This window comes from Neolamprologus brichardi, chromosome 14 (genome assembly GCF_056152115.1).
Source record: "Neolamprologus brichardi isolate AB-2024 chromosome 14, ASM5615211v1, whole genome shotgun sequence".
In the NCBI taxonomy this organism is placed as follows: Eukaryota; Metazoa; Chordata; class Actinopteri; order Cichliformes; family Cichlidae; genus Neolamprologus; species Neolamprologus brichardi.
The window spans coordinates 25763946-25907500 of record NC_142117.1 but is presented as its reverse complement, the minus strand read 5'-3'; the positions used below and the strand labels follow the sequence as shown (position 1 = coordinate 25907500).

The window sequence follows — 143555 nt, the reverse complement described above, 5'->3', positions numbered from 1 at the left end:
AGCTAGCCAGGCCCCTTTAGCTGGTGCAGCCGAAGATAGCGTAGGCCCCGCTAGCTGTTCCCCGGCAAATCCCAAGCAGCTGCGGAAAGAAGGCGGCTGGGTAACGGTGAGGAGGAAGCATAGTCCTAAACAGAAGCCCCAGGTACACCACCAACCCGTTCATGTGTCTAACCGTTTTTCCCCACTCGGTGACACACCCGCTGGGGGTCAAACTCTGGTAATTGGTGATTCTGTTCTCAGACATGTGAAGCTAGAGACACCGGCAACCATAGTCAATTGTCTTCCAGGGGCCAGAGCAGGCGACATTGAAGGAAATTTAAAACTGCTGGCTAAGGGTAAACGTAAATTCAGTAAAATCATAATTCACGTCGGCAGTAATGACACCCGGTTACGCCAATCGGAGGCCACTAAAATCAATATTGAATCGGTGTGTAACTTTGCCAAAACAATGTCGGACTCTGTAGTTTTCTCTGGTCCCCTCCCCAATGAGACCAGGTGTGACATGTTTAGCCGCATGTTCTCCTTAAATTGCTGGCTGTCTGAGTGGTGTCCCAGAAATGATGTGGGCTTCATAGATAATTGGCAAACCTTCTGGAGGAAACCTGGTCTTGTTAGGAGAGATGGCATCCATCCCACTTTGGATGGAGCAGCTCTCATTTCTAGAAATATCGACAAATTTATTAAACCCCTCAAAACATGACTATCCAGAGTTGGGACCAGGAAGCAGAGTTGCAGTCTTACACGCCTCTCTGCAGCTTCTCTCCTCCTGCTACCCCCCCAAAAACCCATCTCCATAGAGACTGTGTCTGCTTCCAAAAAGACAAAAAACAAACTAAAAACCAGCAACAAACAACTTAAACATTTACAAAGAAAGAACAATACAGTATCCACATCTGAACCAAAGAGTAAAACAGTGAAATGTGGATTATTAAATATTAGGTCTCTCTCCTCCAAGTCTCTGTTAGTACATGACTTAATAATTGATCAACAAATTGATTTACTCTGCCTTACAGAAACCTGGTTGCAGCAGGATGATTATGTTAGTTTAAATGAATCAACACCCCCGAGTCATTCTAACTACCAGAAATCTCGAAGCACAGGTCGAGGGGGCGGTTTGGCAGCAATTTTTCACACCAGTCTATTAATTAATGAAAGACCAAGACAGACTTTTAATTCATTTGAAAGCCTGATGCTTAACATTGTCCACCCCAGCTGTGAAACTCAGAAACCAGTCTTACTTGTTATCATCTATCGTCCACCTGGGCCTTACACAGAGTTTCTGATTTCTCAGACTTTATATCTAATTTAGTTCTGAGCTCAGATAAAATAATTATTGTGGGTGATTTTAACATCCATGTTGATGCTAAAAATGACAGCCTCAACATGGCATTTAATCTGTTGTTAGACTCAATTGGTTTCTCTCAAAATGTAAAAGAACCCACCCACCACTTTAATCACACTCTAGATCTTGTTTTAACATATGGCATAGAAACTGAACATTTAACAGTGTTTCCTGAAAACCCTCTCCTGTCTGATCATTTCTTGATAACATTTACATTTACAATAATTGATTACGCAGCAGTGGAGAGTGGACTTTATCAAAGTAGATGTCTTTCTGAAAGCACTGTAACTAAGTTTAAGAATATAATCCAGCCACTGTTATCATCGTCAATGCCCTGTACCAACACAGAGCAGAGCAGCTATCTGAACGCTACCCCAACAGAGGTCGATTATCTTGTTAATAATTTCACCTCCTCACTACGTACGACTCTGGATACTGTAGCTCCGGTGAAAACTAAGGTCTCTAATCAGAAGTACCTGACCCCGTGGTATAATTCTCAAACACGTACCCTAAAGCAGATGACTCGTAATCTGGAGAGGAAATGGCGTGTCACAAATTTAGAGGATCATCATTTAGCCTGGAGAAATAGTTTGTTGCTTTATAAGAAAGCCCTCCGCAAAGCCAGAACAGCTTACTACTCATCACTGATTGAAGAAAATAAGAACAACCCCAGGTTTCTCTTCAGCACTGTAGCCAGGCTGACAAAAAGTCAGAGCTCTTTTGAGCCAACCATCCCTTTAACGTTAACTAGTGATGACTTCATGAACTTCTTCACAAATAAAATTTTTATCATTAGAGAAAAAATTACCAATAATCATCCCACAGATGTAATATTATCTACAGCTACTCTTAGTTCCATTGATGTTAAGTTAGACTCTTTTTCTCCAATCGATCTTTCTGAGTTAACTTCAATAATTACTTCCTCCAAACCATCAACGTGTCTTTTAGACCCCATTCCTACAAAACTGCTCAAAGAAGTCCTGCCATTGATTAATTCTTCGATCTTATATATGATCAACCTATCTCTAATAATCGGCTATGTACCACAGGCCTTCAAGGTGGCTGCAGTTAAACCTCAAAAACTCAAACTCAAAAAGCCATCTCTAGACCCAGCAGTCTTAGCTAATTATAGGCCAATCTCCAACCTTCCTTTCATATCAAAAATCCTTGAAAGAGTAGTTGTCAAACAGCTAACAGATCATCTGCAGAGGAATGGTTTATTTGAAGAGTTTCAGTCAGGTTTCAGAGTTCATCACAGCACAGAAACAGCTTTAGTGAAGGTTACAAATGATCTTCTTATGGCCTCTGACAGTGGACTCATCTCTGTGCTTGTCCTGCTAGACCTTAGTGCAGCATTCGATACTGTTGACCATAATATCCTGTTAGAGCGATTAGAACATGCTGTAGGTATTACAGGTATTGCACTGCAGTGGTTTGTATCATATCTATCTAATAGACTCCAGTTTGTGCATGTAAATGGAGAGTCCTCTTCACACACTGAGGTTAATTATGGAGTTCCACAGGGTTCAGTGCTAGGACCAATTCTGTTTACATTATACATGCTTCCCCTAGGCAGCATCATTAGAAGACATAGCATACATTTTCACTGCTATGCAGATGACACCCAGCTCTATCTGTCCATGAAGCCAGATAACACACACCAATTAGTTAAACTGCAGGAATGTCTTAAAGACATAAAGACTTGGATGGCCACTAACTTTCTGCTTCTTAACTCAGATAAAACTGAGGTCATTGTACTCGGCGCTGAAAAGCTTAGAAATATGGTATCTAACCAGATTCTTACTCTGGATGGCATTACCTTGGCCTCCAGTAACACTGTGAGGAACCTTGGAGTCATTTTTGACCAGGATATGTCCTTCAACGCACATATTAAACAAATATGTAAGACTGCGTTCTTCCATTTGCGCAACATCTCTAAAATTAGAAATATCCTGTCTCAGAGTGATGCTGAAAAACTAGTTCATGCATTTATTACTTCCAGGCTGGACTACTGCAATTCATTATTATCAGGATGTCCAAAAAACTCACTGAAAAGCCTTCAGTTAATCCAAAATGCTGCAGCAAGAGTACTGACAGGGACTAGAAAGAGAGAGCATATTTCTCCTGTTTTGGCTTCCCTTCATTGGCTTCCTGTTAAATCCAGAATTGAATTCAAAATCCTGCTCCTCACATACAAGGTCTTAAATAATCAGGCCCCATCTTATCTTAATGACCTTGTAGTACCATATCACCCTATTAGAGCACTTCGCTCCCGCTCTGCAGGCCTACTTGTTGTTCCTAGAGTATTTAAAAGTAGAATGGGAGGGAGAGCCTTCAGTTTTCAGGCCCCTCTTCTGTGGAACCAGCTTCCAGTTTGGATTCGGGAGACAGACACTATCTCTACTTTTAAGATTAGGCTTAAAACTTTCCTTTTTGCTAAAGCATGTAGTTAGGGCTGGACCAGGTGACCCTGAATCCTCCCTTAGTTATGCTGCAATAGATGTAGGCTGCCGGGGGATTCCCATGATGCATTGAGTTTTTCCTTTCCAGTCACCTTTCTCACTCACTATGTGTTAATAGACCTCTCTGTATTGAATCATGTCTGTTATTAATCTCTGTCTCTCTTCCACAGCATGTCTTTATCCTGTCTTCCTTCTCTCACCCCAACCGGTCGCAGCAGATGGCCGCCCCTCCCTGAGCCTGGTTCTGCCGGAGGTTTCTTCCTGTTAAAAGGGAGTTTTTCCTTCCCACTGTCGCCAAAGTGCTTGCTCATAGGGGGTCATATGATTGTTGGGCTTTTCTCTGCATCTATGAAGCGCCTTGAGGCGACATTTGTTGTGATTTGGCGCTATATAAATAAAATTGAATTGAAACACACACACACACACACACATATGTATGTATATATATATATATACACACACACACACACACACACACACACACACACACACACATACATATATATATACACATACACACATACATATATATATACATACACACATATATATATACACATACACACACATATATATATACATACACACATATATATATACACATACACACATATATATATACATACACACATATATATATACATACACACATATATATATATATATATATATATATATATATATATATACATATATATATACACACACATACATACACACATATATATATATATGTTGATGTTACATTAAAGTTTGTATTTCAGGTGTTAGCTGAACAACATACCAATCTTTCATTGCAGGTGCAGCTCTAATCATGTTATACACATATTGCATTTTTGTGCTAATTACAGAGTTGAAGCTCAGTTGATAATGGTCGGAAGCTTCGGTCAGCGTGAGTTTGATCGATCAATTGGAATACCTACTGGGATAATGAAAGGCTGCATACATGCTTACAATTCACCACATATTATGCAAGGAGATAATAAAGGCCTGTGTGCCCTCAGGTTGCATTGAAGTCTGCCTGGTAACACATGACTCAAACGGAGTCAGGGAGTACTCTTTTGAAATGTCTTTTGTTTGTTGAGTAAGGTCATGCACTGAGGTCAGGACACACAGGGTGCCTGCACACACACATATAGTATTTAGATAGATACTGGTTTGCTCGCAACTGCAAGGTGTACCTGCATATGTGACAGTTTGGTTCCACAGATAAGTGAAATGAAATAACAGGACGCATCTGGCGATAGTGAAGGAACAAAGGAAGGAAATGCTCTTTTTTAGAATATGTCCTAGGATCTCTGGAAACTTACTGGAACTTATGCTTGTTGATTATCTGCTTGTGACGCACTATTTTAGTATATATATGACACCCCACGTATTGTTCGAAGAAGATCGATGCCGTGAGGGATTGTGCTCGGTCTCCCATATATATATATATGTATTTTAATAAAATCATTGTTTGACCCACTATGGACCTCCAGTCGTATGTCTCCACCTCAAATTACGAATCAGGACAATACATATATACACACACACACACACACACACACACACACACACATACGTGTTTTCATGATATATCAGCACGTATGACAAAAATGTGACAAATGGGAACGTGCCTTTCCGAAGGTCCTAGAGGCATGGGAATCACAAAAGGTTTGACCCATGCTTCCAGGAACACGCCCATCTGTTGAGATTTTGGCTAGGGCTAAATTTTGGTCAAACCTGAATTTACTGCTACTTGTGAGGACACTGTCAGGTTTATGTGACTTATGAGTACCATAAGGTCACACACTGATATTTCATGTTTAGGTGAATTGTGAAGCCCATGGAAACACATAATTTTCAAGTATACATGACTTATAAGGACCAGGTAAGGGTAGGTTCTGTATTTTTAGCTTGGCTCCTTTTGAGATTACAATATAATAGGCATGGATGCACAATAGTAATGCTCACCAGTCGGGTAACTTCTGACAGAAATATCAGACATTTATGTGTTAATAAAACAGTAAATCTGAGCTGTGTAGAGACTTAAAAAAAAGACATAGGTCAAATGTGGTCAGTCTACTTTTTAAGTCTTAATATTGTAATGCATTAATTCATTTTGTAGTGAATGTTCATGTGAATAAAAACGTGGAACATTATCTGCCTTTCTTATCATTTAATTGCAAAAAGCACCCAGCATAAAACACAGATTTATGAGTAAGAACAATGCAATACAGAAAACTGCAATACTGACATTACTGTGGAAGTAACAAAGTATCTCTCTTGCTTGTTTCTTTCTTTCTTGCATCTTTCTTTTAATGCTATGATCCTGTTGTGGATGTAGTACCTTATGAGAACCCAGTCTCTGCCTTTCAGAGCTGCCGGCTCTGCTTGGAGGCAGCAGTCACATTCCTTTTTACCTGGTACTTTGCAGCTTGTTATGAAGTGAAACGTGCCGCTCAGCAACCTTCACTTCATCATTTGTCCACTTGATTCTCACCTTCCCAGCTGTCATAAATGGAAACAAAAGAAAATATCTTAATGTGAATGCAAAATGTTCTTAAACCTTGCTTTCTACTGGAGCACTTTAAAGGCGCAATAAGCACAATTCATCATACTTAGGTTGAAGGAATTAAAAATGGCTATGTGAAGAACTAGAGGTGTAATTACATCTGGAGTACAGCATGAACTCATAATCCCTCTCTCTGTGTTGATCTCCAGCCATAGACTTTGGTTTGGTTTACAGGCAGTGCACAACAGCACACCTAGCAGTGAAAAGATATTGCTTATTGCTCCTTTAAGGATGCTTGGAATGAACCATTTGAAGTGCTGTGTTCTGCTGGGAATCAAATGAGATGAAAGGATTTATGATAAAAGCTCTCAATAGTGTCATGTCTGAAAACAATAAACTTGTCCTTTGATCACAAGTATATTCAGCTATACTTGTCGGAAGGTTGCCAGTTCGAGCCCCGGCTCCGACAGTCTTGGTCATTGTGTCCTTGGGCAAGACACTTCACCCGTTGCCTACTGGTGGTGGTCAGAGGGCCCATGTCCTCATGTCCTTCACAGCTTAAAACAATATGAGGACAATGTAACACACACACTACAATCACTGGTCCTACCATATGAGGACTTCTACTTAAACACACTCATGTCCTTCACAGCTTAAAACAATATGAGGACATGACGACTGAACACATGTAGAGTTCATGTTCCTGACTTCTTACTTCTCCTGCTGTTGTCAATAAAAGCTCTAAACCCAACACTGATGTAAAGCCATCTATTTCCCCAGAAATTAAATCATGTAAACTGATCAGTGGGAGGTTAAATGGACAAAAACATGTGTAAAAGGACAAAAATATCAAATGTAGTCAGAATAAAGATCAAGCTGATGCTTTAAGGGAAAGTTTGGACTAACAAATGGTATAGACAATTACTTTCTCCTAATGCTAATGTTGATTTTGGTTAACTTTGACTCAAACTGATTGTTTTAATACAATCAAAGTGCATTTCATTTATGCACTAGGCCCAACTGACACATATACTTGATACCAAATACAAAAAAATAATGTGTAACCTGTTGGAAGAATGAAGTGGGTATGTCACTCACCAATTGGTCTGAAGGAGGTTGAGACAGGACCTCAGCACTTGGTGTCTGCAACAAAAGACAACAATATAATGTCAGAAACATTCTGTACTGTAAATCCCGACTAGATAATTAACTACAGATCATATTTGTATGAGTGAACATTATTACAGAAGGATCTGACTTCCTTATACCAGATTCTATAGAAACTTAACACTGTACAGTTCTGCTACCCAACAATATGAGGACAGTGTAACACACACACTACAATCACTGGTCCTACCATATGAGGACTTCTACTTAAACACACTCATGTCCTTCACAGCTTAAAACAATATGAGGACAATGTAACACACATTACAATCACTGGTCCCACCACACGAGGAAGGCAACTGAAACACACTCATGTCCTTCACAGCTTAAAACAATATGAGGACATGGCGACTGAACACATGTAGAGTTCATGTTCCTGACTTCTTACTTCTCCTGCTGTTGTCAATAAAAGCTCTAAACCCAACACTGATGTAAAGCCATCTATTTCCCCAGAAATTAAATCATGTAAACTGATCAGCGGGAGGTTAAATGGACAAAAACATGTGTAAAGGGACAAAAATATCAAATGTAGTCAGAATAAAGATCAAGCTGATGCTTTAAGGGAAAGTTTGGACTAACAAATGGTATAGACAATTACTTTCTCCTAATGCTAATGTTGATTTTGGTTAACTTTGACTCAAACTGATTGTTTTAATACAATCAAAGTGCATTTCATTTATGCACTAGGCCCAACTGACACATATACTTGATACCAAATACAAAAAAATAATGTGTAACCTGTTGGAAGAATGAAGTGGGTATGTCACTCACCAATTGGTCTGAAGGAGGTTGAGACAGGACCTCAGCACTTGGTGTCTGCAACAAAAGACAACAATATAATGTCAGAAACATTCTGTACTGTAAATCCCGACTAGATAATTAACTACAGATCATATTTGTATGAGTGAACATTATTACAGAAGGATCTGACTTCCTTATACCAGATTCTATAGAAACTTAACACTGTACAGTTCTGCTACCCAACAATATGAGGACAGTGTAACACACACACTACAATCACTGGTCCTACCATATGAGGACTTCTACTTAAACACACTCATGTCCTTCACAGCTTAAAACAATATGAGGACAATGTAACACACATTACAATCACTGGTCCCACCACACGAGGAAGGCAACTGAAACACACTCATGTCCTTCACAGCTTAAAACAATATGAGGACATGACGACTGAACACATGTAGAGTTCATGTTCCTGACTTCTTACTTCTCCTGCTGTTGTCAATAAAAGCTCTAAACCCAACACTGATGTAAAGCCATCTATTTCCCAAGAAATTAAATCATGTAAACTGATCAGTGGGAGGTTAAATGGAAAAAAACATGTGTAAAAGGACAAAAATATCAAATGTAGTCAGAATAAAGATCAAGCTGATGCTTTAAGGGAAAGTTTGGACTAACATATGGTATAGACAATTACTTTCTCCTAATGCTAATGTTGATTTTGGTTAACTTTGACTCAAACTGATTGTTTTAATACAATCAAAGTGCATTTCATTTATGCACTAGGCCCAACTGACACCTATACTTGATACCAAATACAAAAAAATAATGTGTAACCTGTTGGAAGAATGAAGTGGGTATGTCACTCACCAATTGGTCTGTACAAAGTTGAGACAGGACCTCAGCACTTGGTGTCTGCAACAAAAGACAACAATATAATGTCAGAAACATTCAGTTCTGCTACCCGACTAGATAATTAACTACAGATCATATTTGTATGAGTGAACATTATTACAGAAGGATCTGACTTCCTTATACCAGATTCTATAGAAACTTAACACTGTACAGTTCTGCTACCCAACAATATGAGGACAATGTAACACACACACTACAATCACTGGTCCTACCATATGAGGACTTCTACTTAAACACACTCATGTCCTTCAAAGCTTAAAACAATATGAGGACATGACGACTGAACACATGTAGAGTTCATGTTCCTGACTTCTTACTTCTCCTGCTGTTGTCAATAAAAGCTCTAAACCCAACACTGATGTAAAGCCATCTATTTCCCCAGAAATTAAATCATGTAAACTGATCAGTGGGAGGTTAAATGGACAAAAACATGTGTAAAAGGACAAAAATATCAAATGTAGTCAGAATAAAGATCAAGCTGATGCTTTAAGGGAAAGTTTGGACTAACAAATGGTATAGACAATTACTTTCTCCTAATGCTAATGTTGATTTTGGTTAACTTTGACTCAAACTGATTGTTTTAATACAATCAAAGTGCATTTCATTTATGCACTAGGCCCAACTGACACATATACTTGATACCAAATACAAAAAAATAATGTGTAACCTGTTGGAAGAATGAAGTGGGTATGTCACTCACCAATTGGTCTGAAGGAGGTTGAGACAGGACCTCAGCACTTGGTGTCTGCAACAAAAGACAACAATATAATGTCAGAAACATTCTGTACTGTAAATCCCGACTAGATAATTAACTACAGATCATATTTGTATGAGTGAACATTATTACAGAAGGATCTGACTTCCTTATACCAGATTCTATAGAAACTTAACACTGTACAGTTCTGCTACCCAACAATATGAGGACAGTGTAACACACACACTACAATCACTGGTCCTACCATATGAGGACTTCTACTTAAACACACTCATGTCCTTCACAGCTTAAAACAATATGAGGACAATGTAACACACATTACAATCACTGGTCCCACCACACGAGGAAGGCAACTGAAACACACTCATGTCCTTCACAGCTTAAAACAATATGAGGACATGGCGACTGAACACATGTAGAGTTCATGTTCCTGACTTCTTACTTCTCCTGCTGTTGTCAATAAAAGCTCTAAACCCAACACTGATGTAAAGCCATCTATTTCCCCAGAAATTAAATCATGTAAACTGATCAGCGGGAGGTTAAATGGAAAAAAACATGTGTAAAGGGACAAAAATATCAAATGTAGTCAGAATAAAGATCAAGCTGATGCTTTAAGGGAAAGTTTGGACTAACAAATGGTATAGACAATTACTTTCTCCTAATGCTAATGTTGATTTTGGTTAACTTTGACTCAAACTGATTGTTTTAATACAATCAAAGTGCATTTCATTTATGCACTAGGCCCAACTGACACATATACTTGATACCAAATACAAAAAAATAATGTGTAACCTGTTGGAAGAATGAAGTGGGTATGTCACTCACCAATTGGTCTGAAGGAGGTTGAGACAGGACCTCAGCACTTGGTGTCTGCAACAAAAGACAACAATATAATGTCAGAAACATTCTGTACTGTAAATCCCGACTAGATAATTAACTACAGATCATATTTGTATGAGTGAACATTATTACAGAAGGATCTGACTTCCTTATACCAGATTCTATAGAAACTTAACACTGTACAGTTCTGCTACCCAACAATATGAGGACAGTGTAACACACACACTACAATCACTGGTCCTACCATATGAGGACTTCTACTTAAACACACTCATGTCCTTCACAGCTTAAAACAATATGAGGACAATGTAACACACATTACAATCACTGGTCCCACCACACGAGGAAGGCAACTGAAACACACTCATGTCCTTCACAGCTTAAAACAATATGAGGACATGACGACTGAACACATGTAGAGTTCATGTTCCTGACTTCTTACTTCTCCTGCTGTTGTCAATAAAAGCTCTAAACCCAACACTGATGTAAAGCCATCTATTTCCCCAGAAATTAAATCATGTAAACTGATCAGCGGGAGGTTAAATGGACAAAAACATGTGTAAAAGGACAAAAATATCAAATGTAGTCAGAATAAAGATCAAGCTGATGCTTTAAGGGAAAGTTTGGACTAACATATGGTATAGACAATTACTTTCTCCTAATGCTAATGTTGATTTTGGTTAACTTTGACTCAAACTGATTGTTTTAATACAATCAAAGTGCATTTCATTTATGCACTAGGCCCAACTGACACCTATACTTGATACCAAATACAAAAAAATAATGTGTAACCTGGTGGAAGAATGAAGTGGGTATGTCACTCACCAATTGGTCTGTACAAAGTTGAGACAGGACCTCAGCACTTGGTGTCTGCAACAAAAGACAACAATATAATGTCAGAAACATTCAGTTCTGCTACCCGACTAGATAATTAACTACAGATCATATTTGTATCAGTGAATATTATTACAGAAGGATCTGACTTCCTTATACCAGATTCTATAGAAACTTAACACCGTACAGTTCTGCTACCCAACAATATGAGGACAGTGTAACACACACACTACAATCACTGGTCCTACCATATGAGGACTTCTACTTAAACACACTCATTTTCCTTCACAGTTTAAAACAATATGAGAACAATGTAACACACACTACAATTACTGGTCCTACCATATGAGGACTTCTATTTTCCTGTTGGAGGTTGAGACAGGATGGAGGGACAGCAGGGTAGTAGCTCGCACAAATGATTCTATTGACACAACAGGGAAGTGAGATTAATGAACTGAACACAACAGACTCTTTCAAAATAAAACAGGAAACATGGCATGAAAATACAAACGTGGTAATATACAGCCCTAACATAAATTCCTTAAAACGATGTTAATAACGTTATGCCAAAGTCAGCTAACCCACCACCAAACATAAGAAACTCAAAAACTTTAGAATAAAGTCAGAAACGCTGGGCCAGAAACCCAGACCGTGAGCGAATAACTATAATACTATTGATTTGTGCTAAATACGAAAACATTAATATTATCATTTAAATCCCCCCAAACATATCTTGTGTTGAAAAAAATGTGTGTTGCAGTTAGCTACACTTAAAAAGAGCTTAGGCTGACTGTCTCTGCAGTTGAAGATGCAGAGCACATGCTAGGCCGCAGGTCCCTTTAACTCCAGTGGGAATTTAAGAACAGTTAAATTTAACTTCTAATATCTATTGTTGAAGATAAATCTTAAGTAATTTTTTAACATTTATCATCATTCACCACTTTCAGTTTGTTCAAATCGATTGTGCATTGTTTTAATTCCGTTTAACTAACGTTAATTAGCTTGTTAAACATACAACTTTACCTTGCGAAGTGTGCGTCGAATCATGGATATCAAAGGTAAATACATACGTCAAGATAAATCTCTCCTGAGTGCTGAAGGTCCCGGATGTGCCGTTCACGCAGAGCTCAAGCGAGTTGGTATCTTGCCGTGACCAGCAGCTCTTTGGTTGAGGCTTTCGAACAATCAGATGCAGCTTTACTCACTTGTTGACCAATCACAGACGTCGTTCTATGCTCCACTGACGAAATGCTGCATCCTCTCACCAGCCACGGACTCTCCTCGTCCATTTAACAACAAAAACACAGCAACACGTGCTGTATTTGAGGTAGGAACACTTGAGAACTGTCACAATGTTTTGCAAACTGCTGTTACAGTTAATTTCGTTCCGTTAATTTGTTTGGTACCTATTGTTAAGTAACACATGTGGTTAGCTTGCTGGTCTAGTTTAAGTTAGCATGGGCATGCTGTTCACTGATGGAGTAAGGCCAAATTTGTCTTGATATTGTCAGTGTGTTATCATAAACATGTCCTAATTTGTTATGAAAAGAAGAGCAGCACCCCTAGACCCCCAGGTGAAAATACAGATAATAGATAAGCAATTTAAGAAAATAAGTATAATGTGTATAATAAATGATTTTACTGTCACTTTCCTGGGTCTGTTGACCCAGCGTTTTAAGTTTTAGTTTGTTTGGAAGTCGATGTTTATTTATAAGTTCTTTAGGTTAGCTAAGTTCATTTGTTTATTAGATTACCCTTGTTATGTCTGTTTTATTGTGAAAGTCCTTTTCCTATATCCAGTGTGTCTAGTTTTGTTTCCCCTTGTCTTGTTAGGTCTGATTTGTCCCAGCTGTTCCTCATCCCCTCATTATCTCTCTGTGTACTTACAGTGGCTTGCAAATGTATTCGTCCCCCTTTTCCACATTTTGTCACATTACTGCCACAAACATGAATCAATTTTAATGGAATCCAATTGCAGCAAAAGGTGGTTCTACAAAGTATTGACTCGGGGGGCTGAATAATTACGCACACCCCAGTTTTCAGTTATTTATTTGTAAAAAATGTTTGGAATCATGTATGATTTTCGTTCCACTTCTCACGTGTACACCACTTTGTATTGGTCTTTCACGTGGAATTCCAATAAAATTGATTCATGTTTGTGGCTGTAATGTGACAAAATGTGGGAAAGTTCAAGGGGGCCGAATACTTTTGTAAGCCATGCTGTGGATTAATAAGACATGCTGTGGATTAATAACTAATAAGTATGATTCAGTGCAGAGAGGTCTATTAACACATAGTGAGTGAGAAAGGTGACTGGAAAGGAAAAAACTCAGTGCATCATGGGAATCCCCCGGCAGCCTTGATTCAGGAGACAGACACTATCTCTACTTTCAAGATTAGGCTTAAAACTTTCCTTTTTGCTAAAGCATATAGTTAGGGCTGGACCAGGTGACCCTGAATCCTCCCTTAGTTATGCTGCAATAGACGTAGGCTGCTGGGAATTCCCATGATGCATTGAGTTTTTCCTTTCCAGTCACCTTTATAACTCAGTATGTGTTAATAGACCTCTCTGCATTGAATCATATCTGTTATTAACCTCTGTCTCTCTTCCACAGCATGTCTTTCATCCTGTTTTCCTTCTCTCACCCCAACTGGTTGCAACAGATGGCCGCCCCTCCCTGAGCCTGGTTCTGCCAGAGGTTTCTTCCTGTTAAAAGGGAGTTTTTCCTTCCCACTGTTGCCAAAGTGCTTGCTCATAGGTGGTCATATGATTGTTGGGTTTTTCTCTGTACCTATGAAGGGCCTTGAGGCGACTTTTTTTTGTGATTTGGCGCTATATAAATAAAATTGAATTGAAATTGAATTGTACTGCTGCATACTGTGACATTTACAGTTGCTTAGTTAATTAAGTGACTTAATTACTCACTTTTATTTACTAATTTAATTACTAAATGAAGCTGGAATTGTGCATTCTGCAGTTTTTAATAGTGTGTTATTAGTTTTTAAAGAAGCAATATGCATTTTATACTATATTGTGAAAAGTATAAGGTAAGTTGAATTTAAAATATAATGAAGTGTTGACTTTTTTCATCAATTCTTGTAGATACACAGAGTCGAGACTGAGCCTGATGATCATACTGAATCAGATGACAGCGGCAGGAATCTCCAAGTTCAACTGCAGATTGCAGATGCAATTATATTAATGCAGATTAATATAAACTCTTCAAGGGTCAAAATCTGCACACACATCATTCTGCATAGTGAAGGTCAGAAAATTTGTGCATTGATCTTGAGAAGTAAGACTCATTAATTAATAGTACTATAATTAGACAAATGTTGAAACTTTATATTTCGAGACATTTTGTCAACAACAAAAAAAACCAAGATGTGCAGGCACTGATAACTGAATCTAAAAACCTTCATTTTTGTCAAGATTTGCCTGATTTAACTGTTGTTACCCTTGCTTATAGCTCACCCTAAAATGTAAAAAAATGGGAAAAGTTTTTGATATGTGTTAGAATGATTGTTTAATTGGCAAGGTTTGAACGAACAATTTTTAGAAGCCTCAAATCTTATATGTTATTATTCCACGAATGATTCAAATAAAGTTCACCTCCATTTCAACATTGAATACGACTGTGGACATAAGAGCTAAAAGGTGCTGTCCACGCATGTGTCCGCTAAGCCCCAGAAGGGTATAACCTGGGTCAAATGTGTTATTGTGTCTGACACACCTACAATATGAGGACTCGCAGAGTGACGTCACTGAAAGTGTGTTTAAAGTGTGTTAAGTTCCAAAACTGGCCAGTAGGTGCGAAAACTGAAAATGAGGAAAAACGCTAAACACACTTAAACACACTTTTTCATAAAATTGTGATGTTTCAGGACTTTCGAGATTTTTGGTTTGGGAGCATGTTGGGAGCCTCTAGAACACTTTAGAAGGCTCAGAAAAATGAGGACCTCAAAAATGTCCTCATTTTTCTGAGCGTCCTCATTTTGTGAGTGTGTTATCATAAAATTGTCCTAAGATGTCATGAAAACAAGTACACACACACACACACACACACACACACACACACACACACACACACACACACATACATACATACATACATACATACATACATACATACATATATATATATATATATATTAGTATTTTCAAATAGAATATATGTAAATACATTAACAAATTAGGGACAACAATTCTAATTTCCTGATTTCAGTTTTTCACAACATAAAGCTTTTTTAACCAATAACTACAGTAAACAATATAAATATATAAACAGTGCAAACTATTTTCAGTGACAAGATATGCTGTATACTTTATATTTACTTCTACTCTAAATGGCACAGCAGCCTCAGAGAAAACATTAGGAGGAGGCATCTTCAACATATGTACATACAAGGCAGCTCACTTTACCATAAATTGTATGGGTGTGCATCAATCTCTGCACATTTAGCAAAAAAGCGCCATTTCTTCACTCAGTAAGGTGATGTCAAGGAGTGCAGTGTGGCAGGCAGGAGTAGGACCCAAAACGCAGGCGCTCAGACTCAAGGTGTTAACTCAAAGTCACAGCTTTATTGGCTGGCAGGAAAAAACATACAAACTAAACTGGGAAACAACAAACTAAAACTCACAGGGAGACACAAGGCAATCCACACAAAGAGAGGGACAACACGACACTGACTCAGAGAAACACAGGGTTTAAATACACTGGGAAGTAACGAGGGGAATGAGACACAGAAGGAGGGCACAGCTGGGGGAAATCAGAACTGACGAGACAAGGAAGCGTAAATTGAACACACCGAGATAAGACAGAGACCTTTAAAGTAAAACAGGAAGTACGACATAGAGACGCGAACGTGACACGGTGGAGACAGCAACTAAGAAACACAGAGACAAACCATAAGGTAGAGGACTCTAAGAACCGAAAGACACAGAGGTAAACTCAAACATGCAGACACAGACTTACACAGAACAGAGGGTACACAGAGAAACATGAAGGGCAAGGGATCGAAACTAGAAACCATAGAATAACTCACACAAGTACAATAATACAAAAAGCACAAAGAACTAAACATGCTGGGTCAGGGGATGTGATGTAGCATGACATAAGCAGCATGGAAGGTGATAGGAAGACAGCATCTGCAGACTGTTCAAGTTTCTTTTAAGTATTCTTTATTTTCTGGCGTCGCCTTTCAACAATTATTTCACAAAAACATAAGAACCTCTCAGTCAAAATCTCACCTGCTTTATATAGAATTACTACTCACGCCTGGATCTCATTAACCTCCACCATTGGGAAAACAGGGTAGACTAAATAACACAGTCTAGACAAAGAAACCGGAATAAAATTATTTTTCCCCTTAACAAACTCATTCACCCAACTAAACAGTTTGAAAAGTCAATCTCTTCACTTACTCTGACTCATTGGGGTTATTTTAAATGAAATAAACAATTTTACGCAAAAGAAACACCCCTTCATTTGGTTACACCCAATTGACATGATCAGTGACATCATATCCTATAAAATCAGGAAGTACTGGGGCGGCCGTTCCCACATACCTGTTTTACACATAGGACCTGTTCAGAGGAACACACAACGGTAAGTATAACCAAACTACATAAACAAATGAAAGATTCAAATCAATTAATGATGAAGTGACATTTAGCTTTAAGTACATTTGCACAGATGAAATGAATATAACCAATGCTACCACAAACAGACCCGGGATAGTATGTAGAGCCAAGGTTACATGTGCTGTGTTTACATTAAAGCATTATGATAGACTATAGGATAACAGAACACAGAATAACAATATATACAAGTGACAAATGGCAAATGAATTCTGTCCTAGCCACTTTGTCACAGGGGACCCAGGACCCTGACAGGTGATGGTTGAGCTTTAGCAGCAGTATGCTCTAAAGCAGGGGTCTCAAACTCAAATGAGCCGCGGGCCACTTCTGGCACTCTCATCTCATTGGAGGGCCACTTTAGTGTCCAAGTAGTACAAAGAAAACAAACACGAAAACACCCACTAATATTTCCTAAAATGTAGTGAAGACAGTCACTCAGCAGTATAGTACAGTAGAGTACAGTAGTTTCATTGAACTACCAAATAAACAGCTCTTTCTGAACAGACACGGGGCAGCACTTTTGCTACATTTATGTTTGTATTTCACAAAATAAAAATGCAGGCATAAGCGTACACATTAGTTTTCCACTGCAAGTGAAAACTGTTTTCTTTCCAAATAAATCTGTCACTGAACTAACACAGCCACTCTCTCAACATATTTGCACTCTCTTCTTACCTCGGCCAGGACCTCTGGCTAATACTTTGGGTTCCGTGTCGGGCTCGTAGCCGGGAACTAGCTTTACTGTCTGGGTCATCTTTGCTAGCGAGAGACAGAAAGAGGCGTTGAAAGGCTGCTCCAGCAGAACTTTATTGTTTCGGAGGAAAACCCAAACACAGTGTACAGTCGAGTCTTAATAGCTTACTTACAACTGGGCTCGTCAGGCACTCTTTTTGGCTGCAGTAGTCATTTTTATATTTACATGCTTCCATCTCCCGTTTCTGCTCGGTAGCACCTCGTAATTTTCAACATTCCTTTTTCTCCCTCCCTCACGCTCACACACACACAGCGGGAGGGGCGGTCCCACATGTTCTTCCTGCAGCAAGGACTACACCGCCCATGAGGCTACAGTCTTAAGGGCCATGCCTGTAACACTCTGTCGTCATATTAAATAATTTTTCGTGTAATAGTTTTTTAAAAATATTTCTTCACATCAATATGCGGCCGCAAGTTGAGGTGACATGGGCCCGCGAGTTTGAGACCACTGCTCTAAAGATTTTGGCTGTGAAGCTGTAACTGTTCAGCAGTGAACAGGAGTCTCGCACAGTCTTTCACAAGCTCCAGATGCAGGAAGAGATGTAGTGATTTTGATTGACAGCTTCGTGATGTGAGGAAAACTATCCAATAGATCAGGGGTCGGCAACCCTGGGCACTCGTGCCACAGCTGGCATGCGAAGGGTTAACTGATGGCACGACCCGCAGTGCACATCGCAAATTAGCTCGCATAGACACATTAGTTGTGCCGCTTCTTAATGACAGTATCTTAGCTAACAACAACAAAACTACAAGATTCATCTTGTAATTGGTTGAAAATCATTTTGCCTACCGGTGAGAGGGACGTTGCTAGCTGGCAGTTTTTTCAAGCGATGCTGAAATTTCCACATTCCGACACTTCAACTGCTTCGGGTACTGCCCACTCAGCGCAGCATCAACACCACGGAAATACTGGGCCTTTCTCAATATGCGTACTTGTGCGTACTTGCATTCTCGTGTACTCGTGATACGTCATCAGTCGAAGACCAAGTACTGTTCCAATTCGAAGTACGCATCAAGCCGAGAACGCGAAAAAGTCCCGGATGTGTTCTCGCTCCACCCGTTTTATCGAGCATGCATTGGTGCTGACTTGTGTGGACTTGGTACAGCTAAATATCCCAGAATGCATTTCGTCCAAAACTCAAACGCGGCAATGGCGAGAATGTAAACTTTAAATATCTGCTCGATTTATCAAGATATCATATATTTCCAAACGCGCTCCGACGTTTTCGGAGACGTCTGTGACCCGCCAGCTCCATAGCAGACAGCGAGGTCGAGGATTATTAGAGCCGGCGAGAACAGCAGACTCCCGGCACATCGTTTTCAACCCCCCCCGCAGTCTTTTCGCTACTCCGGTTAAACAAACCCCAAACCCCAGTAGCTGTCTATTGTACTGAGTGTCCACTAAAATAAAAACAAAAGTGTTCTAACATGTCACCTGCTTGTTTTTATTAAGGTATGTACACGTATGTACATGTACACTATTTTTATTAATAGAGATTTCACTACTGAGGTTAAACATGATATATAAGTCACTTAGATCACTTCTAAATGTTAATGTTTGGTTTATTTCAGTGTTTTATTTGTTCCTGAGTAAACCGGTTTGGCTGTGATTAAAGTTAGGCTTCATAACATATTACTCACAGTTAAATTAAGAGGGGACAGCAGTAAAAACTCTGGACCTGTGACATCATCAAGTACGCTGGTGTTCCAATTGTACAAATCGCGAGTCCATACTCGCGTTCTCGGCGAGTACGTACTCGCGTACTTGAGAATTGAGAAAGGGCCCCTGTGTTTAAATGTGCGTGGAACTCTGGCGTTATTAACCAGGCTAGCTGTTAGCTTATAGCTCACGCTAGCTAACCAGCGAGACATTAAAAGGACAATAAAAGCTGCAGACAACACCCACGAACTTATCTCACCACAACGTAGCACCGAAAATATGTGATTCTAGTTTAGTCAAACTGAGGGCAGGAGGAAAACCGCTCCAATCCTCGAGGCCCAGTGTCCTAAAACTATTAAACATGTCTTCACCGCAACACACCAGAATAAAATCATTAGGTCATTAGCAAGACTCTATAGTACTGCATGCAGAGGTGGCAATTTAGCCATTTAATTAATTGGACTATGGACATATCAAAAAGTTGCAGTACACCGACACCTCGAGGAATCGAGCTCGACACAGCTTCTGTAACATAAAGACTGGCATGCACCTAAACACAGCTAAAAAGAAATTCAGAAAGGCTTTGGCTGCTCTGCCCGCCACAGTTCATAACTGGTCGTGTGACCGCATGGCTACATCTGATTGGTGAAAGAGTTACAGGAAACTCCACTGGCACCATGATCTATTATTCGTAGCATTATCTAATGTGTGAAATTAATTTTTTTTTTTTTTTTAAAAAGTAACGGGTCAAATATTGCCAAATGTAGCGGAGGAAAAGTACAGTTTCTTCTTCATAAATGTACTCAAGTACAAGTAAAAAAGTAGTGGAAAAAAGGTACTTTTTTTTTCAAAAAAGTGGGATCCGTTTATTATGAGCTAACTAAGATTAAAACAGCTATCAAAGATGGAGTGGAATGTCGTGAGAACAGAGAAGCACCTGAGCTGCCATTTTAGTCAGGTTAAGAAACACATAAAAATTCCAAATATGCAACATTTCCCCCCAATGCTTTGAATGCAGACTAATGAATGACTTTTGTGCTCTAAATTTTAATTCCTTTGTATCACTACAGATATTAGTTACAGAGTAAAGACAATGTTAGTAGTAGTGATGGTTATGAAGTACAGTTATATAATAAATCCCAACAATTCCAGAATTTTCTTGCCCTTTACACTTTAAAAAAATATATGTTTAAATTATTGATACTATGATATGTTTCTGTCTTAGGCATACCGACATAAGATCTTGTGTGATAATATGTTTTTCTCCAAAAACAATTGGTGCAAAACCAAAAATGTACACAAAGAATTTACACTCTTTCTGCTCTATGAAACATTAGTTAAGGATTAAAAATCTGTTGATAATCCATTCTAAATTAATCTGAAGTTCATAATTTGTCATAGCCGATAATTATGAGGGAAATCTTGGTCCCAATCAAAATGTACATGAACCATACTGTGAAGACTTGTCAACACTATGTAAGGGTTAATCCACGACCACATGTCCTTAAAAAGATGACCAAACCCCTTTGTCTGAAGACTTATATAACCAATGGAAACAATGTGTGCCCATATACAGACAATTTTAGATGGAAATGGAGATAGCAGCTCTTGTAATTGGTCTGGTATTGGCTGTGTGTTTGTTTCACCTCAACTCAGCTGTTGCCTTTGCAGTGTGTCTAGATGGTATGAGACAAATGACTAGGCATATAGGAGCTCAAGCTGGTACGTCGACATCCTCTCTGAACTGCAAGCTGCAGGGAAGCACTCGTCTACCTGCATTTTCAAAGGATGGGGACTTTGTTATTGGTGGTGATTTTTCCCTTCACGTCTACATGAACACAGTTTACAGTGACTACACCAGCATGCCTGAGCCTGCAAAATGCAAAGGAAGGTTAGTAAATAAGAAAGTCAGTAATGGGAAGAAGAAGGTGCTAAAAACATGTTGGACTGTGTAAGGAGAGAAATGTTTTCATGTGTGTTATGATCTATGGAACTACATTGATTCTGTGCAGTGTTAAAAAATGTAAAAAAAAAATAGTCATTTATTCTTTATAAAAAAATTGTTTTATTTTCAAAACAGAAATTATACAATATGTTAAATAACAGTTTTATAAAGGAAATATAGGGAAGGAATTATATTTAAAAGGAAATAAAAAGACTTTAATTTGTTTAAATTATCCTGTTGTTGTTTTTTTCTTTATTTTAATTTTTTAACGTTTAACTTAAACTAAATCTACAGTCTATATTCTAACAGTGACACAACTATTTGCAGCCTTTTCACCAGTGAACTGCAATCATCGCGTGCAATGGTTTTTGCCATAGAAGAGATTAACAACAGCACAGAGCTGCTGCCTGGAATCAGGCTCGGGTATCAGATCTATGACTCATGTGGATCAGTGCCTGTAGCAGTGCACATGGCATTTCAGTTTCTAAATAGCTTCGACCCTGTGTTTTCCATGGATAACAATTGCTCACATTCTGGTATGGTGATGGCTGTTGTTGGTGGCTCGGGGTCTACAGAATCCATCAGTTTGTCAAAAGTCATCAGGTCCTTTAACATTCCCCAAGTAAATGTTTTCAATTTCTGTCAATTTTTGAATTTAAAATATGTATGTGCATGATATTTGATTTTGCGGTGTGTGGTGTTTTATTTCTTTTGGTTTAGGTTAGCCACTTTTCAACATGCGCATGCTTGTCTGACAAGCAGCAGTACCCACATTTCTTTAGAACAATTCCCAGTGACCAGTTCCAAGCTGAAGCAATGGCCAAGCTGGTAAAACACTTTGGCTGGACTTGGATAGGTGCTGTTCGCTCAGATTCGGATTATGGAAATAATGGCATGGCTTCATTTCTAAAAGCAGCACAGAAAGAGGGGATCTGTGTGGAGTACTCTCTTTCTTTCCATCGAACATACCCACATAGCAGAATTCAGAGAGTAGCAGATGTTATCCGCAGGTGTCCTCATCACAGATATTATTTCCGCAAATATTAGATTTACTGTCTTCAAAATTACATTTTTTCATGCAGTTACACTTTAAAATGCTTCTAATGCACAATATTGTCTGTCAAGGTCTACAGCCATGGTTGTTGTGGCACTTCTCTCTTTAGGGGACATGAGGGCACTGTTGGAGGAGCTATCACATCAGCATTCCCCACCCCGCCAGTGGATTGGCAGTGAATCATGGGTAACCAACCCAGAATTAACGAGGTTCAGTTTCTGTGCTGGGACCATTGGATTTGGGATTCCGAAGTCTAGAATCCCAGGTCTCAGAGACTTCCTGCTGAATCTGTCCACCTCACAAGTGGCTTCTTCTCAAATACTTACTGAGTTCTGGGAGGATGCATTTAACTGCACACTGACCAAAAGTAAGACATTTTTCTTGGTTTAAATTATCTGATCAACTGCTGATGTTACAAAGTCTGATGTTGCTTCATGGGCTGACCTAATTTAAATGAAAAGTTATTAATCATTACCAAGTGTGAGGTGAAAATACAGGTGTAACTTGAAAAATTAGAATATCATGCAAAAGTTTATTTATTTCAGTAATTCAACTTAAAAGGTGAACGTAATATAAGATATTGACTTACTGCATGCAAAGTGAAAAATTTCAAACCTTTATTTGTTTTAAGTTTGATTATTATGACTTACACCTTATGAAAACCTGAAATTCAAAAGCTCAGAAAATTAGGATATTGTGAAAAGGTTCAATATTGTAGGTTTAAAGTGTTAATGTCTAATCAGCTAATTAATTCAAAACACCTGCAAAGGGTTCCTGAGACTTTATCTCTCAGTCTGGTTCAGTAGGAATCCCAGTCATGGGGGAGACTGCTGACCTGACAGTTGTGCAGAAAATCATCATCGACACCCTTCATAAGGAGGGGAAAGCCTCAAAAAGTCATTGCAAAAGAAGTTGGATGTTCCCAAAGAGCTGTATCAAAACACATTAATAGAAAGTTATGTGTAAGGGAAAAGCGTGGAAGAAAACTGTGCACAAACAGCAGGGATGACCACAGCCTGGAGAGGATTGTCAGGAAAAAGTCCATTCAAAAGTGTTAGTTAGTTAGAGTTAGTGCATCAAGAGCCTGGATATGGGCTTCAAATGTCATATTCCTCTTGTCAAGCTGCTCCTGAACAACAGATGTCAGAAGCGTCTTACCTGGGCTAAAGAAAAAAAGAACTGGTCTGTTGCTCAGTGGTCCTTCTTTTCTGATGAGAGGAAATTTTTCATCTGAGGCTGTGCTGAGGCTTTTATTTTTACACTGTTCCTGCAGCAGGGCCTCTAGGCTGGTCCAAACCTCTTCTCGCTCTCCTCCTTGCAAGAAAATTTAAATCCTTAAAGTGTGGCCAAGCACAGTAGCTATCTTGAGCCACAGATGGTTGAGGGTAGCTACACGTTATGAAGGTAGTCTTGAATTTCACCATGTAGTTTGAGTCATCATCGGAGACCTCCATGGTGTGATACAGGTGGCAGAAAACAGATAAACCCCTGAACATGAGACATATGTCTCTCCTCCAAGAAGCTCAGTCCCAAACTTGTAGTAGACAGTTCAAGAAAGTAATTATTAATCTACACAATAACTGTCAAATATCTGGTCTTTAAGTGATAACGTGATGAATCCTGCTTCCAGGCCCAAACTACCCTGCTTTTGTGTTTTTAACGTTTTAATGCTTTGTATCTGGTTCTATTTATTCTCAAAAAGCCCCTAAAAACAGCGAGGGCGACAGTGAGTCGCCCTCTCTCGGTTTTTATTAGCGCTATTCATTTTAAAGCTCCGTTTTTAAAACCTTACTGTTGTAGACAGTGTTATTGTTAATGTATGTTTGGGGGCGTTGCACCCCGGAACCTTCAGAGGTTTTTCAGGGTTTTCCCTATCGGAATGTTATGTGAGAAACAGTTTCCTATATGTGTTGTGACTAGCTGTGGTTGTTTCTAAAAGTGGTCAGTAAACGTCCTAAAAGTGGCACCTGAGTTTTTGAGCATTTTTATCCTGAGGTTCTAACACTTATGATGCAACTACAGCCCAGCCCATGCAGCAGTAAATTAATGACTAATGAATTAATGAACAATCGAGAATCCTCACGGCAACTTTTATCAAGTGGAAAGAAGTTAGCGTTCATCCTCCACCTTCACTGTTTATATTATGCTAACATAGCTGTGTCGCTAGCGATCACGTAGCACGTTATATATTAGTTAGCCAAACTAAAGTAACCCTACAAACGCCACTGCTGTTTACTTTTCTGTCTTCATTTATGTCAGAAGTGATAGCAGAGCTGTACATCTTAATTTGTTTCAGAAATCTCTCAGTCAAGACAGGCTATATTATATTTAGATGTAAACTAGCGAGCTAACTCCTTGCTAACTTCTAACTCCATTAAGTTTAATAAATTCCGTTTTCATGGATGTCTGGATGTTTAACTTAATTGCTACACCTGGTAGAGCAGCCACACTGATCATTTTATTATAGATGAAATAATTTAGACAGTTTTTAACTCTCAGTGATGCCGCAGTGATCATTTGGCTTATGGACATGCAGCAGAGTTTGGGACCAGACACGGCTAATGACGTCAGACTTAAAGAACGAATAGAGCTTTTTGAAGAAACAGTAACAAAAAGTTAAAAAATAGTTTCATTGAGCCATGCAAGTAAATCACAGTCGCCAGCTTTTGGAGTTTTACCAGCTCTAATGGAGTTATAATGACTAGCTTGTGCTTTTGTTTGGCTGTAACCAAAGTCTTGTTTGCTCCTGGTATAGTTCCTCCATATTACCAGGGCTGTCTATAAGGTGTCTAATTTTGCTTGCTTTTCAGTGTCATAAAGTTGTTGAATTTTACTTGAAATAGTCTTTTGGCACAGCAGTTGTAAGTTGGATCACCTGACGCTAAGTGTAGTACATTTTCTAACCCCCTATCTTCTACCACTGATAGTGGTTTACAGTCCAGAGCAATCAATTTTGCGAGAGAATTTGTAAGTTTGTCCAGTGTTGACTTACTAATTTTAGTCCTTAAGTTAGTCATTTCATCAAGTTTGGGCTGCCATCACCTTTTGTTGGTACTCAGACTGCTAGCAACATGTTTTGCATTTAGATAGTAATTAGGGTTGCCAACCGTCCCTTAAAAAACAGAATCGTCCCGTATTTAGAAACAAAAGTACACGTCCCGTATTAAGCTGAAAAGGGACGCACTTTGTCCCGTAATACAGTGAGAATCAAAAGTAGTCTACAAGTTTTAATGTAGTTAACGCTTTGTTTGAAAACATAATTCCCAGCCCCGCTCCTGCTTTGTGACCAATGAGCTGACAGCACACTTATGACAATTCGAGTATGACAATTCAGATTACCGCTCATCTCATTGGTTGAGGAAAGGTTGCTTGCGGAGAAAATACCGGAAGACAACAGATGACCACAACAAAAAGCATGGCCAACAGGGAAACAAACACCGACACTGCGGTGCAAGTCTCAGACGACAGTACACCTGAAGCTGGGCAAACACTGTGCGATTTTCAAACTGCACGATTGGCTCGCATGGGTTATAAGTTCGTAGGTCACGATGCAGGGTCTCACACTATACCGCCCGATGCTCTGATGCGACCTGAGTGCTCACACTGTGCCTCCATTAAATGAAGGTTATAACAGAAAATCTGTCGCTCGCTCTCCCTCTCTGTCTTTCACTCACACAGACACAAACCACCATCAACTTTGCTAAATTGCTAATGAAAAACACTGATCATGCAGCTGTGATTGAGCAGCAATGTAAATCCAACTATTTTCACGGTTGTTGTGGTCGTGATAATTTGGTGATGCCACATTGAAAAGGCTCGGATGAGCTTTCAGAAGTTCTACAAGTTGTGCCTCCATCGCTTGTGTCCAAATCACATGCTGCACAGCCGTGCTGCTCCGTCTTTTTCACCGACGTTTACATGTTTGCGCGTGAGCAGTGTGAGCGGCTGCGATGACACCCTCACGAGCGATTGATGATCGGGAGCTGGTCGTGAGGTGTTAATCGCTTCTCGTCACCCCACGTATACTACACGATGCACGATGAAGGCCAAAATTGGGCCGATCACCAAATTGGTCGCACGACTCAAAAATCGGCTCAAAATGGGCCACAAATCGCACAGTGTAGCCCAGCATTAGACCAGCAATGTTTGTTCCTCTCAGAGAAAGAAAAAAAGGCTGCAAAAGTACAGGGAAGAATGGGAAAAGGAAAACACCTGGCTGGAAAAGTGCACGATAACACCTATAAAGCGCACTGCACTGTGTGCCGGCGCACTTTTTCCATAGGCATGCTTCTAATGGTGGGCACATGAAGAACATGAGGGGCGTGAAAGCTCGGGGAACCCTTAACCAATTTTTGTCCACCAGGCCACGGCAGAAGCAGATATGGTATGTAAACACTGGTTTGTTTGTTTTTAAACCCTCTGGTTAAGGTTAAAATGGGCATGTGCAGTGAATATCAGTGCTATGTGGCCATAAGTGTGATAATATAATTTATTTTGTGTAATAAACAACTGCAAGGATAGATGATTACAACAAATAGATGAGTAATACATAAAAGTAATACATAGATGAATAATGATGATGAGTTATGATGCGTAATCATGGGAACAAGTGGGTTTACAAACGGGAACAAAAGCTGAAATAATGCCTCTACTGAAGCCAATTGCACTAAATGCACTAAATGTGCACTGTTACAAGAATATTTTTCTTTCTATTGTTTTCTATTAATTTATATAATTTTAAGTTAAGCAGGACAGAGTTCTTTTAAAGAAAGATTTACTTTTATTCTCAAAGGTTAAGCATGACAGGCTTCTGTTTAAGAAAGAGACTTGTTTTATTGTGTTAATGTTGTAATTTTGAGCTAAAAATAAATGGCTAAATGATTTTTGTCTCCCATGTGTTGATATCACAAAGAATACGCATCTACTCAAATCAAATTCAAGTCAAATGGTTAAAAAAATAATTTCACACACAAAAAAGAGCTAAAAAATTCACCACACTGGGAAGGGTGAAGACACCTGGGTCGCCCGGCCCTGGCCACGAATTGTCCCTTATTTATTTCTCAGGGAGTTGGCAACACTAATGGTAATGGAAGGTTGAAGTGCTTCTGTGGTATGCAAACTCCATTTTTCACAGTTTGCACAAAACCACACTTTCATCAAGCCTTCCATTGGGTAGTATTTTGAAATTAAATTTGCCTCCAATCATTCCTAGCAATGCACTTTCTTCTGATTCTTTGTAGCTCTGATGTTTGCATCAGTGTAATCGATATACCAGAAAATCGTGCATTGACAAAGGTTAGCCTTTGCCTGGAATGCAAAGTGCAATTAAATACGTAATTTTTTAGTACATTGTTTTTTTCAAATTAATTAATTGCAATAATGCGTTAAATTCCCACTCCTAGTTTTTATATAACCAATTCAAAGTACTTACAATCAGGTGATCTGCATTAAATAAGATAACACGCAAATTATTTTTGCTACTCCAAAAAAATATTTCTGTCCACTCTAACATAAAGGAGAACATCACAAGCCTGATACCTGCAGGCCTGAAAGCAGGAGGTGTATCATCCCTCGTGTCTTCAACCTGGAGGCATCGTTTACATTGCAAGCGGCCTTTGGTGGCATTTTGGCAGCAACTGCAACATTTAGCAGTTGCCTCATTGTTCTGACAAACAAAACAAAACGATCGACTGCACAACACACTTACTACACACTCCTAACATGCCAATCTCTCACATCTCAAAACTCGCTCTCTCTCTTTCTTGCAGCTGTTTTCCCCCTCTTACTAAACAACCAAAGCCATTTTGCCATATCATCTTCTGAGTGGTCGATATGGCACATTTTTCCACCTATATGAAAAAGGTGTTTTTTCTTTTCTTTTCTTACTTTTTTTGATCGCAAGAAGAGACTGCTTTTGAGCGCTTTCCTTAGAAAACATTGTTTTTACCGTTTCTTCCTGCAGTAAACATGACAACAATATTCAGGAAAAAGACATTGTGTGTATTTGTTATCGTAACTCTGGCTTCATGTGGCCTATTAACACAATTTAAAAACTGGTAATGAACTAATCATGTGATTCAGGTGTGTTGACCTAGGGCAGTGGTTCCCAAACTTTTCTTGCTGGGCCCCCCTTTGTTTTACAAGGAAAATATTCGCTGTGGGATGTATATATATATATATATAGATAGATAGATAGATAGATAGATAGATAGATAAGACTCTTAGATAACTATGAAATGTTAATGTTTGGTTTATTTCAGTGTTTTATTTGTTCTTGAGTCCGTGCTCACAATCTCGGCAAGCGAGTATGGACTCGCGTACTTGAGAATTGAGAAAGGGCCATGGTAAACTAGGATTATTTTCAATTTTTTATTTTATTTTATTTTATTTATTTTAACCTTTTAGAAATATGTTTCATGTTACCAACATAATTTGCAACATTTATAAAGAGAACACAGTTGAGATCTAGTTCAATGTTGACATCTGCTCTGTCTTTTTGTGATTTTTAGATGCCACTGCAAAGAAGAAAGTATGTGATGGAAATGAAGACATACAGAATCTGCAAAACCAGTACACTGACACATCACAGCTCAGAGTTACTAACTTGGTGTACAAGGCCGTGTATGCAGTAGCACATGCCATGCATAATGCAGTGTGCCAGGAAATAAATGACACTACAAAGTGTGACAAGTTAACCAAGTTAGAGTCCAAACAGGTCAGAAGAAATAAATATGTTGATGCCAGTGTCTTTCATCAACTGCAATATAAGTTGATATGTAATCAATGTTCCCTCTAAGCTGCACGCTTGCACAATTGTGCACTGCTGGCACGGTCTCTGCGCAGAAAAAAATCTGCGTTGCATAAACAATTCTAACCTGAATTGAAATTAAAGTAAATACTTTAACAATTCTGTTTTTGCAGTGATAGTCAGTAAGTGACTGGCTGCTCCCGTATGGGATTAGAACAATGCCACCTTATCCCACAGTCCAGCCAATAATGCGATTGACATTCGTATATACGCAGCTAATCAACGTCGTTGACAGGCTATGACAGCGTCCTTATGTGCCGGTGTTTTAGCTAGCAAAGCGGTGTGGCTGCTGTGGAGTGAATCCACGTTAATGACAATGTGTACAACCATTGGAGATGTGAGCAGGACAGACGGAACAATTGACGGAAAAAGTGTGGACTTATATACCAGTATATACCAGTTTTAAATTGTGTTGATAGGCCACGTAAAACCAGAGTTATGATAAAAATATATGCAATGTTTGGTTTTCTTCCTGAATATTATCATTGTTTATATTTTGTTAATATAACAACAGCGTTTTATAAGGAAAACGATCGAAAGCACTCTCCACCTGTGAGCAAAGATGAAACCAAAACACCCCCCACCCTTTCCTATTGGTGGAAAAATGTACCATGTCGACCAATCAAATCATGGCATGTAGTGTTAAGAAACGGGAGGAAGTTTTAGGAGTGACGCCGGTGTTTTGAGATGTGAGAGATTTGCAACGTTTAGCGCAAATCTTGTGTAGTTAGTGTGTAGTGTAGTCAATGGTTTTGTTGTGTGAGTCAGAACAATGAGGCGACTCCTGAATGTTACAGGTTTTACAGCAGTGATACATCTCCTGTTGTCAGGCCTGCAGGTATCAGGCTGTTGTTCCCCTTTATCTCATAGTGGACAGAAATTATTTTTTGGAGTGGCACAAATAATTTGTGTGGCATTAAAATTTGATGCAGAACAGCTGATTGTTCTGTAAATATTTTGAAATGTTTGTTTAAAAAAATGCCTTGGCTGCATTTTTAGGTAAACAGCTGCAAAAAACTTTGTTGTTTGCAAAACTCAGTAACTTTTTTGAAGAAGTAACTATATAATTAATTGCCCAACATTGCTCTTTATATACTGTATATTGCAGACAGAGAGTTACAGAAATCTCTCCCAGACCACAGACTCATAATAAAAGTCAGAGCTCTATTTAAAAAAAAAAAAAAAAAAAGTTGTGTTTATAAATTGGAGTTCAAGTTATTTTTACTTCTAATAGTGTTAACATACTACACAGGTCATGAACAAGATTTTTTAAATTTTCATTGTAAGTGGGCTAAAGCACTTAATTAAAAGTAGTCTAACATAAATATAAATGCTGTTATTTGATTATTTTAATAAACCATGTAACTTTGATGGATTCGATGCTAGCGTGACCACAGTGCACACACCTAATGTTGCTCACAGTGGTTCAAGGGACCGCTCAGGGAGTTTGTGTGTTTGCTCAGAAACATGAAAGATTAGAAGGAACATTGTATGTAATATTAGTATTTGTTATTGAAATTGTGCATAATTTTTTTCCTTTCCCCTCCCATTATACCTAATTTCATCTTTTCAGATTTTAATTGAGCTGAAGAAAGTAAATTTTTCCCAAAATGGCTATGATGTGTCATTTGACGCTAATGGGGATCCTGTGGCTATTTATGAACTGGTTAACTGGCAGAAAAGTGAAAACGGCGCAACTGACATAGTGACTGTAGGGCTGTACGATGCATCACGGCCCGTGGGCCAGGAATTCAAGATCGACAAAAACATTACCTGGATGAAGGGTAGCATGAAAGTAAGCAGTCAAACTTTACTAAACAATGATTACAGCTGCATAGTAAATATTTACATTTATTCTGCAACCTTTCTGTCTTTGACAGGTGCCAGTGTCAGTGTGCACGGACAGTTGTCCTCCAGGAACTCGTAAAGTGTTGCAGAAAGGAAAACCCATCTGCTGCTATGACTGTACAGCATGTCCTGAGGGGGAGATCAGTAATAGCACAGGTAAAGAGAAATGATTGCCATGCATTTAAAATGTTTCATTGTGTGTATATATGAAAATCAAGAAAAATTTTTATTTATTTGTTTTTTATCCAGATTCGACTGATTGTTTACCTTGTCAAAAGGAATTCTGGCCTAACGCAAAGAGAGACACTTGCATCCCTAAGCCTGTAGAGTATCTTTCCTTTCAAGACCTCCTAGGAATTATCCTGGCTACATTCTCAGTTCTTGGTGCCTGTCTGACCATCGTAATTGCGGCTGTATTCTTTTGTCACAGGAAAACTCCAATTGTCAGGGCCAACAACTCTGAGCTGAGCTTCTTGCTGCTCATCTCTCTCACTTTGTGTTTCTTATGTTCATTAACTTTCATTGGAGCACCATCAGAGTGGTCCTGCATGCTGCGTCACACTGCATTTGGGATCACCTTTGTACTCTGTATTTCCTGTGTACTTGGGAAAACTATAGTGGTTTTAATGGCTTTTAAATCGACACTTCCAGGTAGTAATGTGATGAAATGGTTTGGTCCTCCACAGCAAAGAATGACTGTTGTGTCTTTCACCTTTATTCAAGTTTTAATATGTACTGTTTGGATAGTAGTGAGCCCTCCCTTTCCAATAAAAAATCTAACCACGTACAAGGAGAAAATCATATTGGAATGTGCATTAGGCTCTGCTGCTGGTTTCTGGGCTGTGCTTGGATACTTAGGCCTGCTTGCTGCCTTTTGCTTTGTTTTAGCAGTCTTAGCCCGCAAATTACCTGATAATTTCAATGAAGCCAAGCTTATCACCTTCAGCATGTTGATATTTTGTACTGTCTGGATCACATTTATCCCAGCATATGTCAGCTCCCCTGGAAAATTCACTGTAGTTGTGGAGATTTTTGCAATTCTGGCCTCCAGCTTTGGACTAATAATGTGTATATTTGCTCCCAAGTTTTTTATCATATTGTTCAAGCCTGAGAAGAACAGCAAGAAATATTTAATGAACAAAAATCAATCATAGTATATCAGAGCTTCTAGTACTTGCAATTATTGCAACATTAAGCTGGAATTGTACAAATTCAATGCAAAAACAAAAGTTTTCAATTTTTTTTTTTTTTCAAAAATCTCTTTATTTATAACTTTTTTCTGTTAAATAGCTTCAAATTTTACTTTTAAAGATAAGCTTTTTAAAATTATTTTTTCAATTACTTTTTGGTTTATTTAATCCAATAATATTTAATTTGGAGTAAAGTAAATAAACAGAAAATCACCTTTCACAATAACACTACATGATTCCGAGTTATTTTTCAATAGTTTTCAATTCCCCCAAGCCCCCACCAGAAAACTGGAACTCAACAAAAAGAACCAGCCTTCAAAATTTCAGCATTCCATTATACTCAGTAATAAAAAAAAAAACATGTATTAATAAAGGGCATCCATCCATCCATCAATCTTCTTCCACTGTATCTGGGGCCGTGGGGGCAGCAGCCTAAGTAGAGAAGCCCAGATTTCCCTCTCCCTAGCCACCTCCTTGAGCTTGTCCGGGGGAACACCAAGGCGTTCCCAGGCCAGCCGAGAGATATATCCAGCATGTCCTGGGTCTGCCCCGGGGCCTCCTCCAGGTGGGACATGCCTGGAACACCTCACCCAGGAGGCACCCTTGTCAGGCGCCTGAACCACCTCAACTGGCTCCTTTCGATGTGAAGGAGCAACGGCTCTTCTCTGAGCCCCTCCTCAATGGCTGAACTTCTCACCCTATCTCTAAGGGAGAGGCCAGCCACCCTTCGGAGGAAGCTCATTTCCGCCGCTTGTATCCACAATCTCGTTCTTTCGGTCACTACCCACAGCTCATGGCCATAGGTGAGGGTAGGGACGTAGATCGACCGGTAAACCACTTTTACGCTCAGCTCTCTCTTCACCATGATGGACTGGTGCAGCGTCTGCATCACTACAGCCACAGCACCAATCTGTCTGTCGATCTCTGGCTTCCTTCTTCCATCACTCGTGAACAAGACCCCAAGATACTTAAAATCCTCCACTTGGAGCAGGAACTTGTCTCCAACCCAGAGTGGGCACTCCACCCTTTTCCAGCTGAAAACCATGGCCTCAGAATTGGAGGTGCTGATCCTCATTCCCGCTGCTTCACATTCGTCTGAGAACTGTTTCAGTGCGAGCTGGAGTCCATCACCCAATGAAGTCAACAGAAAAAAGTCTTTTTTCATGGGCTCTCTGAACTCCTCCCAAACCCGAGTTTTTGCTTCAGCCACTGCCCGAGCCGCATTCCGCTTGGCTGGTCAGTACCTCTCAGCTGCCTCCGAAGTCCCACAGGCTAACCAAGATCGATAAGACTGGGGGCTCCCTTCTCCTCTGGTGTCCACCATTTGGTTCGGGGGTTACCACCACGACAGGCACCAACCACTTTGCGACCGCAGCTCATTACAGCAGGTTCAGCTAGGGCTGCTCGATTATGGCATAAGTGATAATCACGATTATTTTCATTGAAATTGAGATCTCGATTATTTGACGATATTTATTTAACAATAACAATGTATTGAATAATGACTTTAAAGATTGTCAAAAAAGAATATAAAATAGTGTGCAAATACTGATAACAGTGCAAATGTTTGCAATATAAAAAATAAATCAAAAATGTAAACATCTATGTTTAGTGAACTTTGCAGTGTTGCTCTGTGGTGCAGCTACGACACTGTAGCAAAGTTTACACACTATGTCTACTTGATCCACGTCTGACTCCGCGAACCCATAATGTTTCCACACCACTGAAGTTTTTTTTACCTCTCTTTTCAACCAACAGCAGTCACTCTCCTCTCCAAATAACTTCTGCTTAGCTTTCCGAGCTTCCCTCGGGTCCTCTTAATCAGCGGTCCCCAACCCCCGGGCCTCGGACCGGTACCGGTCCGTGAGTCGTTTGGTACCGGGCCGCGAGAGTTGAGGCTCAGGTGTGAAATGTATAGTTTCCAGGGTTTTTATCGGTTTTCAGTGTTATTTTGTTCGTTTTTATTGTTTACTCGGTTTTCCTTGGTCTTTTCAGGTGTGTTATGAATAATTTTTTTTTTTTTTCAGTACCGGTATTAGTTTTATTTTAAAGATAGTTTTATTTTGTTGTATTTATCCGCGACACCTTAAAGGCCAGTCCATGAAAATATTGTCGGGCATAAACCGGTCCGTGGCGCAAAAAAGGTTGGGGACCGCTGCTCTTAATTGTTGTGACACGTGTTCGAAATGCAGAGAGGTGCGCTCGATTTGCCACACAGAGCAGCGTGAGAGTAAAGCACGAGGGAGGGGCTAATAATCGGCTCAGTCATTTTTAATGATCGTTGAAAGCCCAGATCGTAATCGAGATTAAAATTCGATTAATTGAGCAGCCCTAGCTTCAGCAATGGAAATGCTGAACATGGTCCATTCGGCCTCAATGTCCCCAGTTTCCCTCGGAATGCTGTTGAAGGTCTGCTGGTGTGCGTTGAAGATCTCGCGGACTGGGGCCTTTGCTAGGCATTCCCAGCCTAGCAGAGACTGTTTCCAGAGCCCAAGCCATGCGTTAAGCTGGTACCTCTCAACTCAACCTCAAGCACGACCTCAGAGAGAAGTGACATTCCATGTCCCAATTGCCAGTCTTGGTAGGCGGGGATCGGTCCGCCAGGGCCTCCGCGCCTGGCGACCGCTCGGCACACAGTGCAAACAACTCCTATGGCGTCTCCTATCGATGGTGGGCCTGCAGGAGGATGGGCCCATGTCCCCTTTTTGGGCTGTGCCTGGCTGGGCCCCATGGACTAAGGCCCGGCCACCAGACCTTCGCCCTCGGGCACCCTCCCTGGGCCTGGCTCCAGGGCAGGACCCCAATAACCCTATCCCAGGCAGAGTAAACTGTTCCTTCTGTGATATCGTGGCTCAAGAGTTGGGAGTTCGCCTTGTAATCGGAAGGTTGCCAGTTCGAGCCCCGGCTTGGACAGTCTCGGTCGTTGTGTCCTTGGGCAAGACACTTCACCTGTTGCCTACTGGTGGTGGTCAGAGGGCCTGGTGGCGCCAGTGTCCGACAGCCTCGCCTCTGTCAGTGCGCCCCAGGGTGGCTGTGGTTACATTGTAGCTTACCATCACCAGTGTGTGAATGTGTGCGTGAATGGGTGGATGACTGGATATGTAAAGCGCTGTGGGGTCCTTAGGGACTAGTAAAGCGCTATATAAATACAGGCCATTTACCATTTACCATTCTCTTAAGGGTCTTCTGAATCACTCTTTGTCTGGTCCCTCACCCAGGACCAATTTCCCATGGGAGACCCTACCACGGGACAAAAGCCCTTGAACAACATAGCCCCTGAGATCCCTGGGACACACAAACCCCTCCACAATAAGGTAGTGGTTCGTGAAGGGGGATTTAATGCTGCTTTCAACTGTATTACAACAATGTTAACCACTTTCTTTTCTGACAAGTGATTCAATGATGCTGTGGCTTATTTCCCAGAAACAATTTTTAGTTTCTATGTAAAAACCATAAATCAGGAAGGCATAATAAACAAAAGTACACATTTCTTTTTTATTTTGTAGTAATAACAGATTGATTAATGCCATGAGGTATATTGATTGTCTATATGCGGTAATATAAGGCGCTTGGAACGAAAGTAACTAGACTTCTTTGAGTTTTTTGAAGGTGTTTGAAACTCTCATCCAAGAACCTTCTTCAGTTCAAAACCAGAGGGTCTCAGACATTTAATTCCTAGTGGGAGGTGTCCCTTAACAAGGTCGTTGATCCACTATTGATCATAAGCCTCACCAGATGCACCAGTGTGTGAAAAGGGCATGGGTCATTATGAGCAGATGTTCGATCGCTGAGTCATTGATTCATTAATGATTCACTGACGTTGAATTCTCTCGTAGCTGCTCTATTCCCATGTTCTGGACCTGAAAGCAGGGTTTGAGCTTTGGTTTCATTCTATAAGACTGGACTTATTTTTCTATAAAGGTTTGAACTTTGAGAGTGTTTAAACAAGAGAGAAAAGTGAAAATGTTCATGCTTGTCTGAGAAAAGTGTATTAATTGTGTATTGAGGGGCTTTACAGTCTTAAAACATCTCTAATAATTGTAAAAAAATAAATAGGGACACATCCTATGTGAAGGTTCTGTTTTCTTGTTTAGTAAACTTCCTGCCTTTATGACCCTTTTGGTGAGCAGGAGGTCACACAAACACATCCCCAAAACACACACACACACACACATTCTCACACAGGCATACACACACGCACATAAACACACATGCTTACACGTGCGCACACATACACACATAGTACCTTATCTTTTGTGACCATAGGGTTTTTTTTACAATGGGTGGTGCTTCTGTGTACTGTAGCTGTTTTCAATAAAAGGCAGCAAGCGGAAGCTGGTTCTTCGAAGTGGTCTGACCGAGGGCAGAAGGGCTGCTCTGAGATCCTTCCCTTGTGCAAGTAAAATCGATCGATCGCTGTTCGTCTTGCTTCCTTGTCGTTAACGGGAATACATTTCTAAACCAGCGGGGCCTGTGGAAGCGCAACACATAAGATCCACGATAAACGAGGGACCACTGTATACAAATACTGAGCAATATAGAATTTGAATCTGTCATGGTCCTGAGTCTGACGTCTCAGTGTTTTGTGTTTCTTTATATTATTCTATGTTCTTGTTTATTCTGCCATTTGTTAGGGTTTTGTTCTGTGCCTGCCTGCTCCCACGTCTCTGTGTTCCCTCTGTCTGTCCATGGTGTTACACTGTCTGCTTGTGAATCTGTCTGTTAAGTTCAGTGTCTGGTCTGGTTATCTGAGTCTGTGAGTTTCCTGTTTTATTCTGAAGGTCTCTGTCTCATGTGAGTGTGTTTAGTTTACGTTTCCCCTGTCCCGTCAGCTCTGATTTCTCCCAGGTGTGTTCCCCTCTCTCATCCCTTGATTACTGCTGTGTGTATTTAAGCCCTGTGTGTTCTCCTGCCTGTTGCTGGTTCGTCTGCGTTTTTCCCCTCCGTCATCCTGAGTGGTTTTCCCTGCATCTGTCTACGTCTCCCTGCGTCTCCGTTTGTGTCTTTAGGTTTCAGGTTTGTTTTCTATGCTTAGTTTTTCCAGTTTAGGTTTACTCAGTTCTGTTTTTTGCCACCCTCGCCTAGTGTATTTACCACCTCCATTAATAAAGCTTCCTCACATCAGAAGTGCCTGCCTCTTGGGTCCTTTAATAAATTCCACACGGCTCGCCTCGCTGACCGTGACAGAATCCTTTCTCTCTTTTGCTCTGGGGTGCGGGGAAAAAAATATTGACAAATCGATGACATCATCTACAGATATATTCGGTAAATGCCCAAGACATCTTCAGAAATGTAAATCGCAGCTTGATTCATCCATTTGGTTGACTTGTTTTGGAAAACCGTAAACAAGGAGCAAATATCACACCGGAAACGAAGTACTCTACAGGAGTTTCCCCACCGGAAGTAGCATATGCTAAGGTGCATAGAGTCTACTATGTGACTCACTGAGAGGATCTGACCGAAGATGTGAACTGCATTGTTGGTACCTACAGTGCAGTTTTGAGATTTCTTTTCAGGCGCCTCAAACCCCATTTAGATCTCAATGAGTGATGGACCTTCTGAAGATCTGTCATTCTTTTTTTTATTTTTAAGTTGAGTAGACTTTCTAAAAATCATCAAACCATTAAACAATTCTAAAGTTGTAATATTGTAAGGTTAAATAGGTTTTAGAAGGATGTTTGTTTGTATTTTAATCCTTGATAAAAAAAAATTGTTTGCATTAATACATCTCATTTTGCAATCAGAGTGTGTTTATTGAGACACAGAATCTTCTTTTTTGCTCATGAATATGTCATTTGAAAACTGTGACTTGAAGAGTTAGATCATCATTCAGACTGTATAGCTACTTATGAGCTATTTATGGTTGATTTATGATTAGAATATTTGTATTGAGAAAATAGTGGGGCTGTCAACGTTAACGCAGTAACGTGCATTAATCTGTCATCACTACGATTAACGTGATTAATATTTTCATCTGGAGCACAGAATGACTCAAATCCCTGAATTGTGATTGTCAACACATTTTGCGCAGTTTGTACAAAGTTTGTCCATTCTGCGCTCCAGATGGCTTAATTGGAAATGCAAAAATATCTGTTTCTAATTAATAGCATATTGTTAACCTATTAAAGCTTAAAAAAAATGTGTGACTATAACCTGGAAACACCTGTGGTAAGTTCTGTAAAATAAGGATAAATAGAAACAGCAAAGAACAAGCTAGAAAGGTTAAGCATGGGAGTATCCTAGCAGTGCCTTCATAATAGTGTAACACCCGTCCCACATTCTATTGAGGGGGGCCCTGAGTTCCTGTTGTCACTTACTACTGATACTCCCTTTTTTGCTTGTAATATGAAATGTGCATTAAAATAGACTATATTACAATAAACCACACGCAAGCAGGTCAATAAAAACTCCACTTTAGTGACTCATTAGCAATGTTGGGAAGGTTACTTTTAAAATGTATTCCACTACAGATTACAGAATACATGCCCCAAAGTCTATTTTGTAACGTATTTCGTTACGTTACTCAATGAGAGTAACGTATTCTGAATACTTTGGATTGCCTATTATATTATCATGCTTTTTACAACTACATGAATGTACTATTGCTGTGTGAATTATTACTTTTACTGAAGGTTACTCGCCATACCAATACCAACTAGATGTTTAAATCTTAATATAAAATTAGTAACAGTAGGGTGGACATTAGGTAAGGCTGCACTTTTTGCAGCGATCTTGTATAGAAAACTATTTCACGCGTATATAAAACAGGTCCGCGGCTCTGGACCATAGTAAAGAGACCTCTGGCTAATACGTTGGGTTCCGTGTGGGGCTCGTAGCCGAAAACTAGCTTTACTTTGTTGTCTGGGTCAACTTTGCTAGCGAGAGACAGAGAGAGGCGTTGAAAGGTTGTTTCAACAGAACTTACAGTCGAGTCTTAATAGCTTACTTACAACTGGGCTCGTCAGGCACTCTTATTGGCTGCAGTGGTTATTATTATATTTGCATTCTTCCAGCTCCCGTTTCTGGTCGGTGACAGCTCGTACTTTTCGACTCTCCTTTTTCTTCCTCCCTCGTGCTCACAAAACAGACTACACTGCCTATGAAGCTACATTCTTTAGGGCTATGCCTGTAACACTCTGCCTATTGCCTTCATATTAAATCATTTTTGTGAATAATTTTTAAAAATGTTTCTTCATGTCTATATGCGGGCCGCAAGTAGGGATGACATGGGCTGCGAGATTGAGACACAGGCATTAGAGACTCCTAACGTGTGTTTTGTTTGGGGCGTGGAAACCAAAAATGGTGAGGGCATAGCAGAACATATGAAATAGGAAAATACCGCCGTGTAATCCCTTTATTTCAGCAAAGTAACTGTATTCTGAATATCACCTTTTTAAACGGTAACTGTAACGGAATACAGTTACTCATATTTTGTATTTTAAATACATAACGGCGGTACATGTATTCCGTTACTCCCCAACACTGCTGATTAGTTCCAAAACACAAAAGAAAAATAAGTAAAAATAACAAAGTTTGTTGAGCAATAATAAAGTATTTAACATCAACTGAAACCAAGTAATTAAATAATATTGTGGACCTACACACACTCTCACCAACACAAACACACCTTAACTGCAACAGTGTTTCTCTGTTAACAAACACCTTGTTGCTGACCTGAGTCGTGGCTCGGGTGTATTGGGATCTAAAACAACATGGCCGCTTCACGTGTTGCCAAGCAGTAAAATAAAAAGCATGTACACACAACAGTACTCACGACTCCAGGGAGTTCAAGGGAATAGTTGGGGAAACTGGGTCAAGGCCACCAGCAGGGCACGGCAGCAGCAGCACTCACAGGTGCTGTATCTACGTGTTCCCACGTTAACACATAAGTTCAACACATAAGCAGAAGAGACCTCTCAGGCACGCCAGCAAGATGTCCGTGTCCTCCTACCGAATCAGATAACTCAGCTAAATGACAGTTCACATGCTATTACATTCAGTCTTAGCAATATTAGCATTATCTTAATACATAAGAAGAGAGCAGGACATGAGCTAAGCATAAGAGCTGGCAGTTTGTCTTGTAATCGGAAGGTTACCGGTTCGAGCTCCAACAGTCTCGGTCCATGGGCAAGACACTTCACCCGTTTCCTACTGGTGGTGGTCAGAGGGCCTGGTGGCGCCAGTGTCCGGCAGCCTCGCCTCTGTCAGTGCACCCCAGGGCAGCTGTGGCTACGGATGTAGCTTGCCATCACCAGTGTGTGTGTGTGAATGGGTGGATGACTGAATGTAGTGTAAAGTGCTTTGGGGTCCTTAGGGACTAAGTAAAGCGCTATACAAATACAGGCCATTTACCATTTTTACCAAACTTCCTTGGTTAAGCTAGCGGCTTCAGTCGATTTCACAGAGGTGTGCGTCCACATTGAAATGGATGAAAACGCTTACGTCTCAGTCCTGCACATGTGCAAAAGCGAGTGAGAATTAAAGAATTTGAAGAAAAGCTATCTGGAGCATGTATAAACTGCTATTCATATTTTTTAGGGCTGTCAAAATAAGAGCAATCAAAACAACCACTGCATAATGCACTCAGCATTATACAGTGCAGTCATGTGACCAAATCTTTGTTTATTTGGTCACATGACTGCATCACATGACTAAAATACGTCATCGTTTTAGAAAGTCTGCGTTTTCGTGTGTTCACACTGCGACGGGACAGCTCCGTTTCCGGAGAGAAAACGATGTGTTTCCAAACGAAAATGCATTAGTGTGGACGTAGCCTAAGGAGCTTGGAAAGAAAAGCATCGGGACTTATTTCAGTTACTTGAAGACATGTCACCTCTCATGCGAGAAGCTTCTTCAGTTCTAGGGTCAAATGGTGCAGAGTCCAAGATTTAAGCCCTGTGGGAGTGTCCCCCCAAGAGGGACAATGGACCCCCTAATGATCCTCTACCTAATCACACAAGCCCAGGTGTGAAATTGGGTGTAGGTGACAATCAGCCAAGGTTTTGGGTGAGCTCATTGTGAAACCTAGCCCCACCCTATCATGTGGTTTCCTGAGATCAAATGGCCCAGGATGTGAGTGGGCGTTAAGGTGTCTGGGAAGGGATCTCAACACTGGATTATAGATGGCAGACAGCTGGTGTCGTAAGCCACCACCTCTGTTCAAAGATGGTCATTCACAGTGGACATTGATGGCTTCTTTCACTCCTCTTTCAAACCATCTGTCTTCTCTGTCAAAAATGTGAACATTGGCATCCTTTTGGCATTTCTCGCTACACTGTACAGCCTAAGGAGCTTGGAAAGCATACACTACACTGTTACGTTTTTGTTTAGGAGCTTTGTTTTTGGGATGAACCAGTATTTTTCTGAGAGTGTTGCTGGGTTTGACGCAAACTGAGATGTTGTGCTTGGAGAAGACTCTCCTGAGTTTTTTCCGATACACCGGTTTCATAGGGGATGACAATGCCGTTGCATTTGTCTTTCTGATCCTCCTTAGTTGGTGTCGGATCTTCTTTTCTGTGCATCTTCACTGACTTGATGAGAGCCCAATTAGGATAACCACATGTTTTAAGAGCTTCCTTTACATGTGTGTGTTCCCTCTTTTTCCCTTCAGTTTTAGAGAGAACATTTTCTGTCCGGTGTTGTAGGGTCCTGATTACTCCAAGTTTGTGTCCCAGAGGGTGGTGGGTGTTAAAAACGAGATACTGGTCCGTGTGTGTGGGCTTCCGGCAAACTTCAATGTTGAGGTTTCCATTCCCTTCAATGCGCATGGCACAGTCCAGGAATGGCAAACAGTTATCCTTTTTGTCTTCCCTGGTGAACTTGATGTTTTTATTCACAGCTTTAATGTGAGCAGTGAAGGATTTCACTTTTTGGGTTTTGATTTTGACCCAGGTGTCGTCCATATATCTGTACCAGTAACTAGGTACTCCCCTTTAAAAGAGCCAAGAGCCTTCCTTTCCACTTCCTCCATAAAGGTTGGCTACAATAGGTGACACCGGGGAGCCCATGGCACATCCATATTTTTGTCTGTAAAAACCCTCGTTGTATATGAAATATGTGGTGGTAAGGCAGAGGTCTAACAGTGTGCAAATCTGATGGAGGATGAAGTTGGTTCTGTCTTCCAAGGCGCTGTCTTCTTGTAGTCATTTTCTGACTGTGTCCACTGCCTCTGATGTAGGTATGCAAGTGAAGAGAGAGACTACATCAAAGGACACCTTAGTTTCATCTGGCTCAAGTGAAAGTTTCTGGACCTTGTCGGTGAAGTTGGTGGAGTTTTTGATGTAATGTGGGGTGTTCCCCACCAGGGGTGCTAGGATGGCAGCAAAGTGTTTCAAAATGTTTTAAGTGGCCGAGTTTATGCTGATAACAATGGGTCTGAGTGGGACCCCTTCTTTGTGGATCTTAGGAAGTCCGTAAATATAGGGTATGGCATCCCCTGGGGCACAAGGGTTAAACAAAATTCACATTTACCTCATGGTAGGGTACAACAGTTTTCCACTCCAGTTAATTGGCCGCCAACCTGAAAATAAGTTTGTCGCCTTTCTATGAACTCTGCGTCCACACGACACTGTTGCTCATCTCTTCTCTCTCTCTTCCTGCAGAGTGCAGTTGGCTCCCCAGTTACTCCAACCCCCTCTACCCGAGACTACTTCAGGGTTTGCTGGAGCTGTAGTACATACCAATGACATTATAAAAAATAATGACATACACCTCAAACTACAAATACAAAGCCTGTGCATTTAACACATTAGTGACACATTTGAGACACATTAGTGGTGTGTGATACTGCATATTTTGGTATTGAGCCAGTATTGGCTAATACTTTTCAATTAATAAGATGGATGCGTCTTTGAATTGCTAAATCTCAATTAATTTTCATGACCTTAAGTGTTTTTTGGGATGTTTCCTTTTTTATTATTAAATAGTTAAAGCCCAGGACATAATTAGGACAAAGTTTATAATTAAATAGAAAATGCTTTATTATTGTGGCGGAGCAATCACGCCTCACCGGCTTAAAACCTGTGCTCTGATTGTGTTGTTGTTGGTGGTGGTGATGTGTAGAGCTGGTAGTGGGAGAGCTGCAGCTGTTGAATGTACTGTTACAGCAACTGTGTGATTGTTTTAAGAATAAATGATGCTGAGAAGCATGAAAATGATATTGGATATAATGCAAAAATTACAATTTAAATTCTCAACAACAAAAACAACAACTGGTGAAAATATAAATAATACGTAAACAACTTAACAACCCCCAAAGCGTCTAGGTCACGTCATGTGACAGTGCAACATCTAAACACAAGAGGTGGGAGGGGTAGCAAAGTGTGCCTGCTCTCCTTACACAGGAGCGGCGTGTCTGGTGACCTGGCTGTTTCGTCTTTGCCGAAACCACAGCATTGCAAACAAGAGCAGAACTTAAAGCAAAGAATCGATCTCATCAAGCTAGTATCGATCCGATACCGACTTGGTATTGATACAATCGATTTTTGGATCGATCTACCCACCACTAACACACATCACATACCTTACAGGCCTTTATATACATTCTTGAACACAGTGAACATTTGTATTTAACCATCAAAATAAATGAACTACTTCAATAAATGAACTATTTATGTAGCCAGGGCTACATACCTAATGTCAGTCTTATCCCCTGGGTATTCCATGCCCCATAAACATCCAGTGCACAATGCATCAAAACCTACGTCACACATTCACGCAAGGTCAGCTATCAGATGCTCACTCTCAGGTGTTCAACCCCATCCACCATGATAAGATGACATTTGATGGAGCATACAATTGATCTGAAAGCATTATTTAAACTAAATAACCTAAAAAAGTAAGTAACCTGGTTTGCACATTTTGATTGTAATGCTGCCTCATTTTCAATTATCGTGAGGACCACATATTTTAATATCGCTCACTTTATCTCAGTCTTCCCCATTGTTTAGTTGTGTTTTAAAACATTACTCTAGAACAGCGGTGCTCAGCCACCGGGCCAGTCCGTGAGTCATTTGGTTACCGGGGCGCAAGATTTGAGGCTCGGTTGTGACATTTATGGCTTTCAGGGTTTTTATTTTTGTATTGTTTGTATTGTTAACTCTGTCTCCCTGGGTCTTTTCACATGTGTTATGAATAAATCTTCTTTATTTTGGCACCAGTGCTGGTTTTATTTTGCTATTCATCAGCGACACCTTAAAAATATTTTCGGACATAAACCGGTGCGTGGCACAAAAAAGGTTAGGGACCACTGCTCTAGAATACCTTGAGTGGGTTTCCTCAAAGTCCTCCAAGTGCTGGATGAACATATGTTTAAAATATAACTTGGTCAACTAGTAATCACGACTACAAATGTGCTATGGAAATGCAATTACCTTACGCGTCTGTCTGCTAGTACTTGTGCAAGGACTAGCATCCACAATGTAAGAAAATAATGCAACATTAAGTAAAGTAGAATCCGTTTATTATGAGCTAACTAAGATTAAAACAGCTATCAAAGATTGAGTGGAATGTCGTGAGAACAGAGAAGCACCTGAACTGCCATTTTAGTGAGGTTAAGAAACACATAAAAATCCCAAATATGCAACATTTCCTCCCAATGCTTTGAATGCAGACTAATGAATGACTTTTGTGCCTTGTAATCGGAAGGTTGCCGGTTCGAGCACCGGCTTGGACTGTCTTGCTTGTTGTGTCCTTGGGCAAGACACACCCGTTGCCTACTGGTGGTGGTCAGAGGGCCCGGTGGCGCCAGTGTCCACAATTCCAGAATTTTCTTGCAATTTAAACTTTCCAAAAAATATATTTAAATTATTAATACTATGATATTTTTCTGTCTTAGGTATACCAGCATAAGATTGTGTGTGATAATATATGTTTTTCTCCCCCCAAAATTGGTGCAAAAACAAAAATATACACTCTTTCTACTCTATGAAACATTACTTAAGGATTAAAAATCTGTTGATGTTCCAATCTAAATTAAATAAAGCTGTATTGTATCATTTGCTGTAGCCAATTATTGTGAGGGAAATCTTGGGCCCAGTCAAACCATACTGTTGAAGACTTAGAATGTCAACACTATGTAAGGGTTAATCCATGACCACATATTCTCAGGAAGGTGAGAAGATGACAAAACCCCTTTGTTTGAAGACCTATATAAACCAATGGAAACAATGTGTGCCCATATACAGACAATTTTAGATGGAAATGGAGATAGCAGCTCTTGTAATTGGTCTGGTATTGGCTGTGTGTTTGTTTCACCTCAACTCAGCTGTTGCCTTTGCAGTGTGTCTAGATGGTATGAGAAAAATGACTAGGCATATAGGAGCTCAAGCTGGTATGACGACATCCTCTCTGAACTGCAAGCTGCAGGGAAGCACTCGTCTACCTGCATTTTCAAAGGATGGGGACTTTGTTATTGGTGGTGATTTTTCCCTTCACGTCTACATGAACACAGTTTACAGTGACTACACCAGCATGCCTGAGCCTGCAAAATGCAAAGGAAGGTTAGTAAATAAGAAAGTCAGTAATGGGAAGAAGAAGGTGTAAAAACATGTTGGACTGTATGAGGAGAGAAATGTTTTCATGTGTGTTATGATCAACGGAACTACATTGATTCTGTATAGTGTTAAAAAAATGTAAAAAATAGTCTTTTATTCTTTATAAAAAATTTGTTGTGTTTTAAAAAACAGAAATTATACAATATGTTAAATAACAGTTTTATAAAGGAAACACAGGAAAGGAATTATATTTAAAAGGAAATGAAAACAAATGAAATTTGTTTAAATTATCCTGTTGTTGATTTTTTCTTTATTTTAATTTTTTAACATTTAACTTAAGCTAAATCTACAGTCTATATTCTAACAGTGACACAACTATTTGCAGCATTATCACCAGTGAACTGCAATCATCGCGTACAATGGTTTTTGCCATAGAAGAGATTAACAACAGCACAGAGCTGCTGCCTGGAATCAGGCTCGGGTATCAGATCTATGACTCATGTGCATCAGTGCCTGTAGCAGTGCATATGGCATTTCAGTTTCTAAATAGCTTCGACCCTGTGTTTTCCACGGATAACAATTGCTCACATTCTGGTATGGTGATGGCTGTTGTTGGTGGCTCGGGGTCTACGACATCCATCAGTTTGTCCCAAGTCATCAGGTCTTTTAACATTCCCCAGGTAAATGCCAATTTCCAATTTCTGTCAATTTTCGTATTTAAAATATGCCATGTGATAATTGTGTTTGTGATATTTTCCAAGTTACACTGTTTTATTTCTTTTGGTTTAGGTTAGCCACTTTGCCACATGTGCATGCTTGTCTGACAAGCAGCAGTACCCAAGTTTTTTCAGAACAGTCCCCAGTGACCAGATTCAAGCTGAAGCACTAGTCAAGCTAGTGAAATACTTTGGCTGGACTTGGATAGGTGCTGTTCGCTCAGATTCGGATTATGGAAATAATGGCATGGCTTCATTTCTAAAAGCAGCACAGAAAGAGGGGATCTGTGTGGAATACTCTGTATCTTTCTATCGGACAAACCCACAGAGCAGAATTCAGAGAGTGGCAGATGTTATCCGCAGGTTTCCTCATCAGAGATAATTATTGTGCATTGACTTGTTTAATTATTTGTAAAATAAATGTTTGATGATGTGAAGACATTTAAAACCATTTTTCTAATGCATTACATTGTCTCTCCAGGTCTAAAGCTGTAGTTGTTGTGGCATTTGCATCTTTTGGAGACATGAAGATCCTGTTGAAGGAGCTCACATCACACGAGCCTTCCCCACCCCGGCAGTGGATAGGCAGTGAATCATGGGTAACCAACCCAGAATTAACGAGGTTCAGTTTCTGTGCTGGGGCCATTGGATTTGCGATTCCGAAGTCTAGAATCCCAGGTCTCAGAGACTTCCTGCTGAATCTGTCCCCCTCACAAGTGGCTTCTTCTCAAATGCTTACTGAGTTCTGGGAGGATGCATTTAACTGCACACTGACCAAAAGTAAGACATTTTTCTTGGTTTAAATTATCTGATCAACTGCTGATGTCGGATGTAGCTTCATTGGTTGACCTATTTTAATTGAAAAGTTATTAATGGTAACCAAGTGTGAGTAGATAATACAGGTGTAAGTCGAAAAATTTGAATATCATGCAAAAGTTCATCTATTTCAGTAATTCAACTTAAAAGGTGAACGTAATATAAGATTTAGACTTACTACATGCAAAGTGAGAAATTTCAAACCTTTATTTGTTTTAAGTTTGATTATTATGACTTACATCTTATGAAAACCCGAAATTCAAAAGCTCAGAAAATTAGGATATTGTGACATGGTTCAATACTATAGGCTCAAAGTGTTAATGTCTAATCAGCTAATTAATTCAAAACACCTGCAAAGAGTTCCTGAGACTTTATCTCTCAGTCTGGTTCAGTTGGAATCCCATTCATGGGGAAGACTGCTGACCTGACAGTTGTGCAGAAAATCATCATCGACACCATTCATAAGGAGGGGAAAGCCTCAAAAAGTCATTACAAAAGAACTTGGATGTTTCCAAAGAGCTGTATCAAAACACATTAATAAAAAGTTATGTGTAAGGGAAAAGCGTGCAATAAAATGGTGCACAAACAGCAGGGATGACCACAGCCTGGAGAGGATTGTCAGGAAAAAGTCCATTCAAAAGTGTTAGTTAGTTAGAGTTAGTGCCTCAAGAGCCACCATACAAAGACAGATCCTGGACATGGGCTTTGTATGTCGTATGCCTCTTGTCAAGCTGCTCCTGAACAACAGATGTCAGAAGCGTCTTACCTGGGTTAAAGAAAAAAAGAACTGGTCTGTTGCTCAGTGGTCCCTCTTTTCTGAAGAGAGGAAATTTTTCATCTGAGGTTGTGCTGAGGTTTTTATCTTTACACTGTTCCTGCAGCACGGCCTCAAGGCTGGTCCAAACCTCTTCTCGCTCTCCTCCTTGCAAGACACTTTAAATCCTTAAAGTGTGGCCAAGCACAGTACCTATCTTGGGCCACAGATGGTTGAGGGTAGCTACACGTTGTGAAGGTAGTTTTAAATTTCACCATGTAGTTTGAGTCATCATCGGAGACCTCCATGGTGTGATGCAGGTGGCAGAAAACAGATAAACCCCTGAACATGAGACATATGTCTCACCTCCAAGAAGCTCAGTCACACACCTGTAGTAGACAGTTCAAGAAAGTAATTATTAATCTACACAATAACTGTCAAATATCCGGTCTTTAAGTGATGACGTGATGAATCCTGCTTCCAGGCCCAAACTACCCTGCTTTTGTGTTTTTAACGTTTTAATGCTTTGTATCTGGTTCTATTTATTCTCAAAAAGCCCCTAAAAATCACTGTCGCCCTCTCTCGGTTTTTATTAACGCTAAAGCTCAATTTTTAAAACCTTACAATGCAACTACAGCCCAGCCCATGCAGCAGTATATTAATGACTAACCTCGGATTGTGGATGAATTATCTCAGTTGTTCTCTTGACTTAAGTTTGGTCCGTTTACAGCATCCTGCCATGCGACTGCATTTGTCTCTAACCATCGAGAATCCTCACGGCAATTTTTATCGAGTGGAAAGAAGTTAGCGTTCATCCTCCACCTTTACTGTTTATATCGTGCTTACATAGCTGTGTCGCTAGAGATCACTTAGCTCATTGTTATATATCAGTTATATATCAGCTAGCCAAACTAAAGTAACCCTACAAACGCCACTGCTGTTTACTTTTCTGTCTTCATTTATGTCAGAAGTGATAGCAGAGCTGTACATCTTAATTTGTTTCAGAAATCTCTCAGTCAGGACAGGCTATATTATATTTAGATGGAAACTAGCGAGCTAACTCCTTGCTAACTTCTAACTCCATTAAGTTTAAGAAATTCCGTTTTCTCCCGTTAACTCCCCTTCTGTTTTTCTTCTCCCCTTCTGTTTTTCTTTTCCTTCCTCTTTGTTTCTCCCTTTCGTATCCCTCACTTATGTCTGTCCCATCTGTAACAACTGAAAATAAAATAAAATAAATAATAAAAACAAAGGTAGATCAAATGGACCAATACGGCAATGCCAAGATGATCCATTTGGCAAAATAAATCTATTGGGTATCCTTGTTGGTCTTCAGACAACAATTCTGACGGCTAAAGAACCAAAAAGAAATTCCGTTTTCATGGATGCCTGGATGTTTAACTTAATTGCTACACCTGGTAGAGCAGCCACACTGATCATTTTATTACAGATGAAAGTATTTAGACAGTTTTTAACTCTCAGTGATGCCGCAGTGATCATTTGGCTTATGGACATGCAGCGGAGTTTGGGCCCAGACAAGGCTAATAACGTCAGACTTAAAGAACGGATAGAGCTTTTTGAAGAAACAGTAACAAAAAGTTAAAAAAATAGTTTGATTTACTTGCATGGCTCAAGGACAGTCGCCAGCTTTTAGAGTTTTACCAGCTCTGGTGGAGTCAAAATGACTAGCTTGTGCTTTTGTTTGGCTGTAACCAAAGTCTTGTTTGCTCCTGGTGTAGTTCCTCCATATTAGCAGGGCTGTCTATAAGGCGTCTAATTTTGCTTGCTTTTCGGTGTCATAAAACTGTTGAATTTTACTTGAAATAGTCTTTTGGCACAGCAGTTGGAAAGTTGGATCACCTGACGCTAAGTGTAGTACATTTTCTAACCCCCTATCTTCTACCACTGATAGTGGTTTACTGTCCAGAGCAATCAATTTTGCAAGAGAATTTGTAAGTTTGTCCAATGTTGACTTACTAATTTTAGTCCTTGATGAAATGACTAACATTTCATCAAGTTTGGGCTGCCATCACCTTTTGTTGGTGCTCAGACTGCTAGCAAAATGTTTTGCATTTAGATGGTAACATGAAGTGCTTCGGTGGTATGTGTTGAGACAACGCCAGTCTCTGCGATTCTTTTGGTCCTGGTAGAGATCACGTTTCCATGTTTTACACAATCCTTTTATTACCCATTATTCTTACAGATGCATCTGGAGATCAGCACACTGCATCCAATGCAGTCCTATTCTGAAGGGTGATCTAAAGAATTCCACACAGCAGTTACAGTTATAACCTCTGGTCTCCTTCCCCCTACAGTAAACATGCCCACAATAGAAAAAAAAGTGGTACAGTTTCCAGAGGTGTTGACACCCTGACCCCCATCTCCTTTTAAGGTAGTGTCCATTTGCCCTTTGTCTGCCCCTCACGCTCAGTAGCTCTTGCTTCCTGCCCTGGGGGAGGGTGTTGATTGTCCTCCTGCCCTGCACTTCAATTCTTTGTTCCCATTCCAGGCCTATTTCCTTTTTTGTATACCCATTAACCGCCATAATGTAATATTACAAGAAATCCGAAACTATATTCCCTTTAACTCTGATGTATATTAAGGAATAATCAACATATGCAAACTCCTTTTTCACAGTTTGCACAAAACCACACTTTCATCAAGCCTTCAGTTGGGTAGTCTTTTTAAATTAAATTTGCCTTTCATCCATCCATTGCTAGGATCATTCCTAGCAATGCACTTTCTTCTGATTCTTTGTAGCTCTGATGTGTGCATCAGTGTAATCGATATACCAGGAAATTGTGCATTGACAAAAGTTAGCTTTTGCCTGGAATACAAAGTGCAATTAAATGCGTAATTTTTTTTAGTATGTTGTTGTTTTTTTCAAATTAATTAATTGCAATTAACACGTTAAATTCCGACTCCTAGTTTTTAAATAACCAATTCAAAGTACTTAAAGAACAATCAGGTGTTCTGCATTAAATAAGATAACATGCAAATTATTTTTGCTACTCCTAAAAATTATTTCTGTCCACTCTAACATAAAGAAGAACATCACAAGCCTGATAGCTGCAGGCCTGAAAGCAGGAGGTGTATCACCCCTCGTGTCTTCGACCAGCGTTTACATTTCAAGCTGCCTTTGGTGGCGTTTTGGCAGCAACTGCAACATTTAGCAGTTGCCTCATTGTTCTGACACACAAAACTAAATGTTTGACTGCACGACACACTTACTACACTCTCCTAACATGCTAATGTCTTGCATCTCAAAACTCGCTCTGTCTTTCGCTTTCTCGCTGACGTTTTCCCCCTCTTCCTGAACAACCAAAGCCATTTTGTCATATCATCTTCTGAGTGGTCGACATGGCACATTTTTCCACCAAATAGGTGTTTTTTTCTTTTCTTTTTTCTTTTTTTGATCGCAAGAATAGTCTGCTTTTGAGCGCTTTCCTTAGAAAACACTGTTTTTTTTTCCTGCAGTAAACATAACAACAATATTCAGGAAAAAAAAAACATTGTGTGTATTTGTTATCGTAACTCTGGTTTTACGTGGCCTATCAACACAATTTAAAACTGACACATACTTTGAAGTTCACACTTTTAAAACAAAAATTGGAGACTCAGGGTTGACATAGCATCTTGTTGCTGTGTCATCTTAAATTGGTCATGTGTAGTTTGATTCATCACCAGATACCTCCATGATGATATAGAGCTTTTTGAATAAAGTAGTCATGGGGCGTTCTCGTGTAGTCATGATACGTTACCAGTGGGAGACCAAATACTGTTCCAATTCGAAGTACGCATCAAGCCAAGATTGTGATTGCGGATGTGTTCTCGCTCCGCCTTTTTTATCGAGCATGCATTGGTGGTGACTTGTGTGTACTTGGTATAGCTAAATATCCCAGAATACATTTCACTGAAAACCCAAACGCAGCAATGGCGGAGCGTGGCTAAAAACTTTTAATTATTACTCTTTCTGGGTCACAAAACAAACTAATTTATTTTCAAGAGAGAATGTAGATGTGTAAGCTTCAAATATCTGCTCGACTTATCAAGATATCAAATATTTCCAAACGTGCTCCGACGTTTTCAGAGATGCCTGTTACCCACCAGCTCCATAGCAGACTGGGAGGTCGAGGATCACTAGAGTTGGCAAGAACAACGGACTCCTGGCCCATCGTTTTGACCCCCCCGCAGTCTTTCGCTACTCAGGTTAAATATGATATATAAATCTCTTAGATAACTTCGAAATGTTAATGTTTGGTTTATTTCAGTGTTTTATTTGTTCCTGAGTAAATCGGTTTAGCTGAGATTAGTGTTAAGCTTCATAACATAACATATTAACCCTCTGGGGTCCAGGGTGTAATTGGCCGTTTTTGTCTACTTTTGATTTTACCTCTATATCTTACTTTTAAAAATTGTTTATCTTGCCTTGTTTGCTCTCATTATTTTCAGCACAACCTCAAATATCTGAAAATGGAGTTATTTTTTCATTTTGGCATACTATATTAGCACAATTGATCTAAACTCAGAAAAAAATTTCAACCGCCTATTGGTGTTCGCCCTCTGGCCAACACCAGAAGGCAGTAGGGTAAAGTGGCTATGGCGCAATATGGCACCCTCGCTTCTGTCAGTCTGCCCCAGGGCAGCTGTGGCTACAACCGTAGCTTGCCTCCACCACTGTGTGAATGCGAGAGTGAATGAATAGTGGCATTGTAAAGCGCTTTGGGTGCCTTGAAAAGCGCTATATAAATCCAATCCATTATTATTATTATTATTATAGGAGAACACCACAGGCCTAAACCCTGCGTTCTGACAACAGGAGTTCTACCAGTCCTGTTTTCCATGTGGGGATAGCGTTTACACTGGAATGATTGCTGGCGCTGTCTGTAGAAAACACCGTTTTTACAGTTTCTTCCCGCTGGAAACACCACTGTTTTGATCAGAAAAAAAAATTGTGTGTATTTGTTATCATAACTCTGGTTTTACGTGGCCATTTAAAAACTGGTATATAGTTTGAAGTCCGCACTTTAGACCCACGTTGAAATGGAGACTCTGGGTCGCTGCATTTTGTTGCTGTGTCGTCTTAAATTGGTCATGTGATTTTGACGCGCCGGCGCATCCATCGACCCCAGAGGGTTAATCACAGTTAAATTAAAAGGGGACGGCAGTAAAAACTCCGGACCTGTGATATCATCAAGTACGCTGGTGTTCCAACTGTACAAATCGCGAGTCCGTGCTTGCATTCTCGTGTTCTCAGCAAGTCCATACTCCCGTGCGTTCTCGGCAAGTCCGGACTCGCAGAGAACATGAGTACGGACTCGTGTACTTCAGAATTGAGAAAGGGCCATGGTAAACTACTTTATTCTTCCTCAGCCAATCAGAAGCACTCGTGTGATTGTTTGCCCTTTTTGTAATTTTTAGATGCCACTGTAAAGAAGAAAGTATGTGATGGAAATGAAGACATACAGAATCTGCAAAACCAGTCCACTGACACATCACAGCTCAGAGTTACTAACATGGTGTACAAGGCTGTCTATGCAGTAGCACATGCCATCCATAATGCAGTGTGCCAGGAAATAAATGGCACTGCAAACTGTGACAAGTTAACCAAGTTAGAGTCCAAACAGGTCAGAAGAAATAAATATGTTGATGCCAGTGTCTTTCATCAACTGCAATATGAGTTGATATGTAATATTAATATTTGTTATTGGAATATTGCACGATTTTTTTTCCTTTCCCCTCCCATTATACCTAATTTCGTCTTTTCAGATTTTAATTGAGCTGAAGAAAGTAAATTTTTCCCGAAATGGCTATGATGTGTCATTTGATGCTAATGGGGATCCTGTGGCTATTTATGAACTGGTTAACTGGCAGAAAAGTGAAAACGGCATGACTGAGATAGTGGCTGTAGGGCTGTACGATGCATCACGGCCCGTGGGCCAGGAATTCCAGATCGACAAAAACATTACCTGGATGGAGGGTAGCATGAAAGTAAGCAGTCAAACTTTAGTAAACAATGATTACAGCTGCATAGTAAATATTTACGTTTATTATATAACCTTTCTGTCTTTGACAGGTGCCAGTGTCAGTGTGCACGGACAGTTGTCCTCCAGGAACTCGTAAAGTGTTACAGAAAGGAAAACCCATCTGCTGCTATGACTGTATAGCATGTCCTGAGGGGGAGATCAGTAATAGCACAGGTAAAGAGAAATGATTGCCATGCATTTAAAATGTTTCATTGTGTATATATGAAAATCAAGAAAATGTTGTATTTATTTGTTTTTTATCCAGATTCGACTGATTGTTTACCTTGTCAAAAAGAATTCTGGCCAAACGCAAAGAGAGACACTTGCATCCCTAAGCCTGTAGAGTATCTTTCCTTTCAAGACCTCCTAGGAATTATCCTGGCTACATTCTCAGTTCTTGGTGCCTGTCTGACCATTATAATTGCGGCTGTATTCGTTTGTCACAGGAAAACTCCAATTGTCAGGGCCAACAACTCTGAGCTGAGCTTCCTGCTGCTCATCTCACTGACTCTGTGTTTCTTATGTTCATTAACTTTCATTGGAGCACCATCTGAGTGGTCCTGCATGCTGCGTCACACTGCATTTGGGATCACCTTTGTACTCTGTATCTCCTGTGTACTTGGGAAAACTATAGTGGTTTTAATGGCTTTTAAAGTGACACTTCCAGGTAGTAATGTCATGAAATGGTTTGGTCCTCCACAGCAAAGAATGACTGTTGTGTCTTTCACCTTTATTCAAGTTTTAATATGTACTGTTTGGATAGTAGTGAGCCCTCCCTTTCCAATAAAAAATCTAACCATGTACAAGGAGAAAATCATATTGGAATGTGCATTAGGCTCTGCTGCTGGCTTCTGGGCTGTGCTTGGATACTTAGGCATACTGGCTGCCTTTTGCTTTGTTTTAGCAGTCTTAGCCCGCAAATTACCTGATAATTTCAATGAAGCCAAGTTTATCACCTTCAGCATGTTGATATTCTGTACTGTCTGGATCACATTTATCCCAGCATATGTCAGCTCCCCTGGGAAATTCACTGTAGTTGTGGAGATTTTTGCAATTCTGGCCTCCAGCTTTGGTCTAATAATGTGTATATTTGCTCCCAAGTGTTTTATCATATTGTTCAAGCCTGAGAAGAACACCAAAAAATATTTAATGAACAAAAATCAATCATAGTGTATCAGAGCTTCTAGTACTTGCAATTATTGCAACATTAAGCTGGAATTGTACAAATTCAATGCAAAAACAAAAGTTTTCAAAAAATAATTTTATTTCAAAAATCTCTTTATTTACAACTTTTTTCTGTTAAATAGTTTGAAATTTTACTTTTGAAGATAAGCTTTTTAAAATTATTATTTTTTATTTGTTTTTTGGTTTATTCAATCCAATAATATTTAATTTGGAGTAAAGTAAATAAACAGAAAACCACCTTTCACAATAACACAACATGATTCCGAGTTATTTTTCAATAGTTTTCAATTCCCCCAAGCCCCCACCAGAAAACTGGAACTCAACAAAAAGAACCAGCCATCAAAATTTCTGCATTCCATTATACTTAGTAATAAAAAACATGTATTAATAAAGGGCAATTTAAAGCTGCCATCCATCCACCATCAATCCATCTTCTTCCGCTGTATCTGGGACCAGGTTGTGGGGGCAGCAGCCTAAGTAGAAAAGCCCAGATCTCCCTCTCCCTAGCCACCTCCTTGAGCTTGTCCAGGGGAACACCAGGGCATTCCCAGGCCAGCCCAGAGATATAATCTCTCCCGTGTGTCCTGGGTGTGTCCTGGGTCTGCCCCGGGGCTTCCCCCGGTGGGACATGCCCGGAACACCTCACCCGGGAAAGAATGGACTCTATATTTAGACTTCAATGACACTCCCGGAACATCAGCTTCTGTTCTATGGGAACCAGGGAAAGCTGTGATGAGAGGTTAAATAATTTCTTTCTCATCACATAAAAAGAAAGAAGCAAATAAAAATATTAAGGAATTAGAAAAAAAACGTCAAATCCCTAGAAGAAGCCTACGTGTTACACAAAGATCAGGAAACAGTGAGCAAAATACACAAACCAAAAGTAGAATTAAATGAGGTAATTAATAAAAAAAAACAAAATTCTTAGTACATAGACTACGCTTACAAAGTTATGAACATGGTAATAAATCCAGTCAATTTCTAGTGAACCAGCTAAAAATAAATAAAGAAAAAACAACTATATGTGCTGTTCAAGATTCATCTGGGAACACAATATATGACCCGGAAAAAATAAACATTTTCATGGTGTGGCGGAGGTGTGGTCCCGGGCGCGGCTGCAGGGGAGGGGCGGTGCGGTGAGCTCAACGGGGCGGTGCTGGAAACACAGGTGAAAACAGCTGATGGCGTTTTGAACTGATGATGCTTTCCTTACCCTTTATAGTGAGACGAGAGAGGAGCGGAGGGAGAGGAGATCAGCTGTGTCCGACAGCTGTCAGACTGTGTCGGTCGTGACGTGCAAAAAGAAATAAAGTTGGTGTCTGAACGCAAAGATCTGTGCCTGTGTGTAGTGCATTCCACACATGGATTTCTATAAAACTTTGTATTCACCACAAATAAACCCATCTAAAAATGAAATTGATCAGTTTTTGGACAACGTAACTCTTCCAAAATTAATAGACACTCAAGCAATGGCACTGTATTTGCCACTGATGCCAGGTGAACTCCAGGAAGCCCTGATAAGTATGCCCAATAGTAAGGCTCCAGATGGCTTTCCTGCAGAATTCTACAAAGAATTCTGGACGATTCTAGCACCAATTTTTTACAGAACATTGTTGGAAATCAAAGAAAAGGGTAGACTTCCATCAAATGTGAATTCTGCAAACATTAGTCTCCTGCTAAAACCAGGCAAAGACCCTGTATATCCCTCAAGCTATCGTCCAATATCCCTTATAAATGTAGACCTTAAAATAATCTGCAAAACTCTCTCAAAGAGATTAGAGAAAATAACCCCCCTCTTAATTCATCCTGACCAAACTGGTTTCATAAAAGGTAGGCACTCAACAACAAATACACGTAGATTACTTTGATAATTTGATAGACTACTCATACAGTAAAAACATCGAAACTACAATATTTTCTTTAGATGCAGAAAAAGCGTTTGACAGAGTTAACTGGAAATTTCTATTTGCAACTTTACACAAATTTGGTTTTGGAACCTCTTTCATTAACTGGTTAAAAATATTATACAATTCCCCAACAGCTTGTGTCAAAACAAATGACCAAACATCCTCCAGCTTTTGTCTCCTGAGGGGCATATTATTAAAATTTGGGCTATAATGGTTGTATTGATGTATATCAACTTGAAATGCTCCCAAAAATGGCACTACAGCATGTAAAAATATAATATAAGGTCTGGCGGACTTGGTTCTATGGTATGTCTTAAAGGGTTAAAAGTGTCAACATTAGCTCTTCTCTGACAGCATAGAGGGAGTTTCTAAAATTGACGGAGTCTACATTAATCCCATGCAAATGTACACCTATCTGGAACAACCCTGATGTGTTACAAAACAATAATATGATAAACTTTCCAGATTGGAGTTGTAAAGGAATCACATACTTAGAACATATATTAGAAGGAACAGAATTTATTCCATTTGACAGACTAGTTACACAATATGGGATCAACAAGAAAAGATTTTTAGAATATCAACAAATTAAGTCCATAGTAAAAAAGAAATTTAAACCCGGTCAGGTTGAACTACAAACACCATCAAGTGTGGCATAATTTCTTACTCTTAAAACCCCAAAATTACTTTCCAAACTGTACAGAATACTTTGTAAAACAGATGAATCAATATCACTTCCTATTGCAAAATGGGAAGCGGATTTATTAGTTAACTTAGACCAAAACTTCTGGTCTCAGATATGCATACAAACCTTTCATTTAATTAGAAATCCCAGTCTTCAATTAATTCAATACAAAATACTACTACTTTCTGGGGGTGCTACGTCTCCGGGCTGGGGCCCTGGCTGGGCCTTGGGTCCTGGTTGGTGTGTCGCCAGGGTTTTGGGCGGGTGGATGTATGGGGGCTCAGCCCTGGCGCAGGGTGCCGCCAGTGCATCGAGCCACCTGAGGGGCTCTTCAACTGGTGGTGGAGGCTGTCACATCTTGCAGGAGGTCTCCTCTCTCCAGGAACTCACTCTGCAGGTGGGGGAGATATAGGAGAGGTGGAGGAAGAACTCAGCCTGAGTGTCTATTGTCTTGTGTAGTCTGGAAGATGAGTGGATGACGGGGTGGGTGCAGTTTTCTCTGTGGTGGGGTTGGATGGGCTTTCCCGGGCTCTGTGGGGCCAGGCGGCGCTGCTGAGGGGGCACTTGCCCCTCCCTTTCTTCCCTCCCCATCTCCAGCTGCTTCCTTCTTCCCGCTCCACAACAATCACCCACACATGCAGGGCCTTGGGGTAAAGGTGTGTCACAAGGGTGCAGGGGAGGCACACACCCCCTCCCCCCCTCCCCTTCTGGCTGCCTGTGCCTCAATTTTATCCCACAACTTAGACATTCACATTACTCACACTCTCATAACACATACATATAGGACCTTGGTGGGCATGCTACACGGCATCCAGAAGACCATCAGGGTGTATAGCCTCACCCCTGGCGCCGTTGCCCACCTCTCAATTTTACATACACGTATATATTGAGGGCTATCAGAAGGGGCTATGCATTTATCTGCTGCTCTCTGGCAGGTAGCTTCATGCCCTCCTGGGTTTTAAATGCACCTTAGAAAACACATTCATCAACACTACATATGAGCGGGCGGAGGGAGGTTTGGAGTCTTCACACACCCCCATTATCTGTTGCCTGTTGGGACGGGGGGCTGGGAGGAGGAGTTGGCCATCCGATTGGGGTCTGGAATGTGGGGCCTCCCTGCTGCTGCGGAGTCGGGGTGGTCTGCTTCTCCCCACCCCAGGGAAAAGGGTAACACCACCTGGGTCTGGGTGCAGTTTCCCCGTCCAGGGGCAAGGGTACCTAAACCTGGCATATAGAGTACGCTTGGGGAGTGTGATTGTGTGTACAGTGTCTATTTATGTCTGCCTCCACAATGGGTGAGTGCTGAGTAATTGCATATGAGAGCATGAGGGTGGGAATGGATGTTTGGATCTGTGTGTGCCTGTTTGTCAGTGTCTATATGTCAGGTCGGGTATCAGACTCTGTAGGGACATCTCAGGCCCTCCAAGGTATGGAGGCCTATCTCCCCCCACCACTCCCCCTGCCAGTGGCAGACGCCCTCAGACATCGGTGCATTGGTGTTCTTTGTGTCCAGGGATGGGCATCCAGGTATGCACCGGCTCACTCCTGGTAGCTGCTTGTCAGGGCCTGGAGCCTGGGGCTCTCTCTGGCCCCTTTGGGGGTGGGGTGCCCTCGGCCTCTCAGCCTAGGGCTCGGTCAGCTGGCTGCCGGCGGAGCTCACGGGCACATCACTGCAACCCCCCTGGGCTTCTGCTCCGCGGCTGCTGAGTGACCCCTCATCTGGGGCTCTCCTCAGCTCTTTCCGGGAGAGTGGCACGGTTGCCCCTCCATTGGTCTTCCTTGGTCTCTTGAACTCTGAGGGCCTCTGGATGCCTGGCGCCTGGATCTCCTCCATACCCGCTCCATGCCCTGGAAGACGGGGCTATGGCTCCCCACACCCTCTAGCAGATCATTACATGAAGGAACCTTTTAAATACAAGCGTGCTCATGCTCACAGGTGTACACACAGGTGCTCACACACACAAACTACACCTTTTTTGGCTCCTACCTCAAAGCACACTGTGCGCTGTCAATCCTACATGCTGCACAATAATATTCAATATTTAGTATTTACTGTTATATTCACATAGATCATTGCAATGATGTTGTTTATTATATTGCTCTTTTTATTTGCTTGTTTTCTGTTTTTTCTTTCTCAACAGGTGATCCAGGTGATTGATATATGTATTTTCTGTCTGTTTGTTTTGTTGGTTTTTGTTTTTTGCCCTTTATCACCGTTCCTCTTCCCCGCTGTTTTTCTTTTCCTCTTTCTTTCTCCCTTTCCTTTCCCCCAGTCTTGCCTGTCCCGTGTGTAGCAAGTGAAAATAAAATAAAATAAACAATAAAAGCAAAGGTGAATCAAATAGACTAATACGGCATGGCCGGGATGGTCCATTTGGTAATCCGTTGGGCATCTTTCTTTGCCTTTAGACAATAATTCTGATGGCAAAAGAACCAAATGGGACAGGCAAAAAACAAAAAAAAGAAACTTGTCCCCGACCCGGAGAGGGCACTCCACCCTTTTCCGGCTGAGAACCATGGCCTCAGATTTGGAGGTGCTGATCCTCATTCCCGCTGCTTCACATTCAGCTACGAACTGTTTCAGTGCGAGCTGGAGCCCATCACCCGATGAAGTCAACAGAAACACAATATCCGTGGAAAGCAGAGATGACATTCTGAGGCCACCTAAGTGAAAGCCCTCCACCACTTGGCACCACTTGGCTGCAAATAAAAGTTAAGAACAGAATCGGTGACAAAGGGCATCCCTGGCGGAGCCCATCATCCACCGGGAATGAATATGATTTACTGCCGGCTATGCGAACCACGCTTGTATAGGGATCGAATGGCCCGTAGCAATGGCCCAGACACCCCATACTCCTGCAGCACCTCCCACAGGACACTCTGAGGGACACAGTCAAATGCTTTCTCCAAGTCCAAAAAACACATGTAGACTGGTTGGGCAAACTCCTATGCGCCCTCAAGTATCCTTGAGAGGATAAAGAGCTGGTGCTGTCTTCCCCGACCAGAACGAAAACTGCATTGCTCCTCCTGTATCTGAGGTTCGACTAAACGACAGACTTTCCTTTCTAGCACCCCGGCATAGACTTTCCCAGGGAGTCTTAGGAGTGTGATCCCCCTGTAGTTGGAAACCACACCCTCCAGTCCCCTTTCTTAAAAATGGGGAACACCACCCTGGTCTGCCAGTCTAGGTGTACCACCCCTGATCTCGGACAGCCAGGACAGCCCTACAACATCCACAGCCTTCAGGATCTCAGGGAAGACCTCATCCGCACCAGGGACTCTGCCACCAAGGAGTTGTTTAATTGCCTCAGTGACCTCACCCCTGGAAATGGGCGGGTCATCCCCCTCATCCCTAGACTCTGCTTCCTCCTCGTGTGCCAGTGGGATTAAGGAGGTCCTCGAAGTACTCCTTCCACCGCCTAACAATTTTCTCAGTTGAAGTCTGCAGCACTCCACCAGCACTATACACAGTACAGGTAGAGTACCGCTTTCCCCTCCTGACAGTTGCATGACAGCTTGCCAGAATCTCTTCGAGGCAGTCCGAAAGTCTTTTTTCATGGGCTCTCCGACCTCCTCCCACACCTGAGTTTTTGCTTCAGCCACTGCCCGAGCCACATTCCACTTGGCTGGTCAGTACCTATCAGCTGCTTCCGAAGTCCCACAGGCTAACCAAGATCGATAAGACTCCTTCTTCAGCCTGGTGGCTCCCTTCTCCTCTGGCGTCCACCATTTGGTTCGGGGGTTACCACCATGACAGGCACCAACCACCTTGCGGCTGCAGCTCATTGCAGCAGCTTCAGCAATGGAGATGCTGAACATGGTCCATTCGGCCTCAATGTCCCCAGTTTCCCTCGGAATGCTGTTGAAGGTCTGCCGGTGTGCGTTGAAGATCTCATGGACTAGGGCCTTTGCTAGGCATTCTAAGCCAGGCAGAGACTGTTGCCAGAGCCCAAGCCATGGGTTAAGCTGGTACCTCTCAACCTCATGCACGACCTCAGGCTCCTTCCCCACCAGAGAGTTGACATCCCATGTCCCAATTGATAGACTTGGTAGCTGGGGATTGGTTTGCAAGGGCCTCTGCACCTGGCCACCGCCCAGCACACAGTGCAAACAACTCCTACGGCGCCTCCTATCGGTGGTGGGCCTGAAGGAGGATGGGCCCATGCCCCCTTCTTAGGCTGTGTCCAGCCGGGCCCCATGGACTAAGGCCTGGCCACCAAATGTTCGCCCTCGGGCACCCTCCCTGGGCCTGACTCCAGAGCGGCGCCCTGGTAACCCTATCCCGGGAAGGGTAAACTATTTCCTCTGTGATATTCTCTTAAGGGTCTTCTGAATTGCTCTTTGACTGGTCCCTCACAATTTCCCATGGGAGACCCTACCACGGGGCAAAAGCCCCTGAACAACATAGCCCCTGAGATCCCTAGGACACACAAACCCCCTCCACGATAAGGTAGCGGTTCACGGAGGGGAATTTAAAGCTGCTTCCCACTGTATTACAACAATGTTCACCACTTCCTGTTCTGACAAGTGATAGTCGTATGAATCCAATCATGAGAAAGGGTATTTAGGGTGGCCAGGCCAATTGAAAGTTTTTCTCCTCTTTGCATCTTCTCTTGAGAGTGGCTACATAGGAACCTCAAAACAACTCTCAAATGACCTAAAAACCAAGATTGTTCAACATCATGATTTAGAAGAAGTATACAAAAAGCTCAGAGAGCTGTCAGTTTCCACTGTGAAGAACATAGTGAGGAAATGGAAGACCACAGGGACAGTTCTAGTAAAAGCCGGAAGTTACAGGTCAAGAAAAATCTTAGAGAAGCAGAGGCAAAGGATGGTAAGAACAGTCATAGTCAATCCACAGACCAGTTCCAAAGACCTGCAACATCATCTTGCATCTTGTGCATCGTTCAACTATTCAGCGTACTTTGCACAAGGAGATGCTGTATGGGAGAGTAATGCAGAAGAAACCTTTTCTGCGCACATGCCACAAACAGATTCGCTTGAGGTATGCTTAAGCACATTTGGACAAGCCAGCTTCATTTTGGAATAAGGTGCTGTGGACTGATAAAACTAAAATTGAGTTATTTGGGCATAACAAGAGGCGGTATGCATGGCAGAAACAGAACACAGCATTTCAAAACAAACACTTGCCACCCACAGTAAAATGTGGTGGTAGTTCAATCATGCTGTGAGGCTGTGTGGCCAGTGCATATTAGCAAATTCTTGAAAATAATGTTCAAGAATCAGTAACAAAGTTGAAGTTGCACCAGGGCTGGATATTTCAACAAGACAATGACCCTACACACTGTTCAAAATCTACTAAGGCGTTCAGGCAGAGGATCAAGTACAACGTTCTGGAATGGCCATCTCACTCCCCAGACCTGAATATTATAGAAAATCTATGGTGTGAATTAAATGGGCTGTCCATGCTCGGAAACCATCAAACCTCACTTAACTGGAGATGTTTTGTAAAGATGAAAGGTCCAAAATACCTTCATCCAGAATCCAGACTCTAATTGGAAGCTATAAGAAGTGTTTGGAGGCATTATTTCTGCAAAAGGAGGATCTACTAAATATTGATGTAATTTGTCTGTTGGGGTTCCCAGTTCCAAGTAACTTTTGCTCACTTTCTGTAAATCCTATAAACTTTATTTCACTTCTCAAATATCATTGTGTTCATCTGACATATGATATATTTAAATGAAATTGCTGATCCAAACAACCAATGATTTATAAAGGAAAATCATGAAAATTATCAAGGGTGCCCAAACATTTGCATACCACTGTATTTAACATTAAGATCTTTATGTGCTACTAAACTCATGATAATAAGGTAATATAAGTTCACATTTTAGCATACTATTTTTATACTATTATGACTTTTGTGCTCTAAATTTTAATTCCTTTGTATTACAGATAGTAGTTACAGAGAAAAGTCAATGTTAGAAGTAGTAATGGTTATGCAGTACAGTCATAATAAATCCCGACAATTCCAGAATTTTCTTGCCATTTACACTTTCCAAAAAATATATTTAAATTATTAACACTCTATGATATTTTTCTGTCTAACGTATACCAACATAAGATCTTGTGTGATAATATATGTTTTTTTGCAAAAACAGTTGGTGCAAAAACAAAAATATACACTCTTTCTACTCTATGAAACATTACTTAAGGATTAAAAATCTGTTGATGTTCCAATCTAAATTAAATAAAGCTGTGTTGTATCATTTGTCGTAGCCAATTATTATGAGGGAAATCTTGGGCCCAATCAAAACCATACTGTGAAGACTTAGAATGTCAACACTATGTAAGGGTTAATCAATGACCTCATATTCTCAAGAAGATGAGAAGATGACAAAACCCCTTTGTTTGAAGATCTATATAAACCAATGGAAACAATGTGTGCCATATACAGACAATTTTAGATGGAAATGGAGATAGCAGCTCTTGAAATTGGTCTGGTATTGGCTGTGTGTTTGTTTCACCTCAACTCAGCTGTTGCCTTTGCAGTGTGTCTAGATGGTATGAGACAAATGACGAGGCATATAGGAGCTCAAGCTGGTACGTCGACATCCTCTCTGAACTGCAAGCTGCAGGGAAGCACTCGTCTACCTGCATTTTCAAAGGATGGGGACTTTGTTATTGGTGGTGATTTTTCCCTTCACGTCTACATGAACACAGTTTACAGTGACTACACCAGCATGCCTGAGCCTGCAAAATGCAAAGGAAGGTTAGTAAGGAAGAAAGTCGGTAATGGGAAGAAGGTGTAAAAACATGTTGGACTGTATGAGGAGAGAAATGTTTTCATGTATGTTATGTTCTATGGAACTACATTGATTCTGTTTAGTGTTAAAAATTATATTAAAAAAAAGTCATTTATTCTTGATAAAATAATTTGTTGTGTTTTAAAAAACAGAAATTATACAAAATGTTAAATAACAGTTTTATAAAGGAAATGATTTAAAGGAAATTATAAAGGAAATGCATTTAAATGTATTATATTTTAAAGGAAATGAAAAGACTTTAATTAGTAATCCATAATTTTCCACTAATTTCTTATGCTAATCTTTTGTGCTCAATTTAACTGGTCAGGCAACATTCTGATGAACATTTGATCAACAGATACAACAGCAAATTATCCTGTTGTTGGTTCTATTTAACTTAAACTAAATCTACAGTCTATATTCTGTCTATATAACAGTGACACAACTATTTGCAGCATTATCACCAGTGAACTGCAATCGACGCATGCAATGGTTTTTGCCATAGAAGAGATTAACAACAGCACAGAGCTGCTGCCCAGAATCAGGCTCGGGTATCAGATCTATGACTCATGTGCATCAGTGCCTGTAGCAGTGCACATGGCATTTCAGTTTCTAAATAGCTTCGACCCTGTGTTTTCCATGGATAATAATTGCTCACATTCTGGTATGGTGATGGCTGTTGTTGGTGGCTCTGGGTCTACGACATCCATCAGTTTGTCCCAAGTCATCAGGTCCTTTAACATTCCCCAAGTAAATGTTTTCAATTTCTGTCAATTTTTGAATTTAAAATATGTATGTGCATGATATTTGATTTTGCGGTATGTGGTGTTTTATTTCATTTGGTTTAGGTGAGCCACTTTTCAACATGCGCATGCTTGTCTGACAAGCAGCAGTACCCCAATTTTTTCAGAACAATTCCCAGTGACCAGTTCCAAGCTGAAGCAATGGCCAAGCTGGTAAAACACTTTGGCTGGACTTGGATAGGTGCTGTTCGGTCAGATTCAGATTATGGAAATAATGGCATGGCTTCATTTCTAAAAGCAGCACAGAAAGAGGGGATCTGTGTGGAGTACTCTCTTTCTTTCCATCGAACATACCCACATAGCAGAATTCAGAGAGTAACAGATGTTATCCGCAGGTGTCCTCATCACAGATATTATTTCCGCAAATATTAGATTTACTGTCTTCAAAATTACATTTTTTCATGCAGTTACACTTTAAAATGCTTCTAATGCACAATATTGTCTGTTAAGGTCTACAGCCATGGTTGTTGTGGCACTTCTATCTTTAGGGGACATGAGGGCACTGTTGGAGGAGCTATCATATGAGCCTTCCCCGTCTCGCCAGTGGATTGGCAGTGAATCATGGGTAACTAACCCAGAATTAATGAGGTTCAGTTTCTGTGCTGGGGCCATTGGATTTGGGATTCCAAAGTCTATAATCCTAGGTCTCAGAGACTTCCTGCTGAATCTGTCCCCCTCACAAGTGGCGTCTTCTCAAATACTTACTGAGTTCTGGGAGGATGCATTTAACTGCACACTGACCAAAAGTAAGACATTTTTCTTGGTTTAAATTATCTTGACAACTGCTGATGTTACAAAGTCTAATGCTGCTTCATGGGCTGAGGCAAAACGGCCTCATGATTCTTTAGTAGATGAAACATCCTGTATGAGTGGCTCTTTCTGTTGCCCCAGTGGTGTTTGCTCCTACTGTAGTTTCTCCATGTTAACAATGCCTGTCTGTAAGGCATCTAAATTTGCTTGCTTTTCAGTGTCATAAAGCTGTTGAATTTTACTTGAAATAGTCTTTCGGCATGGCAGTTGGAAAATTGGGTCCCCTGACAACAACTGTAGTACATTTTCTAACCATCTGTCTTCTACCAGTGATAGTGGTTTACAGTCAGAGCAATGAATTTTCGGAGAGAATTTGTTACTTTGTCCAATGTTGAATTGCTAATTTTGACTCTGAAGCCAGTCATTTCATCAAGTGGGCTGCCGACACCTTTTGACTGCTAGAGTCCACAGCTCCCAGTTTCTGTGCTCACTGCAACATGATTTCCATTTAGATGGTACCATAAGGTTGAAGTGTTTCGGTGGTATGCAAACTCCTTTTTTCACAGTTTGCACAAAACCACAATTATCAAGCCTTCCATCGGTTGGGTAGTCTTTTGAAATTAAATTTGCCTCCAATCATTCCTAGCAACGCACTTTCTTCTTATTCTTTGTAGCTCTGATGTGTGCATAACTGTAATCGATATACCAGAAAATTGTGCATTGACAAAAGTTAGCTTTTGCCTGGAATGCAAAGTGCAATTAAATGTGTAATTTTTTAGTACGTTGTTTATTTCTAATTAATTAATCACAATTAACGCGTTAAATTCCCACTCCTAGTTTTTATATAACCAATTCAAAGTACTTAAAGAACAATCAGGTGTTCTGCATTAAATAAGATAACACAAATTATTTTTGCTACTCCAAAAAAATATTTTTGTCCACTCTAACATAAAGGAGAACATCACAAGCCTGATACCTGCAGGCCTGAAAGCAGGAGGTGTTTTACCCCTCGTGTCTTTGACCTGGAGGCAGCGTTTACATTGCAATCTGCCCTTGGTGGCATTTTGGCTAGTGATGTGCGATACCACTGATTTTCTTTCTGATCCAGTACCAAGTAATATTCAGGGTGGTATCGACGATACTGATCCGATACCGATACTTTGTACAAAAACGTATTTTATTTATTGTATCTCAAATTATAGCATCATAATGATACTAAATTTCTCCCGATTTTCCCCCGGACAACAAAATTGAAAAACCATATTGTACAATGGCCAATTCCAATTTCCAACAATGCAGGTACTTTGTTTTAATATTAGTCTTATTTCTCTTTCTGGGTCTTCAAATATCTGAGCCGACCGACACATCGTCTTCAAACCCCTGCGGTCTTTCGCTACTCGTGTTAAACATGATATATAAGTCACATTGATAACTTAAAAATGTTATTGTTTGGTTTTTTCAGTGTTTTATTTGTTCGTGAGTAAATCGGTTTGGCTGAGATTAAAGTTATTAGATTAGACTAAATTAAATTTAACTTTATTAATCCCTCAGGAGGGTTCCTCCGGGGTTCTCACACAGCTAAATAAACGTCAAACAAAAAACAGATTAAACAGAAGTGTGAGACGGTCGAGAGTTTACGTCAGTGCCCGGTTATATTTTAGATAGCAAGGAGCAGACGGCAGAGTTTCCCTCCACCGAGAGAGCTCGTGACGTACTACCCAGCTCTCTTTAGACCACGAAGGCCGGGTCCTCAGCTGGAAGCAGCCTCTGAATTAACGTATTTCATCCGATAAATAAACCCTGTAAAATTTATTTAACAGCCCTTTCGAATGTCTCACTAGTATGGCCACAGCACCTCACTCTTGGAGCACTTTTTTGCCACATGTATCGCAAACCACGTCTCAGCTGTTTGTGGAGGTAAAATACGTCCGCACATGACTCAGCCATTGTTGCGAGTGCGCACGCCAAGGGGCTGCGAGACATTTATACAGCCGTATTTCGCACATGACTATGAAAGGCGGAAGAGGAAGTAGTTCCTTTGAATGTAGACAATCCGAATGTTATAGTTTCTTTCCACTGTGTTCCTGTTAATGATAAACTACAAATTTACTCTAAATTACTAAAATATCGATATTTTAATGTGAGAATTGATTCTAGAACATAAATGATTGGTATCGGAGGAATCGATATTTCAGGATCGATCCGCACATCACTAATTTTGGCAGCAACTGCAACATTTAGCAGTTGCCTCATTGTTCTGACACACAAAACAAAACGATCGACTGTACGACACACTAACGACACACTCCAAACACACTAATCTCTTGCATCTCAAAACTCCCTCTCTTTCTCTTTTGCTCTCTCGCTGCCGTCACTCCTAAAATTTCTCCCTCTTTCTAAGCAACCAATGCCATGTTGCCATATCATCTTTTGATTGGTCAACATGACACATTTTTCCACCAATAGGAAAAAAGGTGTTTTTTTCTTTTCTTTCGTTTTTGATGCAACAAGAGAAGAGAATGCTTTCGAGCCCTTTCCTTAGAAAACACTGCAGTAAACATAACAAAACTCTGTTTTTTTCGTGGCCTATCAACACAATTTAAAAACTGGTACATACTTTGAAGATCACACTGTTAAAACAAGAAATGGAGACTAAGGGTTGTCCAGGGTTGACATAACATCTTGTTGCTGTGTCATCTGAAACTGGTCATGTGTAGTTTGAGTTAACATCAGAGACCTCCATGATGATATAGAGGTTTTTGAATAAAGTAGTCATGGTAAACTACTTTATTCTTCCTAAGCCAATCAGCAGCACTTGTGTGACTTTGCACCCCCCCCCAGCTCCCGGTAAGATGAAGACAGCTTCAATCGTCTGTGTGCTGAAAAATAGTAACGCATTCACACCGCATTTCCTTGTTAGTAAGGGTAATGTGATTGTACGATAGAAAATGCAACTAGCTAGATTACTGTTAGTGTTATGTCCTATACTAATTATTCGTGGTAGGATTATTTTCCATTTTTTTATTTTATTTTATTTTATTTTTTAGAAAAATTAATATGTTTCATGGTATCAGCATAATTTGCAACATTTATAAAGAGAACACATCTGAGATCTAGTTTAATGTTGACATCTGCTCTGTCTTTTTGTGATTTTAGATGCCACTGCAAAGAAGAAAGTATGTGATGGAAATGAAGACATACAGAATCTGCAAAACCAGTACACTGACACATCACAGCTCAGAGTTACTAACATGGCGTACAAGGCCGTGTATGCAGTAGCACATGCCATCCATAATGCAGTGTGCCAGGAAATAAATGGCACTGTAGAGTGTGACAAGTTAACCAAGTTAGAGTCCAAACAGGTCAGAAGAAATAAATATGTTGATGTCAGTGTCTTTCATCAACTGCAATATGAATTGCAGTTGATATGCAATATTAATATTTGGGTTTTTTTTGCTTTCCCCTCCCATTATCCCTAATTTTATCAGATTTTAATTGAGCTGAAGAAAGTAAATTTTTCCCGAAATGGCTATGATGTGTCATTTGATGCTAATGGGGATCCTGCGGCTATTTATGAACTGGTTAACTGGCAGAAAAGTGAAAACGGCGTGACTGAGATAGTGGCTGTAGGGCTGTATGATGCATCACGGCACGTGGGCCAGGAATTCCAGATCGACAAAAACATTACCTGGATGGAGGGTAGCATGAAAGTAAGCAGTCAGAATTTGACAAACTTTAGTAATAATAATAATGGATTGCATTTATATAGCGCTTTTACAATTCTACTATTCATTCACTCTCACATTTACACACTGGTGGAGGCAAGCTACAGTTGTAGCCACAGCTGCCCTGGGGCAGACTGACAGAAGCAATGCTGCCATATCGCGCCATCGGCCCCTCTGGCCATCACCAGTAGGCAACGGGTGAAGTGTCTTGCCCAAGAACACAACGACCGAGACTGTCCGAGCGGGGCTCAAACCGACAACCTTCTGATTACAAGACGAACTCCCAACTCTTGAGCCACGATCGCCCGATCGATTAGTAAACAATGATTACAGCTGCATAGTAAATATTTACGTTTATTCTGCAACCTTTATGTCTTTCACAGGTGCCAGTGTCAGTGTGCACGGACAGTTGTCCTCCAGGAACTCGTAAAGTGTTACAGAAAGGAAAACCCACCTGCTGCTATGACTGTATAGCATGTCCTGAGGGAGAGATTAGTAATAGTGCAGGTAAAGAGAAATGATTACGATGCATTTAAAATGTTTCATTGTGTATATATGAAAATGAAGAAAAAATTGTATTTATTTGTTTTTTATCCAGATTCTGCTGATTGTTTACCTTGTCAAAAGGAATTCTGGCCTAACAAAAAGAGAGACACTTGCATCCCTAAGCCTGTGGAGTATCTTTCCTTTCAGGACCTCCTAGGAATTATCCTGGCTACATTCTCAGTTCTTGGTGCCTGTCTGACCATCATAACTGCGGCTGTATTCTTTTGTCACAGGAAAACTCCAATTGTCAGGGCCAACAATTCTGAGCTGAGCTTCCTGCTGCTCATCTCACTGACTCTGTGTTTCTTATGTTCATTAACTTTTATCGGAGCACCATCAGAGTGGTCCTGCATGCTGCGTCACACTGCGTTTGGGATCACCTTTGTACTCTGTATCTCCTGTGTACTTGGGAAAACTATAGTGGTTTTAATGGCTTTTAAAGCTACAATTCCAGGTAGCAATGTGATGAAATGGTTTGGTCCTCCACAGCAAAGAATGACTGTTGTGTCTTTCACCTTTATTCAAGTTTTAATATGTACTGTTTGGTTGGTAGTGAACCCTCCCTTTCCAATAAAAAATCTAACTGCATACAAGGAGAAAATCATATTGGAATGTGCATTAGGCTCTGCTGCTGGCTTCTGGGCTGTGCTTGGATACTTAGGCATACTGGCTGCCTTTTGCTTTGTTTTAGCTGTTTTAGCCCGCAAATTACCTGATAATTTCAATGAAGCTAAGCTTATCACCTTCAGCATGCTAATATTTTGTACTGTCTGGATCACATTTATCCCAGCATATGTCAGCTCTCCTGGGAAATTCACTGTAGTTGTGGAGATTTTTGCAATTCTGGCCTCCAGCTTTGGTCTAATAATGTGTATATTTGCTCCCAAGTGTTTTATCATATTGTTTAAGCCTGAGAAGAACACTAAGAAATATTTAATCAACAAAAATCAGTTATAGTATAGAGCTTCTAGTACTTGCTAATGTTCATCAATTCCTGTTCTGACAAGTGAGTCGTGTGACACATGAGAATGTCAGGGATAGGGTGAGTTGGAATACTGTGGAAAACCAAATTTAACAATTCCCAAGAGGCAATAACGTATAGTATTGTGAGTAATAAAATGTATGTTTCTATGGGGCATTTCAAACAGAACATATTACCTTATTATCATAAGTTTAGTACCATATAAAGATCTTAATGTTAAATATAAGTTCAGATTTTAGTATACTTTTTTCTATTATTATTATTATGCTGATAATAATCCTTGTCCTTTGTTTGAACATGATGATGTGATTATTAAATATCTTTTTCAGTGATGCTGTGGCTTATTTCCCAGAAACAATGTTTAGTTTCTATGTAAAAACCATAAATCAGGAAGGCATAATAAACAAAACTACACATTTCTTTTTTATTTTGTAGTAATAACAGATTGATCAATGCCATGAGGTATAATGATTGTCTATATGCGGTAATATAAGGCGCTTGGAAATTAAGTAACTAGACTTCTTTGAGTTTTTTGAAGGTGTTTCAGCTCTCATCCAAGAAGCTTCTTCAGTCCTAAACCAGATGGTCCCAGATATTTAATTCCTAGTGGGAGTTGTCCCTTAACAAGGTTGTTGATCCACTATTATTCATGTGTCTTATGAACAAATCTTCTTTATTTTGGTACCAGTACTGGTTTTATTTTGCTGTATTTATCCGCGACACCTTAAAAATATTGTCGGACATAAACCAGTCCGTGGCACAAAAAAGGTTGAGGACCACTGCTCTAGAACACCTTGAGTGGGTTTCCTCAATGTCCTCCAAGTGCTGGATGAACATATGGTTAAAATATAACTTGATCAACTAGTGATCACGACTAGAAAAGTTTCATATCTCAAGAAGCTTCTTCAGTTCTAAACCAAATGGTGTAGTCCCAGGTATTTAATTCCTAGTGGGAGTTGTCCCTTAACAAGGTTGTTGATCCACTATTGATCATGTACCTCACCACATGCAGCAATGTGTGAAAAAGGCATAGGTCATTATGAGCAGATGTTTCAGGTGAAGTCATTTTGAGACCGTGCCTCACCCTATTATGTGACTCACTAAGAGCATATGACCGAAGATGTGAACTGCATTGTTGGTACCTACAGTGCAGTTTTGAGATCTCTTTCCAGGCGCCTCAAACCCCATTCAGATCTTGCATCAGGTGATCTCAATGAGTCATGAACCTTCCAAAGAAGGAATACAGTCTTCTGTCCCCCTTCTGTTTTTTGTTTTTTTAAAGTTGAGTAGACTTCCTGAAAACTATCAAATAAATACTGTAAAGTTGTATTATTGTAAATTTAAATAGATTTTAGCAGCATGTTTGGTTGTATTTTAATCCTCAATAAAAAAAATAAAAATAACTAGGCTGAAGTAAGCTGAACTGCCAAACATTCAGGATGTTAAAGAACATTCTTTTTTTCTTTTTTTTGCATTAATACGTCTGAATTTGCAATTGGAGTGAGTTTATGGAGGGACAAAATCTTCCTTTTGCACATGAATACATCATTTGAAAACTTTGACTAGAAGAGTTAGATCATCATTCATCCTGTATAGCTAATTATGAACTATTTAATCTATCGTCACGATTAACTCGATCAAAATTTTCATCTGGAGTGCAGAATGACTCAAAATCCCTGGAATGTCACTGTCAACACATTTTAGGCAGTTTGTAAAAAGTTTGTCCATTCTGCGCTCCAGATGGGTTAATCACATTGAAAATTGATTAAGTATTGATTAATATATTTTACATTTGTCTGTTGTTTTAACCCTTTAAGACCTACCATAGAACCAAGTCCGCCAGAGCTTATATTATATTTTTACATGCCGTAGTGCCATTTTTGGGAGCATTTCAAGTTGCTATACATCAATACAACCATTATAGCCCATATTTTAATAATATGTATGCATTACGTGCATAGTAATTACATAAATTGCAAAAAAGTGCAATAAACTACAAAAAAATTAAAAATCGTTTTTGCTTTTTTAACATATATTTCTAGTTAGAGAAATTTAAGAGGCTTATCCCTCAAAACTGTAAATACAAAAAAGTTGCACAAAATAGTTTCCTACCACAGGAAATTTATTTTGAGTGTCTTCATAGTTTTTTTGAATAATAGTAATTTTTGAAATAAACCAATTTTTATATACTGCAGGAAAAACGAAAATAAATATTATACTGCAAATTTGCAAAAAAGCAGCATATGCGTCAAAATAAACTATTTCCAGCAGTGCAATATGAGTCCTAAGCATCCCAGAAACAACACAGAAAGTCATAAAGTCAAAGATAACTTTTAAAAACACCAGTATAGGCTCATGAGGCCCTGATGGTAAAAAAAAAACTACATTTCCGCGAAAATGACGTCACTTCCGATTTCGGGCAGGTAATGGCAGACATGCAAAAGTTTGCGCTGACGTCTATTCCAAGTAGGAAGTGTTATGAACAGCTGATCGGATCGGCAAAGCGTGTTTCTGGAATATTACGTTTTTGTTGCTGCAAGCGCTTTTTATGCAGTTTTTGCAAAGCTGTATATGGGGAAGGAAACTGTGACCTAGGACAAGCTGATGGCATAAGATGTAAGTACAACTCCTCCGGTTTCATATGCAAAAGAAATTTTTGCGCTAGCTTATGTGGTTGCAGAGCTACCGGGATTTAAAAATAGTTATGCAAAACAGAGCGTGCCCGCTCCGTCCAGCTTTAAAGGGTTAATTTTGGGTAGCACTTTCTACTACAACTCGGTAATAAAGGGGTAATCGTAGGGTAAGAAGGGGGAAAAGAGAAGGTAATATTGTAGTAATTTCTAAGTTATCACTATGCATTTACCCAAGTAATAACCATGTAATATCCAAGTAATATCATGATAGCAACAGTGGTTACAGCTGAGTACTATTAACCTGAAATTTATGTAATATGATAATAAGGACCCCAAAACTGGGGGTAACACTGTGGACATACAGCTTGGTAATAAAGTGGTAATAGTAGGGTAACAAGGAAGAAACAAGAACGTAATAATGCAGTAATTTCTAAGTTATTATCACTATTATCTGTGGTAGCTTCTGTGTAATAAGCAGGAACTAGAGCTTTAAAACACAAAACTGTCTGTTTTTTTTAATAGCATATTGATAACCTATTAAAGCTTAAAAAGTGTGTGACTATTACCTGGAAACATCTGTGGTAAGTTCTGTATAATAAGCATAAATAGAAACAGCCTGCATAGAGCTGGCTGCCAGTAGGTGGCAGAGTGCTTCCTACTGGAAGTCTGTACTTTCAATTTCATCCCTAGATAAAGACAAAGAAGAAGAAAGGCATGCCAACTGCTAGCTCTAGCTTTAGCTTTGGCTCCTTTTTGGCTTGCCTCATAGATCCATGCTTGCATAATCCAGTGGAGTATAACAATACATTTGAAATCAAACCAATATTATAGCTACTGCTGTAGGACTGCAAGGCAATTAAAACCTTTTTTTTTTTAAATTCCTTAACCCTTTAAAGCCAGTCAGAGCGGATTAGAGGCTGCAGAGGGACGTAACACCTCCTCCCTTAAAAGGGTTCCTCTAGGACCCCTAAATTTATTAAAAGCCGCTCTGAAGCCTTCAGGTCCTTGACCCACACACCTGGAATAAAAGTTAGAGCTAACAGAAGCACAGTGTTCACATTATAGTTGGCATCTCTAAGCATGGATGGGTATGAGGATTTGAAGTTGCCACACTGAACACACAAAAAGTAACATGTGACCAACACAAAAGAGCACAACAGTCACAAACCCAAAATGATTACCTGATCTGCTACAACACAAAACCAAAAGTAGCAACAAATAATCACAACTAAGTGATCTGTTGTCTCCACCACACAAACAATCACATACAAGTGGCCCTATACCACAAGTTACTTTAATCCAAAAAGTTCAGTAAATCAAGCACACTAGTGACCAACCACAAAATGGAGAGCTATGGCCACATAATGATCACATCAAGGGTGGCTCAGGACCCCACAGTGTTATTGCCATCACCTGGCCAACAACACTCAACATATTATATATTATGTGGTTCAGCCACAACTCTACTGAATCCTCAGCCAGTAATAGGTAGGCCAACTTTTGGACTGTCCAGTTGTCTGTATGACTGCCGCAGTACGTAGATTACATTTGCACACTATCAGAAAGTGCCAAACGGTGCCCTGGTGGAGTGTGGAGCTGTAAAGAGAAGCAGAGTGCTCTGTTTATATTCTAAAAATGTTTTAAGCTTGTTTCAAAGATTCTGTACAGCAGCTTTAAATGTTTTCCAAAAACACACATACACTTATCAGTGTTTCTCAAACTTTTTACAGTGTGTACCACCTGATAAAAATGTCAAGCTCTCCTAAGTACCACTATGAAAGCATGAAAGTCATAAATCTTACAACACAAAATTATTATTATTAAATTAGTAAAATTAGTAGTATTATTCACTCAATTCAATGGAAGAGGTGATCATCATTTTTATATGTTCAAGTGTATGTGTGGAGAATACAATAAGGCCTTGAGGCAATCAGATGTAAAACACAATATTTATGAGTGTTTTAAGTTGTAAACTGGTCAGATTTGACCCGAACATGACAGGAAGGCTAGACACACCAGGGTAAAAAGACGGACGAAAGTAATAAAGGCACAATAAAGACAGTAATACTAAATACAAGACACAAAATGACACAAAAAGACTACATACCCCCCCCCACACACACACACACACACACACACACACACAAAGAAATAACAGAGATGCATTAACAAAGACTTGACAAGATACAAGAGGATAGGAAGGCTAGACTTAAACCCAAGGAATTCAAAATATAGACAAGAAACACTAACAGAAAACCAGATTACAATGGTAGCAAAAACAAAACCCTAAACACAGAGGATTTACAATAATGGGGAAAAATCAGCAAGGAAAAAAAGTAACCAATAAACAAACTTATTATGGTCATATCATACACTAATCTATTTATAGCAGCTGTCAATTGGAATTCTCATATTCCATCCCATGTTCATAAATTCTTGTTCTATGTCATCATCATATAGTTTTATAAATAAAAAAACAGTAAAAACATTAATCTTTTTAATGTGTTTATTGCCAGTTTTAGGAGCGAAGACTTTTTTCTTTTCTTTTGTCTCTTTTGTTCTGACCCTGTGTTTGGAAATGTCTAGCCAATTAGATCATGACATTTTTTAAAATCTCTAGAAAACACTATAGAAGAATATTTAGAAAATTTTGACACATCTCTGGAGCTGTATCAGACATAGGGGTTTTTGGCTTTAGAGTTTACTTTACTATCATCAGTATAATCAAATCAAACCCATCTATACTGCAATACATGATCTCACCATTCTCATGGACATGCTCTGTGTCCATTTTTTAACCCATGTTTCGAAAATGCAACTATATATCAATAAGTGTCCACTCTTAAAATTTACTTATTAGAATTTTTTCAGAGCGGGCTAACTGTGATACTAGAAACAACTATGAAAACTGTGACACTATAAAGGCTATGAATCCACAAGGCGTGAAGGTAAAACAGGTTAAGTGAAACTAAAAACCATGACAAAAAAGACAAGACTCCTTCAAAATAAACCAGGAAACATGGAGATATGATCTCCCTCTCCCTAGCCACCTCCTTGAGCTTGTCCGGAGGAACACCAAGGCGTTCCCAGGCCAGCCGAGAGATATAATCTCTCCAGTGTGTCCTGGGTCTGCCCCGGAGCCTCCTCCCGGTGGGACATGCCCGGAACACCTCACCCAGGAGGCATCCTTGTCAGGCGCCTGAACCACCTCAACTGGCTCCTTTCGATGTGAAGGAGCAACGGCTCTTCTCTGAGCCCCTCCTCAATGGCTGAAATTCTCACCCTATCTCTAAGGGAGAGGCCAGCCACCCTTCGGAGGAAGCTCATTTCCGCCGCTTGTATCCACAATCTCGTTCTTTCGGTCACTACCCACAGCTTGTGGCCATAGGTGAGGGTAGGGACGTAGATCAACCGGTAAACCGCTTTTACGCTCAGCTCTCTCTTCACCATGATGGACTGGTGCAGGGTCTGCATCACTACAGCCACAGCACCAATCTGTCTGTCGATCTCCGGCTCCCTTCTCCCATCACTCGTGAACAAGACCCCAAGATACTTAAAATCCTCCACCACACAAACAGGAACTTGTCTCCGACCCAGAGTGGGCACTCCACCCTTTTCCGGCTGAAAACCATGGCCTCGGATTTGGAGGTGCTGATCCTCATTCCCGCTGCTTCACATTCAGCTGCAAACTGTTTCAGTGCGAGCTGGAGTCCATCACCCGATGAAGTCAACAGAAAAAAAATTTTCATGGGCTCTCCGAACTCCTCCCACACCCGAGTTTTTGCTTCAGCCACTGCCCGAGCCGCATTCTGCTTGGACGGTTGGCACCTATCAGCTGCCTCCGAAGTCCCACAGGCTAACCAAGGTCGATAAGACTCCTTGTTCAGCCTGGTGGCTTCCTTCTCCTCTGGTGTCCACCATTTTGTTTGGGGGTTACAGGCACCAACCACCTTGCGGCCGCAGCTCATTGCAGCAGCTTCGGCAATGGAGATGCTGAACATGGTCCATTTGGCCTAAATGTCCCCAGTTTCCCTCGGAATGCCGTTGAAGGTCTGCCAGTGTGCGTTGAAGATCTCGCGGACTGGGGCTTGTCCTTGGCATTCCCAGCCTAGCAGAGACTGTTTCCAGAGCCCAAGCCATGCGTTAAGCTGGTACCTCTCAACCTCATGCACGACCTCAGGCTCCTTCTCCACCAGAGAGTTGACATCCCATGTCCCAATTGACAGACTTGGTAGTTGGGGGTCGGTTTGCAAGGGCCTCTGCACCTGGCCACCGCCCAGCACACAGTGCAAACAACTCCTACGGCGCCTCCTATCAGTGGTGGGCCTGAAGGAGGATGGGCCCATGTCCCCTTCTTGGGCTGTGTCCAGCCGGGCCCCATGGACTAAGGCCCGGCCACCAAATGTTCGCCCTCGGGCACCCTCCCTGGGCCTGACTCCAGAGCGGCGCCCTGGTAACCCTATCTCGGGAAGGGTAAACTGTTTCCTCTGTGATATTCTCTTAAGGGTCTTCTGAATTGCTCTTTGACTGGTCCCTCACAATTTCCCATGGGAGACCCTACCACGGGGCAAAAGCCCCTGAACAACATAGCCCCTGAGATCCCTGGGACACACAAACCCCCTCCACGATAAGGTAGCGGTTCACGGAGGGGAATTTAAAGCTGCTTCCCACTGTATTACAACAATGTTCACCACTTCCTGTTCTGACAAGTGATAGTTGTATGACACCGGAGGATATTAGGGACAGGGTGAGTTGGAAGCTGATTATCTACTGTGGAGACCTCTGAAGGCCATAGACAAAAGAAGAACTAGGAATTTAACAATTTAACAATTCCCAAGAGGCAATAACATATAGTATTATGAGTAATAAAATGTAAAATCTATGGGGCATTTCAAACAAAACATACAGTGGTATGCAAAAGTTTGGGCACCCCTGATAATTTTCATGTTTTTCCTTCATAAATCATTGGTTGTTTGGATCAGCAATTTCATTTAAATATATCATATTGCAGACAAACATAATGATATTTGAGAAGTGAAATGAAGTTTATACGATTTACAGAAAGTGTGCAAAAGTGACTTAAACTAAATTAGGCAGGTGCATAAATTTGGGCACCCTTGTCGTTTTATTGATTTGAATACCTTTAGCACTAATAATTGGAACATAAAATTTGTTTGGTAAGCTCATTGACCCTTCACCTACATACACAGGTGAATCCAATCACAAGAAAGGGTATTTAGGGTGGCCAGGCCAATTGAAAGTTTTTCTCCTCTTTGCATCTTCTCTTGAGAGTGGCTACATAGGAGCCTCAAAACAACTCTCAAATGACCTAAAAACCAAGATTGTTCAACATCATGATTTAGAAGAAGTATACAAAAAGCTCAGAGAGCTGTCAGTTTCCACTGTGAAGAACATAGTGAGGAAATGGAAGACCACAGGGACAGTTCTAGTAAAAGCCGGAAGTTACAGGTCAAGAAAAATCTTAGGGAAGCAGAGGCAAAGGATGGTAAGAACAGTCATAGTCAACCCACAGACCAGTTCCAAAGACCTGCAACATCATCTTGCATCTTGTGCATCATTCAACTATTCAGCGTACTTTGCACAAGGAGATGCTGTATGGGAGAGTAATGCAGAAGAAACCTTTTCTGCGCACATGCCACAAACAGATTCGCTTGAGGTATGCTCAAGCACATTTGGACAAGCCACCTTCATTTTGGAATAAGGTGCTGTGGACTGATAAAACTAAAATTGAGTTATTTGGGCATAACAAGAGGCGGTATGCATGGCAGAAACAGAGCACAGCATTTCAAAACAAACACTTGCCACTCACAGTAAAATGTGGTGGTAGTTCCATCATGCTTGACTAACTTTTTTTCCATCATGCTTGACTAACTAGTAACTTTTGCTCACTTTCTGTAAATCCTATAAAGTTTATTTCACTTCTCAAATATCATTGTGTCCCCTGACATATTATATATTTAAATGAAATTGCTGATCCAAACAACCAATGATTTATGAAGGAAAATCATGAAAATTATCAAGGGTGTCCAAACATTTGCATACCACTGTATTTAACATTAAGATCTTTATGTTCTACTAAACTCATAATAATAAGGTAATATAAGTTCACATTTTAGCATACTATTTTTATACTATTATGACTTTTGTGCTCTAAATTTTAATTCCTTTGTATTACTACAGATAGTAGTTACAGAGAAAAGTCAATGTTAGAAGTAGTAATGGTTATGCAGTACAGTCATAATGAATCCCTACAATTCCAGAATTTTCTTGCCATTTACACTTTCCAAAAAATATATTTAAATTATTAATACTCTATGATATTTTTCTGTCAAAGGTATACCAACATAAGATCTTGTGTGATAATATATGTGTTTCTGCAAAAACAGTTGGTGCAAAAACAAAAATATACACTCTTTCTACTCTATGAAACATTACTTAAGGATTAAAAATATGTTGATGTTCCAATCTAAATTAAATAAAGCTGTATTGTATAATTTGTCGTAGCCAATTATTATGAGGGAAATCTTGGGCCCAATCAAAACCATACTGTGAAGACTTAGAATGTCAACACTATGTAAGGGTTAATCAATGACCTCATATTCTCAAGAAGATGAGAAGATGACAAAACCCCTTTGTTTGAAGACCTATATAAACCAATGGAAACAATGTGTGCCCATATACAGACAATTTTAGATGGAAATGGAGATAGCAGCTCTTGTAATTGGTCTGGTATTGGCTGTGTGTTTGTTTCACCTCAACTCAGATGTTGCCTTTGCAGTGTGTCTAGATGGTATGAGACAAATGACGAGGCATATAGGAGCTCAAGCTGGTACGTCGACATCCTCTCTGAACTGCAAGCTGCAGGGAAGCACTCGTCTACCTGCATTTTCAAAGGATGGGGACTTTGTTATTGGTGGTGATTTTTCCCTTCACGTCTACATGAACACAGTTTACAGTGACTACACCAGCATGCCTGAGCCTGCAAAATGCAAAGGAAGGTTAGTAAATAAGAAAGTCAGTAATGGGAAGAAGAAGGTGTAAAAACATGTTGGACTGTATGAGGAGAGAAATGTTTTCATGTGTATTATGTTCTATGGAACTACATTGATTCTGTTTAGTGTTAAAAAATTTAAAAAAAGAAAAGTCATTTATTCTTGATGAAATAATTTGTTGTGTTTTAAAAAACAGAAATTATACAATATGTTAAATAACAGTTTTATAAAGGAAATGATTTAAAGGAAATGCATTTAAATGTATTATATTTTAAAGGAAATGAAAAGACTTTAATTAGTAATCCATAATTTTCCACTAATTTCTTATGCTAATCTTTTGTGCTCAATTTAACTGGTCAGGCAACATTTTGATTAACATTTGATCAACAGATACAAAAGCAAATTATCCTGTTATTGGTTCTATTTAACCTAAACTAAATCTACAGTCTATATTCTAACATTGACACAACTATTTTCAGCCTTTACACCAGTGAACTGCAATCATCACGTGCAATGGTTTTTGCCATAGAAGAGATTAACAACAGCACAGAGCTGCTGCCCGGAATCAGGCTTGGGTATCAGATCTATGACTCATGTGGATCAGTGCCTGTAGCAGTGCACATGGCATTTCAGTTTCTAAATAGCTTCGACCCTGTGTTTTCCATGGATAACAATTGCTCACATTCTGGTATGGTGATGGCTGTTGTTGGTGGCTCTGGGTCTACAACATCCATCAGTTTGTCCCAAGTCATCAGGTCCTTTAACATTCCCCAAGTAAATGTTTTCAATTTCTGTCAATTTTTGAATTTAAAATATGTATGTGCATGATATTTGATTTTGCGGTGTGTGGTGTTTTATTTCATTTGGTTTAGGTTAGCCACTTTTCAACATGCGCATGCTTGTCTGACAAGCAGCAGTACCCCAATTTTTTCAGAACATTTCCCAGTGACCAGTTCCAAGCTGAAGCAATGGCCAAGCTGGTAAAACACTTTGGCTGGACTTGGATAGGTGCTGTTCGGTCAGATTCGGATTTTGGAAATAACGGCATGGCTTCATTTCTAAAAGCAGCACAGAAAGAGGGGATCTGTGTGGAGTACTCTCTTTCTTTCCATCGAACATACTCACATAGCAGAATTCAGAGAGTAGCAGATTTTATCCGCAGGTGTCCTCATCGGAGATATTATTTCCGCAAATATTAGATTTACTGTCTTCAAAATTACATTTTTTCATGCAGTTACACTTTAAAATGCTTCTAATGCACAATATTGTCTGTCAAGGTCTACAGCCATGGTTGTTGTGGCACTTCTATCTTTAGGGGACATGAGGGCACTGTTGGAGGAGCTATCATATGAGCCTTCCCCGTCTCTCCAGTGGATTGGCAGTTTCTGGGTAACTAACCCAGAATTAATGAGGTTCCGTTTCTGTGCTGGGGCCATTGGATTTGGGATTCCAAAGTCTATAATCCCAGGCCTCAGAGACTTCCTGCTTAATCTGTCCCCCTCACAAGTGGCGTCTTCTCAAATACTTACTGAGTTCTGGGAGGATGCATTTAACTGCACACTGACCAAAAGTAAGACATTTTTCTTGGTTTAAATTATCTTGTCAACTGCTGATGTTACAAAGTCTGATGTTGCTTCATGGGCTGACCTATTTTCATTGAACAGCTATGAATGGTGACAAAGTGTGAGGTGAGAATACAGGTGAAACTCCAAAAATTGTAATATTGTGCAAAATTCATTTATTTCAGTAATTCATCTTAAAAGGTGAAAGCAATATATGATATTAATATAGTAACATAATATATTCCTGCAGCAGGGCCTCAAGGGTGGTCCAAACTTCTTATCGCTCGTCTCCTTGCAAGAAAATTTAAATCCTTAAAGTGTGGCCAAGCACAGTAGCTATCTTGAGCAACAGATACTTGAGGGTAGCTACACGTTGTGAAGGTAGTCTTAAATATCACCAAGTAGTTTGAGTCATCATCGGAGACCTCCATTATGTGTGATGCAGGTGGCATCACACCATGAACATGAGACATGAGACATATGTCTCACTTGCAAGAATCTCAGTCACAAACCTGGAGCAGTAAAAGTAATTATTTTATTTTAACCCTGTTTTGAAGAAACAGTAACAAAAACTTAAAAAAAATAGTTTGATTTACTTGCATGGTTCAAGGACAGTCGCCACCTTTTGGAGTTTTACCAGCAGTAGTAATGTAAAGAAGTAGTAATGGTTATGCAGTACACATTATTCTTTGTAGCTCTGATGTGTGCATCACTGTAATCGATATACCAGGAAATTGTGCATTGACAAAAGTTAGCTTTTTGCCTGGAATGCAAAGTGCAATTAAATGTGTAATTTTTTTAGTACGTTGTTTTTTTTTTCAAATTAATTAATCGCAATTAACGCGTTAAATTCCCACTCCTAGTTTATATATAACCAATTCAAAGTACTTACAAAACAACCAGGTGTTCTACATTAAATAAGATAACACACAAATCATTTTTGCTACGCCAAAAAAATATTTTTGTTCACTCTAACATAAAGGAGAACATCACAAGCCTGATACCTGCAGGCCTGAAAGCAGGAGGTCTATCACTCCTCGTGTTTCAACCTGGAGGCAGCGTTTACATTGCAATCTGCCCTTGGTGGCATTTTGGCAGCAACTGCAACATTTAGCAGTTGCCTCATTGTTCTGACAAAACGATCGACTGTACGAAACACTAACGACACACTCCAAACACACTAATCTCTTGCATCTCAAAACTCCCTCTCTTTCTCTTTTGCTCTCTCGCTGCCGTCACTCCTAAAATTTCTCCCTCTTTCTAAGCAACCAATGCCATGTTGCCATATCATCTTTTGATTGGTCGACATGACACATTTTTCCACCAATAGGAAAAAGGTGTTTTTTCTTTACTTTCGTTTTTTGATCACAAGAAGAGAAGAGACTGCTTTCGAGTCCTTTCCTTAGAAAACACTGCAGTAAACATAACACAACTCTGTTTTTTCAGACGCAATCAACGCAATTTAAAAACTGGTACATACTTTGAAGTTCACACTGTTAAAACAAGAAATGGGGACTAAGGGTTGTCCAGGGTTGACATAACATCTTGTTGCTGTGTCATCTTAAATTGGTAGTAGTTTGAGTCAACATCAGAGACCTCCATGATGATATAGAGGTTTTTGAATAAAGTAGTCATGGTAAACTACTTTATTCTTCCTCAGCCAATCAGCAGCACTTGTGTGACTGTGCGCTCCCCCAGCTCCCGGTAAGATGAAGACAGTTTCAATCGTCTGTGTGCTGAAAAATAGTAACGCATTCACACCACATTTCCTTGTTAATAACGGTAATGTGATTGCACGATAGAAAATGCACTTAGCCAGGCTATTCTAATTATTCGTGGTAGGATTATTTTCCATTTTTTATTTTATTTTTTTATAAAATAAATATGTTTCATGGTACCAGCATGATTTGCAACATTTATAAAGAGAACACATCTGAGATCTAGTTTAATGTTGACATCTGCTCTGTCTTTTTGTGATTTTAGATGCCACTGCAAAGAAGAAAGTATGTGATGGAAATGAAGACATACAGAATCTGCAAAACCAGTACACTGACACATCACAGCTCAGAGTTACTAACATGGCGTACATGGCCGTGTATGCAGTAGCACATGCCATCCATAATGCAGTGTGCCAGGAAATTAATGGCACTGTAGAGTGTGACAAGTTAACCAAGTTAGAGTCCAAACAGGTCAGAAGAAATAAATATGTTGATGTCAGTGTCTTTCATCAACTGCAATATGAATTGATATGCAATATTAATATTTGGGTTTTTTTTGCTTTCCCCTCCCATTATCCCTAATTTTATCAGATTTTAATTGAGCTGAAGAAAGTAAATTTTTCCCAAAATGGCTATGATGTGTCATTTGATGCTAATGGGGATCCTGTGGCTATTTATGAACTGGTTAACTGGCAGAAAAGTGAAAACGGCATGACTGAGATAGTGGCTGTAGGGCTGTATGATGCATCACGGCACGTGGGCCAGGAATTCCAGATCGACAAAAACATTACCTGGATGGAGGGTAGCATGAAAGTAAGCAGTCAGAATTTGACAAACTTTAGTAATAATAATAATGGATTGCATTTATATAGCGCTTTTACAATTCTACTATTCATTCACTCTCACATTCACACACTGGTGGAGGCAAGCTACAGTTGTAGCCACAGCTGCCCTGGGGCAGACTGACAGAAGCGACGCTGCCATATCGCGCCATCGGCCACTCTGGCCATCACCAGTAGGCGGTAGGTGAAGTGTCTTGCCCAAGAACACAACGACCGAGACTGTCCGAGCCGGGGCTCAAACCGACAACCTTCTGATTACAAGACGAACTGCCAACTCTTGAGCCACAATCGCCCGATCGTTTAGTAAACAACAACACACAGCTGCATAGTAAATATTTACGTTTATTCTGCAACCTTTATGTCTTTCACAGGTGCCAGTGTCAGTGTGCACGGACAGTTGTCCTCCAGGAACTCGTAAAGTGTTACAGAAAGGAAAACCCATTTGCTGCTATGACTGTATAGCATGTCCTGAGGGAGAGATTAGTAATAGCACAGGTAAAGAGAAAGGATTGCCATGCATTTAAAATGTTTCATTGTGTATATATGAAAATCAAGAAAAAATTGTATTTATTTGTTTTTTATCCAGATTCTGCTGATTGTTTACCTTGTCAAAAGGAATTCTGGCCAAACGCAAAGAGAGACACTTGCATCCCTAAGCCTGTGGAGTATCTTTCCTTTCAGGACCTCTTAGGAATTATCCTGGCTACATTTTCAGTTCTTGGTGCTTGTCTGGCCATCATAACTGGGGCTGTATTCTTTTATCACAGGACATCTCCAATTGTCAGGGCCAACAACTCTGAGCTGAGCTTCCTGCTGCTCATCTCACTGACTCTGTGTTTCTTATGTTCATTAACTTTCATTGGAGCACCATCTGATTGGTCCTGCATGCTGCGTCACACTGCGTTTGGCATAACCTTTGTACTCTGTATCTCCTGTGTACTTGGGAAAACTATAGTGGTTTTAATGGCTTTTAAAGCAACACTTCCAGGTAGTAATGTGATGAAATGGTTTGGTCCTCCACAGCAAAGAATGACTGTTGTGTTTTTCACCTTCATTCAAGTTTTAATATGTACTATTTGGTTGGTACTTAGCCCTCCCTTTCCAATAAAAAATCTAACCGCATACAAGGAGAAAATCGTATTGGAATGTGCATTAGGCTCTGCTGCTGGCTTCTGGGCTGTGCTTGGATACTTAGGCATACTGGCTGCCTTTTGCTTTGTTTTAGCTGTTTTAGCCCGCAAATTACCTGATAACTTCAATGAAGCCAAATTCATCACCTTCAGCATGCTAATATTCTGTGCAGTGTGGATCACCTTTATCCCAGCATATGTCAGCTCTCCTGGGAAATTCACTGTAGTTGTGGAGATTTTTGCCATTCTGGCCTCCAGCTTTGGACTAATAATGTGTATATTTGCTCCAAAGTGTTTTATCATTTTGTTTAAGCCTGAGAAGAACACCAAGAAAAATTTGATGAACAAAAACCAGTCATAGTATATCCTTGGTTCAAAAATGGTTACTATTGCAAGCAGATATTTTACATAATAGTACATAATAAAATTCTTTAGTTTTAGTTGTTATTTAAATTAAATAATTGCATGAAATGAAAGTCTTAAATGTTACAACACAAAATTATTATTAAATTAGCAAAATTAGCATCTGCAATAAAGATTTTTTTATGCATTGTATACATTCTACCACTGGCAAAGTTGCCTCCATTTTTATAGCTTTTATTAATTTTTTGTAATAATTTATTTGTAATAATTTATTCTGTTTTGAGAGTGTTTTTTATGTATCTGTATTATATTATACATATACATTAAAAGTGAATCTCTGTCCAAAAAGTGCACTCAGTTTACTTTTTACTCACTATGAGCATCATTCATTATTCTCCCACAGTAATTAAGGTTAGGATATGTATTTTTTCTAATCCATTCTTCTTTTGCAGCATTTAAATAACCTTGATCAGATTTGATGGTTTTGTTACAGACTTTTCAAAAAAGTGTTTTGCATTTCTTTCACAAATGTGGGGATTAAATTGTGTTAAAATGTACAAAACAGCGATGTCATGTTTTGTGACGAGAACCCAGGCACAGAGAGACTTGATGAATTTAAGAATCTTATGATTTAATAAAGAAATTTGCAGACTTGCACAGAGATGGTAAAATTATGATGACTGATAACAGAGACGAAGACAACAGACGATGAGGACAGGGAGGAACAGGGGTTTAAATGCACCAAAGTGACAGTCAGAGAGAACTCGGGACAACATTTAAGGATGCAGGGACTGACAGAGACAGGTTTATCTTGCCTGGCTGGGCAGCTCTCTGGGTGCTCAGCACCCCCAAAGCTCTGATCCTAGAATTGCCCCTGCATAGCGCACAGTCTAAGCTTTATGCTCCATAGTCTGGCCTCTTAGCCGTCACAGTTCATAGCCGTCACAGTTCATAGCATACACTATTTCCTGCTCTGTAATTAAACTAAGCACTGTAAATAAAGCACTGTATTCACGCCAGCTTTGCCTCCCTCTGTGTCTGCACTCATCGCCTGGCCCTCTTGGCTGTAACACTTTCTCACCTGTCTTTCTGTCTCCTTTCACTTTTTAAAGGTTGCTATGTTAGAAAAAATATTTTGCCCTGCCATGCTGTTTATTTATGTGGTAAATAAATAGTTTATGAAAATATCACTAAATCTGTCATTTATTATTTTGATATTCAGTAATGATCATGTCTCACCTCTAGTCTTCTCTGAATTAAAATCAGGTTTCCACCATGTGTTGTAGATGGTTCAGGAGGTTAACAAAACCAAGCAGTCTTTGGGTTTTGGCTAAGTACTGTTAAGAATACCAGAATAGGGAGGATTGTGTAGGTTTAAGTTTATTAGATTGATACATATATATCAACAAGACACTTTCAGGATTAATGCTTATGGAACAACAACATTGTTGTTTTGGTTTTCACTACCAGGCACAGGAGAATAATAATATATCAGACCAAATGATAAATATTATTAGTTTCTATGTTTTCTAATGAAAAGTGTGTGACTATTTCTCTTTTATTTTGTTATCTCTAGGAAAGTAGCTTAACAAACTTCAATTTAAAGCAGTGGTTCAATTTTAGAAAACAAAAATTTGTGGAAGCAATGTTATCTTCTCTCCTGTTGCATTTTGCTGTGATTGGGTGATCTTATGATGACTGATACAAAATTATTAAATGACACAAGCATCAGAGATATTAAAGCACTTAATTGCTGTTTCATAGACCATGCTAAAGGACCACTGGTTTCATCACAGTTTTTTATGAGTTTACCGTGAATGATGCAATCAACTTTTATGGGTAATTTTCTTTGGGTGTTTTTACATGTCTTCTTTAATACTGTTTGTATTGTGTTCTTTGATATTAACACTATAGGTAACAGACTAAGTCACTAAGTGTGGAGCGAGGTGTTGTGGGAAAAGAAGAAGCTGCGATGACAGAGCCAATGCATGGTTTAAAGATAAGGGGAACGAGAAGTGTCGATTCTAGTTTATCTCAGTGTGTAAAACTGGGAGGCAGTGAGCGCCCAGCCTTGCAATCTGATGGGGATGTTGTGATTGGAGGGTTTTTCCCTGTACATTATGTTGTCACTGAGCCACAGCACAGCTACAACAGCAAACCTCAAATTGCATCATGCAGCAGGTGTGTGTTGGATAGTGCTGTTTATTTCTTCCCCAGAATATTGAAACATCAAAAGGCCCTGATGGTAAAAAACTACATTTCCGCGAAAATGACGTCACTTCCGGTTTCGGGCAGGTAATGGCGGACAGGCGAAAGTTCGCGCTGATGTCTATTCCAACGTAGGAAATGTTACGTACAGCTGATCGGATCGGTAAAGCGTGTTTCTGGAATATTATGTATTTGATGCTGCAAGCGCTTTTTATGCAGCTTTTGCAAAGCTATATGTGGAAGGAAACTGTGACCTAGGACAAGCTGATGGCATAAGATGTAAGTACAACTCCTCCGGTTTCATATGCAAAAAAAATTATTGCGCTACCTTACGTGGTTGCAGTGCTACCGGGATTTAAAGGTAGTTAAGCAAAACAGAGCGTGCCCGCTCCCACTGGTTTTAAAGGGTTAAGTACTGTGCCAAGTGATCTCTTTCAAGTTAGAGGTCTCGTAAAGCTTGTCACATTTTTAGGCTGGTTCTGGGTGGGCACAATAGGAACTACGGTGAGATAAAAACTTTGTCAAGAAGCCCTCAGCCTTATTGAAAAACTTAAACGACGAGTTAAAGGATGAATTAACGATGCGTGAGATGCCCTCTTCCCTAGGTGCCTTGATGTCTTTCTGTATTCAGGTGGATGACAGGCTACGAACCCTCACTCCATTATGGGCCGAGCTGCAGTGGGAGCACTGCCAAGCCAAGACATTTCTGGTAGCGCGAAGGAAGTGATGAAGGCGAGAAACCTATGCAGACAGGATGCTTACACATCACACCTGCAGAGCAACATTACTGCCTGATGTCCGGTGACTGCCTCTATTGTGGCCGAAAAGGGGATATTGTCACTACTTGTACTTTGCAACTAAAAGGGGGCCCCCAACAGTAATGGTAGGAGTACTGGTGGTCGACCTGTCAAGTAAGAATTCTCCTCCACATCTAATGCTGACCGCTAAATTGATTATTTGGACCGAAACCCATTCTCTGGCGGTTCTAATCGATTTGGGTGCTGAACAAAGCTTTATGGACACCAAGTTAGCTCATCAGCTCAACATATCCACAGAAGCCTTGCCTCATGCTCTCTGTGTCTGAGGTTTATCCTGCCAGCGTCTCCCTGACATCACGCATGCTACCGAACTCGTCTGTTTGAAATCTTCCACGCCACCTAAATCTGCCAATAAACCATCTTTGCCTTCCGAAACACCTGATTTGTCTTCTGTGCCACCTATTTATCACGATTTAGCAGAAGTGTTTCAGAAATATACAGCATTATCTTTACCCCCGGATTGGCCTTACGACTGCGCCATCGACCCATTTCCTGGAGCTCAGTTGCCCACTGACTGAATCGCATCCGGAATCAAGCAATAGAAACATATATTACAGATTTGCTTGCAGCAGGCATCATTCAGAGCTCGTCATCTCCAGTAGGCACAGGTTTCTTCTTTTTCGAGAAGAAGGACAAATCCTTGAGAGCATGCATAGACTATCGCGGATTAAACATCATAACAGTAATAAAACAAGTATCCATTACCTCTGCTCTCCTCTGCTTTTAAGCTCCTCCAGGGAGCCACTATTTTCAGCAAGCTTGACCTGTTGAACGCCTATCACTTGGTAAGGATCCGTGGAGATGATGAGTGGAAGACGGCGTTCAATATGTACCTTGGACACTTTGAGTACCTGGTGATACCGTTCGGCCTAACCAATGCACCGACCATGTTCCAGGCCCTGGTGAACGACGTGCTAAGGGATTACATTCAAATTCTCCTACCTTGATGGTATCTTAATCTTCTCTAAGTCAGTTTCAGAGCATGAGAACCATGTCAGACAGGTCCTTGAGCATCTCCTGGAAAACAGACTCTTTGTGAAAGGTGAAAAGTTCAGTTTCATGTTAATACAGTCTCCTTACATTGTATACTACCTTGAAGCGACTGTTGTTGTGATTTGGACCTATATAAATAAAATTGAATTGAACTGAATTGAACTGAGTAAAACCTCTCCCGAGGCCCAATCAACCTTCTCTTACATTAAGGAGCAGTTTGTCGCTGCACCAGTCCCAACGTGACCTCAGCCTGCAATTTGTGGTGGAGGTGGATGCCTCTGACTCTGCGGTGGGGGCTGTACTCTTGCAACAAAGGGATGGTAAGCTTCATCTATGTGCTTTTTTCTCTCACCGTCTAACCCCACCACAGAGAAACCTAGATGTCGGGGACCAGGAATCAAGCTGGCATTGGAGGAGTGGAGGCACTGGTTGGAGGGCACAGCTCAACCATTCATTGTTTGGACTTATCACAAGAACCTGGCATACCTGCAGTCAGCAAATCATTTAAATGCTTGTCAAGCCAGGTGTGCTCTGTTTTCACTCGTTTCCATTTTTCCATCACCTGGGTCCCGTAATGTCAAACAGGACGCCTTGTCACGCCAGTTTGCAGTCACCGAAGGCAATGCTGACTCAGCACCAGTTCTTCCAGCTTCTTTCGCTATTGGGTCACTTGGAAGATTGAGTCCACCAGGCCCAGCGGACCGACCCAGATCCTGGGAATGGGCACACAGGTCGGCTCTTTGTGCCTGCTTCCATTTGCGCTCACGTACTGCATTGGGGACACACGGCCTGATTTACCTGTCATCCTGGGGTGCACCACACCATTGCCTTCCTGCAGCAGTACTTCTGGTGGCCAACGCTGTCTCGAAACGTACGTGAATATGTCCTGGCCTGCTCTGTTTGCGTCCAGAACAAGTCCTCCAGCTGACCGCTGGGTTGTTGCAGCCTCTGTCCACGCCGTCCCAGCCCTGGTCACACATAGCTCGGGACTTATCACCGGATTATCCACCTCTGGAGGTAACAACTACATGCTCACCATTGTCAATTGGTTCTCCAAGACAGCTTCCTTCGTGGCCTCCCTAAACTTCACACTTCCCTAAACTGGCCCTGGAAACCAGGCAATTGCTCACAGCTCACGTGGCATTCGGGAGGACATGATATCAGACCATGGATCACAGTGTGTCTAGCCTTCAGACAGGATCTGAAGAGAAGTTCCTCGCTGGGCGCTTAGGTCAGTCTCTCATCTGGATTTCATCCCCAGAGTAACAGGCAGACCAAGCACACCAACCAGGAGTTGGAGGCTGCTGCGCTGCATCGCCTCCTAAAACCAAACGATCTGAAGTGAGCTGCTGCCATGGATCAAATACGCCGACAACAGCCTCACGTCCTCAGCTACCGGTCTGCCACGTTTGAGGCCTCATTAGATTTTCAGCCCCCGTTGTTCCCGGCTATCCAAGATGAGGACACTGTCCCATCTGTCCAGGTCCATCTGCGCAGGTGCCGTCAGGTATGGAGAACCACCAAATCTTGTTTCAGTCAAGCTTAAACTTCCACATAACATGAGAATACACAGTGTTTTCCATGTGTCACAAATAAAACGTATACTCTCCAGTCCCTTGTGCCCTCCTGCCAGGCCCCCTTCACCCGCCTGGGTTGTGGATGGGCTGACTGCCTACTCTATCGCTCGCATAATGGACTCTCGGTGTCGGGGGCGCGGATGAGGGCTCCAGTCCGGAAGAAGTTCCTGGGTTTCTCGGTCCATCTTGGACAAGACTATGTTGCAGGAGTTTCATAAACTGTTAACTTTTATTCTAGGAGCTGGTGTGCTCTTGAGTCCATTTGGTCCTGTGCCATTTAGTGCTAAGCTTTCATTTCAGAGTGCAATAAGAAATTAACTGCAAAATTTTCAAAACAATTTGGAAAAATTGGGGTGTTCTAAAACGTTTGACTGGTAGTGTGCGTTTACCTAAATCTTATGTCACTGAATATTGCCTGTGAATAAACCTTATGAATCTAGACAGGAGTTCAATTTCTGAGTGCCCAGTTCCAAGATAATGCATTAGCCAAGCTGGTAAAATACTTTAGCTGTCACAGTACTGGGTCTGTGACCCAGTATTTGTGTGTGGCGGAGGTGTGGTCCCGGGCCCAGCTGCAGGGGAGCCGTGGTGCAGTGAACTGGTCCAGCACTCTTCGTGTCCTATGGAGGCTCAGAAGAGACGGTCCAACGCTGCCTCGTTTCCAATGGAGGTTCAGAAGAGCCGGTCTAGAACTCCCTCATTTTAGGTGGAGGCTCAGGAGAGCCGGTCCAACCCCCCGCAGCTTCCATGCCACTGTCTGTGTCTGCTGGAGGCTCAGGAGAACTACTTCAACACTTTCTCATCTCCACTGGGGGCTCTGGAGAGTCCGCCCAGCCTTCGCCCGTCTCTGCTGGGGGCTCTGGAGAGTCTGTCCAGCCTTTGCCAGTCTCCACTGGGGGCTCTGCAAAGTCCAGCCAGCCATCAGATCAACCACCTATGGCTGCCACGCCACCCGCAGCTCAACCACCTGTGGCTGACACCTGTGGCTGACACGTTGCCCATAGCTTGACCACTTACGGCTGCTGCACCGCCTGCTGCTTGACTGCCTGCAGCTGCCAAGTTCCGTCTCTAACAGAGGTCAGCAGGTCGTCTGGTCCAGCTCCGTCTCTGCCAGAGATCAGCATGCCAACATGTCCATGTGGTGTTCGGCCTACACGTCAATGTCCATCAATCAAGCCACACCGATGCCAACCACCCCCCAAGCCACACCAACGACGGGCGCCATCCAAGTCACCTAAAGCTCTTCGTTTCGGTCATCTCCTTTCTCTGCTTCTGAAAAGTCCCTCCTTCACCATCGTCGCCCTTCAGATCTGTTGGCCAAGGATCTTTCCCGAAAAGGTGGCCTCCTGGGTGGCTGTAGCTCAGGAGGTAGAGCAGGTCACCTACTGATCGAAGGTTGGTGGTTTGATCTCCTCCAGTCTGTATGTCAAGTATCCTTGGGCAAGATACTAACCCCAAGTTGCTCTCCGATACATCCATCGGACTATGAATGTGTGTGAATGTAGTTAGAAAGCACTATGTATAGAGAAAGTGCTTGTGAGAATGGGTGTGATTGGATGAATGTGGCATGTTGCATACAGCGATTTGAGTACTCCGGAAGAGTAGAAAAGCGCTATATAAGAATCAGTCCATTTACCATTTACCATCTAAACGGTGTTGTCGCTGCCGCTTTCCATGGAGTCGGCCTCCGGACCTGCTCCGCCTGTGTAGCCACCACATGTCATGCGGTTGGCCTCGTCAACATGAGGTGCTTTGTCTCAGGTGCCGCCGCTGGCTCCGCAGTTGGCCTCCAGAACTGCTCTGTTGCTGGTTCCGCGGTCGGCCTCCTGAACTGATTTGCTTTGGACTGTTTTTTTGGAGTCCTCTGTCCTGGACCGCCCGCCACCTGCCCGGGTTGTGTTGGACATTGTTTTGTTTGTTATTCGTAGGGGTGTCTGGAAGGGTATCTGTCATGACCAAGTTTTTGTGTTTAGGTTCTTCTATTCTTTGATTCAGTTTTATTCATGTTCTCCTTATTGGTCTTGATGTGTTATATGCTTTGTCAATATAAAATTGTACTTAGTAGTCAGTATAATCTTTTAGTGATATAAGTTTGCATATTATAGAATACTGCATGATGACCCTTTTATTACTGTTGTTGGAATCAAGACTTGCTTCATAAATTCTTTCTCACAGTGATAATAGCTGAGCAAGCTGTTATCATTTCACTCCTGCCAGGAAGAGGGGAGCTGGATGCTCTTATCTTCAAGAAGAGGGGCCACGTCCTTCAGAATAACACACACACACACACACACATGAACCACTTTTATCTTCACTCCCTACATACTAACATTCCTCTGTTAATGAATAGACGTATTCACTGTTGTATTACTTTTGTATATAAATAAAGGCAAGTGCAGGAACAGAGTGCACATTCACAGGGCCCCCACTCTGGTGTGAGCGTTCTGTGATCATGCCCTTGCAAGTAAAAACTGCAGCATCTGTGTGTTTCTACCTTTGGATTCTTAGCTGAAGAAGTGTCTTTTGAATAAATCTCTTGACATGCTTAGTTTCTAGTCTTTAGTTTTCTGTCACTGTCTTCCTTGTGTACCACATTTAGCTACTGTTGCCTCTGTGTTTCATGTTCCCTCTATTCCCCTAGACCAGTGGTGGGGAACGCAAGGCCTCAAGAGCTGGTGTCCTACAGGTTTTAGATATAACCCTGGGTCAGCACACCTAAATCAAATTATTAGTTCATTACCAGGCCTCTGCAGAACTTAAAGAATACTCTATGGGTTGGGATTATATAGGGCATACAGAGTTTTCGGGTTGGACCTGCATAGGGCACACTAGACAGAGGCTGGGGCAGCACAGGATATTCAGGACACAGGGCACACTGGACACCCAAATGCAGACTAAGAGACAGTCAGAATTCTTGCTCTGTTTTCATTCTGTCATGAAATCATAAACCTGGACACATGGCATGACGTAGTAACAAAGAAGACAAACAAACATGGAATGAATGAAAATGCACAGACTAAATACACACAGGAGGTGATGAGGGGGGGTGGAAACAAATGGGGAAACGACTGACACAAATGAACATGACGCCACTGGAAGCAAAACTAAAAACACTGAACATTGAGCACAAGACCTTCAAAATAAAACAGGAAACATGGAGAGAAATAACCTGGGACACGCAAGCTGGACAGGAGAGACAGGGAGCAGGGGAACATGGGAACATTGATAAACATGATAGGCAGGAGAAATGGAATGAACATGAGGTGAACATGGGAACGGAAAAGGGACATATACATATAAACACAGAGGGGGACATAGGGCAGAGACACAAGGGAACCTAAATGGACAAGGAGACTACACATGACAAACAGAGGAGAGTGAATGAAACACAAGAAGGGAAACATGTAAACAAGATGAGAAGACAGGAGACAGAGACATTAGTGAAACAAATAAAATGGATGTGAGCTTAAGATAACGAAATGAGACTTGAACATGAACAATAAACATGAAAATATAAGAAAACTCAAAGCACTTGGTCAAACGACAAAGGACCATGAAAAGCACTAACAGAACTGTAAAAACCTATCATCAAACTCCGTACATACAGATGGATTTTTCATTGTGACTGGTGACTTTAATCTTGCAAATGTTGAGACAATACCACCCAAATAGTACCAACATGTGGACTTTGCGACAAGAGGAGAGAACTGCTTGGATAAAGTGTACACCAAAATGTGTGATGTCTACAAAGCAGCTGTGCACCCTCACATCATTTCTTTAGACAAGACTACAGTGTTGATCTGGCCTTCATACACATCACTGCTGAAATGCACCAGACCTGCCAGAAGAACCCTCAGACTCTGGCTGAGTGGAGTAGTCTCAGCACTGCAGGATTGTTTTGAGTACACAGACTTACACATGTTTAAAGATGCAGCTACTCATGATGGCTGTGTGAATTTGGATGAGTACACTGAATCTGTGTCCTTCATCGGAAAGCACACAGAAGATGTCACCATCTTCAAGCACATTACCACAAGAAGTAAAAAAAGCCCTGTTTTTTCATCAAGACATTAGTGAGAGAGATGTATAGGGAAGAGACAAGAATGGTGTGTTTCGGTCAAGGAATAAAGCTAATCTTAGAACAACCAGGGCCAAACTCTTCCGTGCCATCCAACTTCAAAACATATATATGCAAAAAATGATCCAGAGTCACTTTAGCAATACAAAAAACTCTCAGTTTATGGCAGGGCATTCAAGGCATCACCCAGTACAAGTCTTCATCAAGCATCACGCAAGTCATCACTTTTTAACACACTGTCGGCCCCTCCCCACTCAACCTACATTTATTTGGACAGTGAACTGAGTCTGCTGCACACCTACACTTTACTCAGCACTGTTTTATGATTGACATGCTACTTCATAGACTTTTTTTCTTCATCCATCCAGAATACTGCAGGGAAACAGACTAGGTGCAAACAAAGCAGACTTTCACTTGACAGGTTCAGACTTCACAAGGAACTATTCCAAAGTGAAGCTTTAAATAAATACAGGAAGTAATTAGGTAGAGTAGTAGTAGTATTAAAACACTCAATTCAATGGAAGAGGTGATCATCACTTTTATATGTTCAAGTGCATGTGTGGAGAATATAATAAGGCTGTAGTGTTTTCAACGAGGATGTTGGTGACACCGAGTTAAACCACAAATGAAGACCCTGGAGTTTAGTTGCAGCTTGTTTAATTGTCTCCATGAACATGTGGTGAAAACTGAAATGACAGAAAATAAACTCCATCTCAACAGGCAGAAGCATGTTTACATCAATAAAGTGCATTACTCTCACTAAAACATTCATGTTAGCAAAATATACATTAATATCCAAAGCTATCTGCATGAACTGTCATATAAAGTAACTTACGGCGTTCCAGCCTGATAATTCGGAGTAGATGGCATTTGATTACATCTCCATACTGCCTTTAGCATGAGGAGCCTGTTTCTCAGCAAAACCGAGTGCTTGACCAAAACCGGAAGTGCTTGACCGGAACCGGAAGTGCCCCGCCAGAACAGGAAATACATTTTAGCGATATTTTCCTTTTAACTAAAACTTAAGTAAAGCATGAATTACTCATTTTAACAACACATATTAATTTTTTAATGGCAAATCTTTTTAGAATTATTTATTTCAAACTTATGAACCTATTTATTCAGAGAAATGCCTTAAGGGCAACACACTCCCCGCCTGGCCTCGGGAGGCCACTCTGCTAAACAAACATTATGCATTCAGTCCTTTGGCATGAGGAGGATAACTTCTGTAACTGGTCGCATAAATGTCTTTATGCATCCTTGATCGCATGTCTTTACCTCAATTTTCCTTACTCGATCGTCCTTGCTTGGGAATGTGGCAGTGACCCTGGCCATGGGCCAGCTGTTTCGTGCAACCTGCTTGTCCTTGAGCAGAACCAGGTCACCAACTTGGAGGTTTCTGCGCGACCCGGTCCATTTCTGCCTTTGCTGCAATGTGGGTAGATACTCTCGCCTCCAGCGTGTCCAGAACTGGTTGGAAAGGGCTTGGACCCGTCTCCATTGTTTGTTGTAGAGGTCTTTATCCGAAAAGTCTCCAGGTGGGGATAGGAGACAAGATTTCTGCGTAAGGAGCATTGAAGGGGATAGGACGAAAGGGTTCTCTGGATCAGAAGACACTGGGACGAGCGGCCTTGCATTTATTATGGCTGTAACCTCAGCCATGAGTGTGCATAACACGTCGTGAGTCAGTTGAATCTTATTTTGTAGTAGCATGGAGTCCAGGATTCTGCGGGCGACTCCGATCATGCGCTCCCAAGAGCCTCCCATGTGGGATGCATGTGGTGGATTAAACTCCCAACTGCAGCCTTGGATAGTTAGGTACTGTTGGAGTGATTTATCCATTCCAAGTTCCTTTGAAGTGCTAATAAAGTTGGTGCCACGGTCAGATAGCAGCTGTTTGGCGGGGCCTCTCAGAGCGAAGAAGCGGCGGAGGGCGTTTATGCAGCTGGATGTGTCCAGAGATTCGATTACCTCAATATGCACAGCTCTCGAACTCATGCAGGTAAACATGATGGCCCACCGCTTACTTTCAGCTGCTCCGCCCCTGGTACGCCTGGTTGTTATGGACCATGGTCCGAAGACATCAAGGCCAACGTAGGTGAAAGGAGGACAAGTTTTTAGGCGTTCAGGTGGTAGGTCCGCCATGAGTTGTTGTTCTTGTTTTCCACGTAGTTTGCGGCAGGTTAAACATTTGTGGATTACTGAATTGACTAGTTTTTTGCCGCCTAAAACCCACAGCCCAGCAGCTCTGATTGCTCCTTCCGTCAGATGGCGACCTTGGTGCCTTGTTAGCTCGTGGTAATGGCGAGTGAGCAGAAGGGAGATGTGACTGTTTTTTGGAAGAATTACTGGGCTCTTTTCAACACTCTCAATTTCTGCGTGTTTGAGTCGGCCTCCAACAGAAATGAGACTGTCCTGTAACATTGGGCTGAGCTTCTTGAGGGGGCTCTGTTGTGAGATTGACTTGCCAGCATCAAGGGCAGAAAGTTCCTTCTCAAAGTATGCCTTCTGTGTCTCTTTGAAGATGACAGTTTTTGCTTGAGCAATCTCCTCTGGAGTTTGGGGCAAATGACATTTGTGCCAGCCTTTACATTTTTTGTTTGGATTAGTCCCATTGAAGGACTTTGCAATGTGGATAAGATTTGCTATGGCTCTGACTAAAGACTGAAAAGTAGAAAAGTGCTCAAAACGCTTACAGATGAGTACTTGGAGGTGAGTGACGTAAATTTTTACTTCTGGTCTAATTTCTGAGTCCTTATCTGGTTCAATCAGGTCAAACGTTCCACTCAGTTGTGTTGTCTCTGTGGCAGGACGGTGGATGAAGGGTGGTCCGGTGAACCAGGTGGACTTTTTTAGTTGGAATGCCGACAGTGACCTAGACGCATGGTCTGCTGGATTTTCCTCTGTGCGCACATAATGCCACTGTTCTGGCTTTGATGACTGGCGAATGCGCTGTACTCTGTTGTGAACGTATGTGTAAAACCTTTTTGACTCATTACAGATGTAGCCAAGCACTACCTTACTGTCCGTATAGAAGTGCACTGCATCAAAGTCTAAGTCCAACTCATCTTGAATGAGGTCGGCCATTTCTGCTGCCAAGACGGCTGCACATAGTTCAAGTCTTGGTATTGTAGGTTCTGACAGGGGGGCTAGTTTTGCTTTGCCCATTATGAACCCAACCTCGACCTGCCCATCTGTTTGAATTGCCTTTAAGTAGGCTACAGCTCCTATGGCCTTAGTAGATGCATCTGAGAATAAACACAGTTCCTTTCGCTTTGCTCGACTTAGTGAGGTGGATGTGTAGGTTCTGGGAACATGTAGTTCTCTTAGATCCTGAAGGGAATTTCTCCACGTTTCCCATCTGCTTTGTTTGTCCTCCGGAAGGGGTACGTCCCAATCTGAACATTCCGAAGTAAGCTCTCTGAGTAGGGCCCTTCCTTGGATTGTAACGGGTGCCAATAGGCCCAGGGGATCGAAGACGCTATTGACAGAGGACAATACGCCACGGCGAGTGAATGGCTTGCTTGAGGTGGCCACTGAGTAAGTGAACGTGTCTCTTGTTATTTCCCAAATGAGTCCAAGGCTTCGCTGGGATTGTGTCTCTTCACCACTTAAATCTAAGTTTTTAATGACAGGAGCACAATCTTCTGGGCAGAAGGCCTGCATAACTGCCTGAGAGTTGGAAACAAACTTATGCAGGCGCAGGTTAGATTCAGCAAGTGAGGCTTGTGTTCTTTGAAGCAAGTCTATAGCCTCAGCAGGAGAGGGAACAGAGATCAAGCCGTCATCTACATAAAAGTGCCTCTCCACGAACTTTACTGTATCTGCACCATAGTCTTTCGAACCTGCCCTGATGGCCTTGCGTAGTCCATAAATGGCAACAGCCGGGGATGTTGAGTTGCCAAACACGTGGACTTTCATCCGGTACTCGACAACTTCATTGTTTAGGTCGTTGTCCCTATGCCACAGAAAACGGAGGAAGTTGCGGTGGTCTTCGCGTACCATAAAACAGTGAAACATTTGCTGTATATCTGCCATGATTGCAACACTTTCTGTCCGGAAGCGGAGAAGAACTCCGACAAGTGTGTTGTTTAAATCAGGGCCAGTAAGGAGGACATTGTTAAGTGAGACACCCAAGTACTGGGCGCTAGAATCGAAGACAACCCTGATCTGATTGGGTTTTTGTGGGTGGTAGACTCCGAATGTTGGAAGATACCAACACTCTTCTCCCTTTTCCAGTGGAGGAGCCACCTCAGCGTGACCATTGGAGAGGATTTTTTCCATGAAGGCCACATAATGCTCCCGCATTTCAGGTTTCCTATTAAGGGTGCGTTTTAAGGAGGAGAACCTTGTGGCCGCCTGCTGTCTGTTGTTTGGTAATTGCTGGCGGGGTTCCTTAAATGGAAGTGGGGCGACCCAACTGTTGTCCACGTCTCTGTACATAGCGTTGTCCATCTTTTTTAGAAAGAGAGTGTCCTGTATTGAGTGAGCTGGTTTGTTGTCGTTATCTGTCCGGTTAAAAACCGTTTGACCCAGAGTTTGTTCGGGCGCTTTACCTGGCCTGTTTGTGTGTGGCATTTCTTTGAGTTGCAGAAGGCTATTGCATGGTTTGAAAACTGTAGGGCGGCCATTTTCCAGAACGACTGTCTTCAGAGTGCTGACTGTAGGCTTATGAACATTACCCAGACAGACCTCCCCAACTACAACCCACCCTAGGTCTAGGCGCTGGGCGAAGGGGGCATTATGGGGGCCGTTAATTCTCTGCCTGACCTTGTGTGCCTGTAAAATGTCTCTCCCTAGTAGCAGGAGTATTTCGGCTTTAGGGTCTAGCTCTGGGATGTACTTTGCTATGGTACGGAGGTGCGGCTGGTGTAGCACTGCGCTAGGAGTTGGGGTTTCATTCCTATTGTTAGGAATGTCCTGACACTCTATGAGCGATGGTAGAGGGATAACTACTGACCTATCCAGTGACTCAATATGGAAGCCTTCAGCTATTTTACCCCATGTTTCTACAACACCAGAGCATGTTCTAAGATTGTAGGAGAAAGGTTCACTTTTAATGTCAAACAGTTCGAAGAACTCAGGCTTGGCTAAAGAACGATTGCTCTGATCGTCTAGTATTACATATGCTTTAACAGCTCTGTCCTTGTAACCTTTAGGGTACACCCATGTGAGACATATCTTGGAACATGAACGTCCCCACTGACCTGGACCGCACACGTCTGTGCAGCTTGTTGTGACATCAACCGTGTCATGACTGTTTTCTCTCTCCCCGCCATTCTCTTGTGCCGGAGGTGGAGCCTTGTTGGTCTGTGGTGGAGGACCGGGATGCATGACTGCGTCGTGACTTGTGCTGTCACATTCAGAACACTTTACTGAAGATTTGCATTCCTTCGCAAGATGAGTGTCTGAAGAACAGCATCTGAAGCATATTCCTTTCTCTTTGAGGAAGGCCTTTCTTTCGTCCAGTGGTTTGTTCCTCAATGTTCTGCATCTTTTGAGTGGGTGTGGCTTGTTATGCAGTGGGCAGTTCCGGCTAAAGTCCTTGTTAGGGGGAGAAATATTGGTTTTGTGTACAGTAATTGGCTTGCTGGAATTTAAGTTTTTTGCAAAAGGTTTTTCTGGTTTTAAGTTTTGCTGGTGGAAACTTGGATCATTACGTTTCTTTGCTTCTTTACATATGAATTCACAGAAGTACTCAAAGGGTGGGAAACAGCCTTGGTTGTTCTCTTTATATTGAGAGCCGTGTGACATCCACCTCTCCTGAAGTCCATATGGGAGTTTGTCTACGATTGGGCTAATTCCACGAGAAGTGTCCAGATAGAGTAGACCAGGCAGATGGCCGTCTTCCTTAGCGCCTTGAATCTCTTGCAGTAAATCTCCTAGTTCACGTAGCTTGACATGATCTTTGACTGTTATTTTTGGGAAACTGTCCAACCGTTGGAAAAGTGACCTTTCGATTATTTCTGATGCTGCATAACATTCATTCAGTCTTTCCCATCCTTTGCATAGAGCTAATGTGGGGTTGTTGACATATACTGAACGTATGCGTTTCACCTGATCACTTGACTCCCTCCCTAACCACTTCGTCATGAGATCTAGCTCTTGAATGGGGGTGAGTTGGACCTCAGCTGTTGCGCTGGTAAACGAAGAGCACCATGCTCTGTAGTTCTCTGGCCTATCGTCGAACTGGTAAAGGCCTGAGATTATTAAATCCCGACGTGCCATGTATTGGGCAAAGGGCTCTGCTTGATTTAAAATGCTGGCCGTGGTGTTATAGTTATGTTGAGGTATGAATGGTGAGCCGCATGGGTTGAGAGAGGTATTTTGTTTCTCCACTTTAGGTTTTGTTTCACCTTTCAGCTGGCTGGGCTTATTTAGAGCAGCGATATTATCTTTGGTAAGCCTTGTTTCAGAGTCGATGGGTTGTGGCTCTAAATTGCCTTCTTCAGAGGGATGCCACGTCACAAATGTGTTGGGTGAACTTGCTTGGGGGCAAGAAGTGGCTGGTAATTTTTGTGGACTGGGAGATAGCTTGGTGTCCATTTGAGATCGTACATATTCATTTGTACGTTCTAATTTTACACTTTCTGATGGAGATTTTCTACTCTCAGGTTCTTCTTGTATTGCTTCAGCTTCCTCTAGCACTTCTGCTTCAGCTACAGCAGCATCAGCTTCCCTCTGTAATGTTAACACTTCTAATTCCGCATCTATTTTTGCTTTTTCCAGTTCGCTTTGAGCTTTTTCAACTTTTAACTGTGCTTCTTTTGTTGCATAGCATGCTCTCACCTTGGCAGCCTCTGCTTTAGCTCGAGCATGGGCAGCGCTTACTGCTGATCCAGATGAGCGGCTGGTCCTTAAACTGCGTGCAGACTTGTTACTGGATGCCATTTTGACCGTGATGAATCATCAGTAGGCGCCTTTTCACTGTAGTGTTTTCAACGAGGATGTTGGTGACACCGAGTTAAACCACAAATGAAGACCCTGGAGTTTAGTTGCAGCTTGTTTAATTGTCTCCATGAACATGTGGTGAAAACTGAAATGACAGAAAATAAACTCCATCTCAACAGGCAGAAGCATGTTTACATCAATAAAGTGCATTGCTCTCACTAAAACATTCATGTTAGCAAAATATACATTAATATCCAAAGCTATCTGCATGAACTGTCATATAAAGTAACTTACGGCGTTCCAGCCTGATAATTCGGAGTAGATGGCATTTGATTACATCTCCATACTGCCTTTAGCATGAGGAGCCTGTTTCTCAGCAAAACCGAGTGCTTGACCAAAACCGGAAGTGCTTGACCGGAACCGGAAGTGCCCCGCCAGAACAGGAAATACATTTTAGCGATATTTTCCTTTTAACTAAAACTTAAGTAAAGCATGAATTACTCATTTTAACAACACATATTAATTTTTTAATGGCAAATCTTTTTAGAATTATTTATTTCAAACTTATGAACCTATTTATTCAGAGAAATGCCTTAAGGGCAACACAAAGGCCTTGAGGCAATCAGATGTAAAACACAATATTTATGAGTGTTTTAAGTTGTAAACCGAACATGACTGGAAGGGTAGACACACCAGGGTAAAAAGACAGACAAAAGTAATGAAGGCACAATAAAGGAAGTAATACTTAATACAAGACACAAAATGTAAAAGACCACATAACCGCCCCCCCCCTAAAAAATAAATAAATAAATAATAATAGAGATGCATTAACAAAGACTTGACAAGAGACAAGAGGATAGGAAGGCTAGACTTAAACCCAAGGAATTCAAAATATAGACAAGAAACTAACAGAAAACCAGATTACAATGGTAGCAAAAACAAAACCCTAAACACAGAGGATTTACAATAATGGGGAAAAATCAGCAAGGAAAAAAAGTAACCAATAAACAATCTAGTGCAAAACCCAAAACTCTGGGTCAAAGACCCAGGGCCATGGCCAGCATTAGCCTTTAAATTTCCAGCATTATGGTCCAGTCAGTCATATCATACACTAATCTATTTACAGCAGCTGTCAATTGGAATTCTCAAATCCCATCTCATGTTCATAAATTCTTGTTCTATGTCATCATCATATAGTTTTTTACATAAAAAAAAACAGTAAAAAAAATTAAATAATCTTTTCAATGTGCTTATTACCAGTTTTAGGAGTGAAGACTTTTTTCTTTTTTTTCTCATTTTCTGACCCTGTGTTTGGAAATGTGTAGCCAATTAGATTATGGCATGGAAATCTCAAAATATACACTTAATACCAAATCAAGGAAAACAAAATATTTTTTTAAAAATCTCTAGAACACAATAGAAGAATATTTAGAAAATTTTGACACGTCTCTGGAGCTGCATCAGACATAGGTTTTTTTGGCTTTAGATTTGACTTTACTATCATCAGTATAATCAAATCAAACCCATCTATACTGCTATACATGAGCTCTCCATTCTCATAGACATGCTCTGCGTCCATTTTTTTAACCCATGTTTCAAAAATGCAACTATATATCAATAAATGTCCACTCTTAAAATTTACTTATTAGATTTTTTTTTGTCTCGTCTCCTTAAATACTCCCAGCTGACGATGCCACATTCACGTCACTTCAACCAATCAGACGTTGTGATGGAAAAACCCACGTGGGCCCAAATTTACTGCATGTTGCGTCTGTTCAGTCACGTGTAGGTGGGTCTGAATGGAGGTTGTTGACGGAAATCTGCTCTGATGCGGCTAGGTAGGCATGGTAACTACTGTTAACCACGTGGCTACCGGCTACCGGCGAAAATAACGGAGGAAATCGGGACGGTAAGAAAATTTCTGTCTTAGCGCATTTGTGCCGCTGTGTGTTTTTGTGGGTTTTTTTGCAGCTCATTCAGTAAATTTTGGTCTGATCGTGGTGAAACTTGGTGTGTGGAGTCAGTGATAGCCCTGGAAGCTAACCAGCCTATCTTTAGCCGGTTACACGAAGTCTGAAGGATTTCTGGTTCGGTTTTGTTTGTTTAGCGGACTTCTGCGCATTTACTTAACTGCTTGTTTAATCACGGCTTGTTTTCGGTGTGTTTGTTGGTTGTAGAAATGGTTTATATGACATTTTAGCTGAGATTCTGAGGTTTCTGTGGATACCACACATGTCTGGACTTATATTTCTCAACCCGCGTTATAACCGATTAAACGTGATCTCCTCCTTTTTGCCCCCGGTACCGGGGGCGTGGGGCTTAAGTGGTTAATAAACCACCTTCACACCTTTACAAGTGCCTGCATTTGGATCCTCCTTTATCTATCAATCAATCAAAGCTTTATTCGCCACATGCAGGTTGCCCTGCAGTGAAATGGGACCCACCCACCTTACACACACAACACAGACATTACATGGGGATACAAGTTGGAGATCGGTAGCGTTACAGAAAAAACACTGAAATATACACTACAGTGGGAAAGTACAAGAGGAAATTACTTCCACACGGCTCTCACGGATCTCACTTGCCGTGACAGTCACAGGTTAAGTGAAACTAAACACAATGACAAAGAAGACAAGACTCCTTCAAAATAAACCAGGAAACATGGAGACATAGACATGACAACACAAGTTTGACAGACTAGACTAGACAAGAAACCAAACACAAAAACCAAGGAGACAGATGATAAATGATGGCTAACCTAAAGCTCAGCTTAACCCTAAATAAGAATAAAACATGAACTAATAATCACAAACCTAACATAAGAAACTCAGTAATACAGAAATAAATTCAAAATGCTGGCACTGCATGTCAGAGACCCAGCCAATGACAATTTTGAATATAAATTACATAGCAGTGACAGTGGGCCAAGAGTTCCGGATCAATAGAAACATAACCTGGATGGAGGGTACCGCAAAAGTAATGACAATCTGAATGAAACTTTAAAGAATGGAATTATTATAGCTGTGTAATAATTACATCTATTCTGCTGTTTTTATGTCTTTTACAGGTGCCGGTGTCAGTGTGCAGTGCCAGTTGTCCTCCAGGAACTCGTAAAATGCTGCAGAAAGGAAAACCCATCTGCTGCTATGATTGTATACCATGTCCTGAGGGCGAGATTAGTAATACTCCAGGTAGAAAATAATTATTTCCATATTTCCTAAAATGCCTTTATGGCAAATGTCTGTAACACTGAATATTTTACAAGAAGCCCTCTCTGATTTTCTTTATTCTTTCCATTTAGATTCTGCTGATTGTTTACCATGTCACAAAGAGTTCTGGCCTAATGCAAAGAGAGACACTTGTATCCCTAAGCCTGTAGAATTTCTTTCATTTCAAGACATCCTAGGGATCGTCCTGGCTACATTTTCAGTTCTTGGTGCTTGTCTGGCCATCATAACTGCGGCTGTATTCTTTTGTCACAGGAAAACTCCAATTGTCAGGGCCAACAACTCTGAGCTGAGCTTCCTGCTGCTCATCTCACTGACTCTGTGTTTCTTATGTTCATTAACTTTCATTGGAGCACCATCTGATTGGTCCTGCATGCTGCGTCACACTGCGTTTGGCATAACCTTTGTACTCTGTATCTCCTGTGTACTTGGGAAAACTATAGTGGTTTTAATGGCTTTTAAAGCAACACTTCCAGGTAGTAATGTGATGAAATGGTTTGGTCCTCCACAACAAAGAATGACTGTTGTGTCTTTCACCTTCATTCAAGTTTTAATATGTACTATTTGGTTGGTACTTAGCCCTCCATTCCCAATTAAAAATCTAACCACATACAAGGAGAAAATCATACTGGAATGCGATTTAGGCTCTGCTGTAGGCTTCTGGGCTGTTCTCGGCTACATAGGCCTACTTGCCTCCTTTTGTTTTGTTTTAGCTGTCTTAGCCCGCAAATTACCTGATAATTTCAATGAAGCCAAATTCATCACCTTCAGCATGCTAATATTCTGTGCAGTGTGGATCACCTTTATCCCAGCATATGTCAGCTCTCCTGGGAAATTCACTGTAGTTGTGGAGATTTTTGCCATTCTGGCCTCCAGCTTTGGACTAATAATGTGTATATTTGCTCCAAAGTGTTTTATCATTTTGTTTAAGCCTGAGAAGAACACCAAGAAAAATTTGATGAACAAAAACCAGTCATAGTATATCCTTGGTTCAAAAATGGTTACTATTGCAAGCAGATATTTTACAGTTTACATAATAGTACATAATAAAATTCTTTAGTTTTAGTTGTTATTTAAATTAAATAATTGCATGAAATGAAAGTCTTAAATGTTACAACACAAAATTATTATTAAATTAGCAAAATTAGCATCTGCAATAAAGATTTTTTTATGCATTGTATACATTCTACCACTGGCAAAGTTGCCTCCATTTTTATAGCTTTTATTAATTTTTTGTAATAATTTATTTGTAATAATTTATTCTGTTTTGAGAGTGTTTTTTATGTATCTGTATTATATTATACATATACATTAAAAGTGAATCTCTGTCCAAAAAGTGCACTCAGTTTACTTTTTACTCACTATGAGCATCATTCATCATTCTCCCCTGGTAATTAAGGTTAGGTTATAAGTATTTTTTCTAATCCATTCTTCTTTTGCAGCATTTAAATAACCTTGATCAGATTTGATGGTTTTGTTACAGACTTTTCAAAAAAGTGTTTTGCTTTTCTTTCACAAATGTGGGGATTAAATTGTGTTAAAATGTACAAAACAGCGATGTCATGTTTTGTGACGAGAACCCAGGCACAGAGAGACTTGATGAATTTAAGAATCTTATGATTTAATGAAGAAATTTGCAGACTTGCACAGAGATGGTAAAATTATTGACTGATAACGGAGACGAAGACAACAGACGATGAGGACAGGGAGGAACAGGGTTTTAAATGCACCAAAGTGACAGTCAGAGAGAACTCGGGACAACATTTAAGGATGCAGGGACTGACAGAGACAGGTTTATCTTGCTCAGCACCCCCAAAGCTCTGATCCTAGAATTGCCCCTGCATAGCGCACAGTGTAAGCTTTATGCTTCATAGTCTGGCCTCTTAGCCTTCACAGTTCATAGCCGTCATAGTTCATAGCCCAGAATTTCCGAGTTCCGAGTACAATTGAAAGCACCACGACTGCAGTTTCCGTATTGGACCTAAAAAGCGCATATGACGCTGTGACGTAGGCTAACATCATGGCGGCAGTCGACGATGGTCCAGGCGTGTGATTTCTCTCGCGGAAATATGCACATCATTTTTTCCTTTCTGTTGCTAGGTGGCACAGTGCACTTGTGACAGGATAGTGCTAACATGTAAGCAAGCTAGAAGACTGTAATGTAATGTAACTAAGTTACTAATTTAAAGTAACTTACCCAACGCTGTTTATTACTATTACTGAAGGCTACTCGCCACTCCAGTACCAACTAGATTTTTAAATCTTACTATAAAATGAGTAACATTAGGGTGGACATTAGGTAAAGCTGCACTTTTTGCAGCGATCTTGTATAGAAAACTATTCCGTGCGTATAAAACGGGCTCGTAGCCGAAAATCAGCTCTACTTTGTTGTCTGGGTCAACTTTGCTAGTGAGAGACAGAGAGAGCAGTTGAAAGGCTGCTTCAAGAAAACGTATTTTTTTTTCGGAGGAAAGAATGAACACAATGTACAGTCGAGTCTTAATAGCTTACTTACAACTGGACTCGTCAGGCACTCTTTGGCTGCAGTGGTAATTATTATATTTACATGCTTCCATCTCCCATTTATGGTTGGTGACAACTCGTACTTTTTGACTCTCCTTTTTCTCCCTCCCTCACGCTCACAGGCAAATAACGGGTATGGCAGTCCATTCTCCCTGCAGCACGTAATACACTGCCCATGAGGCTACATTTTTTAGGGCTATGTCTATACTCCGCCTATTGCCTTCATATTAAAAAACTTTTTAAACAATAATTTAAAAAAAAATTATTTGCATTATTATGCGGGTCGCAAGTAGGGGTTAGATGGGCTGAGACTGCGATTGACACACAGGCATTAGAGCCTCTTAATGCGTGTTTTATTTGGGTTTCTACCGGCGTGGAATTACCAAAAATAGAGAGGGCATAGCCCAACATATGAAACAGAAAAAGACTGCAGTGTAATCCATTTATTTCAACAAAGTAATTGTATTCTGAATATCACCTTTTTAAATGGTAACTGTAACGGAATACAACTGCTCATATTTTGTATTTTAAATACGTAACGCTGGTATGTATTCCGTTACTCTCCAACACTGTGTAAATGCAGAAAAAAAACATGCATGGCTAGTATTGAGGCATAAATAATTCATATTTCACTACAACATCGCATGAATTTTCTGAAAAATATAAAATAATTAAGGATTTCAAATTTTGTGAGCAGAGGTCTGTACTGCAAAGCAAATTCAACAGACCCAGGGCATTCTGTAGTTATCTGGTTTTACTTAATTACCCCAGAGTGTCCCCTCTACATTCACAGGAAAGGTAAGGTGATTGTAGCTTCTGACTAACAACAAACATAAATGCACTGGAAGCAGAGTGACCAAACACTGGAGATAGCTACATATGATGAACAGTTATAATGTGGGAATGCTGGACTGCATCTGCCGGAGATGCAATAAGGAGAGATGAATAATGCTCTTGGGTTGGCTGCTTTCAAACCTCCTGCTTCTGAGTACCGGAGAATTTCACCATACCAAGCTAGTTTTCCTCTAAAAAGAATTATGAAGAATGTTTGTAGTTTCCACGAAATTGCAGGGGTTTTCGCAAACAGTTGTTAGAGTGAGAGGAAAAATCCGTGAACAACTAAGGCAATGAAGTTATGGAGGTATACTGTAGGACAAATACATATTAAAGGGAATTTTTAAAAGATTAAACACACAGCAGAGCACTGCAGGACACTTTCAGGATTAATGCTTATGGAACAACAACATTGTTGTTTTGGTTTTCACTACCAGGCACAGGAGAATAATAATATATCAGACCAAATAATTAATATTATTAGTTTCTATGTTTTCTAATGAAAAGTGTGTGACTATTTCTCTTTTATTTTGTTATCTCTAGGAAAGTAGCTTAACAAACTTCAATTTAAAGCAGTGGTTCAATTTTAGAAAACAAAAATTTGTGGAAGCAATGTTATCTTCTCTCCTGTTGCATTTTGCTGTGATTGGGTGATCTTATGATGACTGATACAAAATTATTAAATGACACAAGCATCAGAGATATTAAAGCACTTAATTGCTGTTTCATAGACCATGCTAAAGGACCACTGGTTTCATCACAGTTTTTTATGAGTTTACCGTGAATGATGCAATCAACTTTTATGGGTAATTTTCTTTGGGTGTTTTTACATGTCTTCTTTAATACTGTTTGTATTGTGTTCTTTGATATTAACACTATAGGTAACAGACTAAGGCACTAAGTGTGGAGGGAGGTGTTGTGGGAAAAGAAGAAGCTGCGATGACAGAGCCAATGCATGGTTATGCATAAGGGGAACGAGAAGTGTCGATTCTAGTTTATCTCAGTGTGTAAAACTGGGAGGCAGTGAGCGCCCAGCCTTGCAATCTGATGGGGATGTTGTGATTGGAGGGTTTTTCCCTGTGCATTATGTTGTCACTGAGCCACAGCACAGCTAAAACAGCAAACCTCAAATTACATCATGCAGCAGGTGTGTGTCGGATAGTGCTGTTTATTTCTTCCCCAGAATATTGAAACATCAAAAAGGCATAAGCTTTGATCATATTGCCATGTTGTTTACATTATATTGTTTTATTAATTGGATAAATAATAGGGGTGGGGGAAAAAATCGATACTGTGTAGTATTGTGATATTTTGTTTGCTAATAATGTATCGATACAGGGACAGCAGAAATCGATACTTTGTTACAAAAAAGTTTTTGTGGACTCTGACTTCAGAGCATGTTGATCAGCTCCTTTTTCTGAGCAAGAATCCTGACATTCCTTCACTGCCCAAATGTATTTAACTTTTTTTTGGCAGCAATAAACATGACAGTTTACTTATTTTAATTTAAGACATGTTTTATTTTAATCAAGTTTAAAACTTTTTTATTTAATGTAAAATTATATTTTGTTTTAATTTACTTTCAAATTCTTCAGTTGCTGAAGGGGCTGCATAGTTTTCATAAACTGCATAGTTCAGAATAGCTATAATTGTACCAGATGGTTGCATTCAGTTAAGTTGGACTAGATTGTAATACAAACCGTTCAAGTTTGTCAACAATAAAACTGACTGAAATGAGAGAAAGACTGAGTGTGAGACTTTGATATTAGATAAAATGAATATTGATAAAGTTTACCTTTATGTACAGAATCTGAATATTGCAAAATATTTTAAAAAATTGCAATAATATCGTATTGTGCGTTAAGTATTGCAATAATATCGTATTGTGCGTTAAGTATTGCGATAATATCGTATCGTGGGATGTATGGTGATTCACACCTCTAATAAATAACATATAAAGTTTTTCTCTTCTACAGCTTTTATCAAAGAGCCTTTCGCTGGATGATGACTATGGTGTTTGCAGTGGAGGAAATTAACCGTAATTCAAGTCTGTTACCAGGTGTTAAACTAGGCTACCATATCATGGACTGCTGTGATCACATTCCCACCGGCCTGCAGGGTCTTTTTTCGTTACTTGGTCACTCTAAAACTGTCGACAGTAAGGTCAAAAAATCAGCAGACACTAAATACATTGGTATTGAAAGGGAAGGGATCAAGTCTATAAGACTAATTACAAAAGATATAATGATTACACTGAAAAACAATAATAATAATAATAATGAATTGGATTTATATAGCGCTTTTCAAGGCACCCAAAGCACTTTACAATACCACTATTCATTCACTCTCACATTCACACACTGGTGGAGGCAAGCTACAGTTGTAGCCACAGCTGCCCTGGGGCAGACTGACAGAGGCGAGGCTACCATATCGCGCCATCGGCCCCTCTGGCCAACACCAGTAGGCGGTAAGGTAAAGTGTCTTGCCCAAGGACACAACAACCAGGACAGAGAACCGGCAACCCTCCGGTTACAGATGCGCTTCCCAACCCCCTGAGCCACGGTCGCCCCCACAATATCTAACAGTCAAACAAAAAACAACAAAAAACACTGGATATTACCTAAATGAAAATACAACAGAAGAAATAAAGACAAAAGAGTCTTCCACATGTCTGTTTTATTCTCCGGTGCCTGCTGTGATTGGTCTTGCACCCTCTTCCCCTACAAAAGCTGTCGCTCACACACTTGGCCCTTTCAACATACCACTGGTAATAAACTGTACAACTTCGTTGAATAATGTTGTGTATTTGGTTTGTGTTTTATCTCAATAATATAGAAATAAATCACTGTCTCCCTAGGTGAGTTATTTTGCCACCTGTACCTGTCTTACTGATAAGCACTTGTACCCACCATTCTTAACCCCTTAAGACCTACCATAGAACCAAGTCCGCAAGAGCTTATATTATATTTTTACATGCTGTAGTGCCATTTTTGGGAGCATTTCAAGTTGCTATACATCAATAGAACCATTATAGCCCAAAGTTTAATAATATGTATGCATTAAGTGCATAGTAATTACATTAATTGCAAAAAAGTGCAATAAACTACAAAAAAATTGAAAATCGTTTTTGATTTTTTAACATATATTTCTAGTTAGAGAAATTTAAGAGGCTTATCCCTCAAAACTTTAAATACAAAAAAGTTGCAAAAAATAGTTTACAAGAACAGGAAATTTATTTTGAGTGTCTTCATAGTTTTATTTTTGAGATACAGCAATTTTTATATCCTGCAGGAAAAACGAAAAACAATCCTGTGATGCAAATTTGCAAAGAAAACAGCATGTGCGTCAAAATAAACTATTTAAAGCTGTGCAATTCGAGTTTTAAGCATCCCAGAAACTATTCCAAAAAGTATAAAGTCAAACATGACTTATAAAAACACCAGTATAGGCTTTTATGGCCTACAAGTAAAAACTACATTTTCCGCGAAAATGACATCACTTCCGGTTTTGGGCAGGAAATGGCGGACATGCGATTGTTCGCGCTGACGTCTGTTTCAATGTGGGAAGTGTTACGAACAGCTGATCGGATCGGCAAAGCGTGTTTCTGGAATATTATTTTTTTGTTCCTGCAAGCGCTTTTTATGCAATTTTTGCAAAGCCAAGACATTTCTGGTAGTGCGAAGGAAGTGATGAAGGCGAGAAACCGATGCAGACAGGATGCTTACACCTCACACCTGCAGAGCGACATTACTGCCTGATGTCCGGTGACTGCCTCTATTGTGGCCGCAAAGGGGATATTGTCACTATACTTTGCAACTAAAAGGGCGCCCCCACCAGTAATGGTAGGAATACTGGTGGTCGACCTGTCAAGTAAGAATTCTCCTCCACGTCTAATGCTGACCGCTAAATTGATTATTTGGACCGAAACCCATTCTCTGGCGGTTCTAATCGATTTGGGTGCTGAACAAAGCTTTATGGACACCAAGTTAGCTCATCAGCTCAACATATCCACAGAAGCCTTGCCTCATGCTCTCTGTGTCTGAGGTTTATCCTGCCAGCGTCTCCCCGACATCACGCGTGCTACCGAACTCGTCACACTCATTCCTTCCGCTAACCATTCAGAAAGAATCAGCTTCTTTACTTTTGCTGCACCCCAGACACTACTCATTCTCGGTCACCCCTGGTTACAGCAGCATAACCCCTAGATCAAATGGAAGAAGGCATGCATGTCTGGGTCGGGGGAGGAGTGTCACATGACCTGTTTGAAATCTACCACGCCACCTAAATTTGCCAATAAACCATCTTTGCCTTCCGAAACACCTGATTTGTCTTCTGTGCCACCTATTTATCACGATTTAGCAGAAGTGTTTCAGAAATATACAGCATTATCTTTACCCCCGGATTGGCCTTACGACTGTGCCATCGACCCATTTCCTGGAGTTGTCAGTTGCCCACTGACTGAATCGCATCCGGAATCAAGCAATAGAAACATATATTACAGATTTGCTTGCAGCAGACATCATTCAGAGCTCGTCATCTCCAGTAGGCACAGGTTTCTTCTTTTTCGAGAAGAAGGACAAATCCTTGAGAGCGTGCATAGACTATCGCGGATTAAACATCATAACAGTAATAAAACAAGTATCCATTACCTCTGCTCTCCTCTGCTTTTAAGCTCCTCCAGGGGTATTTTAAATACACGTAGACATTGAGGGCTAGCAGGAGGGACTATGCGCTTACCTGCTGCTCTCTGGCAGGTAGCTCCATGCCCTCCTGGGTTTTAAATGCACCTTAGAACACACATACATCAACACTACAATGAGCGGGTGGAGGGAGGTTAGGAGTCTTCTCTCACCCTCGTTCTCTGCGGTCTGCTGGAGCAGGGGGGCTAGGAGGAGGAGTTGGCCGTCCGACTGGGGTCCGGAATGTGGGGCCTCCCTGCTGCTGCGGAGTCGGGGCGGTCTGCTTCTCCCCACCGCAGGGAAAAAGGGTAACACAACCTGGGTCTGGGTGCAGTTCCCCCCTCCAGGGGCAAGGATACCTAGACCCGGTTCGTAGAGTACGTTTGGGGAGTGTGATTGTGTGTACAGCGTCTCTTTATGTCTGTCTCCACGTTGGTTAAGTGTGGAGTAAGTGCATATGAGAGCATGAGGGTGGGAATGGATGTTTGTATCTGTGTGTGCCTGTATGTCTGTGTCCATATGTCAGGTTGGGTATCAGACGCCACCTCTCTGAGGACAGCTCAGGCCCTCCAAGGTTTGGAGGCCTATCTCCCCCCACCACTTCCCCTGCCGGGGGCGGACTCCCTCAGACATCGGTGCGTTGGTGGTTCTTTGTGTCCGGGGGTGGGCGTCCGGGTACACACCGGCTCACTCCTTGGCGGCTGCTTATCGGGGCCTGGAGCCTGGGGCTCGCTTGGGCCACTTCGGAGGTGGGGTGCCCCCGGCCTCTCGGCCTGGGGCTCGGTCACTCAGGCACAGCTGGCTGCCGGCGGAGCTCACGGGCACGTCGCTGCAACCCCCCCTGGCTTCTGCTCCGTGGCTGCTGGGTGACCCCTCATCTGGGACTCTCCTCAGCTCTTTCTGGGACAGTGGCACGGCTGCCCCTCTGTTGGTCTTCCTTGGTCTCTTGTGTTCTGGGGGCCTCTGGATGTCTGGAGTTTTGATCTCCTCCATACCTGCTTCATGCCCTGGAGGACGGGGCAGTGGCCCCCCACACCCTCTAGCAGATCATTACATGAGGGAACCTTTTAAGAAAACAAGCGCGTCCATGCTCACAGGTGTACACACGAGTGATCACACACACAAACCACACCCTTTTTGGCTCCTACCTCAATGCAAACTGTGCTGTCGATCTTACGTGCTGCACAATAATGTTTAATATTTAGTATTTACTGTCATATTCCCATATATCATTGTGATGTTGTTTATTGTATTACTCTCGTTTTCTTCTGCTTGTTTTCTTTTTTCTTTCTCAACAGGTGATCCAGGTGATCGATATATGTATTTTTTTTTTTTTTTTTTTTGCTTATTCTGTTGGTTTTTGTTTTTTGCCCTTCTCCCCCGTCCCTCTTCTCAAATGTTTTTCTTTCCCTCTTTCTTTCTCCCTTTTCTTTCCCCCAGTCAAGTCTGTCCCGTATTCAGCAAGTGAAAATAAAATAAAGAATAAAAGGTGAATCAAATGGACCATTACGGCAAAGCTGGGATGGTCAATTTGGTAAAGAAAATCCGTTGGGCATCTTTCTTCGCCTTTAGACAATAATTCTGATGGCAAAAGAGCCAAACGGGACAGGCAAAAAAGAAAAAAAAAAAAAAAAAAAAGCTCCTCCAGGGAGCCACTATTTTCAGCAAGCTTGACCTGTTGAACGCCTATCACTTTGTAAGGATCCGTGGAGATGATGAGTGGAAGACGGCGTTCAATACGTACCTTGGACACTTTGAGTACCTGGTGATACCGTTCGGCCTAACCAATGCACCGACCATGTTCCAGGCCCTGGTGAACGACGTGCTAAGGGATTACATTCAAATTCTCCTACCTTGATGGTATCTTAATCTTCTCTAAGTCAGTTTCAGAGCATGAGAACCATGTCAGACAGGTCCTTGAGCATCTCCTGGAAAACAGACTCTTTGTGAAAAGTGAAAAGTTCCAGTTTCATGTCAATACAGTCTCCTTACTTTGTATACTACCTTGAAGCGACTGTTGTTGTGATTTGGACCTATATAAATAAAACTGAATTGAACTGAATTGAACCGAGTAAAACCTCTCCCGAGGCCCAATCAACCTTCTCTTACATTAAGGAGCAGTTTGTCGCTGCACCAGTCCCAACCGGACCTCAGCCTGCAATTTGTGGTGGAGGTGGATGCCTCTGACTCTGCGGTGGGGCTGTACTCTTGCAACAAAGGGATGGTAAGCTTCATCTATGTGCTTTTTTCTCTCACCGTCTAACCCCACCAGAGAGAAACTACAATGTCGGGGACCAGGAATCAAGCTGGCATTGGAGGAGTGGAGGCACTGGTTGGAGGGCACAGCTCAACCATTCATTGTTTGGACTTATCACAAGAACCTGGCATACCTGCAGTCAGCAAATCATTTAAATGCTTGTCAAGCCAGGCGTGCTCTGTTTTCACTCGTTTCCATTTTTCCATCACCTGGGTCCCGTATTTCAAACAGGACGCCTTGTCACGCCAGTTTGCAGTCACCGAAGGCAATGCTGACCCAGCACCAGTTCTTCCAGCTTCTTTCGCTATTGGGTCACTTTGGAGATTGAGTCCACCAGGCCCAGCGGACCGACCCAGATCCTGGGAATGGACACCCAGGTTGGCTCTTTGTGCCTGCTTCCATTTGCGCTCACGTACTGCATTGGGGACACACGGCCTGATCTGCAGCAGTACTTCTGGTGGCCAACGCTGTCTCGAAACGTACGTGAATATGTCCTGGCCTGCTCTGTTTGCGTCCAGAACAAGTCCTGCAGCTGACCGCTGGGTTGTTGCAGCCTCTGTCCACGCCGTCCCAACCCTGGTCACACATAGCCCGGGACTTATCACCGGATTATCCACCTCTGGAGGTAACAACTACATGCTCACCATTGTCAATTGGTTCTCCAAGACAGCTTCCTTCGTGGCCTCCCTAAACTTCACACCTCCCTAAACTTGCCCTGGAAACCAGGCAATTGCTCACAGCTCACGTGGCATTCGGGAGGACATGGTATCAGACCATGGATCACAGTGTGTCTAGCCTTCAGACAGGATCTGAAGAGAAGTTCCTCGCTGGGCGCTAAGGTCATCTGGATAAGGACATCTGGTTATCTGGATCTCATCCCCAGAGTAACAGGCAGACCGAGCACACCAACCAGGAGTTGGAGGCTGCTGCGCTGCATCGCCTCCTCAAACCAAACGATCTGAAGTGAGCTGCTGCCATGGATCAAATACGCCGACAACAGCCTCACGTCCTCAGCTACCGGTCTGCCACGTTTGAGGCCTCATTAGATTTTCAGCCCCCGTTGTTCCCGGCGATCCAAGATGAGGACACTGTCCCATCTGTCCAGGTCCATCTGCGCAGGTGCCGTCAGGTATGGAGAACCACCAAATCTTGTTTCAGTCAAGCTTAAACTTCCCCATAACATGAGAATACACAGTGTTTTCCATGTGTCACAAATAAAACGTATACTCTCCAGTCCCTTGTGCCCTCCTGCCAGGCCCCCTTCACCCGCCTGGGTTGTGGATGGGCTGACTGCCTACTCTATCGCTCGAATAATGGACTCTTGGTGTCGGGGGCGCGGATGAGGGCTCTGGTCCGGAAGAACGTTCCTGGGTTTCTCGGTCCAGTTTGGACAAGACTATGTTGCAGGAATTTCATACACTGTTAACTTTTATTCTAGGAGCTGGTGTGCTCTTGAGTCCGTTTGGTCCTGTGCCATTTAGTGCTATGCTTTCATTTCAGAGTGCAATAAGACATTAACTGCAAAATTTTCAAAACAAAATTAAAAAATTGGGGTGTTCTAAAACGTTTGACTGGTAGTGTGCGTTTACCTAAATCTTATGTCATTGAATATTGCCTGTGAATAAACCTTATGAATCTAGAGAAGAGTTCAATTTCTGAGTGCCCAGTTCCAAGATAATGCATTAGCCAAGCTGGTAAAATACTTTAGCTGTCACAGTACTGGGTCTGTGACCCAGTATTTGTGTGTGGCGGAGGTGTGGTCCCGAGCCCAGCTGCAGGGGAGCCGTGGTGCAGTGAACTGATCCAGCACTCTTCGTGTCCTATGGAGGCTCAGAAGAGCCGGTCCAGCGCTGCCTCGTTTCCACTGGAGGTTCAGAAGAGCCGGTCTAGAACTCCCTCATTTTAGGTGAAGGCTCAGGAGAGCCGGTCCAACCCCCCGCAGCTTCCATGCCACTGTCTGTGTCTGCTGGAGGCTCAGGAGAACTACTTCAACACTTTCTCTTCTCCACTGGGGGCTCTGGAGAGTCCGCCCAGCCGTCGCCCATCTCTGCTGGGGGCTCTGGAGAGTCTGCTCAGCCTTTGCCAGTCTCCACTGGGGGCTCTGCAAAGTCCAGCCAGCCATCAGATCAACCACCTATGGCTACCACGCCACCCGCAGCTCAACCACCTGTGGCTGACACCTGTGGCTGACACGTTGCCCATAGCTTGACCACTTACGGCTGCTGCATCGCCCGCTGCTTGACTGCCTGCAGCTGCCAAGTTCCGTCTCTAACAGAGGTCAGCAGGTCATCTGGTCCAGCTCCGTCTCTGCCAGAGATCAGCACGCCAACATGTCCATGTGGTGTTCGACCTACCCATACACGTCCATCAACCAAGCCACACCGATGCCAACCATCCCCCAAGCCACACCAACGACAGGCGCCACCGAAGTCACCTAAAGCTCTTCGTTTCGGTCATCTCCTTTCTCTGCTTCTGAAAAGTCCCTCCTTCACCATCGTCGCCCTTCAGATCTGTTGGCCAAGGATCTTTCCCGAAAAGGTGGCCTCCTGGGTGGCTGTAGCTCAGGAGGTAGAGCAGGTCACCTACTGATCAAAGGTTGGTGGTTTGATATCCTCCAGTCTGTATGTCAAGTATCCTTGGGCAAGATACTAACCTCAAGTTGCTCTCCGATACATCCATCGGACTATGAATGTGTGTGAATGTAGTTAGAAAGCACTATGTATAGAGAAAGTGCTTGTGAGAATGGGTGTGATTGGATGAACGTGGCATGTTGTATACAGCGATTTGAGTACTCCGGAAGAGTAGAAAAGCGCCATATAAGAATCAGTCCATTTACCATTTACCATCTAAACTGTGTTGTTGCTGCCGCTTTCCATGTAGTGATGGGATTTCTGGCTCTTTTTAGAGATCCGGCTCTTTTGGCTCTGCTCACTAAAAAGAGCCGGCTCTTTCGGCTCCGAACCGGCTCTTCAGGTTGTTTTGTTGCTTTAATTATTTAATCATTAACAATAATATAAAATTATGCAGAAAAGGAATTACTAATGTAAAAAAAAGTGGTTTTATTTATATATGTTTATATATGGCCCCTAGAGACAAAGCACATACAAACTCTAAAGCATATTCAAACTCCAAAACACATTTCTAGTGTTAACTGAACTTCCAAAACAGAGCTACCCAGATCACTTAAATTACACAATTGAAAGCATGTGTGTATTCTTTGTGTATTTATAGACAAGCACTCATATTTATTCAAAATTAAATTAAAAAAAAAATTAATTTACCTGTTATTACCACACACCAAATCCGGTTGTTGATACTTCCTGGCTTGTGTAGCCACTAGGTAACAAACGCTCAACACTGCGCCCTAGCATCCTGGAGCACTTCTGTTGTCTTTTGTACGTGATTCTGAGTTTGTACGTGCTTCTTAGTTTTTACGTGTTTTGGAGTTTGTACGTGCTTCTGAGTTTTTACGTGTTTTGGAGTTTGTACGTGCTTCTGAATTTTTACGTGTTTTGGAGTTTGTACATGCTTCGGGGTTTGTAAGTACGTCTGAGTTTTTACGCGTTTTGGAGTTTTTACGTGTTTTGGAGTTTGTACATGTTTTGGAGTTTGTACTCCTTTGTCTCTAAGGGCCACCATAAATATACTTTATTTATTCACTCCACATAAAATGTAATAAATAAATCATATAATACAAAGAACAACTATTTACATTTTAAACTTTTAACTATTTAAATTTTCAGCTTTTTCCTTTTAAACAAATTTAACGTGAAACAACACAAAACACTGCAAACCACAACACAATTAAATATAAATTAAAATATTAAAACAAAAACATTCTCTGTCATATGGGCCTGTATGATTTCTGAATCCTTTATCATCTGCAACTAAAAATAGTGGATGATTACTATACCTTTTTAATGTGACGTTGTTGTCCCTCCCACTCTTTCTCTCTGGCTCTGTTCCTGTGCTACTGCGAGTGTAACTAACGCCCCTCCCCCCTCTGCCCAGCGCAAAGTACAGGCCGTGCGTGCGGAGTTTAGCGGAAAAAAGGGTGAGAGAGAGGGTGAGAGAAAGAAAGAAAAAAACCTCACGGCTCCCAATAAAGAGCCGGCTCTAAGAGCCATTTCGTTCGCGAACGACCCATCACTATTTCCATGCAGTCAGCCTCCGGACCTGCTCCGCCTGTGTAGCCACCACATCTCATGCGGTTGGCCTCGTCAACATGAGGTGCTTTGTCTCAGGTGCCGCCGCTGACTCCGCAGTTGGCCTCCAGAACTGCTCTGTCGCTGGTTCCGCGGTCGGCCTCCTGAACTGTTTTGCTTTGGACTGTTTTTTTGGAGTCCTCTGTCCTGGACCACCCGCCACCTGCCCGGGTTGGGTTGGACATTGTTTTGTTTGTTATTCGTAGGGGTGTCTGGAAGGGTATCTGTCATGACCAAGTTTTTGTGTTTAGGTTCTTCTATTCTTTGATTCAGTTTTATTCATGTTCTCCTTATTGGTCTTGATGTGTTATATGCTTAGTTTCTAGTCTTTAGTTTTCTGTCACTGTCTTCCTTGTGTACCACGTTTAGTTACTGTTGCCTGTGTGTTTCATGTTCCCTCTATTCCCCTAGTCCAGTGGTGGGGAACTCAAGGCCTCAAGAGCTGGTGTCCTACAGGTTTTAGATATAACCCTGGGTCAGCACACCTAAATCAAATTATTAGTTCATTACCAGGCCTCTGCAGAACTTAAAGAATACTCTATGGGTTGGGATTGCATAGGGCATACAGAGTTTTTGGGTTGGACCTGCATAGGGCACACTAGACAGAGGCTGGGGCAGCACAGGATATTCAGGACACAGGGCACACTGGACACCCAAATGCAGACTAAGAGACAGTCAGAATTCTTGCTCTGTTTTTTTCATTCTGTCATGAAATCATAAACCTGGACACATGGCATGACGTAGTAACAAAGAAGACAAACAAACAAGGAATGAATGAAACTGCACAGACTAAATACACACAGGAGGTGATGAGGGGTGGTGGAAACACATGGTGAAATAACTGACACAAATGAACATGATGCCACTGGAAGCAAAACTAAACACACTGAACATTGAGCTCAAGATCTTCAAAATAAAACAGGAAACATGGAGGGAAATAACCTGTGACACGCAAGCTGGACAGGAGAGACAGGGAGCGGGGGAACATGGGAACATTGATAAACATGATAGGCAGGAGAAATGGAATGAACATGAGGTGAACATGGGAACGGAAAAGGGACATATACATATAAACACAGAGGGGGACATAGGGCAGAGACACAAGGGGAACCTAAATGGACAAGGAGACTACACATGACAAACAGAGGAGACTGAATGAAACACAAGAAGGGAAACATGTAAACAAGATGAGAAGACAGGAGACAGAGACATTACTGAGACACATAAAATGGGTGTGAGCTTAAGATAACGAAATGAGACTTGAACATGAACAATAAACATGAAAATATAAGAAAACTCAAAACACTTGGTCAAACGACCCAGGACCATGAAAAGCACTAACAGAACTGTAAAAAACTATCATCAAACTCCAGACTGTACATACAGATGGATTTTTCATTGTGACTGGTGACTTTAATCTTGCAAATGCTGAGACAATATGACCCAAATAGTACCAACATGTGGACTTTGCTACAAGAGGAGAGAACTGCTTGGATAAAGTGTACACCAAAATGTGTGATGTCTACAAAGCAGCTGTGCACCCTCACATCATTTCTTTAGACAAGACTACAGTGTTGATGCGGCCTTCATACACATCACTGCTGAAATGCACCATCTTCAAGCACATTACCACAAGAAGTAAAAAAAGCCCTGTTTTTTCATCAAGACATTAGTGAGAGAGATGTATAGGGAAGAGACAAGAATGGTGTGTTTCGGTCAAGGAATAAAGATAATCTTAAAACAACCAGGGCCAAACTCTTCCGTGCCATCCAACTTCAAAACATATATATGCAAAAATGATCCAGAGTCGCTTTAGCAGTACAAAAAACTCTCAGTTTATGGCAGGGCATTCAAGGCATCACCCAGTACAAGTCTTCATCAAGCATCAAGCAAGTCATCACTTTTTAACACACTGTCGGCCCCTCCCCACTCAACCTACATTTATTTGGACAGTGAACTGAGTCTGCTGCACACCTACACTTTACTCAGCACTTTTTTATGATTGACATGCTACTTCATAGACTTTTTTTCTTCATCCATCCAGAATACTGCAGGGAAACAGACTAGGTGCAAACAAAGCAGACTTTCACTTGACAGGTTCAGACTTCACAAGGAACTATTCCAAAGTGAAGCTTTAAATAAATAAAGGAGGTAATTAGGTAGAGTAGTAGTAGTATTAAAACACTCAATTCAATGGAAGAGGTGATCATCACTTTTATATGTTCAAGTGCATGTGTGGAGAATATAATAAGGCCTTGAGGCAATCAGATGTAAAACACAATATTTATGAGTGTTTTAAGTTTTAAACTGGTCAGATTTTACCCGAACGTGACAGGAAGGCTAGACACACCAGGGTAAAAATAAAAGACCACATAACCCCCCCCCCCCAAAAAAAGAATAATAATAATAGAGATGCATTAACAAAGACTTGACAAGAGACAAGAGGATAGGAAGGCTAGACTTAAACCCAAGGAATTCAAAATATAGACAAGAAACTAACAGAGAACCAGATTACAATGGTAGCAAAAACAAAACCCTAAACACAGAGGATTTACAATAATGGGGAAAAGTCAGCAAGGAAAAAAAGTAACTAATAAACAAACTAGTGCAAAACCCAAAACTCTGGGTCAAAGACCCAGGGCCTTGGCCAGAATTAGCCTTTAAATTTCCAGCATTATGGTCCAGTCAGTCATATCATACACTAATCTATTTATAGCAGCTGTCAATTGGAATTCTCATATCCCATCCCATGTTCATAAATTCTTGTTCTATGTCATCATCATATAGTTTTATACATAAAAAAACAGTAAAAAAAAATTAAATAATCTTTTTAATGTGTTTATTACCAGTTTTAGGAGTGAAGACTTTTTTTCTTCTCCTTTCTTTTTTTCTGACCCTGTGTTTGGAAATGTGTAGCCAATTAGATCATGGCATGAAAATCTCAAAATATACACTTAATACCAAATCAAGGACAACAAAATATTTTTTTAAAAATGTCTAGAACACAATAGAAGAATATTTAGAAAATTTTGACACATCTCTGGAGCTGCATCAGACATAGGGTTTTTTGGCTTTAGATTTGACTTTACTATCATCAGTATAATCAAATCAAACCCATCTATACTGCTATACATGATCTCTCCATTCTCATAGACATGCTCTGTGTCCAGTTTTTTAACCCATGTTTCGAAAAGGCAACTATATATCAATAAATGTCCGCTCTTAAAATTTACTTATTAGATCTTTTTTTGTCTCGTCTCGTTAATTACTCCCAGCTGTGTCCCCCACCTGTGTGTAATCTACCAGTGTTTCTCTAAGTGTATTTAAGTCGTGTCTTCTGTCATTGTAGTCGCTTGTCCGTCTGTGTATCCACCATGTCTCACTCGTGTGTTTTCCCTGCTGTCAACCATCGTCTGCCTCAGCTTGCTCTCATTCTTGTTCAGGTTCGTGTCCAGTAGTTAGTTTGTTCCCAGTATAGTTTAGTCCTTCCTGCCATTTGCCATTTGTCCATTTTTATTTTGTGTTTAATAAACCACCTTCACACCTTTACAAGTGCCTGCATTTGGATCCTCCTTTATCTATCAATCAATCAAAGCTTTATTCGCCACATGCAGGTTGCCCTCCAGTGAAATGGGACCCCCCCCCGACCTTACACACACAACACAGACATTACATGGGGACACGAGTCGGAGATCGGTAGCGTTACAGAAAAAACACTGAAATATACACTACAGTGAGAAAGTACAAGAGGAAATTACTTCCACACAGCTCATCTCACTCGCCGTGACAGTCACAGGTTAAGTAAAACTAAACACAATGACAAAGAAGACAAGACTCCTTCAAAATAAACCAGGAAACATGGAGACATAGACGTGACAACACAAGTTTGACAGACTAGACTAGACAAGAAACCAAACACAAAAACCAAGGAGACAGATGATAAATGATGGCTAACCTAAAGCTCAGCTTAAACCTAAATAAGAATAAAACATGAACTAATAAGCACAAACCTAACATAAGAAACTCAATAATACAGAAATAAATTCAAAATGCTGGCACTGCATGTCAATGACAGTTTTGAATATAAATTACATAGCAGTGAACTTTAAATTGAATTTAGAGCCAAGTTTTAGAATGAATATTTCCTGAATATTTTTTTAAATATTTGTAGTGAAACAATAAATCATAGAATATCTTATTGTTAAAATAATCAATTAGATGTGTATCTAAATTTAAATTAGAAAAGATATTCAAATTGGGTAATGGTTCACAAGAGGAAAACAGAGATATGATCATATTGCTATATCCATAGTTCATAGAACATATAGACTTAATTAAAGGCTACTAGGTAAGGGCGTGATCTTTTGAAAAGTTATACCAAAACTAGTGGGTCTGATAAGCTATAAAAATGAGTGAGAACACAAGATTGCTATATAGAAACACCTGACATCAAGCAGGGATGGAGAAAGCGGTGGCTTTCATTGGTCTGGTATTGGCTGTATGTTTGTTTCACCTGAACTCAGCTGCTGCCTTGGGTGTTTCTCTAAATGATTTGTATCAGAGGACTCCACTTACAGGGGCTCTAGCTGGTACTGTGGCTTCATCTGTGAATTGTAAGCTGCAGGGTAGCACTCGTCTACCTGTATTCTCAATGGATGGAGACTTCACTATTGGTGGTATTTTTTCTATTCACATCTATGTGCACACAGTTAACAATAACTACACCACCATGCCTGAGCCAGTAAGATGCAGTGGGAGGTCAGTAAGAGAGAGAAATTGGTGCTAAAAGGATGCTGCATTGCTTTTGTACTGGGCTGAAAATTCTTTGTTTTTATTTTAGTATATGTAAAAATACTGAGTAATCCATAGACATTCTGCTTATTGTTTTAAAAACTGAAATTATATAGTGTGTTAAGCAATTTCTTTATAAATGTGTTACTTAATATTTTTATATAAAAATAATTTGACTTCCTGTTTGTATTTTACATTAGTTTCTCATTATAAATGGCTCAGGGTTACCCTGTCATGCCTTTAATCAAAAGATATATTACAGTGATCATCTGACCATAGTCCAAAAATGCTTGTTTGTTAGGGTGATTTCTTGAAATTTAACCTGACCTTAGTCTTTGTAGGCTAAATTCTAACAGTAACATAATTGTGTGTCTCCAGCATGGAATCTCGAGGGCTGCGATTCTCACGTGCAATGATCTTTGCCATTGAACAGATTAACAACAGCACAGACCTGCTACCTGGAATCAAACTCGGGTATCAGATCTATGACTCGTGTGCATCTGTGCTTGTGGCGGTGCATGTGGCATTTCAGTTTTTGAATAGCTTGGACCCTGTGTTTTACATTGGCAATAACTGCTCCCAATCTGGTATGGTGATGGCTGTTGTTGGTGAGTCTGGGTCTACACCATCCATCAGCTTGTCACGAGTCATCAGTTCCTTTAATGTTCCTCAGGTAAATATTTGAATTTCTGGAAACTTTAGATTGAAAATATGGATGTGAATAATTTTTGATTGTGCTGTCATTGAAAGAGTTTTGTTTCCTCTTTTGCTTTAGGTGAGCCACTTTGCCACATGTGCATGCTTGTCTGACAAGCAGCAGTACCCGAATTTTTTCAGAACAATTCCCAGTGATAAGTTCCAAGCTGGTGCACTAGCCAAGATGGTAAAACACTTTGGCTGGACTTGGATAGGTGCTGTTCGATCAGATTCGGATTATGGAAATAATGGCATGGCGTCTTTTCTAGAAGCAGCACAAAAAGAGGGGATCTGTGTGGAATATTCTGTATCTTTCTATCGGACTCACCCACATAGCAGGATCCAGAGAGTAGCAGATGTTATTCGCAGGTTTCCACATTACAAATATTAACTGTGTGGAGATTAGTTTACATTCTTATAAATAAATGTTTTGTGGTGACATATTCCACAGTAGGTTATTGAGATTGATACTTTGCATTTTATACAGTTAAAAACAAAAAAGCTTCTAATATGTTATGTTGTCTCTCAAGGTCTACAGCTATGGTTATTGTGGCATTTGCAGCTATAGGGGATATGGCAATCCTGTTGGAGGAGCTTTCACTTAAGCCTTTCCCACCTCGCCAGTGGATAGGCAGTGAATCATGGGTAACAAACACAGAATTAATGAGGTACAGTTTCTGTGCTGGGGCCATTGGATTTGGGATTCAGAAGTCTTTAATCCCAGGTCTCAGAGATTTCCTGCTAAATCTGTCTCCCTCTCAAGTAGCAGCATCTGCATTGCTTACGGAGTTCTGGGAGGATGCATTCAACTGCACACTGAAAAAAAGTAATAAAGTGTTCTTAGTTTTAAAATTACTCTGACAAACTTATGGTGTTATAAAGTCTGCTGCTGCTGCATGAGCAAATCCATTTCCAGAAAATAATGAAATCTGAATTTGAAAAAGGATGCATCAGTGAAAATAATCTCACTTGATATAAAGACTTTTAGGTCAAGTTCAAGTATTTTAGTTATATATATTTTTTTAACCCTTTGTCAAATCTGAGTTTGAGTGTTAAGATAATTGGTTAAATGTATCAGAGAGAAGGCATCTAATATTTTTCATTCAGTGGTGAAATCATCTGTCCTTTCTTTCTGTAGCTGTAGGTGCTGCTGCTACAAAGAATAACATGTGTGATGGAAAAGAAGACATACAGAAGCTCCAAAGCCCATATACTGACACATCTCAGCTTAGAATTACTAACATGGTGTACAAGGCCGTGTATGCAATAGCACATGCCATTCATAAAGCAGTGTGTCAGAGAAAAAACGTCACATCTCAGTGTGACAAACTGACCAGGTTAGAGTCCAAACAGGTTAGTCAAAAATCAGTTCCGGTGACTTCATTACCCATAATAAAATGCTAATGTAAATTAATTATTAATAGTAAAAGTAAAAATTATTACAGAGTATTGTTTTCTTTTTTTCCCCTCTCCCCTCTCATCCTGTCTTAACTAATCCTTTCAGGTTTTAAATCAGCTGAAAACAGTGAATTTTTCTCAAAACGGGTATGACGTGTCATTTAATGATAATGGGGATCCTGTAGCAATTTATGAGCTGGTTAACTGGCAAAAAACTAAAAGTGGAGATGTTAAAATGGTATCTGTAGGGCTGTACGATGCATCACTGCCAGTGGGCCAAGAGTTCCGGATCAATAGAAACATAACCTGGATGGAGGGTACCGCAAAAGTAATGACAATCTGAATGAAACTTTAAAGAATGGAATTATTACAGCTGTGTAATAATTACATCTATTCTGCTGTTTTTATGTCTTTTACAGGTGCCGGTGTCAGTGTGCAGTGCCAGTTGTCCTCCAGGAACTCGTAAAATGCTGCAGAAAGGAAAACCCATCTGCTGCTATGATTGTATACCATGTCCTGAGGGCGAGATTAGTAATACTACAGGTAGAAAAGAATTATTTCCATATTTCCTAAAATGCCTTTATGGCAAATGTCTGTAACGCTGAATATTTTACAAGAAGCCCTCTTTGATTTTCTTTATTCTTTCCATTTAGATTCTGCTGATTGTTTACCATGTCACAAAGAGTTCTGGCCTAATGCAAAGAGTAACACTTGTATCCCTAAGCCTGTAGAATTTCTTTCATTTCAAGACATCCTAGGGATCGTCCTGGCTACATTTTCAGTCATTGGTGCTTGTCTGGCCATCATAACTGCGGCTGTATTCTTTTGTCACAGGAAAACTCCAATTGTCAGGGCCAACAACTCTGAGCTGAGCTTCCTGCTGCTCATCTCACTGACTCTGTGTTTCTTATGTTCATTAACTTTCATTGGAGCACCATCTGATTGGTCCTGCATGCTGCGTCACACTGCGTTTGGCATAACCTTTGTATTCTGTATCTCCTGTGTACTTGGGAAAACTATAGTGGTTTTAATGGCTTTTAAAGCAACACTTCCAGGTAGTAATGTGATGAAATGGTTTGGTCCTCCACAGCAAAGAATGACTGTTGTGTCTTTCACCTTCATTCAAGTTTTAATATGTACTATTTGGTTGGTACTTAGCCCTCCATTCCAAAGTAAAAATCTAACCACATACAAGGAGAAAATAATCCTGGAATGTGATTTAGGCTCTGCTGTAGGCTTCTGGGCTGTGCTCGGTTACATAGGCCTACTTGCTGCCTTTTGTTTTGTTTTAGCTGTCTTAGCCCGCAAATTACCTGATAATTTTAATGAAGCCAAGCTTATCACCTTCAGCATGTTGATATTCTGTGCAGTGTGGATCACCTTTATTCCAGCATATGTCAGCTCTCCTGGGAAATTCACTGTAGTTGTGGAGATTTTTGCCATTCTGGCCTCCAGCTTTGGACTAATGTTGTGTATATTTGCTCCAAAGTGTTTTATCATAATTTTTAAGCCTGAGAAGAACACCAAGAAATATGTCATGACTAAGGATAGGATTTAGAGGTTTCACACTTAAAATGGCAACAGTAGTTTCAAAATATACATCTTCAACACAATCAGCAAACTACTTGATTTTCAGTCTTAAGTGAAATCAAATATTTACGTTAAGATTTTCAAAATGTCAATTTTTGAATCATTTACTATTTTTCAATGCAATTGATTAAGGTCATTTTTTTTTTCAAGGCACAAAAATAAAAGTCACATTTCATGATAACAGTATCTTGTTCTGAGTCCTTTTTTGAGTTGTTTGATATTGTTTGAACCATCACTCCACAGATGATCAGTTAGCTGTTTTGCAACTACTCTTTTAAGAATTTTTTCGATAAAAGGGAGGTTAGCCCATAATTAGCTAAGACAGCTGGATCAAGTGAACATCATATCAAGCAGGCCCTGAGTAAATGTGATTATCCCATCTGTACATTTGTCAAATCTGGGAAGGCACCTAAAGAATGCTCCAGGCAATAAAGGAGAGAAGAAGGACAACTGCTACCTAAGTGAAAACCCCTAAGTGCCAGGAGATTTGCCATGATTTATACATTGGGGAAATCACACATCCTCTGGTTAAGCGGATGGCACAACACTGAAGAGCTACTTTTAATGATGAGAATTTTCACATCCTGGATAGGGAGGAACGCTGTTGGAGCAAGGAGTCAAGGAGGCCATTTATGCAAAAAGGGAAAGAACATCTCTGAATTGAGGACGAGGCCCAAGGTTACATTTTTCACCATCTTACAATGCTGTGATTGCAACCATTCCCAAACTCATTAGTGGGGAGTGGTCATTACCATTTGCATATTAATGATCAAGAAACTAACGTCACAGTCCTTATCTTCGGTAACATCTGCCTCTCTGACATCAAGTTAAGGGAGTCCAGCTCTATCCCCACAACAGTACTGGCCTTTTGGATCAGTTTATTGAGTCTGTTGGCATCTGCGATTCCTCAACCTGCTGCCCCAGCATGCAACAGCATGGCACTGGCCACAACAGACTCATAAAACATCCTGAGCATTGCCAACACATGTTAAAAGACCTTAGCCACCTCAGAAAATAGAGACGACTCTGGCCCTCCTGTAGCATGTAGTGGTATTTTTTAACCCAGTCTAGTTTATTGTCAATCCCTTGTGATAACCCTGTGTTGCTGAAGAAAAAGGAAATTTGAATTTCATTACACATATTTCTCTTTTAGCACTGCTAAAGGTCAGTTACACGTTCAGTACATACAGACTTACGTGATGTAAAAGTATCTTTAGTACAATACGGAACCTGGTTACAAGTATTAGTTTATACAGTACAAGCCTACAACTATTCAGTTCAGTTCAGTTAATTTTTATTTCAAACATATACATTCACCAACATTTCATAAAATCTTTCCATGCAGTTGTTTGAAAAGGAGTAGGCAACCTCTCGTTTGGGGCTCTACTCAGCTCTTCCCAGGAGGGTGGCACGGTTCCCTCCCTTTTGGTGGTCCTCCTCGGGTCCTTGTACTCTGGGGCCTCTGGATATCTGGGGCCTGGATCTCCTCCATACCTGCTTCATACCCTGGGGGATGGGGCTATGGCTCCCCACACTCCCTAGCAGATCGTTACATAGAGAAATCTTTGGAATATAAGCATGCTGATCCACACAGGTGTACACATGGGTGTTCACAGACACGGACTACACCTTTCTCGGCTGCTGCCTCAAAGCACATTGTGCGCTGTCTATCTTGCGTTCTGCACAATATCGTTTAATATTTAGTATCTACTGTTATCTACTGCTAGCTAGTTTATTGTGATGGTGCTGTTTTTATTATGTTGCTCTTTTTTTGTTTGCTTTCTTTTCTGTTTTTTTTCTCCATACAGGTGATCCAGGTGTTTTGTTTGTTTTTCTTTCTTTCTTCCCCCCTTTCTCACCGTCTCTTCTCCCCTCTGGTTTTCTTTCTCTCCCTCTCTTTCTTTCATTCTTTCTTCCTGTCCTATCCCCCAGTCATGTCTGTCCCGTTTGTAGCAACCGAAAATAAAATAAATTCATAATTATAATATAGGTCAATCAAATGGACCAATATGGCAAGGCCATGATGATCCACTTGGTAAAATAAATCCGCTTGGCATCTTTCTTGGCCTTAAGACAACAATTCTGATGGCTAAAGATCCAAACGGGACAAAAAAAAAAAAAATGAAAAGGAGTAGGCAGAAGTATATACTTATTTAGCCCTACCCCCTCATGTTTACAGCCTCATCATCTAAATTTGAACAACAAAAACGTATACAATGCCTTCAACTTAGAACATAACATCACAAAATTTTCTCATGTTCAACTAAAACTATATTTAGATTTGCTAATTTGCTAATTTAGGAATGCTGCACCCCTGCTCATTTATTCATAGTGCTACTTCTTATAGCAACGTCACATTCTATAATATTACACATCTGAAACACAAGCTGGTGCAAGAGCCTCTGTAACATTTTCATTATATATATTAAGACTTTCATTCAGTATATTTGTGGTTTATTTCATATATTTCAGTTTCATTCAATATATTCAAGGTACATTCTATAAAACAAAGGGGGAGGGAAACGCACCACAGTTTTGAGCCGAACCAGACAGAGAAGCCGAACCAGACCCTCAAGCTGCTGACCATCAAAGTTAGAGCTTTTTACCTTCCGAGGGAGTTCGGTTCAGTTCTACTTTCAGTTGTTTACATCCCTCCAAATGCTGATAAAGCTACAGCTATGGATGAACTGTATGACGTCATTATTGGACTTGAGAACAAAAATTCTGAATCTGTCTTTATTGTGCTGGGAGACTTCAACAGAGCCAACATAAAGAAAGTTGATGGCAGCTGATGGCAACATCAGTGAACTCACAGACTCTGTCACTGGATATATTGAAAAATGCATGGACAATATCATCACCAAAACCAAAGTCTGCAAATATCCAAATTAGAAACCCTGGGTAAATAAAGACATTCGTGTTAAGCTCAAGGTGCGGACCTCTGCCTTTGACTCAGGGGATGCTGATGCATATAAAGCAGCCAGGTATGACCTTCAAAAGTCCATAAAAAAGGCCAGAAAGGAGTACAGGGACAAAGTGGAGTCCAGTTATCACAGCTTTGACCCCAGGTGACTATGGAATGGACTGCGCTGCATCACTGACTACAAGAAGGAAAGCAGGCAGTGTTCAGCCCACCCCGTCTCTTGCTGATGAGGCAACAAAGAGCACATCCTCTAACCTCAGGAAGACAGTGAGGCTGTAACTCTAACACTCAAAACAGAAGACGTGAGATGGTCTTTCAAAAAGGTCAATCCTCACAAAGCTCTGGGAGCAGACGACATCCCAGACCAGGTTCTCAGAGCGTACACCAACAAACTGTTCACCAATATCTTCAACCTCTCCCTGAGGCAGTTAGTGGTCTCCTGTCTGAATGACCACGGTCCTATTGCACTGGCATCCGTCATCATGAAGTGCCTTGAGTGGCTAGTCATAGGTCACATCTGCTCCTCCCTCCCTGACATCTGGACCCTCTTCAGGGATCTGCCTATCGAACAAACAGAGCCACTGAGGATGTCATCTCCCTGACAATGCACACTGCCCTCACTCACCTGGAAAAAGGGAATACATATGCAAGAATGCTCTTCATTGACTACAGCTCAGCATTTAACGCCATCATCCCATCAAAACTTGCCTCGAAGCTCATCGACCTTGGGCTGGGAACACCAATCTGCAGATGGATTCTGAACTTCCTCACAAACACGACCCAGGTTGTGAGAGTTGGTAAGCACAATACCTCATCACTCATCCTAAACACAGGAATGCCATATGGATGTTTGCTTAGCCCCCTGTTCACGCATGACTGTGTCGCTAAACATAAGTCCAACACCATTATTAAGTGTGCGGATGACACAACCATCATAGGCCTCATCACAGACAATGACCTGTCTCTCGAAGTCAGCAAAACAAGAGAAATGACAGTGGACTACCAGAAACGATCAGTCGGGGAACACGAGCCCATCCACATCAACGTTGTCAAGGTCGAAAGGATAAGCACCTTCAAATTTCTTGGAGTCAACGTCACCAAGGATCTCTCCTGGACCCTTCACACAGACACTGCAATCAGGAAAGCTTGCCAGCGATTCTACTTTCTGAGGAGGCAGTTTGGCCTGAATGCCAACATTACCTCAAATTTCTACAGGTGTGCGATCGAGAGCTTGCTGACGAGCTGCATTACAGTTTGGTATGGAAGCTGCTCTGCCAGCAGCCATAAATCACTACAGAGGGTGGTGAAAGCTGCAGAGCACATCAATGGCATGAGGCTTCCTGCCATTCAGGACATTTACCTTCAACAGTGCCTCGGTAAAGCACACAGCACCATCAAGGACCACAGCCACCCAGCACATCTGCTGTTCTCCTTGTAACCATCTGGCAGACGTTACAGGAGTCTGTCTGCTCTGACTGCAAGACCCAACAACAGCTTTTACCATCAAGCCATTCGAAACCTCAACTACAACACTTAAACACACACACACATCACACTTCACAGGATGCGCACAGAAGCTGTGCTACAATTTCACAAGTTCAACTACACTCTACATTGGTCACTCCATTTTTATTAGTATTTAAATAAAAATAAAAACCCTTACTCTGCGCAACAGTGTACTAACTGCCATATGTATATACATATGTAATATTTCTTACTGTATCATACTGCTGAGTGACATCTGAGTCTTCTGCTCGTCTAACTAACATATGACTTGCAAATAAAACTGAAACTGAACTGAAACTGATATATTCAAGTTTGTTCAATATATTAATATTTTTATTAATGTATTCAGACTTTCATTCTATATAGTCAAGTTTCATTCAATATATTCAGAGTTTCTTTTCTATATTTGAGATTCATTTAATATATTTGAGGTTTATTTAAAATAGTTAAGGTTATACTTTAAGATAAAAATACTAAAAAAACTAAATACTTAATATAAAAATACTATCACATAATTATAATTATAATATTATATGACTTTCTCAAAGACCACTATAACACCATGTCATGATGAACACGTAGCACAGCCTTTGAATGACTATATAAATTAGTGAAAACACACCCATAACAGATGCCTGACATCAGGCAGGGATGGAGCTGTCAGCTGTGTTTCTTTGTCTGAAATTATATCTGTGTTTAGTTGAGCTGAAATCAGCTCTTGCCTTAGATCTATCTCTAGAAGGTCTGGATCAAATGCCTACAGAGGCTCAGGATAGATCTGTGGCTTCTTCTGTGAAATGTAAGCTGCAGGGTAGCACTCGTCTCCCTGCATTTTCAGTGGACGGGGACTATGTTATTGGTGGTGTTTTCTCTATTCACTACTTCATGCAAACAGTAAACCATGACTACACTACCATGCCTGACCCAGTAAGATGCAGTGGGAGGTCAGTAAGTGGAAGAACTGGGTGACAAATCTGTATGATGTTCAATAGTGTTGTGGTCCTTTTGTGTAGTGCTAGGTAAAAAAAAAATATATTCATTTTGCAATGTATGCTAAATCCACAGTTTTAAAAATACGGATACTGACACTTTATTTTCTTCAAAACAAAAATTATACTGTGTGAACTCTTTTATGAATGCCTTGTTGCCTTCCTTTGAATTCAGTTACTGCTCTTGTGTGATGAATTTAACCCTTATATTTTATCCTCAAATGAATTGCAATTATTAGTTCCCTACTGTCTTTTTTTATGTTAAAGCTAAACTATCCTAAATCTATGTTGTGTAGATTCTAACAGGGAGTTGATGTTCTTTTTACAGTATTGATACCCGTGAGCTGCGCTTCTCACGAGCAATGGTTTTTGCCATTGAAGAGATTAACAACAGCACAGAGCTTCTGCCCGGGATAAGGCTCGGGTATCAGATCTTTGACTCATGTTCATCAGTGCCCGTGGCAGTGCATGTGGCATTTCAGTTGTTAAATAGCTTGGACACTGTGTTTTACACAGGTGGTAACTGCTCACAATCTGGTATGGTGATGACTATTGTTGGTGAGTCTGGGTCTACACCATCCATCAGCATGTCACGCATCCTTGGGTCGTTTAATATTCCTCAAGTAAATGGCAATCTTTGTATTTCTAATAAGCATGCAAATAAGTTTTGATCGTGCTATCCTAAAAATAGTTTTGTTTCCTCTTTTACTTTAGGTGAGCCATTATGCCACTTGCGCATGTTTGTCTGACAAGCAGCAGTACCCGAATTTTTTCAGAACAATCCCCAGTGATCGTTTCCAAGCTGAAGCGCTAGCCAAGCTGGTAAAGCACTTTGGCTGGACTTGGATAGGTGCTGTTCGTTCGGATTCAGATTATGGAAATAGTGGCATGGCATCTTTTCTAGAAGCAGCACAAAAAGAGGGGATCTGTGTGGAATATTCTGTATCTTTCTATCGGACTCACCCACATAGCAGGATCCAAGAAGTAGCAAGTGTTATCCGCAGGTCTCTATATGACAGGTTTTGCTTAGATTGAGAATTGCTTAAAGAAATCCATCCATCCATTAATTCTGCTTATTGTTTTATGTATTTATTTACTACTGTCATATAGCAAACTGAAACAATTAGATTAATTTATGTAAAAAAGAAGACATTTCTAAATGTATTGCATTCTTTCTTAAGGTCTACAGCAGTGGTTATTGTGGCATTTGCAGCTCCTGGGGACATGAGGGTCCTGTTGGAGGAGCTTTCCCGTGAGCCTTTTCTACCTCGCCAGTGGATAGGCAGCGAGGCATGGGTAACCAACACAGAATTAATGAGGTACAGTTTCTGTGCTGGGGCCATTGGATTTGGGATTCAGAAGTCTGTAATCCCCGGTTTCAGAGATTTCCTGCTTAATTTGTCTCCCTCTCAAGTAGCTACATCCCCTATGCTTACTGAGTTCTGGGAAGAATCGTTCAACTGCGAAATGAAAAAAAGTGAGAAAATCCTTCTGATCTGAACTGTTGTTTTGCTTAAGTATAAGGTTAAATAATATTGAAACTTTATGTTCTGATCTCTGGGGTGAGGTTTAGGCACTCAGTTAATGTAGTGATTTTGTCCCATTTTAAAAATGTGACTCATTGTCTATCAAAGAATTTCATACTAATATGATTTGGTAAATACATGACAAATGAAAATGTTTTAATGAAATTTTAAATCTTGCAGTGATGAAACATTCCCTGTGTCCTCTATTGTTTAGGTCCTGTTGTAGACAAGAAGATATGTGATGGAACTGAAGACATACAGAATCTTCAAATCCCTTATACTGACACATCTCAGCTCAGAATTACTAACATGGTGTACAAGGCTGTGTATGCAATGGCACATGCCATCCATAATACAGTGTGTCAGAGCACCAATGGCATAGCTAAGTGTGACAAACTAACCAAGTTAGAGTCCAAACAGGTCAGCTCAAATTAAATAATAATGCCAGTTTCTTTTTGTTTGTTTGTTTTTTACCACTAAGGCATTCTTCATGAAATCAAATTCTAGTAGTTCTAATTTCCATTTTTTTCTTTCTCTTCTCTTGCTTTCTATCTTAAAGATTTTAGCTGAGCTGAAGAAGGTAAATTTTTCCCGAAATGGTTATGGTGTGTCATTTAATGCTAATGGGGATCCTGTGGCGATTTACGAGTTGGTTAACTGGCAGAAGAGTGAAACTGGAAAAACAGAGTTGGTAACAGTAGGGCTTTATGATGCATCACTGCCAGAGGGCCATGATTTCCAGATTAACCGGAAAATAACCTGGATGGAGGATGGCACCCAAGTAATGAATCAAAAGACAAGAACCACACTGCACTTTGGAGGATTGCATATTTATATTTCCGTCTTTTGTTTTGGCTTTATGTCTCACAGGTGCCAGTGTCAGTGTGCAGTGCCAGTTGTCCTCCAGGAACTCGTAAAGTGCTGCAGAAAGGAAAACCCATCTGCTGCTACGACTGTATACTGTGTCCTGAAGGAGAGTCTAGCAATAAAACAGGTAAAATAAAATGATTTAACATATATTCAAAATTATTTTACTGTGTATAAGAGAGACATTGAAGGAATTATTGGTAGAAGTCATCTTTCCGTCTCTCTTTATTTATTTATGTTTTTTAATTCAGATTCAACTGCTTGTTTACCCTGCCACAAGGAATTCTGGCCGAATGCAAAGAGAGACACTTGTATCCCTAAGCCTGTAGAATTTCTTTCATTTCAAGACATCCTTGGAATCATCCTCACTGCATTTTCAGTTCTGGGTGCTTGTCTGGCCATTATGACTGCGGCTGTATTCTTTCATCACAGGACATCTCCAATTGTCCGAGCCAACAACTCTGAGCTGAGCTTCCTGCTGCTCATCTCACTGACTCTATGTTTCTTATGTTCATTAACTTTCATTGGAGCACCATCAGAGTGGTCCTGCATGCTGCGTCACACTGCATTTGGGATCACCTTTGTACTCTGTATCTCCTGTGTACTTGGGAAAACTATAGTGGTTTTAATGGTTTTTAAAGCTACACTTCCAGGAAGCAATGTGATGAAATGGTTTGGTCCTCCACAACAAAGAATGACTGTTGTGTCTTTCACCTTCATTCAAGTTTTAATATGTACTATTTGGTTGGTACTTAGCCCTCCATTCCCAATTAAAAACCTAACCGCATACAAGGAGAAAATCATACTAGAATGTGATTTAGGCTCTGCTGTAGGCTTCTGGGCTGTACTCGGTTACATAGGCCTACTTGCTGCCTTTTGTTTTGTTTTAGCTGTCTTAGCCCACAAATTACCTGATAATTTTAATGAAGCCAAGTTTATCACCTTCAGCATGTTGATATTCTGTGCAGTGTGGATCACCTTTATCCCAGCATATGTCAGCTCTCCTGGGAAATTCACTGTAGTTGTGGAGATTTTTGCCATTCTGGCCTCCAGCTTTGGACTAATAATGTGTATATTTGCTCCAAAGTGTTTCATCATATTGTTTAAGCCCGAGAAGAACACCAAGAAATATGTCATGAATAAAAATGTATCATAGGATTTAGAGGTTTCATACTTAAGATGCCGATAAGAATTTCAAAACATACTTCTTCAAGACAAGCTCTTGATTTTTAGTTTCAACTCAATTCAAACACTTAATATGTGCTTTTTTAATAATAATTTTCGAATGATTTAGTATCTTTCAATGTATTTGTGTGAGATTTATTTTTTTCAAGGCACAAAAATAAAATTCATATTTCATGATAACAATATCATATTCTGAGTCCTGTTTTTGAGTTGTTCAATACAATCAATGGTAATTAAAAAGTTCCAAATGTAAATTTAATATCCTGAGTGTGCATATGTCTAGTACAAATTCCAAATGATATTAGGATTCATGCATTCATCTGAATGTTACCCTGAAATATGCCACACACGTGAATGTTACATAGGTAAGCACACGGCAGTGATTTCTCATTGCAGAACAATGAAACCATCCCACCAGAAAACTGTCCAGAAGCGTTTTGAAAAACAGGATAAAAAATATTTACCTATCCTCCATAATTCCAGCATTCCAATTTGCTTGGTTAGGGGGTATGGCAATAGAAAAGGTGTGTTAATATTGAATTATAATGTTATCAACTGAATTCACACAACATTCACAGTTTCTAATTCTCGGAAGTCACAAAAATATATTTTCAGTGAGTGATGAACCGCAGGAATATCAGAAATATTAGCACTGAATCTATATTTGGGTGAAATAATGAAAGAAAAACTGTTTTTCACTTCCTTTTTTTCCACTTTTAATTTGTCAAACGTCTTTTAAGATTTGACAAAACAAGTATTCAAGATTAATTTGTACAGTTGTTCTTAGCTTTATACATCATTTACATTTGTATCATTACAAATTGCAAGCACACTAGAATAAACGAATAAAAGGTATTACAAATAACACAAAATAACAAACATGTCCAAATGTAATTATTACTGAAGAAGGACATTGTAAAAAACATTTTTTTAAATGAATTTTGGATAATGTGTGGCATTAGTTGTGCTAAGAAAGGTATAAAAACAGAGTACTCATGTGAAACATACTGATACGCAGGATGTAGGACCCAAATGCAGGACTAGAGAAACAGAGGAATAAACTAAAAGAGGCAGCTTTTATTGTGCTGTGAAAACTAGAATACTAGTTACAAGAAACAAAACATAACAACTAGAAGCTAGGAAACTAGGAACTCAGGAAACCAGAAAACTAGAAATAAAGAAGCTAGAAACTTGGAGCTGATGAGAAATAAATATAGGAACCAGGAGCACAGAGGAACCACACAGTACTGAGATGATAGATAGATTGAAGTTCTCTGGTTACCTGTAATCGTTTTTCTTTGGCACCAAAGACTATTACTTCAGTTTTGTTTTTGTTTAGCTGGAGAAAATTGTGGCACAACCAGTCATTAATTTCCTCAATGAATTTACCAAGAGCCTGTACAGGGCCTCGGTCTCCTGGTGACATTGTGATATATATTTGTGTGTCATCTGCATACGTGTGATAGTTTATTTTGTTGTTCTTTATAATCTGTGCCAGTGGGAGCATGTAAATGTTAAAAAGAAGAAGTCCCAAGATGGAACCTTGGGGAACTCCACATGTGATACTTGTCTGCTCAGATGAACTAAAAGTTTTCATTTATGATTCTCACTGCTTTATTGCCTGAGTACAGGGAAAACAGAGAACTAAACTAAACTGGGAAATGATCAACTGAAATGCGAGGAAACACAGGGAAACAAAGCCATGAGGGATGACGCGACACGGAACAGAGGGAGACTCTGACATAAATACACAGAAGGTAATGAGGGAAGTGGAAGCACACAGGGACCAAAGCTGAGGACAATTACACTTGACAGGACGGGGAGGACACGAAACCGGAAGCCCTGACACCAAGATGTGGACCTTCAACGTAACACAGGAAGTACAGAGAAACAGCCTGGAGAGAGAGGGAGAGAACATGAAGAAATACACGAAGGGAAGAGGAAAACACGGAACACAAGGAGTGGGAGCAAAGCACAATAACTCACATCACTATATAGACAATCACACAGAGGGAGACACAGAAGGTAACAACACAGGGGGAACATATGGGCAGAGAAGACTAAACACAGAACAGAGGGCACAGAGAAACATCCAACCGGTTTTTCCCATGGTATCAAGGGAAGGATCTCAGAGCAGCCCTTCTGCCCTCGGTGTCAGACCACTTCGAAGAACCGGCTTCCCCTGCAGCCTTTTATTTCTGTGACAAACAGTTTACACAAACACCCATTGTAAACCCCCCTATGGTTATAAAAGATAAGGGGTTGCCTTACTATTGTAATAGTTGTGGGACTCTCCTAGTGGGTGTGTGTTTTTAGTGGCAGCCATTCCATGCTGCTCGTGTTCCATTTGTACGTGTTTTGGAGGTTTCACGTCCTTCTGAGTTTTACGTGCTTCGGAGTTTGTACTAGTAATGCACGAATCATGAACAAATTGTTCAGTACTCGAGAATCACTTTACTGACTCATGAATCATGATTCACAAGCCCAACTGACTCACTGACTCATCCCTGTTGCTGTTAGCAGCAATATATCTAGCTTATAATTAAAATTGTGGAAAAAAACAACATCCAGTAACTTAACAAAAAATCCCTGCTCTGAACTGGAAGAAAAAAACCCTTAGTAGAAGCTCACATTAAGAAAATAGCTCCTCGGTTCACAGTAGCATCGCTCTGCTAACATGCTAACAGCACATTTGAGCTACTCACCCCCTCCCTTCCTGTGCTGAATCACAGAGCGAACAAATCACTCAGGACTCACTAACCCCCTCCCTCCTGGCTCACAGCTTCTTCTTCTTCTTGGTTGGCAACCAATGTTAAGGTGCATTACCGCCCCCTGGCTCACAGCTTCGTGGACATTTAGATGAGAAAATATATATTTAACACATACACATGGGCTACCATAAATATACTTTTAATTATTCATTCCACATAAAATGTAATACATAAATTATAAAATACAAAAACCAACTATTTACATTTCATTTTTTAACTATTTAACTATTTAAATTTTCAGATTTTTCCTTTAAACAAATTTAAAGTGAAACAACACAAAACACTGCAAACCACAACACAATAAAATGTAAATTAAAATATGGAAAACAAAAAGAAGATGCACATTTTTTGTCATAAAAGGCCTGGGATGATGTTTTGGGAGAGTGTTTTCCTGCTTGGAATTGCACATATAGGATTCACTGCATGAATAAACTTTCTGAATGCTTTATCATAATTCCCATCACTAGAATACAGAGCCACATTATGGCTGGTGTTTCTGGCTTTTCAATGAGTCCTGAATTGCACCCGCTCCCATTTCAAAATCAAACAACTGTAGACAAGCTGGTGAACCTCCATACAGTAAATTATTCATTAGAAGAAAAAAAAAAATCTAAATAAAAAGGTCAGTTGACTGCTTTTAAAGCTTGCAGTTGATGCAGATATTGTAAATGTCCCAATAAATTCACTGCAGTAGATTCAATTTTTTGAAGCCGCTAGCAACAACAACAACAACAACAACAAACTACTCCACTCTTAACCTATTATATCACAATAAACACATATATTTTATGTTTGCGGTCAAATCGACCCATCCATCCATCCATCCATCCATCTATCCATCTTCTTCCGCTTTATCCGGGCCCGGGTCGCAGGGGCAGCAGCCTAAGCAGAAAAGCTCAGACCTCCCCCTCCCCAGCCACCTCCTCTAGCTTATCCAGGGAAACAAAAGGGCATTCCCAGGCCAGCCGAGAGATATAATCTCACCAGCGTGTCCTGGTCTCCTCCCAGTGGGACATGCCTGGAACACCTCACCCAGGAGGCATCCTTGTCAGATGCCCGAACCACCTCAACTCTCTTTTCAATGTGGAGGAGCAGCGGCTCTACTCTGAGTCCCTACCGGATTGCTGAACTTCTCACCCCATCTCTAAGGGAGAGGCCAGCCACCCTTCGGAGGAAGCTCATTTCCGCCGCTTGTATCCGCGATCTCGTTCTTTTGGTCACTACCCACGTCAAATCGATCCAGGAATCAAAACCTCATGTGCTTCATGGACTTCTGTATATTTGCTGGTCTGTCTTGGGCTGGCGGTCCTCACAGTGTGACCGCAGTGTTTATGCTTTGTGTTCTCGTGTTCCCCATTTTTCCGGTTTGTGTGTGTGTCTCTTTTGGGTGTTCTGGTTTCTCTGTGAGTCTGTGACCGAATAATAGTGTACCCGCCATGGGGTCTCGCTGCACCTGGAGCGCAAACACATAACTGCAGCTGATTATTCTCATCTCAGGAGCTTCGTTGTGAGAGAATCTTTAGTTTTGCCCAGAAGCTAATTATTGAAAGTGTTGGTTGTCATGGGTTAATCCTGCTAATTCATCTCTGCTTTCCTGTTGGATTACAGAAACAGAGGAACGGAGTGGGTGCACCATGAACATTAAACAGAAGAGCGGAACATGGACCACTGTCATGGGAAGGGGACAATACACGGCAATCGGAGGACACACTCCCACTCACTTGGAGCATGCACCGAAAATATTCTGCACCTTGTTGTCATTTTTGCTATAAATAAACGCACTGTCTTCATTCAGAAAGTCCAGCGTTTGGGTCCTAAATCAGCTTCACTGACACCTTTATGAGACATGTGAGTGCTAGCACTGATAGATGGTCATATTAGAGATTGGAGATTGCTGTGTTTAAGGACCACAGTTCAAATCACCATTATGAGATTAATCATGCAGAGCAGCAAAAGCAACAAGGTCTTCTTACCAAGACCAGCATTCAGGGTTGGTGCACTCGAGACAAAATTTGTGATTTCCCATAAAATTGCAAAGAGTTTTTGGTGAACTCTGCAATCTAATTTGCCTTGAGAAAAAAAAAAACATTGAAGACATTTCTGTATTTCCATTTGGCTCTGGATATTTGCTCCTTTGTGCAAGGAGGACCACTGCCAGAGCCCTACCAAATGACCTCCAGGTCATTGGTGTGAAT

General features: G+C 40.9%; 7 protein-coding genes and 1 pseudogene across 15 annotated transcripts; 7 read left to right on the top strand and 1 right to left on the bottom strand.

Moving 5' to 3' along the window:
• Window positions 1-21870: 21870 nt before the first annotated feature.
• LOC102792560 (extracellular calcium-sensing receptor-like) lies at window positions 21871-32376 on the top strand. Its single transcript, XM_087851657.1, has 7 exons — window positions 21871-22134; window positions 22233-22522; window positions 22638-22933; window positions 29076-29281; window positions 30948-31169; window positions 31255-31378; window positions 31472-32376. The coding sequence occupies exons 1-7, from the start codon at window positions 21874-21876 to the stop codon at window positions 32374-32376; spliced, it is 2304 nt and encodes a 767-aa protein (XP_087707783.1). The 5' UTR covers window positions 21871-21873.
• Window positions 32377-41359: 8983 nt separating this feature from the next.
• LOC148098909 (uncharacterized) lies at window positions 41360-42419 on the bottom strand (annotated as a pseudogene).
• A 3887-nt stretch (window positions 42420-46306) lies between these two features.
• LOC118455803 (extracellular calcium-sensing receptor-like) lies at window positions 46307-55384 on the top strand. 2 transcript variants are annotated; one of them, XM_087851565.1, is made up of 8 exons: window positions 46307-46585; window positions 46695-46984; window positions 47103-47401; window positions 48986-48994; window positions 53631-53815; window positions 53958-54179; window positions 54265-54388; window positions 54480-55384. In XM_087851565.1, the coding sequence occupies exons 1-8, from the start codon at window positions 46325-46327 to the stop codon at window positions 55382-55384; spliced, it is 2295 nt and encodes a 764-aa protein (XP_087707691.1). In that variant the 5' UTR covers window positions 46307-46324. The 2 variants fall into 2 exon arrangements, with proteins under 2 accessions (XP_087707691.1, XP_087707689.1); XM_087851563.1 differs by lacking the exon at window positions 48986-48994 and having other exon boundaries at window positions 53610-53815.
• Window positions 55385-64575: 9191 nt separating this feature from the next.
• On the top strand, window positions 64576-71539 carry LOC148098908 (extracellular calcium-sensing receptor-like). Its single transcript, XM_087851656.1, has 8 exons — window positions 64576-64724; window positions 65214-65508; window positions 65607-65896; window positions 66012-66307; window positions 69468-69673; window positions 69800-70021; window positions 70420-70543; window positions 70635-71539. The coding sequence occupies exons 1-8, from the start codon at window positions 64666-64668 to the stop codon at window positions 71537-71539; spliced, it is 2397 nt and encodes a 798-aa protein (XP_087707782.1). The 5' UTR covers window positions 64576-64665.
• Window positions 71540-79592: 8053 nt separating this feature from the next.
• Window positions 79593-86823, top strand: LOC148098907 (extracellular calcium-sensing receptor-like). 5 transcript variants are annotated; one of them, XM_087851558.1, is made up of 10 exons: window positions 79593-79613; window positions 79951-79977; window positions 81113-81216; window positions 81690-81984; window positions 82083-82372; window positions 82488-82780; window positions 84756-84961; window positions 85082-85303; window positions 85704-85827; window positions 85919-86823. In XM_087851558.1, exons 3-10 carry the CDS (start codon window positions 81158-81160, stop codon window positions 86821-86823), a joined length of 2394 nt encoding a protein of 797 aa, XP_087707684.1. In that variant the 5' UTR covers window positions 79593-79613; window positions 79951-79977; window positions 81113-81157. The 5 variants fall into 5 exon arrangements, with proteins under 5 accessions (XP_087707684.1, XP_087707686.1, XP_087707685.1 ...); XM_087851561.1 differs by lacking the exons at window positions 79593-79613; window positions 79951-79977 and adding an exon at window positions 84103-84111 and having other exon boundaries at window positions 81077-81216; window positions 81702-81984; window positions 84777-84961; XM_087851560.1 differs by lacking the exons at window positions 79593-79613; window positions 79951-79977 and having other exon boundaries at window positions 81068-81216; window positions 85704-85821.
• A 19435-nt stretch (window positions 86824-106258) lies between these two features.
• On the top strand, window positions 106259-107599 carry LOC148098906 (vomeronasal type-2 receptor 26-like). Its single transcript, XM_087851655.1, has 3 exons — window positions 106259-106369; window positions 106461-106584; window positions 106695-107599. Exons 1-3 carry the CDS (start codon window positions 106259-106261, stop codon window positions 107597-107599), a joined length of 1140 nt encoding a protein of 379 aa, XP_087707781.1.
• Window positions 107600-125724: 18125 nt separating this feature from the next.
• LOC148098905 (extracellular calcium-sensing receptor-like) lies at window positions 125725-129561 on the top strand. The gene is made up of 8 exons (XM_087851654.1): window positions 125725-125876; window positions 126288-126582; window positions 126685-126974; window positions 127136-127431; window positions 127744-127958; window positions 128110-128331; window positions 128423-128546; window positions 128657-129561. Exons 1-8 carry the CDS (start codon window positions 125770-125772, stop codon window positions 129559-129561), a joined length of 2454 nt encoding a protein of 817 aa, XP_087707780.1. The 5' UTR covers window positions 125725-125769.
• Window positions 129562-134817: 5256 nt separating this feature from the next.
• Window positions 134818-138560, top strand: LOC102784986 (extracellular calcium-sensing receptor-like). 4 transcript variants are annotated; one of them, XM_087851555.1, is made up of 8 exons: window positions 134818-134966; window positions 135340-135634; window positions 135726-136015; window positions 136193-136497; window positions 136746-136957; window positions 137097-137318; window positions 137408-137531; window positions 137656-138560. In XM_087851555.1, exons 1-8 carry the CDS (start codon window positions 134908-134910, stop codon window positions 138558-138560), a joined length of 2412 nt encoding a protein of 803 aa, XP_087707681.1. In that variant the 5' UTR covers window positions 134818-134907. The 4 variants fall into 4 exon arrangements, with proteins under 4 accessions (XP_087707681.1, XP_087707682.1, XP_087707683.1 ...); XM_087851556.1 differs by having other exon boundaries at window positions 134827-134959; window positions 135318-135634; window positions 136193-136488; window positions 136764-136957; XM_087851557.1 differs by having other exon boundaries at window positions 134869-134966; window positions 136193-136479.
• The last annotated feature ends 4995 nt before the right edge of the window (window positions 138561-143555 follow it).

Coding starts and splice junctions, on each gene's coding strand:
- LOC102792560 (XM_087851657.1), top strand. CDS start 21,874: ATGGTTTTTGCCATAGAAGAGATTAACAACAGCACAGAGCTGCTGCCT. Junction 31,170..31,254: donor GGATGAAGGGTAGCATGAAA/GTAAGCAGTCAA, acceptor TGTCTTTGACAG/GTGCCAGTGTCAGTGTGCAC. Junction 31,379..31,471: donor GGAGATCAGTAATAGCACAG/GTAAAGAGAAAT, acceptor TTTTTTATCCAG/ATTCGACTGATTGTTTACCT.
- LOC102784986 (XM_087851555.1), top strand. CDS start 134,908: ATGCAAACAGTAAACCATGACTACACTACCATGCCTGACCCAGTAAGA. Junction 134,967..135,339: donor CCAGTAAGATGCAGTGGGAG/GTCAGTAAGTGG, acceptor TTCTTTTTACAG/TATTGATACCCGTGAGCTGC. Junction 136,016..136,192: donor GTAGCAAGTGTTATCCGCAG/GTCTCTATATGA, acceptor TTCTTTCTTAAG/GTCTACAGCAGTGGTTATTG.
- LOC148098908 (XM_087851656.1), top strand. CDS start 64,666: ATGAACACAGTTTACAGTGACTACACCAGCATGCCTGAGCCTGCAAAA. Junction 64,725..65,213: donor CCTGCAAAATGCAAAGGAAG/GTTAGTAAGGAA, acceptor AACTATTTGCAG/CATTATCACCAGTGAACTGC. Junction 69,674..69,799: donor CCAAGTTAGAGTCCAAACAG/GTCAGAAGAAAT, acceptor TAATTTTATCAG/ATTTTAATTGAGCTGAAGAA.
- LOC148098905 (XM_087851654.1), top strand. CDS start 125,770: ATGGATGGAGACTTCACTATTGGTGGTATTTTTTCTATTCACATCTAT. Junction 125,877..126,287: donor CCAGTAAGATGCAGTGGGAG/GTCAGTAAGAGA, acceptor GTGTGTCTCCAG/CATGGAATCTCGAGGGCTGC. Junction 127,432..127,743: donor CAACTGCACACTGAAAAAAA/GTAATAAAGTGT, acceptor TTCTTTCTGTAG/CTGTAGGTGCTGCTGCTACA.
- LOC148098906 (XM_087851655.1), top strand. CDS start 106,259: ATGTCAGAGACCCAGCCAATGACAATTTTGAATATAAATTACATAGCA. Junction 106,370..106,460: donor GGATGGAGGGTACCGCAAAA/GTAATGACAATC, acceptor TGTCTTTTACAG/GTGCCGGTGTCAGTGTGCAG. Junction 106,585..106,694: donor CGAGATTAGTAATACTCCAG/GTAGAAAATAAT, acceptor CTTTCCATTTAG/ATTCTGCTGATTGTTTACCA.
- LOC148098907 (XM_087851558.1), top strand. CDS start 81,158: ATGAACACAGTTTACAGTGACTACACCAGCATGCCTGAGCCTGCAAAA. Junction 81,217..81,689: donor CCTGCAAAATGCAAAGGAAG/GTTAGTAAATAA, acceptor AACTATTTTCAG/CCTTTACACCAGTGAACTGC. Junction 85,828..85,918: donor AGAGATTAGTAATAGCACAG/GTAAAGAGAAAG, acceptor TTTTTTATCCAG/ATTCTGCTGATTGTTTACCT.
- LOC118455803 (XM_087851563.1), top strand. CDS start 46,325: ATGGTTTTTGCCATAGAAGAGATTAACAACAGCACAGAGCTGCTGCCT. Junction 46,586..46,694: donor GGTCTTTTAACATTCCCCAG/GTAAATGCCAAT, acceptor CTTTTGGTTTAG/GTTAGCCACTTTGCCACATG. Junction 54,389..54,479: donor GGAGATCAGTAATAGCACAG/GTAAAGAGAAAT, acceptor TTTTTTATCCAG/ATTCGACTGATTGTTTACCT.